Here is a 128644-nt window from a genome sequence, read left to right as displayed (position 1 = left end):
AATGATATTTTTCAAATGGTTAAAGTTTCCATTGCAAAGTGATGAGATGAACATCTAGCATGTGAGCAGTATTTCTCAAAACCAGCTATCATTTTTAACTCAATTTTAGCTCAATTTTGTGAGTTCAAAGACAACTTTGCTAGTATTATTAACTTTGAAACAACTGGTTTCTAGTAGGCGACAGAATTAGGCATTAGGCTAAAGAAAAGAAAGCCTGTCTCTCAGACTCTGACAAGCAGCAGCAACCTACTGCCTTATTTATGTTTAGAGGGCAAATTTGAAGGCCAACATTGTGCGGGGAAAGCACTCATCTTTATGCAACCTAATATTCCCCCTAAGAATACTTCCAGAACCACCTTTATATTTTATTTTAATTGAGAACATCTACAAAATAAATTTGCCCACCCTAGTCTTCACTAACCACGTTTCCATCCACAGTTTTTATGTGAGTAAAGTCATACCATATCAAATTAAATCACAATAGCTATGATGGAAACAGGAAGTTTCTGTACAATTTTATGAAAGCCAACAGATAATTTGTTCGCTAGACAGGGTGGGACCTTTTTGTGTCAGTAAAATTGATTGGCAAGAAATGGTAGTGGAAATGCCTTTATGGACAAATATTGATATAATAACCATCATATCGAAGTAAACTTGGGGAGTCACACGATGATATGGTGTGTGGTCCTCCCACTATGACTAGACTGCATCTCAGTGCTGGAGGCCTCACTTCAGACACCCTGGTTCGAATCCAGGCTGTATAACAACCGGCCGTGATTGGGAGTCCCATGGGGAGGCGGTTTGGCCGGTGTAGGCCGTCATTCTAAATAAGAATTTGTTCTTAACTGACTTGCCTAGTTAAATAAAGGTTACAATTAAAAAATATGAATAAAAGAGAGACATGAAAGGGGGCCAAAACAGAAAAAGTTTAGAAAGCTCATTTTTGGAGGGGAAAATTATATTGTAATGGTGTCACCATCATTTTATTTTCATTCATTTTGGAGTAGAAAAGTCACCAGGGCTGCGTTCAGTACAAATAAACATGATGCAATGTTCAATTAAACGGAAACAGCGCTGTTCTGAATGACCAGTTGAAAAACTGGGAGGTGTTGGGTTATGGGCTCAAAATGCATCACTGCCCTTCAAATATGTCACTCTTTGCTTCAAGCCACACACACCCCTCCCCCCCATCGCCGAGTGGAGCAAACGTAGGTTACCTCAAAGTTTGTTTAAGAACGTTGAACATTTTGGGGAAACGTGTCGTTTCATTACAACCCATTATGCAACGTAGCAAACATTCAATCGAACTGAACGCACCCCACACCTCAGAACTAACGTTCTCATAGCATGGTTACTTTTCGAACTGATAGTTAAACCAACCTGTTTAAAGTAATATTTCATTTGGACCCCTAGAAGGGTATTGACCCTGGAACCCACTGACCCGGAATCCCACCGCACAATATGTAACACAAAGTTACGCCCTTGGGATGAACTATGAAACAAATTCATTTCATAGGGCCATTTGTGTCTGAATTGAAAGGTGTGTAATATTGCGTTTATGCTGAATTTACTTTAAATATGCATTATTGTCAAATTAGATATTAGTGTATGGGGTTCTACAGAGCAAAAATACCATAGTGACTGATTCCTGCTGGAACCCAAGGTACTGTGAATGCAGACTCCGCCAACACAGGAACATTACCTTTACATTTCAATCGCACTATAAAGCAGGGCTTCCACGATAAGGATTGAACCAAGTCCTAAAGCTACATTCCCCAGGGTGCGAACAACATCACTAGCGTATCAGGGAGGACATTGTCCTCAGAAGCATGACGTCAGTGGCTCCATCTAATCTCTAGGTGGCACTGCTTCCTCGCAAGTTTCCCAAACCTGGAGAGAGCATTATATCAATTCCATTTCCACTCGTAACATGAAAAAGAATCTATCTGAAAGCCCTGTGTCACACATGGTTTATTTGTTTGGTATCGTGCATGCTTTTCATCTTTCGGGTCATTTTGGTGTGTTGTATGCTTACAGTTATTTAGCTGAGGATTGTTTTATGAAAGCCTCCTTTAAAGTTGGTTGAACATCAGATGAAAGTGAAATTTACTGTAAGCAGATCCTCACTTCCAAAACTCTGTAAAAGGTTTCCAGATGGGGGCTCCCAAGTGGCTCATCGGTCTAAGGCACTGCATCTCAGTGCTACCACTACAGACCCTGGCTCAATTCCAGGTTGTATGACAACCGGATGTGATTGGGAGTCCCTTGGGCGGCACACAATTGACCCAGCGTCGTCCTGGTAAGGGTTTGGCCGGGGTAGGCCGTCATTGTAAATAAGAATTTGTTCTTAACTGGCTCTCCTAGTTAAATGAAGGTTAAATAAAAATGGTTTACCTCCACTATCCTCTCCTTTTCAGGACGAGAGTTGCTCGCGGAGATAGACGGAACACTGATGCAAGGGAACTGGCGCCAATTGTGTCTCTAACAGACTTCTGGCCCACATTAAGATAGGGTCTTACCATATTTGTTTACTTAATGACAAAAGTCCTGAACTGATCTGTTCCCTAAGTGTTATTTATAATGTATGCTAAACATTTGGAGACCACATTATTAGCTGGCTCAGGCCTGCAGTTCTCTCCAATGAGATGGGTGATATCCTGAATGTGACATGGTGGTAGTAGCCCACTTATTTAACTCGTTCCACACTACAGCAAGTCTCATCAGTTGCCGAAGTCTGTTCGGGTGATGTTTGGCTACCCTTCTAGTTTCCACACAGACCTGGGCATTGTTTTCCAGTGGCCTTGATAGCAGAAATTAGGTCAGGAGTTGATTGATTCCCATTCTAGAGCTTCAAAGCCAGTTTCCTGCTCTACATTTATGGCAACATCTCTAGGCCCTGGTCTGACAGTTGTTATGACATGGTTGCCCTGTCCCAATACAATAAGTCACATTCAACTTCCTCCTCCACATAAAGATTCCTCTCGCCAAAACACATGTCCTCTCATGTTGTAGATCCCCTTGGCTGGGCCGTTTATCAACAGTGTATCGGTTTAGTGTCAGCCATGACCCTCCACATGTGGCCCACATCTCAGGGCCTATAAAGCACTAACACTGTAATCCTCAATGTGATTATTCAAAGGAGAGGAAAGCCCTCCAGTCCAAACACTGGTTCTGCATAAACCAAATATGTAGCCGAAAAGGCCGGTTACAGTTTATCACTTTGGTGCCATTTTCGCCAAAGCAATAAAAGCTGTGAATTTTCTAAACTCTTCGTACAAAAACTGCAAACTGGTACCACGTGTAACGCAGCAAGTCTTACATTCATTTTATTTGGAGACACCTTTCACCACACATTGATCCAAAATATAAGATCACTATGAAATACCATGAGAACATTGATTCAATCACCAAAACACATGTTCAATTTAGTTATTTTAACAACCAGTTAATCCAATAGCAAAACAAAATGCAATATACATTTTTCAAAATTGCCCTTTGAATATGGCTCACCACTGTAAATTACACTATTCACACATTTGGCAATACACTTACACTACCCACCAAAATTAGCCCATGTGTGATCAAAGGTTATCAACATTGCAGTAAATGTCCTCATTGTTCATGCACCTGGGGAAAAACCTCTTTGCATGGCGAATCCAAGCCTAACATAGGTCTGGATTGATGTCATTGAATCCATGGCCTGGAGGGGGGCATGTCAATAGGGATGGCAATCATACACCTTCCATCTGTAACACACACACACACACACACACACTTATATGATGATGTTGTCTAGGTGAGGATGTACTCTGTGCAGGAGGAGACTGAGGAGGAATGTGAGCAGGATTCCCCAGGTCTGTGAGGAGGAATCTTGGGTCTGCTACACAACAGACTGAGGATATACACCTGTGCTTTCATGATCCCCAACATCTAACTAAACACACAGACCACACACACACGCCGATAGTGGGGAGGAGTTATTATTCACCTGGGCAGGTATGGATCAGATGTAGATCATCAACATTTTTCCTGAGATTGCAATCGTCTCTGGCAGCACTATCAATAACAGCAAGAAAGATCAGTGGACCAGTGTTTCCTGGGCCACGGCCCTCTGAGATCTTTCCAGTCAGAGTGGCAGTCCTAGTAGTGCACCCTTTGCTTTCGGCCAGCCAGAAAACTACAGACCCATGGTTGCATTGCTGGTCTCACGCCCAGTTGGATCAGACACTCTATTACTGTGGTGTGGTCAAAAGGCTGGAAAAGTCTGGTGATTAAGCGGATATTGTGGATGGAGTGTCAGCCGCTTTGTATAGGCAATCAAGCATACGGACCAGGGCATGGGTGGCTGATCTGTTCAGCCTGCTTCAAAATTGTCTAGGCTCTATGTTTGGTGACATGTCCTCTAATCCAGGATGCGGCAAAATTCTCCGCTACTTTAGAGAGCTGTGGAGTTAATGACAGCCGTTTTTCTGTGTCTGATGGGCAGTGTGAGAGTAGAGGTTTCAAGCGAGGAGAATGCTCCTCCCAGACGTGTCAAATCCCATGGTAAGGGGGCTGGGAACACCGGGGGACCAACGCAACCAAGCCGGGCTGCTCCCCAGAGATTTACCACACCTACTCGGCTATAATGATGCTGGTGGCCACGGCGGTCAGAGGAAGGAAAGTCACCCACCTGGGGAAGGCCATTCTAGCAGGCGAATGTAGCAGCTAGCTACTGGTATAGAAATATGATGTAACACTGTAGCTCTAGCAGAGACGATTTCATTGCACAGCAGTTACTGTAGCTAACGTTAGGGGAAAGCTGTAATGCTAGACAAGACAGCTCACCCCATAGAACCGCATTATCGCAATCTCATCTCAGTGAGCTAGCTAGTGGAACTAGGTTTAATGACCACACCCAGTCATTCATTCTTTGACAAGACAAGCTGGCGTTGCTATGACTAATGCCTAGCTAGATAGACATGATCATTGTTCCACAATGTTGTGTATCTAGCTAGCTATTTTGACAAGTGAAGTTCGCTATCCTAGATACCTACAACATAGGATACGAGTAGCTATAGCCTGTTTATCACTCCCTCCCTGATCAGGTTTGGGACGTTCTAGGTGGTGATACAACCATCACCTAGATAACACACGCAGCCCATGGTGTGGCCTGGTGGCAGGCAAAGCGAAGGCCATTATCTTCGTCTGTCCAATGAAAACGCTTAAGGTGGGCGAAGCTCCAAGTTAGATATAAAACATGACACATTGTAACAACTGGCCAAGAGATAATATTAATGTTCTATGTATATTATCACAGCCAAATCACTATTCTGTTTGAAAAACTGCTTCGATCTCAAGGCCATCAGACTGTTAAATAGCCATCACTAGCCCAGAGAGGCTTCTGCCTATATACATTGTTCGTCCATATATTTATATATTCTTAATTCCATTCCTTAGATGTGTGTGTATTGGGTATATGTTGTGAAATTGTTAGATATTACTACACTGTCAGAGCTAGAAACACAAGCATTTCGCTACACCCGCAACAACAGCTGCTAAACACATGTATGTGACCAATAAAATAAACACACACAGGGACAGAGCGAAGCACTGTGTGCGTTTGGGAATTTGTAGGATTTACCGGTGTGTGTGTGTGTGATACAGAAGAAGCTTGATAATGCAAGCTGGCCACCTAAAGTTAGCAAACCTAATGCATAGCTGGAGCCCTGAGCTGGAGGAAATGTATTTGGATAGTAACTAATAGTTACACAATATTTAGCAGGCAAACAGTAGTTGTGAATTTCAAGTGTAACTTGATCGCCTCTAGTGCTGCTCAACAGTGGATCGTCACGTCATGTTTGTTCCGTGTGCTTTTTGTAAAACAATCATACCATGTGACTGGCTCAATTTAATAAAAAAATAAAAAAACCTGATATACCACCGAAGCCTAACGTAGGGGTTAGCAGCACGATGGACTGTGCCTTCCAGATCCTCAAGAACGAAGGACCACAGTCGTGAGAGAGCATCACTCTCTCTCTCCACTCGGTCCCGTGGATGTGGCCATTGTCTAACCCAATCACCCTTTGTGCGTGGCTAGGTTCTATAAGGGTACGGTGCCGAGGCCGGCCAGGATTTGTCTATCGGGTTTGTCATCTATGAAGAGGTGGTCAAACTACTCAACAATGTTTGGAAGTCGGACAACTAAAATCAGGGGACAGGTGGAGGACAGAAGAGGGGTGGGAGCATGGGGAATGACTAGATTGCTGATGTGTTTGATAGGGATCACTCGAGTGGCACTTTTTTCAGGCAAAATGAGAATTGAGATGATCAGAGTGCACTTGTATCCCAACTACAGCTTGTAAATATTACTAAACCAATGTGCGCATCTTGTGTCTGCCGAGACCTGTTTTGTAACATGATTCGCTTTGAGATACTGCCAGTGTCACTTGTGATATGTTTATGATAGTTTGACAGGTTGCAGATGAAGTTAGACATGTTTTTGTTATCAGAAATCAGTCCTGAGCACGCAGCCAGACTTGTCTCGAGACTGTATGCAGTGCAGACTCGTTCTTCCCTGCACATTTTACTTAAATAAGAACAGCACCAAACACCTTAGCTAGATGTATAATTGCATGACTAAGATCTCTTCATCTACAAAAAAATCTAAATGAGTTATTTATTGAATTATCTTAAAGATGAATTCATATTATTTTGAGGAAGTGGCTAGTTACTCAGAACAGAACCTGCCATGGTACAATATGCAAACATAACACACCCACATCAAACCCCACTCAAGGCAACTCTCATTTGGCATCGGTAATGGCTGCTAGCATTTCTTAATGAGCAATTTTCCAAACTAGTCCAAAACAGGAAACGCAATTATCCTTTACGTAACCATACCAAATATAAAACATCATTCTAATTTGGAGTGTCACAGATATACATTTATGTTACGTCTACGGAGGCCAGGCTAAGCACTTAGAATGTTTATACAACATAGTGACCCAGCTGCCTTGGTAATGGCTTTTGAAGAGTATGATTGAGCTACTGTGTCTACTCCAGGTCTGTGTATAAGTCAGCTTGTATCCATGATACCGAGTATTACCATAGACCAACACATGATGCTGTATTCCACACTAGCTAGCTGGCCCTATCGATCTATGGATGTCTGCCGTCTATAGGATATCCCATAGACAATTTTCCTGCAATTCTACAGTTTAACAGGGGGAATCTATATTTATGAACAGAACCATTTTAGATTTTGCCAAAGTATATTGAAAAGTGTTTATGACTAGATAACCAATCTACTCCCTTCCCTGAAAATCAGACCCCCAATAAATAAGATGGGTCTGAACCCCCGAGTGGCGCACTGCATCTCAGTGCCAGAGGTGTAACTACAGACCCTGGTTCGATTCCGGGCTGTATCACAACAGGCCGTGATTGGGAGTCCCATAGGGCGGCGCACAATTGGCCCAGCGTCGTCCGGGTTTGACCGTCATTGTAAATAAGAATTTGTTCTTGCCTAGCAAAATCAAATATTAAAAAAGAAATACCAACCCTGTGACTCAAACATCCCACCCATTTCTCTGATGAGCCCACCCACAGTGATCAATTGACAGGCAGGAATATTCATGAGGCCAGAATAAAGCATGACAATGAGGAAATAAAATAAAGGAACAATTTTGTTTTACCCAATAAAAATAATTTTGTACTTGGTAGGTTAAGAAAAGGTTTGTCACAAATAATGCAATCACAATAATGTAGTACAATTTTTGATAAATCTTTTAACAATGTTCTTTCTCATTATGGCTGTGTTATCAGGTAGGGCACTGAACAAGAACTTCCAACTTGAAAATGCAAACTGGAGTATTTATTTATAACGATCAAATTAGATTTTTTTTTGTGAGGGCAGCTTTATTTATATATACAGTATATATATAAAAATTGCAGCCATAATCTGCAATAAAAAAAAATGATATATAGCTAGTAATATGAGTCACTGACAAAATGAAAAAAGGTTTTTAGAAATGTTTGCATTTTTTAAATTTATAAATTGAAATACCATTTACATAAGTATTAGTACCTTTTACTCAGTACTTTATTGAAGCACCTTTGGCAGCGATTACAGAGTCAAGTCTTCTTGGGTATGACGCTACAAGCATGGCACACCTGTATTTGGGGAGTTTCTCCCATTCCTCTCTGCAGATCCTCTTAAGCTCTGTTAGGTTGGATGTGGAATATTGCTGCACAGCTATTTTCAGGTCTCTCCAGAGATGTTCGATTGGGTCCAAGTACAGGCTCGGGCTGGGCCACTCAAGGACGTTCAGAGACTTGAACCTGAAGCCACTCCTGCATTGTCCTGAAGCCACTCCTGCATTGTCTTGGCTGTGTGCTTAGGGTCATTGTCCTGTTAGAAGGTGAAGCTTCACCCCAGTCAGAGGTCCTGAACAGGTTTTCATCAAGGATCTCTGCTCTTTGTTCTGTTTATCTTCCCTTCGATCCTGACTAATCTCCCAGTCCCTGCCGCTGGAAAAAAATCCCCACAGCATGATGCGGTCACCACCATGCCTGACTGGTGGAGTGCTGCAGAGATGCTTGTCCTTCCATCTCCACAGAGGAACTTGAGGTCTGTCAGAGTGACCATCAGGTTCTTGGTCACCTCCCTTTTGGGGATTCCAAACATTTTCCATTTAAGAATGGAGGCCAATGTATTCTTAGGGACCTTCCATGCTGCAGACTATTTTGGTAGCCTTCCCCAGATCTGTGCCTGGACACAATAATGTCTCAGAGCTCTACAGACAATTCCTTCGACCTCAACTGTGGGACCTTACAGACAGGTGTGTGCACCTTTATAAATCATGTCCACTTTTTTTTTAAGGTATCTGTGGCCAACAGATGCATATCTGTATTCCCAGTCATGTGTAATCCATAGACTAGGGCCTAATTTATTTATTTAAATGTACTTATTTCCATATGAACTGTAACTCTGTCAAATCTTAAATTGTTGCGTTTATATTTTGCTTCAGTGTATTTTAATACAGACTAACTCAAAATGACAAATTCCCCAAGGGATCAACAACATGTGCAGCTGCTCCGTTTGCTCAGGCACCTATGACTATGTCAACAATGCACCTTTTAAAAGGCAATGTTCCTGACATTTGAAGAGATCGCATTGACGGTAAATGCTGCAGATGTCATCTCAAAGGTATATTACCAAGAGCAATGTGCTTCTCTACAAGGTGCCTTGGAATGAATCCCTGACTTTAGTCCAAAACCGGCAGGAGATTTAACACTGCATCAAAATAAGCATGTGGTCACCCAATTAGCGTCAATTCTTGAAGTCGGCTAAACCAATCACAAAGACTGTTCTATGTCCAGAAGACAGTTCTGTGAAAGAGTAAATTTTATTCCTCTCTGGTTGTATAAACTAAGGAACACACACAAATTGACGTCCACAAAATGACAGAGTACTCAGAACCTTCGATATCTAAGGTGTTTAATGATGAAGCACTATGATCTTGGTTTACATAGTAGAATACAGAGGGAGAGGTCCTACAGACAGTGACTAGATCAGACACAGCAGATAACTTAAATATAGAGCCATCGGGCTAGGTATAGAGGACCAGTCAGTCAAAGGACAGAGCAGCTAATGATCCTGTCACTAACGTAGAGGGAAGCAGCAGGGCAGGACCTCGCCTTTCAGTTGACTGACCACAGAGGATTAGAGCAGAGACACAGCAGGTGTCAGGAACGTAGGCTGTATTAGTCAAGAGAGAACCAGCAGGTCAGAAGCAGCCAGGACCAGGGAGGTGATTATAGTTTCAGTTGTATAGAAAAAAATTGCTATTTCGTTTGTATATTATTTAGTTTCAGTTTTAGCTTTAGTGTTAGAGATAGAAAGCATGCGTGGGAGGCTAGGAGAAGGGGGGGGGGGGTTAACTTCTTGCCACTGGGGGGCAGTAATACAAAAGGAGATGGTCATTAGGTTATGCTTAAATTATAAATGTGGTACCAAAAATATAGTAGAAGGAAACCCTGTTGCACATGTTTACACCAATCCAATACTTTTCAACTTTAGTAGTACGTTTAGATGTTTTCCTGATAGCTAGTGATAACTACTGATACACAAGCTAGGCCTATTTGAAATATCACCATCTTCTGGCAGCATTTACCCCCCAGATTCAGTAGCTTGAACCCCCCCTAAACCTTGAAAACCCAATTACATTTATGCAGAAAATTAGGGGGGGAAACTAAAACTGATCATTCATGATGGCTTTTATTTTCTAAGTCGTTTTGGAGTCAAATATAGTTTTCATTTTTCAAACGGGTTTGTTAATTATATTTATTTCAATTTACTAAATCCTTTTTTCTTGACTAGTTTTACTTTACTATATTAACCTTGAGAGAGAGGGGATGCATTAATAGAAGACACCAGGTGTTCCAACAACCTGTATTAAGACTCCTTTATTCCTACAGTCCCCTCAGCTAGGGCTCAGGTATAGACGTCAACACACACCTATTAGATATAGTACCTTACTAGCCTCAGGCTCCCTCCACTACTTCCATGCCTCTGGTTATATCCTCCCCTCCATTTCTCATCACTCTCTCTCTCCTACATCACTTTGATCAGCAGTCCTCGGTAAGTGTGGTTGTTGTTGACAGGTAAAGCAGGGCATTATGTTCCAATGTAGGACCAGGAAGTCTCAGACCACTGGCCCCGCCTTCTGTCCGTCATCCTGGCTTCCTGATTGGTGGAGACAGGGGCTAGTAAGGCACATGATTGGTGTGGCTACCTCCTCCATCTGTTAAGATACAGGAAATAGAGCAGTTACTCTACTGACCACGGGAGAGGGGAGAGATCGTGTGAGGTAGTGACTGTGTGAGAGAGGGACTTACATTCTGAGACACTTGTCTTTTCCTCCACTGACTACTCTCTGGCCATCAGGACTCCAATCTACTGCAAACACCTGTGAGTGAGAAAGTGACAAACATGTGCATCTTCAATATATTCCCATTGTTTCTCTTTAGTTAATTTAACTATATGTCACAAGTAAAAGCCTTGGGTAGCAAGTTGATACAATTCCAAGTCTGGAAGGTTATAACCACCCTCCGTTTTAGGAAGTGTAAAATAAAAACATTTTAAAATCTTCCCTTTTTAGTCTACACATTTTATCTGCCCATATAAAGCCTTATGACCAAAAATAATTTTTTAGAGGATCAACTCAGTGGGGTAATTGTTATTACCAAAAATAAACAAAGACTTTGGGAGCCATGCCAGTTATCATTTTTCTTACTGCCATCATTTCATACATTTTCTATCCTTAGATTTTAGAGTATTCTGATTTATTTTTAGCCAGGGGGCTATTGTGTTTTCAATATTGGTCAGGTATAACAGGAAACCTGCTAATTTTGTTTATATTCATGTTTACCAATACCTGTTACCTTTGGATCCTGTCTAATTCTTTCTGCAAGTGGTTCATTTGCCAGTGCAAACAGGAGGGGGGAGAGGGTACATCCCTGTCATGTGCCGTTTAAAAAGGCAATCTATTGGTTTTTAAAACAATAACACTTAACAGAATTCCCAGTCAAATCCGATTGCATGGTATGACGAGCAATGAAGTTCTAACGCAGTCACACAATAGCTTGAATTTTGTACCGAAGTTGACAATCACGTCGACTGTTGTTCCTTTAATTTGTTATGTGCATACGAGACTCAACAAAAATAGCAAGTGATCCCAGCTCTTTCCCTTAGTTACGGGTCTCACTCAATTTCGATCCGACCGTACCCAAGATCCCATTAGGCTTACAGAAATGATTGCCTATAAAAACATATCTAACTGATGGGATACAAACAAAACTATAGCAAAGCTACATTCCTTGCCAAATCACAACACTTTAATCACAAATACAAAACGGACTGGTTGATTAAAGTAGTGTACCAACCATGAGCTGCAGCTTTGGAATAAATTAGTCTCGTCTATGTTGTGTTTTTTTCCGAACTGCTATAGTGTGCCTTTTAGAGTAGGTTCCAACCCCCAACAGACTCTTACAAGATTCTTTAAGAAGAAATTAGTGGGTCAGTTAAGTATTTAAAAAAAATAATAATAACATACTGCAATTCACAAAGAGTTGCAAACACTTGTTGAAATTCTTTCACTCATTTAACTGATGGAGGTTCCATCACTTCTCTTAACACATGTGGACCCAGAACTTAATTGGGCATCTCTTCTTTTAATTTTAGAGCCCCATTTGTGGAAAACACCATCCCTCCCTCTCACCTCATCTGCGTGTCCAGGTAGATCAGTGTGTAGTTTGCCAGTCTTGATGTCCCAGACCTTCAGAGTGGAGTCACTGGAACCACTGACCATCAGTCTACTGTCTGCTGACCACGCCACCTGGTACACTGCTGCTACATGACCACGCAGGGACTGTAGGTACCTACACACACACACACACAGTTAGACTCCCACCCGGTAGAGAGCAGAACTACTACATACAGAGACAGTGTTTATGTAGGTTTACATATTGTACCAATGATTTTATTCTCTGTAAACAGAGCTGGTGCTTAGTGAATCAAATGTTCAGCGTGATTCAGAATAGAACAGAGATCTGGACTCTGTCATTATGCAAGCACAGTCGATAGAACATGGTGCTGGCAGCCCCAAGGCTTGTCGGCTCAATTCCCGCTGGGGCCATCCGTATGTCAAAAAATGTATGCATGCATGTCCAAGTCACCTTGGATAAAAGCGTCTGATAAATGGCATGCATTACAGATTAGAATTCCTCCACTCTTATTACATACTACCTAGCGCAGTTCCCCCACTACTATACATACTTCAAGTCAAATTTTATTTGTCACATACACATGGTTAGCAGATGTTAATGCGAGTGTAGCGAAATGCTTGTGCTTCTAGTTCCGACAATGCAGTGATAACCAACAAGTAATCTAACTAACAATTCCAAAACTACTGTCTTATACACAGTGTAAGGGGATAAGGAATATGTACATAAGGATATATGAATGAGTGATGGTACAGAGCAGCATACAGTAGATGGTATCGAGTACAGTATATACATATGAGATGAGTATGTAGACAAAGTAAACAAAGTGGCATAGTTAAAGTGGCTAGTGATACATGCATCACTAGCCACTTTCCTCGCGCAGTTCCCCCACTACTATACATACTTCCTAGCGCAGTTCCCCCACTACTATACATACTTCCTAGCGCAGTTCCCCCACTACTATACATACTACCTAGCGCAGTTCCCCCACTACTGTACATACTACCTAGCGCAGTTCCACTATACATACTTTCCGGTGCGTCCGTCCCAGATCTTGATGGACTTGTCGAAGGAAGCAGAGGCAAGGAGGCGTGTGTCGGGGGAGAACAGGACCTCATTGATCAGAGCGCTGTGACCCGTCAGTCTCGCCAGAGGCTTCTTATCCTCTGCTGGGTTCCAGAGGAACAAGGTGAAGTCATCAGAGCCCGACACAAGACGCTCCGGGGCCTCACCCTACACAACGGGTAAGAGGTTCAGTGGACCCCAGGACCCCCTTGGCGGCAGCTAATGGGGACCCTAATAAATACTAAATACACAGCAGAGACAGGAGACACTCACCCTGACTTTGTTGTATCTCTGCAAGGCTTTCTCTTTGAGTTCCTCAACTGTGGAGAGATGAGGTGTCAAAACTATGTTCAATATCACTACTCCAAGAGTTGGGCAGAGACAGAGGTTTACGTATAAAGTCAGAAAGAGCAAATAGAGGCACAGAGGAAGGAACAGAGGAAGGAGAGAGAGAGGCACAGAGGAAGGAGAGAGAGAGGCACAGAGGACAGGTGTACGTACATGTGCCAGTCTGGTCCTGGGGGTTGATGGTAGCGTCGGCGGGTTCAAAGGCACCAGTCCGTAGCACATAGTCAGTACTGAGAGCCAGGGTGTTGACCCAGTGAGCATGGCCTTGAAGAGTCCTGCACTGGACCCCCTGAGGACGAGGGGGAAGAGGAGAGGGGTCAGATGAAGTAGAATGTCTGCCTCCCAAATGGTACCTTATTCCCTATATAGTGCACTACTTTTGACCAGGGTCTCACACACACCCACTTACATCTTTAGCCCTCCAGACTTTAATAGTCCTGTCCTGTGAGGATGTGTATAGCAGTCCGTCTCCTCCCCACTTCACACAGGTAACAGACTGGGTGTGCCCCGTCAGGATCCTCTCACAGCGCCCCAACACAACATCCCAAACCCTCACTGCCCCGTCCTTACTGCTGCTAGCCAGGTAACGGCACTCTGGGTTACTGAGAAGAGAGCGCACAAGATAGTTATATTAGAGAGAAAGGAGAAAAGAGAGCGAGATGAAAAGATAAATAGAAGAGTAAATCTTACAGGTGTAGAGGTTCCCAGGAGATCCATGTGATCCACTTTGTGTGTCCTGTCAGTGTCTTCCCCATCTGCTGTCCTGTCACTGGGTCCCATATACAGATCTACACAGAGAGACACTGGTTAACACACACACCTGAGACGGGTCCCAGATACAGATCTGAGGAGAAACAGTGAGTGTGTGTGTCAATTCCAATGTCATTTCAATTCTGGAGTTGAAGCAAGAAGTGGAGAAATTACTTTGTTTTAAATCAAATAATTATATACATGAATGTGTGTACATTATTTGTTACGTTTTCTAATGAGGAATTGACGTGCAATATATTTCCAGTTAGATCATTTTTTGTCCAATTAAAGTGATAGTTCAACTAAATGACACATTGGTTTCCTTACCCTTAAGCAGTCTGAACTATGGCAGTGCCATTTTGTCATTTGGGTGAACTATCCCTTAAAGGGTAGGAAGCACAAGTTTTTACTCACCAAAGTAACAGTGTGGTCAAAGACAGTTGTAGTCACAATCTGGTTACATATAACTACAAACAGTTATGTTATGTTTTTTTATACATATTTATTAACTTATCTGCGAACATCTTCTAAACTACCCACAATGCACCATTCAACATATGGAACCCAATATTTTCTGCCGTTACAAGAGCCATGCTCTACTGAGCTACAGAGGACTACAACATGTTGCATTGCTTACTTTTAACTTGGAACAATTCTGGTGTCAGGGGCTGATCAACATGTTTCCCTGCATGCCGTTTGACTGGTCCATTTTTACAATTCTGTGTGTCGGTGTAGATTGATTGCTCTTTATATTATGCCGCACAAAGAAATATATATATATTTTTTTAATCTACTCCAATCCGTCAGCGGTTGGATTTACTGCACCAGTTGTTGAGATGGTGGAGCCAGTTCATATGGTTTAGGTTGTCTGGTCAACTTGCAATCAGTCGGAATGCAAAAGGTGGGTGATGAACGATCCTAAATACTGCAAATTCAACAATTGGTTGGATTTCAATGGGAAATAAACACCACCCTGAAGGTTATCATGCATCTTCTGGTATTTGAATAAACTTACAATTGCATATTAATTTATGCAGCACTTTATAAGCCCTTGGGGCGGCAGGGTAGCCTCATGGTTAGAGCGTTGAACCAGTAACCGGAAGGTTGCAAGTTCAAACCCCCGAGCTGACAAGGTATTATTAATCTGTCGTTCTGCCCCTGAACAGGCAGTTAACCCACTGTATTTAGGCCGTCATTGAAAATAAGAATTTGTTCTTAACTGACTTGACTAGTTAAATAAAGGTTAAATAAATAAAAACAAGAGGCTGGACATGCAAGTGAAGGCTACAAGGTTGTAATTTTTTTTAAATAAAAATAGTTTGTTTCAGTATCTGTGTTAGGGTAAAACTAGACTGTTGCGGTATAGCCTTGTGATATGTAATGTATTTTCATAAAGGGTTGGAGGATACTATATTCGCCTAGGCGCTCATTTGTTGAAGGTTACAAGGTTGATAAGAATTGAATGCAACAACCACCACTAGCAAACACAGTCATGAGTGGTAATTCTAACATTCACTAACAGGCACTCTGGGATATATGCAGATATTTGCATATATCCCAGTGTGCCTTTAGAGTGAACACTGGAATTACCACTCATGACTGTTTTGTTAGCTTTGTTCCCACACTGTGGCAAACAAATTGGGGGAAAACCTGTATAACGAACACAGCCATTACCGTGTGGAATAGTGTATTTCATGCTCTTCATATTAAACAGCTTTCATTTATCTAGAATAATGAATTAGGAATTGTATTTTTGAATAATTAGAATTCGAGATTAGTTGAATTGACTCAATTTAACAACTGCTCAAGAACTACTCAATTTAAGAATTTTGAATTGATGGATTTTCTAGGGAGAGGGAACTTAATTTGTGGAATTGACCCCAACCCTGGTGTAAGTGTCTCTCACCTGGCTGTTCTTGCAGCCAGAAGCCAGCTTCCGTCCGTCAGGTGACCAGGAAATAGTCAACACCCAGTGGGAGTGGCCTAAAGGAGGAGAGGAGACCGTGATTGTTCACAAGGGTCAGGTCGATCAATTCTACACATTGCTCTCTTGTGTGTGATGGCCCGATTATTTGAATATTCGAACGGACGTTAGTATGCGATTACCTGACAGAGTATTCATTTAAAAATAAATGATATACTGTACAAGTATTCACAACCATGACTTAGGACTTGGGTCCTAAGTCTTAGGACTTAAGACCCAGTTCACAAGCTCTATGGCTTCTTCTACATGTCGCCAGTATTTAGGCATTGTTTCAGGCTTATACTCTGAAAAATGAGGAAGATACAGCACTTTCAATGAGTGGACAGTGGACATTTCCAGACAGACATTTCCAGCACCTGCTGGTTAGTCTGGCTTAAACACTTTTTTGCTGTGGTATAGTTTCGGTATCGTCATACTAAACCTGGTATCGAAGTAAAAATTCTGGTACAGTAACAACACTAGTGCATGTACCTCTGGAGGTATGTTGTGGTGTCTCGGTGGTCAGGTCCCAGAACCTCACTGTAGTGTCTCCAGAACCACTGGCCAGGTACCTGAGGAACACACATTACAGCTAGCCCAGCGTGTGTGTATATATCTCAGTCTTTGTGTGTGTGTATATAAATATATACTTACTTCCCAGTAGGGCTGAATGCGGCAGAGATGACAGCCTCTGTGTGTCCCTGTAGTGAGGAGGTACAGCGAGCGACAGCCCTGACCCTGAACACCGCCTGGGGTTGGTACACTACTGGCAGAACCGTCTCAGTCTCCACCCCCAGGGCCTTCACACACACCCTCAGGCTCTCCACCACCTCCGCCTCACCACGCACAAAAAACGCCAATGGTACCGGCTCCTCCTGGAGTGATATGGAGAAGAGGTATTAGTCAAATCTAACGGGGATCCAAATAAACTATCACAACAGCCCAGGACAGAGTAGAGGGAAGGGAGTAAGAGGCAGGGTTAGAGAGATGGAAGTTAAGTGTGGATCATGGGGCTGTCCTTGGGGATTTAAAGCAATATGTTGCAGTGTGTGAGCGTTGTGTGTACCTTCTGTAGCAGTGCATTGCAGACCAGCTGTAGTTTGTCAGGTGTGATGTCCAGCGGGACATCAAAGGGAGAACCCAGCGGCTCCCCCGCTTCATCCTGAAACTGGATCAACAGCCGTTCCACATCACTGGACATCCTTTCTGCTCAGGGATGGATTAGGGGTTGGAGCTAGGCCTGGGACGATACAAGTAGAACCATGTTTTTAAATGGCCAAATGAAAAACACACCAAGCAGACCAAACTCATTGGTTGAATTTGGTTTTTTATACATGTCAAATAGCTTGTAGCATTGCATGATATACCAAAACTTGTGTACTTTCCCCCATACTAGACCATGAAAAACGGTCCAGTACTAGAATTTATTACTGTCGGTGCTTCTGTCAAATGTGAGTTGACACATACTCATGTCTAGCAGCACAGCAGAGGTCCGTCCCCCTTATAGCGCGAGACAGGCACTGTGCCCTGCTCCAGTTACCCATTGCTAGCCTGCCCTGCACTGGGAGTCTGGGCTGCATCATAGCTCCCTAGTCATGCTGCACAGAAGTTAACACACTAATCATGTCTACACGGCAAGTAGAAAATGTTGAAACTCAATAACTAGGGATGCGAAAAATTGACAGTTCAGGGTCATGAGTCTGCGTTTAAAAAGCTGTAGTGTAGTCTACCCTAACAGACAAACAAACACGCCATAATAAGGGGCCACATAACATTATATCTGAAAAGGGTAATTGATACAGGCTATACAAGTAACCTACTGTAATTTCATATTGAGACAAAACACCGCCACAGCAACAAAAAGACTAGCCAACCCCATACATGTAAGACTGGCCCGAAGAAACTGTATCCCTGTGACACCGGTCCCATAAATTGCCTAAACTAGGATATTCTACACACAACAGACCAAAGACTGAACACATCCAGTCATTAGAAAACAGCAGGCAGGCCAGGGAGAAAAGAGGAGCAGGCAGAACCGTGGGCATACACTACCGGTCAAAAGTTAACACCTACCCATTCAAGGGTTTCTCTTATTTTTACTATTTTCTACATTGTAGAACAATAGCGAAGACATTAAAACCATGAAATAGCACATATGGAATCATGTAGTAAGCAACAACAAAAAAAAAAAGAGTCAAAATATATTTTACATTTGAGATTCTTCAAATAGCCACCCTTTGCCCTGACAGCTTTGCACACTCTTGGCATTCGCTAAACCATATTCATGAGGTAGTCACCTGAAATGCATTTCAATTGACAGGTGTGCCTTGTTAAAATAATGCATTTCCTTCTTAATGTGTTTGAGCCAATCAGTTGTGTTGTGACAAGGTAGAGATGGTATACATAAGATAGCCCTATTTGGTAAAATACCAAGTCCATATTATGGCAAGAACAGTTCAAATAAGCAAGGAGAAACAGTCCATCAGCTGGTTTTCAAAACATGAAGGTCAGTCAAAACGGAACATTTCAAGAACTTAGAATGTTCCTTCATGTGCAGTCGCAAAAAAACATCAAGCACTATGATGAAACTGGCTCTCATGAGGACCGCCACAAAAATGGACAGGATAGGTTCATTAGAGTTACCAGCCTCAAATTGCAGCCCAAATAAAACACTTCACATATTTCAAGACATCTCAACAGCAACTGTTCAGAGGAGACTGTGTTTATCAGGCCTTCATGGTCAAATTGCTACAAAGAAACCATTACTAGAGGACACCAATAAGAAGAGACTTGCTTGGGCCAAGAAACAAGCAATGGACATTAGACCAGTAGAAATGTGTCCATTGGTCTGAATTCCAAATTTGAGATTTTTGGTTCCAACCTCCATGTCTGAGAGCCGGTGTGGGTGAATGGATTATCTCTGCATGTGTATTTCCCACCATAAAGCATGGAGGTGTGATGGTGCTTTGCTGGTGACACGGTTTGTGATTTATTTAGAATTCAAGGCACACTTAACCAGCATGGCTACCACAGCATTCTGCAGCAATACACCATCCCATCTGGTTTGGTTTTAGTGGGACTATCATGTACCTGTCACCTGCAAAACTATTTAAATACCTGCTGACTTCAGTTAGTATGTATGCAACATGTGCACACATTTACTCATGGCCGAAGGCACGAGCACAAGACAGAAGTACGTGCACACTAAGTGAAGTCAGCAGGCTTTTACATGGCGTTGCACATGTGTAACCGGTGTGAAATGGATAGCTAGTTAGCGGGATGTTGTTTCCTATACTCTGCAAGGGCCGAGGCTTTTGTGGAGCGCCAAGTAACGATGCTTCGAGGGTGTCAGATGTGTGCTGAGGGTCCCTGGTTCGAGCCCAGGTAGGGGCGAGGAGAAGGACGAAAGCAATAATGTTACATGCACCAGGTAATATACATGTCTTCTTTAGCACCGCACTCTAGAAAGTGGGTTAAACATTAAGTTACTTTTTCCGTGGATTTTTTTCTCAAAATGTCCTACATGTGAAGGACAGACACCACAGACAACCGGTAGAGTACGATCAAACGTAAATGTAAACATTCTGGCTTGGAAACAACTTTTACACGATTTTGCAGTGTAACTATCCCAAATAATTACGTATTAGAACCTGATTAAATCAGACTAGGCGCTCGTAATCCACTAAAGTATGTGAAGCAACAGGGAGAGATGGCTTCCCATCTAACGTTATGCCATCAAACTAACGTAAATAATGATAATAATAGGAGAAGTAAATAAATTATCATATTTGGTTCAAACAGTAGCCAGGCTAACATGCTAGCTTATTTCCCATACATGTTATTGTGGCCAACTATGCCGGTTCTGATCATTTGTTTCGGTTCCTCCAACAATCACATCCTCCTAACAACAGCCGACAACTCAACCTTAAAACCAAAATATTTTACAACATCAGTCCGTAACGTTAAACACAAATAGATAAATACCTTTTCAGTGTTCCAACAACTTCTGAAATGCACGTGTGTAGGAAGTGCACGCAACGGAAGTTTCTCCCACGTCACTAAAATGCGACTGACTTGGTTAGAAGTGAAAGGGAGGTGCTCACGCTGGATAACAGAAGTCTGTAGCTTTATCGTACAAATTCATTAACAAATATTAGCTTTGGGGTCTTGAATTTTAGGTAGAAGCTTAGTGTGGTTGAGGATAAGGTTAGGTTTCAAATCAGATTAGGAAGATAAATTGTAGAAAAAGGCGGGGTTTATGACTTTGTGGCTGTGTTAACTAGTGACGACCGAAATGGAGAGGCTATATGGAGAGGCTATACAAAGAGTATCTATTATATTGAGAAGATTGAACTGTCAGTCGACTAATTGTCCGCAAATGGCAGGCGGGAGGAGGCGAGAGCAGGTGGGAACATTCTAGCCAATGAGTGGCTAGATTTGCGCGTGAACAGACAATTCCGATATAAAACAGTTTTGGTCAAAATCGCCAGAATGCCACGTGCATCCATTTATAGCAGTACATTTGTAGCCAGTATATGTGGAAGCCAGAAGCCAGATCAAGTTGTTTACTAAATAATTCATTCATACACCACCATGATATACAATAAGGCAGTGACAACAAAAAGACAAGTCACATAGTGGCAGAATAAATTCAACTACACATACTTTTGTCAGGTGAAGTCCACAAAGGAAATATTGCATGAAACAAAACATATAACCTGCAGCATGGTCAAGGATGTTAATGTTTTCAACAGTTTACTAAAGAACTACTGATTTAGAACCAGAGTTAATGCAAGTCAGAACAAAGACAACAGGAGCACTGCCTCCACTATTCCAGCACCATATCAAGAAGGCTATATGTTTAGTTTAATACACTGAAAACGAACTTAAAGATTACAAAAACAATTAAGTTCAATCAATGTTGCTCAATATTATGTGGCTGGCCAGGATTTCTGTCTGTTTGTTTAAAACAAAACATGTTGACTCACCCTACTTGTAGACTGCCAATGCCATCCTCCTTGTTGGCAAAACGTTCTGATTATGGCTCGGTCATACAGTACACTTTTTTTTGTTGTCATGGGCTACCGAGCTGAAATGCTAGCCTAACTTCCTTGCATGGGCAACAATGAACCACAGAACCAGCAAAGTTGGGGTGGCAGGGTAGCCTAGTGTTTAGAGTGTTGGACTAGTAACCAGAAGGTTGCAAGTTCAAACCCCAAAGCTGACAAGGTACAAATCTGTCGTTCTGCCCCTGAACAGGCAGGTAACCCACAAGGCCGTCATTGAAAATACAAATTTGTTCTTAACTGACTTGCCTAGTTAAAAAATAAAAAATAAACATTTAAAAGTTCAGACCCCTTGACTTTTTTCACATTTTATTATGTTACAGCCTTAATCTAAAATGTATTAAATAAAACATCTGAAATCTACGCTCAATATCCCATAATGACAAAAAATAGGTTTTTCAAAATGTTTGCAAATGTATTAAAAATAAAAAACAGATACCTTATGTACATAAGAATTCAGCTCAAGTGCATCCTGTTTCAATTGATCATCCTTGAGTTTCTACAACTTGATTAGGATCCACCTGTGGTAAATGTAATTGATTGGACATGATTTGGAAAAGGCACACACCTGTCTAGATAAAGTCCCACAGTTGACAATGCACGTCAGAGCAAAAACCAAGCCATGAAGTCGAAGGAACTGTCCGTAGAGCGTTGAGACAGGATTGTGTCGAGGCACAGATCAGGAGAAGGGTACCAAAACATTTCTGCAGCATTGAAGGTCCGCAAGAACACAGTGGCCTCCATCATTCTTAAATTGATGAAGTTTAGAACCATCAAGACTCTTCCTGGAGCTGGCTGTCCAGCCAAACATAAATTGGGGGAGAAGGGAATTGGTCAGGGAGGTGACCAACATCCTTGTATACAAATCAAAATCAAATTTTATTTGTCACATACACATGGTTAGCAGATGTTAATGCGAGTGTAGCGAAATGCTTGTGCTTCTAGTTCCGACAATGCAGTGATAACCAACAAGTAATCTAACTAACAATTCCAAAACTACTGTCTTATACACAGTGTAAGGGGATAAAGAATATGTACATAAGGATATATGAATGAGTGATGGTACAGAGCAGCATACAGTAGATGGTATCGAGTACAGTATATACATATGAGATGAGTGTGTAGACAAAGTAACAAAGTGGCATAGTTAAAGTGGCTAGTGATACATGTATTACATAAGGATGCAGTCGATGATGTAGAGTACAGTATATACGTATGCATATGAGATGAATAATGTAGGGTAAGTAACATTATATAAGGTAGCATTGTTTAAAGTGGCTAGTGATATATTGACATAATTTCCCATCAATTCCCATTATTAAAGTGGCTGGAGTTGGGTCAGTGTCAATGACAGTGTGTTGGCAGCAGCCACTCAATGTTAGTGGTGGCTGTTTAACAGTCTGATGGCCTTGAGATAGAAGCTGTTTTTCAGTCTCTCGGTCACAGCTTTGATGCACCTGTACTGACCTCGCCTTCTGGATGATAGCGGGGTGAACAGGCAGTGGTTCGGGTGGTTGATGTCCTTGATGATCTTTATGGCCTTCCTGTAACATCGGGTGGTGTAGGTGTCCTGGAGGGCAGGTAGTTTGCCTCCGGTGATGCGTTGTGCAGACCTCACTACCCTCTGGAGAGCCTTATGGTTGAGGGCGGAGCAGTTGCCGTACCAGGCGGTGATACAGCCCGCCAGGATGCTCTCGATTGTGCATCTGTAGAAGTTTGTGAGTGCTTTTGGTGACAAGCCAAATTTCTTCAGCCTCCTGAGGTTGAAGAGGCGCTGCTGCGCCTTCTTCACGACGCTGTCAGTGTGAGTGGACCAATTCAGTTTGTCTGTGATGTGTATGCCGAGGAACTTAAAACTTGCTACCCTCTCCACTACTGTTCCATCGATGTGGATAGGGGGGTGTTCCCTCTGCTGTTTCCTGAAGTCCACAATCATCTCCTTAGTTTTGTTGACGTTGAGTGTGAGGTTATTTTCCTGACACCACACTCCGAGGGCCCTCACCTCCTCCCTGTAGGCCGTCTCGTCGTTGTTGGTAATCAAGCCTACCACTGTTGTGTCGTCCGCAAACTTGATGATTGAGTTGGAGGCGTGCGTAACCACGCAGTCGTGGGTGAACAGGGAGTACAGGAGAGGGCTCAGAACGCACCCTTGTGGGGCCCCCGTGTTGAGGATCAGCGGGGAGGAGATGTTGTTGCCTACCCTCACCACCTGGGGGCGGCCCGTCAGGAAGTCCAGTACCCAGTTGCACAGGGCGGGGTCGAGAACCCAGGGTCTCGAGCTTGATGACGAGCTTGGAGGGTACTATGGTGTTGAATGCCGAGCTGTAGTCGATGAACAGCATTCTCACATAGGTATTCCTCTTGTCCAGGTGGGTTAGGGCAGTGTGCAGTGTGGTTGAGATTGCATCGTCTGTGGACCTATTTGGGCGGTAAGCAAATTGGAGTGGGTCTAGGGTGTCAGGTAGGGTGGAGGTGATATGGTCCTTGACTAGTCTCTCAAAGCACTTCATGATGACGGAAGTGAGTGCTACGGGGCGGTAGTCGTTTAGCTCAGTTACCTTAGCTTTCTTGGGAACAGGAACAATGGTTGCCCTCTTGAAGCATGTGGGAACAGCAGACTGGTATAGGGATTGATTGAATATGTCCGTAAACACACCGGCCAGCTGGTCTGCGCATGCTCTGAGGGCACGGCTGGGGATGCCGTCTGGGCCTGCAGCCTTGCGAGGGTTAACACGTTTAAATGTCTTACTCACCTCGGCTGCAGTGAAGGAGAGACCGCATGTTTTCGTTGCAGGCCGTGTCAGTGGCACTGTATTGTCCTCAAAGCGGGCAAAAAAGTTATTTAGTCTGCCTGGGAGCAAGACATCCTGGTCCGTGAATGGGCTGGGTTTCTTCTTGTAGTCTGTGATTGACTGTAGACCCTGCCACATGCCTCCATGGTTTATATTTGTACCGATGTTAGCAAATGTTGTAAACAAAAAAGTTTAAAAGTCCCACACAATATATAAATTTATAAACCATGGCAAAGGTTTATACAAAGAGAAAAAATATATAAATATACCTTTTATAACACATTTCATTCAATTCTACTCATTTTGCCATGGGGAACGGAGAACGTTTAGCTGTTTTAAGGCAACATTCTACACACTTTGCCATGGGGTGGACAGAAGTTATTGCAGTTGTAAAGGGCAATTCCACCACTTTTCAATCTCATAATCACAATCTCTGCTGCAAAACCCCCTGAATAATCAGAATAAAATATTTGTAAAATATTGGGTGAATGTCAGTGACTGACAAAACAAGAGAAACACCTTGTGTAATTCTGCTATTCTAACAGTTGAGACCCCAACTGAGCTCTAGCTGCCGGGGTCCTGCTTATGCCTGGAGCCGGCCCTGGACAATGTAAATGAGGCTAATCATTATACCAGATTTTGTACATTCCTTGTGCTGACATGACATTTTTTAGTGCAAATCCATCTGGAAACAGGAGATGATGAGATCCTTAGCATACGCACAACTACCAGTACAAAGTTCAATGTCAGATACTTTTCTCCCAGAAGGCCTGAATGGCACTGTGATAAACGAACATGGTTTGCATAAGACTACTACAACAATTTAAAATGTGTTTAAATTGTCAAATGAAATACAAATAATTGGGCTATAAGAAATACATTTTATTTAATGGATTAAGGCAAAGCAGAGATAACACACACACACAATACTTTTCATTTCACACATACAACAATATAGCCTATTGTTAAAGTACAGAATGTTTACAATATCATAAACAATAGTCTTTTGCATGTTGTTCCAAATTACATTTCATTTATTAATGTGTTCATAAATACATTACTGTGAAACTGTTTCTGTTTGATCAGCAGTAATTGATACACCTTTCGTTCGGTTCAATGGGGCACTCTTGTCACGAAGACAAAGTGAAAGGTGCTCTCTACTCAAAAGGCACAGCATCATCATTCAGATTCGCAGCATATGACAACCATTTAGTCTACCTGAGAGATGTCTCCTTTTCATATCTGGAAAAGGTAGAAGCCCATTCTGCTGCAGCATTGCTCATCTTCACCGTGGGAATCCAGTTCGACGTGGGTGTCCTGATAGAGGTCAGCTAGTGAACCTACAGTACGTAAACAACTGAAAAGCACACCTGATGTTAGAATATCACTCCTTCGGGTCACCTGTACCATCAGGGCTCGCGATTGTTTGGTTGTGTTGAATTAATTCAGGTGTTTTAGTGGCATATAAAGATTTGATCGATTGTTAGATGAAACGCATGCGATTGTCCTATTCCGTTGAGGCCTTTGCCCTATGCTGTAATATCCATGCATTTCCCCTCCTCTTTATGAAACCAGTTTTTCTTTTTCTATTTGTTTTTACAATGTCCTCCAGGCTGGATGGATGTCATTTATTGTACAATGTGCGTCTCCCCTTTTCAAAGGCATCGCTTCTGATGGCTGCATTCAAGACAAGGTTGTTGTTATTGATCTGTTTGTCGGTGTCAGCAGAATTGGCTACCCTGTGAGTTGTCATGTTAAAAAAAGATTCTGCTAATGTCTCCAGTCATATAATGTGGAATAGAATTGCATGAAATGTGTTTATCAAAGGCCACATTTTTTTTTATCTCTGTGCAAATGAAAGAGAAGTAACGTATCTGGTATAGCCTCTAGGTCTATGCTACTATGAGCTCAGCCATACACAGTGATTAGATTGCGTTTTAATAGTCTAGATTATGACTATCCAATTCACCCATCACGTTAGGGTTAACAGGCTTGCAGTAGTCTGCAAATGCGATGATAGATGCATTCTTATGGTGAAAAAAAAAGCCTCCCCAAAACTTAAACCATGCACCACCTATGAGAGAGATGCATGCTAATAGCTAGACGTCAAGCATCTAGCAAGCTAATGTTGACTAATTTAGTCTTGTTAACACTTGGTTAGCATGACCGCTAACAGCTAAACTCGAAATTGATCTGATTTACCAGTGATGAAATGATTGGAGCTGACTCTGTACTGACGGCTGTCAGTACAATATTATTTTGCTTTTCTGACAGTTCGTGCATCTTATCTCCTTGGTGTTTCATGATTTCACCATCTGGAAAGGCTGCTGGATGTTATAGGCACGATGTGTCAATAATAAAGGGGGCTCTTGTTTCTTTTACTGACTGGTTCTCAGCTATGTCTCTCACTCAAACACCCACATGGACTGTCACACACAGCCTCTGAGTGCCACCCCTTTCCAATACAATGGTTGGATTTTCAAATCCAAACAATGTGAGGTCTCCCCCCCCAGGAAAGAATCAATCAAAGCTCAGTCCATTTCTGTGTGAATATTGCAGTAAAAATGGACTCCTGTTCAGACTAGTGTGTCACAGCTCTCCCTTGCTGTGTACCACGTCACGTAACCCAGGCTGTAAAAGTAGTGCCATATTTGGAAAAGGGTGTGATATGAGATTTATATTATGTTGTTTTGATCAGTATGGTGGATGTGGGAGGTCAAAGTGGAGGAAGTGGATCCACCATTTTGAGAGTTTCGTAAACATCATTTTCCTGGTGGCTCTCAGTGATTTATGATCAGGTTCTCTATGAGTGGACCAACATGGTGAGCTCTTCCTCCCCGGTCACATGAAGTCACAGAATGATTTTGGGTACTGTAAAAACCCACTACTGGTACACAATTGTAGGCCTATGTTTACAATGAAACATTTGTACGTACACTGTAAATATAATTGTTACATTAGCTTCATAATTAAGAAAATACAGACATTGTTTCTCTTTATGGAGTAATAGAAGGCAGTTTAATATTTCATGACTACACAGAGACACATCTGATAGAGATCAATTACATACATATATTTAGACATATAGTCGGTATAGATACTCATAGATGATTTAAGGACATTTAAAGGAACTGTTTGAGGACAGCTATAACATAAAGAAAGATTATTGGTCGAGCCGGTATGTTGATGTAAATACACAGTGAACATAAACCAATGATATCACTGCCCAGGGAAGAGTGGTCAACACATCATTAATAAACTACACTCTTTATAGTAATAATACATATACTAGGTACAGTAGTCCATAGCGACAGTCCTATATGTCGACTAGTGGTATCAGACATACATACATACATACATACATACATACATACATACATGGTCATGCAAACACACACACACACACACACACAAACACACACACACACACACACACACACACACACACACACACACACACACACACAAAGAAACAAATTATACAATGTCATTTTGAACACCCATTTGAACACAAGTTCTGCAATTTTTGTTTCATTCTTTAGACACACAAAGAAACAGCATCCTGGAGTCATCCTGATAGAGAGAGCAATGTTACAGACTGATAACACAGCAGATTTCAAGGAAACTATTCATTGTAGTGTATCTTTGTGCATTAATCCATTGTGCACTTTTGTGTGATAAGAGTATGGTACAGCTTTTGATTAAGATGTTTATTGTTTCAACACTGATGCAACAAAAATGTCTATGGGGACGGCACTTGGTACTATCCCTGATTTGGAACCCCAATCACAAGCACACACCGTAACCAATCTCACACACACCATATTGTATTGTACTTTTACAGGACCTTCAGAAAGTATTCACACCCCCTTGACTTGTTCCACATTTTCTTCTGTTACAGCCTGCGTTTCGATGGATTAAATTGAGATTTGTTGTCACTGGCCTACACACAATACCTCACAATGTCAAAGTGGAATGATGTATTTTCTAAAGTTTTACAAATGAATTCAAAATGAATAGCTAAAATGTCTTGAGTCAATAACCCCTTTCAAACATAAAATAAGTTTGGGAGTAAAAATGTGCCTAACAAGTCACATAAGTTGCATGTACTCACTCTGTGTACAATAATAGTGTTTAACATGATTTTTGAATGATTACCTCATCTCTGTACCCCACACATACAATTATCTGTAAAGTCCATCAGTCGAGCAGTGAATTACAAACACAGATTCAACCACAAAGACCAGGGAGTGTCATGCCCTGGCCTTAGTTATCTTTGTTTTCTTTATGATTTTGGTTAGGTCAGGGTGGATTTATGTGTTTTGCCTGGTCTAGGGTTTTTTGTATGTTTATGGGGCTGTATCCTTTCTAGGTAGTTTATAGGTCTATGGTTGCCTAGATTGGTTCTCAATTAGAGGCAGCTGTCTATCGTTGTCTCTGATTGGGAACCAGTTTTAGGCAGCTATATTCTGTGGTTATTTTGTGGGTGATTGTCTTCTGTCTATGCACCAGATAGGACTGTTTCGGTTTTCACATTTGTTGTTTTGTATTTTTCTCATTTATTGTCCTTATTAAACCATGTTGAACACTAACCACGCTGCATTTTGGTCCTCCTCTCCTTCAACAGAAGAAAACTGTTAAAGGGAGGTTTTCCAATGCCTCACAAAGAAGGGCACCTATTGGTAGATGGGTAAAAAACAAACAATGAATATCCCTTTGAGCATGGTGAAGTTATTAATTACACTTTGGATGGTGAATCAGTCACTATAATGATACAGGCATCCTTCTTAACTCAGTTGCCTGGGATGAAGGAAACTGCTCAGTGATTTCAACATAAGGCCAATGGTGATTTTAAATAAGTTACAGAATTTAAAACTTCTCAGGGCAAGGCGTCCCGTCAGCGGGACACGTGTCGACAACTTCCGGTGAAATTGGAGGGTGCGCAATTCAAATAAATAATAATACAAATTATTCTTGTTAATCTAACTGCATTGTCCGATTTACAATAGGCTTTAGAGCGAAAGCATGCCATGCGATTGTTTGAGGACAGCGCCACATATCAAAATATTTTTCAACCAGCACAGGCTTCGTAAAATAACAAATAGCAATTAAATATTCACTTACTTTTTGAAAATCTTCCTCTGATTTGCAATCCCAAGGGTCCCAGCAACAACATGCATGGTCGTTTTGTTAGATAAAATCATTCTTTATATCCCAAAATAGTCGATTTAGTTGGCGCCATCGATTTGAGTAAACCACTCGTTCAACATGCAGAGAAAGGAATCCAAAAAGCTACCGCTAAACTTTGTTAAAAGAAGTCAAAATACGTTTCTCCTCAATCTTCAGGTACCCTAAAATGTCATTAGACTAATATTTCATACGGAAAGAAGTATGTTCAACAGAAAATCTAAATTAGCAAGTGCGCATCCTCTTCGCCGCACACGCACAGACTGATTTCCAACTCTGACTACCTGTACCAAAACTCAAAATTCTTCCATGTTTGGGAAGAAACAAGCCTGGAACCTAGAACAAAGACTGTTGACATCTAGTGGAAGCCGTAGGAGTTGCAATCTGGGAGCTGGAATTGCATAGGATCCATAGCTTTCCATTGAAAGAGCATGGGCTCTCAAAAAACAATATTTTCCGGTTGGTTTTTCTTTGGATTTTCTCCTACCATATCAATTGTGTTTAACATTTCTACAAACTGCAAAGTGTTTTCTATCCAATGGTACCAATTATAAGCATATCCTGGCTTCTGGGCCTGAGTAACAGGCAGTTTACTTTGGGCACGTCAGTCAGACAGGAAGGGGAGAAAAATAGACCCTAGCCTGCGATATAGGCATCCTTCTTAACTCAGTTGCCGGAGATGAAGGAAACCGCTGAGGGATTTCACCATGAGGCCAATGGTGACTTTAAAATAGTTACAGAATTTCATAGCTGTGATGGGAGAAAACTGAGGATGGATCAACAACATCTATAGTTACTCTACAACCTAATTGACAGAATCAAAAGAAATGAGCCTGTACAGAATAAAACATATTCCAAAACATGCATCCTATGTGCAACATTACACTAAAGTAATACTGCAAAGAATGTGCCAAAGCAATGTAACTTTTTGTCCTGAATACAAAGTGTTATGTTTGGTGCAAATACAGCATATTACTGAGTACCACTCTCTATATTTTCAAGCTTAGTGGTGACTGCATCATATTATGGGTATGCTTCCAAGGCAAAATCCTGGTTAATTCGGCTTTCCACTGGGAGATTAATTCACGTTTCAGCAGGACAATAACCTAAAACACAAAGCCAAATCTACACTGGAGTTGCTAACCAAGAAGATAATGGTTGTGTAGCAATGATCAACAACCAATTTGACAGAGCTTGAAGAATTTTTGAAAGATTAATGGGCAATCCAGGTGTGCAAAGCTCTTAGAGACTTACCCGGGAAGGACTCACAGCAGTAATTTCTGCCAAAGGTGATTGTAACATATATTGACGTGTGTGTGTGTGTGTGTGTGTGTGTGTGTGTGAATAGTTATGTAAATGAGATATTTCTGTATTTCATATTCAATAAATTTGCAAACATGTCTAAGAACATATGTTTACTTTGTCATTATTGGGTATTGTGTGCAGATAGGTGAATTCAGGCTGTAGCACAACAAAATGTGGAATAAGTCAAGGGGTATGAATACTTTCTGAATGCACTGTATGTATTGTAGTGGGGTAATGTGTACGCTGGGAGTCGGGAAGCAAGTTCAGGGTGTGTGTTTAAAAAATAATTGAACATAGACCAAAACAAGAAAACCGGGTAGCCTACAGCCACGAACACTGGAACAGAAACAGTATCGCCTGGGGAAAGAACCAAAGGGCGTGACAGATACAGGGAAGGTAATCAGGCAGATGATGGAGTCCAGGTGAGTCTGATGAGGCACTGGTGCGCTTAACGATGGTGACAGGTGTGTGTAATAATGAGCTGCTTGGTGACTTCGAGCACCGGAGAGGGAGTATGCGTGACAGGTGGTGCTGTGTGGCTTAGATAGTAAGCGCATGTCACTAGCAACACCAGAGTAGTGGGTTCGATTCCCACTTGGTTCATGACTCGCTGTCGTCACTTTGGATAAAACACCTGCTACGTAAATGGTATGTATTACAGCATTGGCCAATGCATTTTCAGTTAAACAGTGTGAAAAGACCCCAGCAACTTTATTTTGGATGCATGTTTACTGCATAGGGCATGCATTACATGCAAGTACATCTCTGATCTTGTCAATATCAGATTTTGTTTCAACTTGCTGTGAAGTAAAATCACAATAGTTATGATAATACATTACAGTAAATCATACTTTTATATATTTATGCAAACATCGATTTTCATTAAATAGTTCAAAATCTGTTGTAGACAAACCCGTTTAAAATGTATAGGTTTACCAAAGGTTAAGTGATTATTGATTAAGAGAGGTCGGGTTAAGTTATAGTAAAATGTATTTTAACAAATGAGAAGACAATCATATCAAAAATGATGTGAGCATTGCGAAAAGCAATTACTTTATATTAACGTGTATTGCAATGTGAAACATGTGTTTCTAGATAAAACACTAATTAAGTTTGGTTAAAGTGACTATGATTTTATGTCTTGTACTTAGTCAATTGAAGATGTACTTAGAGTTTTGTAACAACTGCCTTTTTGATGATCTGTTTTGAGTTTTGTTGTAAGCGTTGTGAAAAAGTACCACATACTTGTGAAAATGGTACCAAAGCAGTTGAAGAAAAAAAACAATGTCAAAGTTGAACCGGACAAAGTCGCTGCCACATTAGATTTACCGGTGAGAGCGACAGAATGTAACGCATGAATAGTTGTCTTTAGAGAGGGATTCATTCCCCGACTAACCCAAAAAGATTATCATGGACCCGTGAACCATTAGCATCTCTGCTATGTTATTCCTATTTTAAGTCGCGCATGTGATTATATTACCTTCCTGCAGTAGGGCAGCTAAACCAAACCAGATGTTTGTGTGTTTTGGGGTAGGTGTATTTCATCTCACACTGTCTTCTAATGCTATGAGGTTGAGGCAATACATCTGATGTCAGGGTCGTCTTCTCCCCTTCAATTTTCCCCATGATTCTGTTCACCGGATCCTTGACGGGATGGCAACATGGTATAGGGGTCACACGAAGAGTGTCAACATCGTTGATGCCCTATTTCAACTGGGCAGCTTTATTGTCCTTCCCATTCTGTCTTGTGTTTTGTGTTTCTAATGGGTTCTTCTTCTTCGGTAATGTACTGAGCTTCCACTTGGGGGAAGTATCTGTAATATAATGGAGTCTGACTGTTACAGACGGGGAAAGGGAAACGTCTGCACAGGTTCCACTGACCTGTTTTAAGCAGTTATAGGCTAATTTGCTAACATCTGTAACAGTGTCAATGCTCTTGTAACATAAACAGCTTTGTGGTGGAATGCACAATGCATATTCACAGACCTCAACCGGCTGCGATCAGTCATTTGCGTGGATGGATTCAGAGATAGATCATCTGTAAGTGCCTGCTGGAGAAGGCAATTAACTGTAGAGTCCACCAGGGAGTTGATGTGAAATGGGGAGCATTCATCCACTGTTTAAAAAACAATACACCACGTGGACATGCTTCCTCATATCCAGCCAAGAAGCTATTTATCGTCAGCGTTCTAATTGGTTATTCATGAAGATGGCCGCAATCTCTCTCTGACATGTTTTTTTTTATAGAGACACACAGCTTTTTCCCAGCCTCATTGAGATTCTGCATGACTCGATCATTCTGATTGCTTTTGACACCAACATGATTAAGGTTGTAAAAAAGAGTATGCAAATTAAATGGTACGATCTTGGTACTCAGAGAATTGGCCAGAAATCAGGGTGAAATATGCAGAGCTGTGGCCAAAGCTGACAATCGAAGATATTGTGAATTGAATAATTTTTTAGCTGCCCCAAACCTTTACTGATAAGAACATAAACTTGGTCCAAAATGTGTCTAGAAAATGCATATTTCATAGTTCTAGTAAAGGGTATTATTTCCCTGCAGCAAATGCTACTCTTTCAGCATGCTGTGAGCAAATGGGAGTAGAAGAGAGGGGGCAGGCAGGCAGGCAGGCAGGCAGGCAGAATTTTGCAGCCTTCTGAACTGAAAGGCTTTTGCTTTGGCCCGTTAACAGTCAGTTTCAGCCTGTATTTGTGGCTAGTGACCTGCTACTTCATTCCAGTATGCATCACTAACCCCTCTGAGGGATAAAGAGAGTGAAAGACTTGCACAGATGGAGAGAAGAGGAATGAAAGAGAGGAAGAGATTATCTATAGCCCCATTTATACCTGCCGCTAACATGCGTCCTGATATGGTCCTGATCTTGTTCTTATCTTGTCTGTTAACAAAATAAGATATGACCTGTTTAAAATTGTGGGCACAGTCAGAATGTGGACAAGATCAGGACAAAGGACACACACGGTTTAAACGGGGCTTTAGAGCAGGAGAGAGAAACTTAATATGGTTATAATACTGTAGAGGATGGTAAGGAGAATGAGACGTAATCAGTGGCCAAGAACATTAGACTGAAACCTCTCATCAACTGGTCATGACCCTGCAACCAGCGGTCAGAGGGGTTCACGCGCACGCATACGCACGCATATACACAGCCATACACACACTCCCTCCCTGTTCTATTCCAGTCCTGTTAGCTATAATTGGTGAACCATTAGTTACTTATTAGCAGAGAGCGTGGGCGGCGTAATTATTAAAGTAGCCAAGCATGGAATGTGGTCTGTAGCAACCAACTGAGATAGTGTCGCAAAGTGCCACTGTCTTTTAAGAAGGAGCGTTAGCATAATGGAAAATTACTACTTTCACTCTACTACTCCAACAAGAAATGTCAAAGCTGTTAGATACAGGCAGCAGTGGAGTTTTAGAGCCTCACAAAAAGCTAAATACACACTATGAACATTGCAACAGTACATAACTCTCATCCAATCCAAACAGACACGTTCAACTTGTTCTTCTAATGGATTATGCTCATCCAGTGCAGTATGTCTGCTGGTTTTGAGTAAATGATTATGGATATACTCTATTTAGAGTGAGCCATCACACATGTGTTTTTCCCCATTTACCCTCTTTTCAAAGTGATGCTATGTAATGATGTGGTGTGTGTGACATCACATCCTCTTCAAATATTTTTGGGGGTTAGACGTCAACCTTGGGCCTAAATGCTTTTTTTTAATAAAGAAGAAACGGCCACGTTTAACAGTATACATCACGAAGACACAGACAGCCAATCCATGTCAGGCTAACCTCCTGTATTGTGTTTATTTGGTGGCTTGTGGCCTCAGAGAAAAACAGCCCACATGGCTTACATTGACTGCAGACAAGAGGAATGACTGGCTTTCACATCCGCTTGTGATTAGACTCCTTCTCTGGGTTTGTCCTTTTTAAGTCAACATTAGAGTAAAAGGGGCCGGTTTGGGTTTGGAGAGGGTTCAGCGAGGACTACAAATCACTGCAACTGATGTTGCTATAATAGATAGGCCCATGGGGGGCCATGGAACTAGCTAGGGCTTCAACCAGGATTCCTGGAAAACCAGGGAACTTATTAAACATTCTTGGGAGTATTGAAACCCTACGTCTAGTTATCATACTGTACATCCCAGTGTTGCAGTTGAGGATACTTAATAAAGTTTATAGTATTTACCTAATTCCATGTAGTTACTCTAGCCTATTTCATTGTGGTAATAAGTTATATAAGTTTTAGATACTTAACGTTATGGCAGTTAAATAGCACTCAACACCCTCCCACAAGTGAATGCATTGCAATCAAATAGCATCCAGTTTAGTACTCATTCGGAAGATAGGACTGTTGTGGGAAAAAAAATGAGGATGGAGTTGGTTGTTTGTCAGTGTGACCTCAAGTCTTAATGGCCCACTGCAGTCAAAAATGTTATTTTCCTGTGTTATATATTCACACTATGAGGAATAATACTAATAATTTTGATAATGGCCTTTTAGTGTAAGAGCTGTTTGAAAAGACGGCCTGAAATTTCAGCCTGTTTTGGCGGGATGTTTTAGCCTGCCTGGTGACATCATTAATTGTCCAATAAGAATTAGAGTTCCAAACCTCTCTGCCAATAACAGCTAGTTTTTCAGTTTTCAAATTCAGTCCAAGCTAAATTCATGTTTGAGAAATACTCTATTTTTGTTTCTTTTTGACCATTTTAATTAAAAACAATCATAGTAAGGTACTTCATTGTTACCCAGAAATGATTTGATATTAAGATAAGAATGGCTACATTGGACATTTTTAAAGGTTTAAAACATGCAAGCAAAGGAAAGGACTTAAGCCCAATTATTTATATATATACTAGATGACCGAAAGGGTGCGATGTTTTGAAGCCACCGGGCCTCCATCTTGACACTCCCCCACCTTCGTAAAAAATATTTTGTAAGCTATAGAAATGCAATTGTAAATATCTACATTAGTTTTTGCCACATATATTCTATTACAGACACCTACCTTCATGCATACTTTTACATTACAGTATGTGAGCTAAAAAATATATATAAAACACTTCCTTAAAGTATAATTTTGTGAAAGTACAAAAAAAAAATGTCTTCAAAGCCTCTCATTGGCAAATTCATTGCATCAGATATCCAGGGTTTATATACATCAGTGGTTAAGCCATAAGAAGGTAAATAAACTCACTGCATATATATGCTTTGTGGTGGTGAATGATGTCTCTCCAAGCACCACTGGATAAGTTTACAGTGATTCAGGTTCCATAGCACCTTAATCGTCTATCTTTTAAATGATACTGGACTGTCTTTTTATGAATTAACACTGACTGTCACACACACACACACATGATTTGTGTCAAACATTTGAGTGTTAATAAGTATGAGAATTGTAGAAGAAACACATGGTTCGAATTAAAAAGTGAAAATTCAGTTTGACTACTTCTGTCTTAACGGTCCATAGTTTATAATGCACACTATTGTTTTGCTCTAGACACGTGCACAACGTACGTACACACCCACATACACGCAGATGCACACAGACATCCTCTCTCTTCTCGTTTTCCCTCTCTCACACACACACACACACACACACACACACACACAGCTCTGTCTCTCTGCTGCCTTTGATGTTTCCCCTCATGCACTGTGGGTCCCATTTGATCGACAACATGAGAAATCTGGAGCGTCGCTCCATCTCTCACACCTGTTTTCAATTCAGACTGCAGACAGAAACAGTCAATTATTTCTCACAATCAGTTTGTTCCGATTCAGCCGCTATTAGTCATGTCTGGGGAGGGATAGTTTACCTGTGTGTTAAATATGATGGATTGATTCTAAAATGATTCAAGACCAATAATTAGTACAACTGTATGATTTCTTTCTGCAATTTGGACACCTACCTTGCTTAAAAAGTTGAATTCAAATAGGTTCAATATGTTTGGGACTCCATGACATGAGTAATGTCTGGCTGTTAAGTTTTGTATTTAAGCTGTGGAAAATACTAGGTATTTCATGTATGATGGTTGTCAGGATGGTGAGTCAGTTTTAAAGCTGTCATGTTTTTTTTTAAAGCAAGAGGGAGAATCAACCTCTTACAAAATTTGTGAATTTTTATTTGGCTTTGAAAAAAACAAGAATACACTCATTGTTGTTCTACAATACATGTGAAGTCAAACAAAATCACCAAGCATTGCATGGCAAAGTGAAAATAAAGCAGAGGTATTTCAGTGACCGACCGCTTTGCTTCGCTGCCAAATCGCTGAAACACTTCATTGTGTCTAATTGTTTGGGGGACAGAACACGAACAAAGGCAATTAAGAATGCTATGCATAGGCAGCACTTCCACAGGGCCAAGAGTATTGAGGCTAAAGCACAACATACATTATGCAGTTAACGGTTAACATATTGTTGCTACATAAAACCTGATTTGTGTGAATTATCAAATGTAAAGATGATAATAATCTGAGGATAAACTTTCCCTCTACACCATTTATGTAAGTATATGTAATGTATACTACACTTATACTGTAGTTCCAGGGTCACATAAATATTTGTAACAATTCTATTGTTTGACATACATGTATCCTAGAAGCACAGTATTGACACAACTGTGATTGTTTTCTCAAAAGAGATTGAAGTACAATTCTGTTTATGAAGTAAGGTATTGTTTCCAATAGTATATCGATACATTTATTTCCAATGTTACTCTTATTATTTTAAGTGACATAAAATTCAGAATAAGTTATTGAAAATATGAAATAAAAATAACAGCTTGGTGAAAGTTAAATATAGTACATTTTAAAATATTTAAATGCTCTTTTATCAAAATACTCTGTAATACACACACATTGAAAGGCAACATTTCATATTCATGTGCAGGAAATTGATGGAATAAGATATAGCATAATAAAAAGCATAACAAACATTATAAACACACACACATCATTCAGCTTACTTCATACAAAATAATTGGTCACTGCTCAACCAGCCGAAGTACTTCGAGCAACATCAGTACTTGTCATCCCCCCCCAAAAAAAATTAATGAATTAATGAATCAACAAAGTATCAGTCATAAGATACAAACAACATTAACATGACAAACAACATTAACATGACAAAAATGTTAACATTAGACAAAACACAACCTTCCATTTCAAAAAAGTTCCTCTACCTTGGAAGCACCTGTGACGTTAAGTGAGGTTCCAAATTTGCTCTGTAATTTGAAATTGTGCGAAACCATGTTTGTTTCTAAAACGTGTTGACAAAATGTGACAGAGTAAACAACAAAAAAGGTCATCTTTTTGGATCACAACGCCACCCAGAGGATGGATATGTTAGTGCCTCCCTTGTGGGTGATCTGGTTAACACGACCACGTACGCAGTCCAATGTCACATAGATGGCTGTACCGTTTTGGACCTGGAAGGAGGCCCTCAGGCCCACGTTGGCCCACTCGCTGCCCTCAGGCATGTGCCCAGAAATCTGCTGGGCCACGGGTGTAGCCTGTCCACCCTCCCCGCTGCCCCCCTGCCGGTGCAGAGTGAGCTTCACCACGTTACAAGAATGTATCAGCTTCAGGTTGAGGGCCACGTTAGCTGTCCCGTCCCCCCAGAAGACAAAGTTCTTTTGGGCGTTGGGTTCCCCAGAATGGGCCAGGCGCACTTGGTCTGATTCTGGGCTGACCTGTTGGAAGAGGAGGGCTTTGTTGCGGACGACTCCAGAGGGAAGGCCTGTCCTGGACACTGTGGCAGTCAGGGCAGAGGAGACAGCTGAGGGGATCCAGATAAGGCTCAGTATACTGATCCCAGTACTGTCTCCAAAGTAGCGGATATTACACTGGGATGGGGATAGGATCTCGAAACTAAGCGAGTGCCCACTATCCACCCTGACAGCCCCAGAAAGGGTGATGGATGTGTCCCTGTAGTTGACGCCCGACTTGAATGCCTGCATCAATTCCTGGTTGGTCCCATTGCGGTTGGCGTAGGCCACCAGAGAGAAGCCCTCTCGGATGCAGGTATGGCCCATGGAGTACAGCGCTTGCTGTAGGACAAATTTAACCACGCCACTCTCTGTAAAGCGCACCCCGCGGCTGTCGTGGGTCAACCCCACCATGTAAGGGTCAGAGACGGAGGTGATGCGGAAGGTTGGACGGTAGTTGGTCTGGTAGTGGGCTGACATTGACATCTGTGCTGTCATGGCCACGGCTCCAGTATCGTGGGACAGCCAGAGCATGCTGAACGAAGGCCCATTGAGTTCGTAGACATGAAGGTCCTTGCTCTGGTTGCAATGCTGGTTGGGACTCTTCAGGAACAGAGTCAGCATGTGGTTGGGCTCGACCTCTGCGATGCCACTAACACTAACTCCCTGGAAGTACTTCCCGTCTGGCTGCTCAATGCGGACCCCACTGAGGTCGTGGCCCTCCTCCTCTTGACTGCTGTTGAGTCGCATGCCCACCTGGAGGAAGTTCCTGCAATTGTGCTTTAGGGCAAAGTTATGGTCCAGCCACATCAAGCCGTGCTGCTGGAAGGATAGCCGGCCGGCATGGTTGGACAGCAAGTCGGTGGCTTCTTTGCTCTGGACATTGAGCTGGAGGCCAGGGAAGATGTGGCTGCCGGGAGCCCTGGCTGGGGGCAAGGTCACGGTGGCACCCCAGGACTGGGACATCAGGTTGTCTGTGAAGGGTCCACAGACAGAATCACTGGTGGCTGTACAGGGGATGGCAATGGGTTCTCCATTGCAGTCAGAACAAGCCTGGCACTCCGGAAGCTCCTGGTTGTAGAAGTAGTCATGGCCACATACTCCAGCAGCAGCCTCCCTTTCCGACATGCCCAGGCACCTGAACCCTCCTGCTCAGCATCAAACAACGACAAAGAGATGGGAGAAGGAGATCAGAAATATGAGCATGTGCCAAATTGCTTGATACTCTTAGTTGACTATTCAGTAAAAGGACTTCTGGAACCAGGATGGATATCATGTCTAATTACAAATTAAAAATGTTGTAAGCCTTACCTGGAGTGTTGAGGCACTTCACTCCCTGTCCACATAGGTTTGGTAATTCAAGGCATTCGTCTCTGTCCTGGCATATTCTGTCTGCATTGGGAGAGCACTGGGAGACCAGGAAGAAACCAGGTGGGCACATGGTACACTTTTCACACTGCGGCGGCTCCCTCTGGAAGTCACAGTAATCCTCCGGTCCACACGGGGCACCACACCCCAGCAGGGGGTGCGGAAGGTGGGCTTCCCCGACCACATCCATCAACTTAGCATCTACATCCATGTGCATGTCCTTGCGAACGGCATAGGACTTCTGCAGGTGGCTCCGAGCCTGGCTCTGGAGGCCTGCCAGGTGGCTCTCGAAGTAGCTCTGGAGCTCCCCTTGGAGGCCTTGGAAGGACACCTGCTTGACGGTGTCAGAGAGCAGGCCATACTGTGCCTTGACCACGTCCATCTGCTCATACATGCGGCGCTGCTGCTCCAGGATGTCCCGCTGCTGGGCCAACAGCGCTCCCTGCTGTTCGGTTAGCTTTTGCTGCAGGTCGCGGATGATCGTCTGCCCTGCCTGAAGGGCCTCTACCAGCTTCTCCTGCCCCTTAGCCAGTTGGAGGTGTAAGATGAGGGCATCCTCTGAAGGCACCTCATTCTCCCCTGTGAGATGGAATAGGGCAGGGTTTAACGTGTGGAGTAGTCAGAGATAGGATGTGGAACTATGTATAGCTAGCTATTAAACTGGAATCAAGTACTAATAATGTGCTCCTGTACTCTAAGATGATTAGACTTCAAAACAATTCAGCAAATCATTACTGAAATTGTGGTTAATGCTAAGTTAAATATACTGTGAAATTATGATAATACAGTACATCCCTTTTTGAGATTAAATACTTTTAAAAAAATGTGTTAAACTATTTTGGCACAAAATCTAAAAGTAATGGAAGTTTCCTAGGCAGGCTTTTTATAGACATCAAAGCATTCTAAGTTCTTGACTGCCAGACATTTTTCTAGTTCAATTGGACTGCAGTCAATGCATGCATAATCTTGGGTCTCAAACACAAGAAGATGGTAGCAATGATGCCTAATGTTGCGTCTTTAAATTAATCCCAAATAAATGCAAAGTAATGAAAGGAATATTATGTGATTTCCATTTCACCATGTCATTTCTAAACAAATCTACGTAGCCTATAAGACAATAATCACGATGAAAACCGCTTGTTCTGGAATGAGACTACTTTGGTTATTTTGCATACGCATTGTGTAAAGGGGTTCCAAATTACACACACATCCACAGAGTTCAATCTGGCATGAGTTGGAACCCCTTTTACACACTATGTATCTTCCCTCGTCTGTCAATTACGCTCTTCTCAATAGACAGCCTACACTGTAAAGGTGTTACTGTGGATTTGACAGTAGATTACAGGCAGCTCGTGGCAAGTAAAACTCTGTATTTCATATTACAGTACACCTAATGTACTATAAATACGGCATCAAAGCAAGTACTGTGTAATTACTCAAAGTACAATACCATAAAATGTACTGTATTATACTGTAAAAACATGTTGGCTGCTAGGTAAAGTGTTTACACATTATAGTATATTAATTCATGTATTTATATCACTTGCACTTCTAGAGGTCTTACCAAAGGCTTCCAAACTGGCATCGACTACAGGGCAAAAATGAGTGATGTTACGTTGAATGCTGGAGCTCCGAGGCATGTGTTGAAATCGCGAAGCAGTGTGCCGATGACTGTATCACTTTATCAGAAGCATGTGATCAATGATGTCGAAAGCTTTGCTGAACAACCACCTTATTGGTTTGGTATTTATTTGGCAGAAGACAAAGGCTACACTACGCTCACGCTATGGGACATCGTCTATAGTAATTTGGCAGCTCTAAATTATTTTGACCAGCAGGTGCCACTAGTGTATACTGTGTTGATCAAAGCCTTGAATGATGAACTTAAATCTCAATGCTTCAGGAAGCTTTGTACTCCCATCACTACAAAACAGACCAAAAGGACATGTTAAAGGCTTAATACTTGCTGCCCATCCAAATTGATGGGGCACTATAACCACATAGTACAGCATTCTCACATTCTCACTCGAGGGTGCAACAAATATAGCCTACTACAAGCCCAAACCTCATAATATGTTAATGAACCAAAAACAACAATACCATGCACCCACTAGTGGTCAAACGGTTATTAGTGTACCAAAGATATGGTATGGTATTGTATTCTGTGGGGTGGAATGGCCGTACCTTACGATATACAGCAATGTTTTGCTATGCCCAAAATATTTTCCCACAATGCACCATAATGTACAGTATGATGCAGTAAAATATTTCAGAGTATTTTACTGTTTATAATACCCCAAATGACCATATAATTTACAGTTTTCTGTTACTGTGTAGTATTTTAAGGCATTATAACACTAATAATAATATATTTCATATACAATTGATGTGTGGGTATATACTAACTAACCTGGCTTAATGTCACATGTGAGCTGCACTCCCAAAGGCGCACTGCCAAGTTCAGATGCAGGATATCCAAACTCTGGAAATTCTCCCAGAAACTGAGCAGCTCTGTCCGGCATATGGACAGGGGAAGGCTGGCTGGAAGCTGCGACATCATCAGCCAGACAGCCCTCTCCCATACAATCTTTTGGACGGGGCTTTGGCCGTATCCTTAGTGGTAATTTACATTCGATTCCTTTGCAGTCTCTGGTGTCGTTAAAAGCGTGGAGCTGTTTCTGAGGAGTAACGCAATCCGCTCCAGTACATCCTGAAACGAAAACTTCAGACGTTTGCATCCTTGCGCTTTCTCTAACGCTGTCACTGTGCCTACCGCGCTGTGGTTGAACAACATACGTGTCTGTTGTGTCTCCTCTTGACTGAGAGCTGTGGTACACATGGTGCTGGCTGGGGACTGCCTGTCCCGATCTGCCCTGTGTTGTTGGATTATATTGCCGCGGTGGTCTGGATGATCTACCCCCCAGGCATTGGGCTCCGACGCACGGTCTGGGATCCCCAGTCTCGCCACGGTGGCAGTGAGTCCCCCGGCATATCTCTGCGACACCTCTTACTGTGTCATGTAGTGATAACGAGTACACCAATAACAACAGCACTGTTCTGGACAATGCCATTTTGCATTTGTTTATCTCCCTGGAGAAAATGAAAACGATTTAAATTTCAGCATCTTTTCGCTCTTATGACACCAGTGCACAAAAATGTCACATTTTTGATAGATATCTAATTTAATTAAATAAGCATTTGGTTTAGTCTGGATTCCCCCGTATGTATTTTATTGTTTAACTATAACAGTTAAAGTAAGCTACCTGAAATCCAGATATGACAAAGTAAACTCCAACAGACAAAACAATAGGGAACATTACCTGTGGCTCTGGTATTTGGTGTGGATGCTCTTTTTGAATGTCGTCAATAAGATAAGAAAACAATTTGAAACGTGCATCGCTCCCCTCACTCCATGCCTGACCCACTCTATGTCTGACCCACTCTGAAGGCTTCTGGAATAGAATGCTAGTATGTGACATTCCAAAGACTTAATTAGCATCAGGTTTCCCCAGCCGCAAATTAACCCTTCCCCTTCCTATTCTTCCTTCCTATCGGAACACACTAAAAACAAATGGTTCTATATAGTGCCAAATACGGGTTATTGGGCTTGTAAGAAGAGCAGAATCGTTTCTGGTACTTTACACTCTTCAAATCAAATCCAGCTTTATTATATAGCACATTTTAGACATGGAATGCAACGCAATGTGCTCTACAGAAAGAAAAACAGCAACAAAAAACATTGACAATAAAAACGGAAATATTTACTACACAACAAACATAAATGGATGTAAAACAAAACTAATAACGCAAACTGAATGAAGGAAAAACAAAGCTAAAAATGTCTGTTTCAAGATCTCTTTTGAATATGTCCACAGTTTCTGCCCCCCTCAGGTTCTCCAGAAGGCTATTCCAGGCTATATTGTATGTTTTGCAGTTGACTAATGGCTTTCTTGGGTAGACCAGATAGGAGAGCATTACAGTAGTCAAGCCTGCTTGTAATAAAAGCATGGATGAGTCTCTCTGGATCAGCCTAAGAGAGAATTAGTGGTGACTCGAGGAAACCTGGAGATCCTCAAGGAACCCATGGAGGTCCTCAAGGAACCATTGCTAGTCAATGGTTCATATTTGCACCTTTGGTTAGTTGAGGGGTTTTTGAGGGACCTTTTAATGGTTCAATGTAGCAATGGGTTCTTGGAGGAACCCTGGAGTGGAGGTGTGGCTTAGTAAGGGCGTGGCTTTAAGATATATATATTTTTGGGCAACCTGTTAGAGTCAAAATCATTGCTGTTCATCTGTTCAGTTGTTTTTTTCCCATGTATTTATTTCACCTTTATTTAACCAGGTAGGCAAGTTGAGAACAAGTTCTCATTTACAATTGCGACCTGGCCAAGATAAAGCAAAGCAGTTCGACAGATACAACGACACAGAGTTACACATGGAGTAAAACAAACATACAGTCAATAATACAGTATAAACAAGTTTATATACAATGTGAGCAAATGAGGTCAGAAGGGAGGTAAAGGCAAAAAAGGCCATGGTGGCGAAGTAAATACAATATAGCAAGTAAAACACTGGAATGGTAGTTTTGCAATGGAAGAGTGTGCAAAGTAGAAATAAAAATAATGGGGTGCAAAGGAGCAAAATAAATAAATTAATTAAATACAGTTGGGAAAGAGGTAGTTGTTTGGGCTAAATTATAGGTGGGCTATGTACAGGTGCAGTAATCTGTGAGCTGCTCTGACAGTTGGTGCTTAAAGCTAGTGAGGGAGATAAGTGTTTCCAGTTTCAGATATTTTTGTAGTTCGTGCCCGGCATTGGCAGCAGAGAACTGGAAGGAGAGGCGGCCAAAGAAAGAATTGGCCTTGGGGGTGACTAGAGAGATATACCTGCTGGAGCGTGTGCTACAGGTGGGAGATGCTATGGTGACCAGCGAGCTGAGATAAGGGGGGACTTTACCGAGCAGGGTCTTGTAGATGACATGGAGCCAGTGGGTTTGGCGACGAGTATGAAGCAAGGGCCAGCCAACGAGAGCGTACAGGTCGCAATGGTGGGTAGTATATGGGGCTTTGGTGACAAAATGGATTGCACTGTGATAGACTGCATCCAATTTGTTGAGTAGGGTATTGGAGGCTATTTTGTAAATGACATCGCCAAAGTCGAGGATTGGTAGGATGGTCAGTTTTACAAGGGTATGTTTGGCAGCATGAGTGAAGGATGCTTTGTTGCGAAATAGGAAGCCAATTCTAGATTTAACTTTGCATTGGAGATGTTTGATATGGGTCTGGAAGGAGAGTTTACAGTCTAACCAGACACCTAAGTATTTGTAGTTGTCCACGTATTCTAAGTCAGAGCCGTCCAGAGTAGTGATGTTGGACAGGCGGGTAGGTGCAGGTAGCGATCGGTTGAAGAGCATGCATTTATCTTTACCTGTATTTAAGAGAAATTGGAGGCCATGGAAGGAGAGCTGCATGGCATTGAAGCTTGCCCGGAGGGCCGTCAACACAGTGTCCAAAGAAGGGCCAGAAGCATACAGAATGGTGTCGTCTGCGTAGAGGTGGATCAGAGAATCACCAGCAGCAAGAGCGACCTCATTGATGTATACAGAGAAGAGAGTCGGTCCAAGAATTGAACCCTGTGGCACCCCCATAGACTGCCAGAGGTAGTTTTTTGTTCTCTGGCAAATGCCAAACGTCCTGCATAGTGTTGGGCTGTAAGCACAACCCCCACCTGTGGATGTCGGGCCCTCATACCACCCTCATGGAGTCTGTTTCTGACCATTTGAGCAGATGGGAGATCATTTTGCAGGGCTCTGGCAGTGCTCCTCCTGCTACTCCTTGCACAAAGGCGGAGGTAGCGGTTCTGCTACTGGGTTGTTGCCCTCCTACGGCCTCCTCCACGTCTCCTGATGTACTGGCCTGTCTCCTGGTAGCGCCTCCATGCTCTGGACACTACGCTGACAGACACAGCAAACCTTCTTGCCACAGGTCGCATTGATGTGCCATCCTGGATGAGTTGCACTACCTGAGCCACTTGTGTGGGTTGTAGACTCCGTCTCATGCTACCACTAGAGTGAAAGCACCGCCAGCATTCAAAAATGACCAAAACATCAGCCAGGAAACATGGGAACTGAGAAGTGGTCTGTGGTCACCACCTGCAGAACCACTCCTTTATTGGGGGTGTCTTGCTAATTGCCTATAATTTCCACCTGTTGTCTATTCCATTTGCACAACAGCATGTGAAATTTACTGTCAATCAGTGCTGCTTCCTAAGTGGACAGTTTGATTTCACAGATGTGTGATTGACTTGGAGTTACATTGTGTTGTTTAAGTATTCCCTTTATTTTTTTGAGCAGTGTAGATACTTTTGTACCTGTTTCCTCCAGCATATTCATAAGGTCCTTTGCTGTTGTTCTGGGATTGATTTGCACTTTTCGCCCGAAAGTACGTTCATCTCTAGGAGACTGAACGCGTCTCCTTCCGGAGCGGTATGATGGTCACGTGGTCCCATGGTGTTTACACTTGCGTACTATTGTTTGCACAGATGAACGTTGGAAATTGCTCCCAAGGATGAACCAGACTTGTGGTGGTCTACAATTTATTTTCTGAGGTCTTGGCTCATTTCTTTTGATTTTGAAGGTAGGCCTTGAAATACATCCACAGGTACACCTCCAATTGACTCAAATTATGTCAATTAGCCCAGCAGAAGCTTCTAAAGCCATGACATCATTTTCTGGAATTCTCCAAGCTGTTGAAAGGCGCAGACAACTTAATGTATGTAAACTTCTGACCCACTGGAATTGTGATACAGTGAGTTGTATGTGAAATATTATGTCTGTAAACAATTGTTTGAAAAATTACTTGTCATGCACAAAGTAGATGTGCTAACCGACTTGCAAAAATTATAGTTTGTTCACAAGAAATTTGTGGAGTGGTTGAAAAACAAGTTTTAATGGCTTCAACCTAAGTGTATGTAAACTTCCAACTTCAGCTGTATATATTGTTTTTTCTCACAATATAGTGCATATACAGTGCCTTGCGAAAGTATTCGGCCCCCTTGAACTTTGCGACCTTTTGCCACATTTCAGGCTTCAAACATAAAGTATTTTTTTGTGAAGAATCAACAACAAGTGGGACACAATCATGAAGTGGAACGACATTTATTGGATATTTCAAACTTTTTTAACAAATCAAAAACTGAAAAATTGGGCGTGCAAAATTATTCAGCCCCCTTAAGTTAATACTTTGTAGCGCCACATTTTGCTGCGATTACAGCTGTAAGCTGCTTGGGGTATGTCTCTATCAGTTTTGCACATCGAGAGACTGAAAATTTTTCCCATTCCTCCTTGCAAAACAGCTCGAGCTCAGTGAGGTTTGATGGAGAGCATTTGTGAACAGCAGTTTTCAGTTCTTTCCACAGATTCTCGATTGGATTCAGGTCTGGACTTTGACTTGGCCATTCTAACACCTGGATATGTTTATTTTTGAACCATTCCATTGTAGATTTTGCTTTATGTTTTGGATCATTGTCTTGTTGAAAGACAAATCTCCGTCCCAGTCTCAGGTCTTTTGCAGACTCCATCAGGTTTTCTTCCAGAATGGTCCTGTATTTGGCTCCATCCATCTTCCCATCAATTTTAACCATCTTTCCTGTCCCTGCTGAAGAAAAGTAGGCCCAAACCATGATGCTGCCACCAACATGTTTGACAGTGGGGATGGTGTGTTCAGGGTGATGCGCTGTGTTGCTTTTACGCCAAACATAACGTTTTGCATTGTTGCCAAAAAGTTCAATTTTGGTTTCATCTGACCAGAGCACCTTCTTCCACATGTTTGGTGTGTCTCCCAGGTGGCTTGTGTCAAACTTTAAACAACACTTTTTATGGATATCTTTAAGAAATGGCCTTCTTCTTGCCACTCTTCCATAAAGGCCAGATTTGTGCAATATACGACTGATTGTTGTCCTATGGACAGAGTCTCCCACCTCAGCTGTAGATCTCTGCAGTTCATCCAGAGTGATCATGGGCCTCTTGGCTGCATCTCTGATCAGTCTTCTCCTTGTATGAGCTGAAAGTTTAGAGGGACGGCCAGGTCTTGGTAGATTTGCAGTGGTCTGATACTCCTTCCATTTAAATATTATCGATTGCACAGTGCTCCTTGGGATGTTTAAAGCTTGGGAAATCTTTTTGTATCCAAATCCGGCTTTAAACTTCTTCACAACAGTATCTCGGACCTGCCTGGTGTGTTCCTTGTTCTTCATGATGCTCTCTGCGCTTTTAACGGACCTCTGAGACTATCACAGTGCAGGTGCATTTATACGGAGACTTGATTACACACAGGTGGATTGTATTTATCATCATTAGTCATTTAGGTCAACATTGGATCATTCAGAGATCCTCACTGAACTTCTGGAGAGAGTTTGCTGCACTGAAAGTAAAAGGGGCTGAATAATTTTGCATGCCCAATTTTTCAGTTTTTGATTTGTTAAAAAAGTTTGAAATATCCAATAAATGTCGTTCCACTTCATGATTGTGTCCCACTTGTTGTTGATTCTTCACAAAAAAATACAGTTTTATATCTTTATGTTTGAAGCCTGAAATGTGGCAAAAGGTCGCAAAGTTCAAGGGGGCCGAATACTTTCGCAAGGCACTGTGTTTTGTCTGCATTAGTTCTTCATTTGAGTATTTTGACAGTTTTGGTAAAAACTGTTAATATTAAACTTCTGTACACGTGACCATGCATTGATAATAAACTTAGAGGGCACTATGCATAAATATTGAAGGAACTTTTTAATTTGCAGTATACATACTTAAGATGATGAACAGGAATGACATTTACACTAACAGCTGACCAGAAATAACCATCTAAAAGCCACGCCTCCAATCTGATAGGTTGCCACCCGTACAATATATTATTAAAAACTTTCACAATTGAACCCCTCCCATCACAAATAGGTTCTGGTTTTAACCTTTACACAGGGGTTCTTCGAAGATCCTGTTCAGAGGGGTTCCTCAAGGAACCTTTTCAACTGGAAAGGTTCCACCAGTGTGTCCAAAACCATTACTTCTAAGAACATGAAGAGGTTCTAAATGGAACTTGTAAGGTTCTATAAAGAACCATTAAAAAATATTTTCTATAGCACCAAAAAAAAGGGTTCCGCTATGGTTACATCCATTTTTGGGGCTATATAAAACCCTTTTTTTATGGTTCTTGATAGAACCTTTTAGGAGAATGGTTCTATAAAGAACCTTTCTCAATCTCAAAGGTTCTTTGTAGAACCATACAGGGTGTTTTTTTCTGGTTTAATAGTCATATTATGTTGTTCAAATTTCATTGATTTTATTATTGTGTTTAACAACAAGTTGAATAATGTGAGCTTTGGAACGACTGGGTGGTCCATGAGGAAAGACTAAAAGAACTACTGACTTAATTAATCGTCCTTAAGAGAGTAGATAAAATGGAATGACACTCTCACTCAGTTGCACAAAAAGAGATGTGAAAAAAACACGCCCCAAAATATTCGATTGAGCCGCCCCTACATTTAAATGATCACTAAAAGAGGAAAGAACACATGTTTTAACTGTAAAAAACCATTGAAGGGCTCAAAGAGTTTTTGGGTCAGTATGGTTCCATATTGAACCAAAGGAACCATTATTTTTGAATATCCTTAATGTCACTTTTTTAAATTTAATTTGACCCCATTTTCTCCCTAATTTCATGGTATTCAATTGTTAGTAATTACTATCTTGTCTCATCGCTACAACTCCCGTACGGGCTCGGGAGAGACGAAGGTCATGTGTCCCCCGAAACACAACCCAACCAAGCCGCACTGCTTCTTAACACAGCGCTCATCCAACCCGGAAGCCAATGTATTGGAGGAAAAACCATGCACCTGGCAACCATGCACTGCGGCCAGCCCGCCACAGGAGTCACTGGTGTGCCATGAGACAAGACTTACCGGCCAAACACTCCCTAACCCAGACGACGCTAGGCCAATTTTGCGTCGCACCACGGACCTCCCGGTCACGGCCGGCTGCGACAGAGCCTGGGCGCGAACCCAGAGTCTCTGGTGACTGCGATGCAGTGCCCTAGACCACTGCGCCCTTGAAGTCACTTTTTATGGCGTGTCCTTTGCGGTGTAACGTATATATTTCCAATACCAACGTGCCAATAAAATATTATTGTCAACAATGATTTTGTTAAAAATAATTAACTAGCTATTATGCAAATGCATAACGAAGAGGAAATTAAATGTCTGAGCCTTTACCAACATCAATTTATAGCCAAGGCTACTAACTCTTATTGCACAGTTCCATAGAAGCTGAAAGTATTTCAGCTTACCCTTTATTGACTGGCATGTCTCATTTGTCCTGAATGAACTCTCTGATGACCTTGTCGTCAACAGTGTTGTCCGAGGTGTCAGTAGGTTTTTGCTCTGGACATCTTTATTGTTGAGACAGCTGTTGCCCTTCCAATGTCTGTCACGTCAAACTCACCATGTCTAGGGTGGTGACTAGGGTAGTCAGGAAATGTCCATCTTTTGTTGAGGAGACCTTAGGTGAAAGTCAGAAATGTGAAACGTTAATATTGGACTTTCTCCCAATCTCATTAGTTAATTAGACTAGACTACAACTCTTGGGACTGGCTTGCATATCATGTAGTCATTAATATCGATTTGAGTGAATATTTGAGACATTTTGTAGTACTGCCTATCAATAATTTTTACATAACCTTTACTTAACTAGGCAAGTCAGTTAAGAACAAATTCTTATTTACAACAAAGGCCAAACCCGGACGACGCTGGGCCAATTGTGCGCCACCCAATCACATCCGGGTGTGATACAGCCTGGATTGAACCAGTGATGCCTCTTGCCTTAGACCACTGCGCCACTCGGGAGCACCCTAATAAAGACATACAGTACACACAGCTATAAATATATATTATTTGAGTGTTGTTTGCTCTTTTGATTGCTAATGAAATCTTGTTAGAATAGCTATTTTCTACATCAACTCAGCAAAAAAAGAAACGTCCCTTTTTCAGGACCCTGTCTTTCAAAGATAATTAGTAAAAGTCCAAATAACTTCGCAGATCTTCATTGTAAAGGGTTTAATGCTTGTTCAATGAAACATAAACAATTAATGAACATGCACCTGTGGAACGGTCGACACTAACAGCTTACAGACGGTAGGCAATTAAGGTCACAGTTATGAAAACTTAGGACACTAAAGAGGTCTTTCTACTGACTCTGAAAAACACCAAAAGAAAGATACCCAGGGTCCCTGCTCATCTGTGTGAACATGCCTTAGGCATGCTGCAAGGAGGCATGAGGACTGTAGATGTGGCCAGGGCATTAAATTGTAATGTCCGTACTGTGAGATGCCTAAGACAGAGCGACAGGGAGACAGAACGGACAGTTGATCGTCCTCGCAGTGGCAGACCACGTGTAACAACACCTGCACAGGATTGTTACATCCGAACATCATACCTGCAGGACAGGTACACGCTGACAACAACAACTGCCTGAGTTGCACCGGAAACACACAATCCCTCCATCAGTGCTCAGACTGTCCGCAATAGGCTGAGAGAGGCTGGACTGAGGGCTTGTAGGCCTGTTGTAAGGCAGGTCCTCACCAGACATCACCGGCAACAACGTCTCCTATGGGCACAAATCCACCGTCGCTGTACCAGACAGGACTGGCAAAATGTGCTCTTCAGTGACGAGTTGCGGTTTTGTCTCACCAGGGGTGATGGTTGGATTTGCGTTTATCGTCGAAGGAATGAGCGTTACACCGAGGCCTGTACTCTGGAGCAGGATCGATTTGGAGGTGGTGGGTCCATCATGGTTTGGGGCGGTGTGTCACAGCAACATTGGACTGTGCTTGTTGTCATTGCAGGCATTCTCAATGCTGTGTGTTACAGGGAAGACTCCTCCTCCCTCATGTTGTACCCTTCCTGCAGGCTCATCCTGACATGACCCTCCAGCATGACAATGCCACCTGCCATACTGCTGGTTCTGTGCGTGATTTCCAGCAAGACAGGAATGTCAGTGTTCTGCCATGGCCAGCGAAGAGCCCGGACCTCAATCCCATTGAGTACGTCTGGGACCTGTTGGATCAGAGGGTAAGGGCAAGGGCCATTCCCCCCCCAAAATGTCCCGGAACTTGCAGGTTTCTTGGTGGAAGAGTGGGGTGACACCTCACAGCAAGAGGTGTGTGGGGCGGCATGGTAGCCTAGTGGTTAGAGTGTTGCACTCATACCCAGAAGGTTGCAAGTTCGAATCCCCAAGGTACAAATCTGTCGTTCTGCCCCTGAACAGGCAGTTAACCCACAGTTCCTAGGCTGTCATTGAAAATTAGATTTTTTAAAAACTGACTTGCCTAGGTAAATAAATAAAGAACTGGCAACTCTGGTGCAGTCCATGTAGAGGAGCTGCACTGCTGTACTTAATGCAGCTGGTACGGACTGTTACACCAGATACAGACTGTTACTTTTGATTTGAACCCCCCTCCCTTTGTTCAGGGACACATTATTCAATTTCTGTTATTCACATGTCTGTGGAACTTGTTCAGTTTATGTCTCAGTTGTTGAATCTTGTTATGTTCAAACAAATATTTACACATGTTAAGTTTGCTGAAAATAAAAGCAGTTGACAGTGAGAGGACGTTTCTTTTTTTGCTGAGTTGAGTTATTTTGCCACAACACGATGAAAGGAAAAAATAGTCAGTCAATAGAGCAAAGTGATCAAATCCCTCAATGTTTCTGCCCTGACACTTTTAAACTTCTGCTCCTGCTGCTCCCCAATACATGTACTCCTGTAAACATTTTAAGTGTTCAGACTTATCAGTCTTAAGAAAGGTTCAAGGTTGGTGGCATTGCCTACCCTCACACCACCCACCAAGTTCAGTAGCAATTAATGAGACCAAAGGAAAGCTAATGTTACCTCGCAGTAGAGGGCGCTCCTGCACACCTGGATAACATATTTGTGTATGCATAACTTAATAAAACACTGACCTGGGTCTTTGTGTTGAATTACATTTTTACAGACACTTTATTGTATTTCAATGAATGTTTTAGGGTTTTCAAAATGCTTTTACGATTATCACACAGCACTTAGGTTTGGAAGGGCATTACTTGGAAAGCCAACGTGAGGTGTGGACTAGCACATAGCTTAAGAGAAATAACACGCTGGAGACATAATAATAATAATGGTTTTAAAGTATGCCATCTTACCTTGCCTTTCATGTATGCCACAACCCTCACACCTTACCATCTGGCCTTTTGCAGTTATTTGAAACCTGGTATGGATTTTCACAACCGCTTTCCTGTACTGAAAGCAAGACTGATCTTTGTCAAAGAGAGCTTTGTCTAAGTCCATTTTTCTATTCAAACTTCCATTTCACTGTATCAAATCCTGCCTCCATTAAATGTGTGTTTAAGTTTGCTGTTGAAGCTGCACAGGCAATGGTCAGAAGTTAAGTTGTTGTTTCATGTTCCTACATGTCAGAAGCGTTATCTCAAACGTCTTCCTATTAGTCAGCTATAGATAAACAGAGTCAATGGTGCGGAAAGCCTGCTATTGTCAAGTGCTTTTAAATAGATCCTTAAAGCAATAGGTGAAACAACGCCAGCCGCCCCCAGGGGCATTTATTCTTGAATTTGTTCCAAGGAAATGAGTATTCAACATTATGTAAAAAATATATATATACCTAAGAGGCATGCTTAGGTATACAGAAACACATACATATTTTTTACATGAAATTAAGCATAATGATTATGGCTGTAGATTGCAGGAAATATCAATTTCAGGTGTTTGAAAAAGTCTACATTATCTAGCTTCTGGACCATCCCCCCCAAGCTATCCTCACATACTTTGTGCCCCCTCAGATTTTTGGGGTGCATGACACCACTGTGTGCATTGGAGGAAAAAACAGTGTAAAAAGTATTTTTGTTGTTTTGATATTGTAAACGGATGTGGCAGTTTCGCAGCTATGGATTCCAGCTTTAAAACACATGGTATGGGGATGCTATAGCAGGAATATAGCTCCCTCATCGTAGGGTTCATGGATGGAGCTGAAATCTGATGGATAGCTGACATCAACCATATACCGGCGAGGGTGACAACACAGTTTTTATTTACCCTCACCGGTGACCACCTCCACCCAATCAATGAAAGGTGAACGGACAGCAAAGGAAAGGGACAATAAACATAGCTTCTTAACTCAACAACGGTGATCGTTCATTCAGTGAATTTATTTGGATAGGGCTCAGGAATAAGTAACATAAGAGGTCGATTAGGGCCCCATGCCGCTAGGGGGGTCCCGACCAAACAAAAAAAAACACAAAAAAACAACAACTTTCTTTAGGGACTTTAGTAAACTTACTGGAAGTCGGTAGTGTGGTTGTGCATCAACAATTTTTATGTTGTTATGTCAGTCATACCGTCAATCAATTAGCCATGTCAGCAAAATTGGTAGAATTGCAGGAAATCTTGCTTTGGGCCCCCAAAAGGCTAGAGCTGGCCCTGATAGAGCTCTCCAAAATATGACTGTTAGCCTATACGCTATCATATAGAGTTAATAGGGGCAGGAAAGGCAGCCTATGGCTACCATCTGTTCTTCAACCCCTGGGATAGGAAATAAGAGTGGGTGGAGCACATGCTTTCCCCAAGTGTTTATTTAATACATCACATCTGATGAAAGGCTCTAGACTCATTCAGAGCTATTTTGTTTCCCCCCATGGAGTTCAACCACACAACATGTTGACAGCCTCTCGCCACAGAGAGAGAGGGTGGTCTGTGTTTCCCATTGGAGCCAAAGGCCCCCAAGAGAAAATAGGTTCAAACATTACAGCTCCAGTGCTGGTAATGGCTGAATAATGCACACAAAATAAGGGAAGCTGGCTGCTATTTTTTCCACTTTTAGTGAAGTTCTTTCCACTGTTGGTTGCCAAGGTGGGGATGGGGGTCAGTTCCCTTTTAGTTAGGCTCATTAAGGGAAATACCCTAAATCCAGTTCACGTTGAAAATGGACTAAGATTCCCTGTGAGGTTTTTCATCATTTTATAGCATTTTAACGTGACTGGCCAGAAATGAATCCTAACCATCTTGCTTTTAACTACAGTTACTCAAAGGAAGTCTCGCTCTTTTATGATTACTGATAATATCTGGCACATAAGTCATGATGGGTCAAGATTTTATTTTGTAACTAATGTGTTCTGTCTTCTTGGCCAGGCTTACTTGACAAAGATATTTCGAATCTTAATATAACCTTCATCAATTATATATTTGGATAAATATAAATGTCTGCGTGTCTGCTTTACTAGATAATGGCCTTGAGTATATTCATAGCTTCACAGTCCCGGTCCCTGACTTTACCCTGCACAAATCTGAACTCACACCACAATACACTGTATATATACACCCATATTCAAACAGCTTAATTAAGAAAACAAAAATAGTTATTGGTATATTAGTATGTTGAACTAGTAACCGGAAGGTTGCAAGTTCAAACCCCCGAGCTGACAAGGTACAAATCTGTCGTTCTGCCCCTGAACAGGCAGTTAACCCACTGTTCCTAGGCCGTCATTGAAAATAAGAATTTGTTCTTAACGGACTTGCCTAGTTAAATAAAGGTAAAATAAATAAAAAAATAGTAATCTTTCAGAGTTCTGAGTTTTTGTGCTCCCTTTCAGTAACATCTTTTTCTTTCACATTTTTATTTTCATTAATGGTTTTAGAATAAACCTGTCCAATGACAATCTCACTTTTAAAAGTGAATAGTCTGTTAATTCGTGGCCAAATAATGTTGACTCATCTTATACTTGTATTTGTGACTAAAGCATCCATTGGATTAAAAAAACTAAACTTTAAAAACCTCAAACTGATATCTCAAACAGAGATCTATTTCTGTTTTGCGATCTGTGTCCCTTTCACGGGACGGTTGAGCTAACGTAGGCTAATGCGATTAGCATAAGGTTGTAAGTAACAAGAAACTTTCCCAGGACATAGACATATCTGATATGGTTAGAAAGCTTAAAATCTTGTTAATCTAATTGTACTGTCCAATTTACAGTAGCTATTACAGTGAAATAATACCATGCTATTGTTTTAGGAGAGTGCACAATTGTGAACAGGAAAAGTTATTAATAAACAAATTAGGCACATTTGGGCAGTCTTGATACAAAATTTTGAACAGAAATACAATGGTTTATTGGATCAATCTAAAACTTTGCACGTACATTCCTGCCATCTAGTGGACGAAATCTAAATTGCACCTGGGCTGGAATAATACATTATGGCCTTTCTCTTGCATTTCAAAGATAATGGTACAAAAAAATACAAAAGAACAGTTATTTTTTCTTTGAGTTATCTTTTACCAGATCTATTGTGTTTTATTCTCCTACATTCCTTTCACATTTCCACAAACTTCAAAGTGTTTACTTTCAAATGATACCAAGAATATGCATATCCTTGCTTCAAGGCCTGAGCTACAGGCAGTTAGATTTGGGTGTCATTTCAGGCAAAAATTGAAAAAAAGGGGCAGATCCTTAAGAGGTTTAAAAAATACTTGCTATTTCCTCATAGAGAACGATGTCATCCTGCCTCATTGGCTAAACTGGCCAATCAGTGGTCTACTCGCATTAATATTTGTTGGGGTATACCCACACAATTGCGACAAAGAAAATCTGCTTTTTCAGCATATTTAAATACAATTTTTGTGGAAGTTAAAGTATTTTACTCATATTGTAATTAATTACAGGTCATATTTAAAAGAAATTTGGAAGCACTGTACAGTTACTTTAGATGTGTTCTACATCATTTGGCTCCGTTGGCACCATGTAATATAGAATTCTGGTCAAATTGAGCCAAAGGCAACTCCCCATTATAAACCGTAAGGTTTACATGTCATAGCATACACCCACTCATCACTTTCAAAGGAGAAAATTATTTCTGAACCTAAACACCTCAACAATCGCTGCAATGCTTCTACCTTCTCTCTTTCTATTTCCCTCTCCAGACACTCCTTTCCCAGTATCAACATTAATGAACCTCAAGTGTCTCATTGACACGCATTGTTTTCAAATTTAGATCTGCACTACACGAAAAATAAAAGAGACTATTCTCTAACTTTTAAATCACACCTATCAGTAATGTACATACTCACCATTATTTTACAGTTAAGCACGTGGATATGTGAACTTTGTCACTGCCCAGAGCTCAGTGTTGTAAAAGTGTTCAGCTCTGCTCTGGATGGAATGCACTGACAGGTCTAGACCTGAACTTCCGCATAGACCAGGAAACTAAAGTAACAGTTGTTGAGTCAGATATAGTCCAACTCCACACACCCAACCCTTCATGAGTTGTGGTGTTTGTTCAGTGTTATTAGAGAGAAAACTAGACATAATTGACGTCCAATAACCTGTTATTATTCTATCGATACGTGAAAAAGGATTACACAGGTATCAAAGGTGAGTTCCATTTCTGTTATTGTTGGGATCCACTCGATCCACTGAAGAAACTATATAACTAACCATTGTCTTCCAATGCTGCTTGCGTTCACAGTAAGTACTGAAAGAGTACCTCTACTAACAATAGGATCATCTCCTCATTTGTCAATGTCAATCATGTTCGTTATTTTCTCTACATCAGGCTTAAGCAAATTATTTTTTTGTCTTTATCTAAATGTCAGATACCATCAATGTGAAAATCATGTACTTTCCATAGACATGTCAGATTACGTATGTCTGTGTTGTCAAGTTTTCCTGAGTGATACATAGCATTGATATCAGATTAAAAGAGGGCAGAATTGCAGAGTGGCCAGTTTATTAGGTACACCCATCATGTACTTTCCATAGACATGTCAGATTACGTATGTCAGTGTTGTCAAGTTTTCCTGAGTGATACATAGTATTGATATCAGATTAAAAGAGGGCAGAGTTGCAGAGAGTGGACAGTTTATTAGGTACACCCATCTAGTATTGGATCGGACCCCCCTTTTCCTACACAACAGCCTGAATTCTTCGAGGCATGGATTCTACAAGGTGTGGCGTTCAAACATTGCTCAATTTGTATCAAGGGACCTAACGTGTGCCAGGAAAACATTCCCCACACTAATACACCGTTTCCACGGTAGAGTGTGTTTAGAGTGTCTGCCCTGAGATTGGAAGGATGGGAGTTCAATCTCCAGCCGAGTCACACCAGAGTCATAAGATGGGACCCGATGCGTCTCTGCTTGGCACTCAGCATTAAGGAGAGAGATTGGGGTTAAGGCCCTGAGATAGACTGGCGTCTTGTCCAGGGGGTGTACTTGTACATCAAGCTGCCTCATGCAACAGAAACAGAAGATCTTCTCCTATTCTGAATCGTGCCAGTTATTGTGTGTTTTATCTCTCCAACTAGGGTTGACCATGAACTAAATATAGGCTGATGTATGACTCAGGAGCCAGGCTAGAAGAACTTGGTTAGCCTCTAATTCCACCAGGAAGGCCAGTAGAGTAGTTATTTTCTCCCTATTGGTGTTCAGAAAGTTGGCTCCTGGCAGCTGAAATTCCTGCTGAGATGACAACCAATGAATGCAGACACTATTACAGAGAGAAGCAAATCACTTGTGAAATATCTCTCTCAATACTTTCCAATGAGAAAGGGAAGGAGTGAGCAGAGGGAAAACCAATTTCAGAAGGTCAGGCGTATTTGAACTTTCATATGTATGCGGAAGGAAGTAGGCAGAATTTTTCTTGACTGAATGTTGGAAGACTTTGACATAGATTGCATTTCTCTCAAATTTAAATCAGTCTGGTCTGTTTGACATCTTGAGTTGTTTTCATGCAAGTAACTGTCATATTATTACACTATTTTGAAGATGGAATTACACAGTTTTTCAAGATGGAATATGTGGGTCCATATTTTAGTTGTCTACATAGTCTTTACAATGTAGATATCAGGGTTAGGGTCAATTCCAATTTAATTTCAAATTCCAAATTCCATTCTGGAATTCAAGCAGGAGGTGGAGAATTGGACAGTTGAATTGGAATTGCAGCCATCTTCAAAAAACATCATTAGAATTGAATAGGAATTGTAAAAGAAAATTATCTTATTATATTATTATATTATTGGATTTGAATTGGAATGTAGACTGTCTGAATTGGAATGGATCATGAACCACCTTTGGAATTGAATCGGAATTTAGACAGTCTGAATACTAATTTAATTGTAATTGAAGTAGAAATCCAGCCTTGGAATTTAATTTGAATTGAATTGGAATTTAGACTGTCTGCGTTAGAATTGATTTTGAATCAGAAAAGAAAACATCCTTGGAATGGAATTCCATCCTTGAATTGTATTATAATTGTGCAAATTCCAGTTACTGAGTTAATGCATTTAGAATTTAAATTTAATGCAAACTTAGTTTTAAATCAAATAATTATAATTATATACATTACTTTTATGCAGCATTTTTTGTATCTTGTCAAGAGAAGTTAAAATGTCATTTTTTTCCATTTAGGTTATTTTGTTCCAATTAAAGTGATAGTTCACCAAAATTACCTTACCCGTAAAGCTGCAATATGTAACTTTTTGTTCGACCTGACCAAACTCACATGGAAATGTGTGTTATTGATCTGTCATTATCATTGAAAGCAAGTCTAAGAAACGGTAGATATGTTCTATGTGGGGGCCTCCCGAGTGGCGCAGTGGTCTAAGGCATCACAGAGCCAGCTGTGCCACTAGAGATTCTGGGTTTGAGTCCAGGCTCTGTCACAGCTGGCCGTGACTGGGAGACCCATGTGGTGACGCACAATTGACCCAGCATCGTCTGGGTTAGGGGAGGGTTTGCCCGTCAGGGATGTCCCATTGTGCACTAGCGACTCCTGTGGTGGGCTGGGCACAGTGCATGCTAACATGGTCGCTAGGTGTATGGTGTTTCCTCCGACAAATTGGTGCAGCTGGCTTCCAGGTTAAGTGAGCATTGTGTCAAGAAGCAGTGCAGCTTGGTTGGGTTGTGTTTCAGAGGACCCATGCCTCTCTCAAGTCTGTATGGGATTTGCAGTGATGAGACAAGCCTGTAACTACCAATTGGATACCATGAAATTGGGGTAAAATAAAGACATGTTCTATGTGTGCTATTTCTATGCTTCATGTTCTTAAGTTTCCTTTTTAAATCTTTCACTGACAATACAATATTCTTTTGGTTATGGAAAATATATTTAACAGCGGTTTAGATGGTACAATGATTCTCTACACAATACTTGCTTGTTTTGTCGCATAAACTTAAATTAGGCAAACTATTAGAATTTTTAAAGACGCGCATGGCCTACTCACAATACCCCATAACGTCAACGTGGAATAATGTTTGACATTTTTTAATTTACAAATGAATAAAAAATGAAAGCTAAATGTTTTGAGTCAATATTCAACCCCCTTGTTAAATTCAGGATTAAAAATATGCTTAACAAGTCACATAAATTGCATGGACTCACTCTGTGTGCATTAATAGTGTTTAACATGAGTTTTGAATGACTACCTCATCTCTGTACCCAACACATACAATTATCTGTAAATAAAAAAAGCACACATTGAATATCCCTTTGTGCATGGTAACTTTATTGATTACACTTTGGATGGTCTATCAATACACACAATCACTACAAAGATACAGGCTTCCTGCCTAACTCAGTTGCTGAAGAGGAAGGAAACCACTCAGGGATTTCACCATGAGGCCAATGGTCACTTCAAAACAATTACGGAATTTAATAGCTGTGCTAGGAGAAAACTGAGGATGGATCAACAACATTGTAGTTACTCCACAAAACTAACCTAATTGACAGAGTGTAAAGAAGGAAGTCTGTACAGAATACAAATATTCCAATCATGCATCCAGTTTGCAATAAGGAACTAAGGAACTACCAGGATGGTAGTTTGCAATAAGGAACTACCAGGATGGCCTGGTGTCAAGAAGGGCAGCAAAGAAGCCACTTCTCTCCAGGAAAACATCAGGGACAGACTGATATTCTGCAAAAGGTACAGGGATTGGACTGCTGAGGACTGGGGTAAAGTCCTTTTCTCCGATGAATCCCCTTTCTGAATGTTTGGGGCATCTGGAAAAAAGCTTGCTCCGGAGAAGACAATGTGTGCGCTACCATCAATCCTGTGTCATGCCAATAGTAAAGCATCCTGAGACCATTCATGTGTGGGGTTGCTTCTCAGCCAAGGGAGTGGGCTCACTCACAATTTTGCCTAAGAACACAGCCATGAATAAAGAATGGTACTAACACATCCTCCGAGAGCAACTTCTCCCAACCATCCAGGAACAGTTTGGTGACGAACAATGTCTCCAGCATGATGGAGCACCTTGCCATAAGACAAAAGTGAAACTAAGTGGCTCGGGAAACAAAACATCGATATTTTGGGTCCATGGCCAGGAAACTCCCCAGACCTTAATCCCATTGAGAACTTGTGGTCAATCCTCAAGAGGCGGGTGGACAAGCAAAAACATACAAATTCTGATAAACTCCAAGCATTGATTATGCAAGAATGGGCTGCCATCAGTCAGGATGTGGCCCAGAAGTTAATTGACAGCATGCCAGGGCAGATTGCAGAGGTCTTGAAAAAGAAGGTTCAACACTGCAAATATTGACTTTTTGCATCAACTTCATGTAATTGTCAATACAAGCCTGTCCAAGGTGATTCTAACATGTATTGATTGACTCAGGGGGTTGAATACTTACATAATCAAGATATATTAGTGTTTTTAGTTTCATATATATATATTACTAACGTTTTAATTTTTGTTCCACTTCGACATTAGACTATTTGGTGGAGCTCATTACCAAAAATTAAAATCAAGACATGTTAATCCCTCTTTGTAACACAACAATGTAAAGAGGTGGGAATTTATTTTGAAGATAAAGACTAACCATGCAAGTGAATGGAATGAATTCATCTCTATCACTAACAAACACAGTCATGGGTGGTATTTCCAACTTTCACTCTGAAGGCACACTGCGATATATGCTAATGTAGGTAAATATCTGCATAGATCCCAGAGTGCCTGTCAGTGAATGTTGTAATTACCACCCATGAATGTGTTTGCTAGTGATATAAATGTGTTTGTTGCATTCAACTCAGCATATGCATGTGTGTCTTTTGGAAGGGATAGGATAAAGTGAACGGTCAAATTTTGGTTGAACCCTGTGTACAAGTATTCTGTACAGGCTTCGTTCTTTTCATTGTCATTTAGGTTAGTATAGTGGGGTAACTGCAATGTTGTTGATCCATCATCAGTTTTCTCCTATCACAGCTATTAAACTCTGGAACTGTTTTAAAGTCACCATTGGCCTCCAAAGTGTAATTAGTAACTTCTCAATGTTCAAAGGGATATTCAATATCTGCTTTTAAAATGTTTACCCATCCACCAATAGATGCCCTTCTTTGCGAGGCATTGGAAAACCTTCCTGCTCTTTGTTTGAAATTCACTGCTCAAACAAAATGTGGAAACAAAATGTGGAGAAAAAAAGTCAATGGGTGTGAATACATTCTGAAAGCACTGTACAAGTTGTCACATCCTTGTCAGTTCCTTTTTTATGTCTCTATTTTAGTTTGGTCAGGGCGTGAGTTGGGGTGGGCATTCTATGTTTTGTATTTCTGTGTTTGGCCTGGTATGGTTCCCAATCAGAGGCAGCTGCCTATCGTTGTCTCTGATTGAGAACCATACTTAGGTAGCCTGTTCCCATCTGGTGTTTGTGGGTAGTTATTTTCTGTTTAGTGTGTTTTGCACCTGACAGAGCTGTGTCGGTTGTTCTCTTTTGTTGTTTTGTTAATCAGTGTTCAGTTCCATTAATAAAAGGACGAACACGTGCTGCGCTTTGGTCCTCACCTTCTTCCACCAACGGCCGTTACAACAAGCTTCAAGTCTGCTCAGTATTTTGATAAGGAAAAAAGCTACACCTACAAGTTAGAGAAAATCATACCAAAAGGAATTGAGAACAAAATCTCTACTTTTGTGCTGTCGATAAAATGTGAAATTCATCATAATTCACTATATCTACCCAGAGGTCCTGCAATGGCTTGAGTTGGTCTGCCTCTGGCAACCATGTCCAATTGACATGGAAAACAGGTCAAGGTTCGGAACACATTATCCCACTGCCTTGACACTGTGAAAACATACACAGCTTTGATCATGCTGGTCGCCTCAATTTCAAACACGAAGCACTTCTATTCTCACTGCAGACCTTCTGTATATTTGGCCTAAAACACAAGATGTTTCCCTCCTGTACTGTTTTTGTTGATGATCGCTGAACAGAAGAAGTAAACTGACAGAGATGTCATGCCTGTGGGCACTGGGGCACGTGCTCCTTCAGATTTGTCCTGTTTAAAATAAAAAGACAGTATTACAGTTTATCTGTAATACTACGAACCACCTAGCAATTATATGGAGTTGGCTTTCGCTAGCCCTGATTGGTTCTCAATCTCCCAACCTTTACAAAAGCAAGCAAAAATGAAATGTACTGAATAAGACTCACATTCCTTTGATCTAGATTGTTACAGAGATACAGAGAAGCATATTTTGTTTCTTAAAAAAAAAAAAACACCAGTCAGGAGGATACAGGCAGCTAAAGAGACATTGCTTAGATATGCATAAAAATAAATAAAAAATTCAACATAGAATTGCAGGAAAAATCTGTTCGAGTGTTTGAAAAATGCAAAATTCTCCAACTTCCGGACTGTCAAACCACCCCGAGCCATCTTCATGTACTTCGTGCACCTTCAGATTTTTGGGATGGATGACGCCCCTGAGAACGCATGTACTCTTCATCTGAGTCTACAAACCTCCATGTCGATAAGATCACACTACATTTCAAGAAAAATGGCTTCCTCATACACACAGTTTGAATTGCAGCTCAGTTCAAGTTGATGCGATGGTTGAATGACCTAGTAGTTTTGTGTTTACACAAACTGTCATCGTAACAAATGCTGTGTCTGTCTTGCTCAACATTTCATGTAGCAGGACGATGGGTGTTAACTCACAACTAAGATAGATGTTAGTGGTTTTGCTGACATCACTTTGCAGCTTACAACTCAACTGTTTGTTTTTAATAGTTGTTTGTTTGTCTACATCCTGTGTTCAAGCCCATGTCTTGACATGGGTGGAGGTCATGAGCAAAATGAAGCTATGAGGTTTGACACGCATCTTCCAGTAACATGGCTTTCTGGGCTTCTATGCAGAGGGGTGGGGTCACAGATTATCTTGACAGCAATAGGTTATTGCACCAATCAGATAATAGAGTCTTGAACATAAACTAGGTCACTGCTGCCAACGGATTTCTGTTGAATATCTTCTACCATGTTTGCTCAGGGTGGAATATACGGTAACCACTAACCAGAGCCGACGGATTGAGTATTGTACCTGGCTTCTCTCAATCCGTCCTCTCTGGCGAGGTGGAATTTGTATTTATGAAGGATCCCCATTCAGACCTTCCTGGGGTTGAAACAAAATAATATATAAGATATGATATGATATGCCGTAAAGATAGTTGTAGGTGCTGTTAGGCCCCATTTCACCCATTCTCTAGCTACTGACACTGGCCTCTCATTCAAGCTAAGGGTGTTAGTTACCACTATGATTTAGAGGGGTTCAGGTTAAATGCAGAAGACATTTCAGTTGAATACATTCAGTTGTGCAACTGACTAGGTATCCTTTTCCCTTTCCCTGTTCTGACCGTTTGCTGAAAAGTCAACCCCTTAGTGATTTTTCAGTCACTTCAGAGAGGCAATGTTGAGATTTGGCACTGTGCACTTTAGTATCCTCTTCAAAATGATGCTTTTAAACACAGCTGGCTGGATCTAAATGACCGATACACTAATTCTTTCCTCCTGTGACGTCCAAGCACAAATGGAAACTGCTACACAATGTGTTTGTATGTTTTGTAGATTGCTGACATTTCCAGAAATCACCAAGAGATGGCTATTGTATGATATTCTGGGGTTCACATAACACAAAGCAAAACAGAAACCCAATGCAGAGTGGAAAACAACTACAGAGCATAGAAGTGGGGGGAAACCTAGTAAGAAAGGATGCTCTGTCTAATTTTCTCCTTGTTTCATCTGCTGTCTTAAACAGTTGTAACCACACACACCCCTGCTACTGGGCTGCAACCTGGTCTCAGAGCATTTCGTATTATTCTGTACGTAAATCCGAGGGACTCCATTTAGTAACCCATAATACGGGTTGTAATTCATAATATATGTATGGTATGTAATAATTAGTGGATGTCCATCACCCATTCCTATGATATATTACAAATTACAAACCATATTATGTGTTGTGTATTTCAAAATATACAATATGTTACGATTTTGCATAAAGTACTATATGTTACGAATTTGCAAATGTATGATATGTTATGAGTTCTAGCTCGGTGGCTAATGTTACCTAGTTGGCTAACATTAGCTAGGCTGGGGTTAGGGTTAGGGGTTAGGGTTAAGTTTAGGAGTTTGGTTAGGGTTAGTGGAAGGGGATAGCTAAAAGTATATTATGTGTTACGCATTTCTAAATATACAACATGTCATGAATTTGCAATATTTACTATATGTTTTGCATTTGAAAAGTGTATAATATGTTACGAACAGGTGGCAAACGTTAGCTAGCTGGCTAACGTTAGCTAGTCTAGGGGTTAGGAGTTAGGGTTAAGTTGAGGAGTTGGGTTAAAGGGTTAAGGTTAGGGTTAGGGGAAGGGAATCACTAAAGGTGTTAAGGTTAGGTGAAGGGTTAGCTAAAAAGGGTAAGGTTAGGGATAGTGGAAGTGTTAGCCAATTACCAAATGTAACATGTCTTACTAATTTTAGTGTCCCGGATTTATGTTTACTATATTACGTCTATGAGATCAGGCTGGCTCCATCTGAGGGGCAGAAGGAACTTTGTTTACATTTGGCTGTATTGTCGTGAATTTGCTCACATTTAATACTGAATATAGGATTTTCAACTGTTCGCCCATAATCAGATTTTGAGTGAAATTTGAGTCATGTGTTCTGAGTGTTAAACTGACAAGATATGATCATGTTAACCTCATGGGGTATTTAGAGAGGACCAAATACATCAGGCTAATAAAGTTGCAGTGCTTGCAAAAGACATTGCATGTTACCATCTCCTGCAACCTTCACAAATACTTTCAACATCACGAGAAGCAAGAGGAAGTTGCCCTGTAACCACTTCCCTCTGTTTTGGGACACACCGGACATTCTAGCAAGGGTGGGGGAGCAACACATGTACCCACACACACAGGTGTTATCTGTACAAACAAGTGCTCAATCTGTTATGGGTTAAAATAGTTTTAGAGAAACTTGATATCACTAACGTTACTGTATATAATGATGCCTGCATGAAGCAGTGAAACACATTTTTCCTTGAGAAGTTAACGTTCGTCGAATGCCAGTCTTGTTGGTCGTAGATTACATCTTGACAAAACATTTTATTTTCAATGGTTTGTTTTGATATGAATTATGGATTTGACATGAATTGTATGTGAATTACGCATGAGTATATTTAATTACATATCCTATACAACTCACCAATCCTACATCACTACTACATTAGCCATATTCTACGATAGAAAAACACGATTTGTGTTTTGACTGCACAGTCCGGCACACCGTAACATTTGTTCTACTACAGATAATGGGGCTTAACATATTGTGTGTGAGAAAGAGACAGCATAATGTACATCATGACTACGGTAGCTCTCGATATGGCTCCCAATCAATTTTTTACGTAGACATAAGTCAATAAAAATGGATTGCTTCTCGTGATGTTGAAAGTAGTTGATAAATTAAGCCTACACACTCATGCCAACAATAGTACCATGGGAGTCATTGTATGACAACTGAGGATCTGATCATGTCTGTTAAAAGTGGGTCTGGATTTTCCTTCTTGATGAGTAATTTGATAAGCAACTAATTCAGGGGTGGCAGGGTAGCCTAGTGGTTAGAGTGTTGGACTAATAACCGAAAGGTTGTAAGTTCAAATCCCCAAGCTGACAAGGTACAAACCCTGAACAGGCAATTAACCCACTGTTCCTAGACTGTTATTGAAAATAAGAATTTGTTCTTAACTGACTTGCCTAGTTTTTTATTTTACCTTTATTTAACCAGGCAAGTCAGTTAAGAACACATTCTTATTTTCAATGACGGCCTGGGAACAGTGGGTTAACTGCCTGTTCAGGGGCAGAACGACAGATTTGTACCTTGTCAGCTCGGGGGGTTGAACTCGCAACCTTCCGGTTACTAGTCCAACGCTCTAACCACTAGGCTACGCTGCCGCCCCTAAATAAGTAAAGTTAAATAAAGGTGAAAAAAAGATGGTATCGTGATTGAGTCATATTTTGTGGTATAACTTACTCATTCAACCTTTACCCTCAGTTAATTTGATGATTTACCGGGCATAGCAAAATTATAATATTTTAACTTAATTTACCATATCATCCACATTATTTTCCTGAGTTTAAGAAACTAAAAGGTGGTCTTGAATGTAATCAAGGCAATGACAAATGATGAGATCATTTTAAAAGTATCGAAGGGGAAGATATCACTGTCTGCATTTCAAATGCACAAAAGCAACAGCCCTAATCTAAGATAGATATCAACGTACTGTACATACTCTATCAGTGATATACAGTAGGTGTAACATTTCTGGGCAAGGGGAAGGATAGGATAAAGTAATCCTTCTCACCCCCCTTAAAATATTTAGATGCACTATTGTAAAGTGGCTGTTCCACTTGATGTCATAAGGTGAATGCACCACTTTGTAAGTCGCTCTGGATAAGAGCGTCTGCTAAATGACTTAAATGTAAATGTAAATGGAAGGTCTGTTTGAATGTTTGTGTGTTTTTTGTTTGGCCTAACCAGGAAGTGAATTCCAGTATCTGATTGATTGACTTTCTATAAATTCCACATTATTGGATTATCAACCAAACAACGTAAGAAACAAGTAATGAACTATCTTTCATAATTTGTTGTACTCATGCAGTTCCCCAAAAAGGAGTTTTGAAAGGCACTGCATGTCTTGACAAGGAAGGAATGCCTGGAGTTATACATACCATGCTTTACTTCCTGGAGTCTGTGTTGGGGACGTTGAGCAAGAACATTTGGCCCTTGGCTACATATTACGAATGAAAACATTCTATAGTGCATTGATCTCCTACAGTTGGCGGTTCAACACAGAAATGGAGAAATGCGATGTGTGTGTGTCGAAGTTAGTGTGCACTCCTTCAAAGGTGACACATTATGTTTGCGCATGACAATCTTAAATATAATCTCAAACTCATTCCTAACATTCTCTGGTTGGAAATAGCTTTCTTGTGCTGAGATGTAATGTATCAGTCTCAATCTATGACTTTACCTATTGCCAATGTGATAGGTTCTAGGTCCTTCCTCGCTCATCCCTTGACTTGTCTTCAACAGATGGACGACATAGACGCTATGTTTAGTGACTTGTTGGGGGAGATGGATCTCCTCACACAGGTGAGTTCAGTCCACACACAACAGCAATGCCTTGGGCATTTGTAACTCACCCTTTGTAAACACTGTATTAACAACTACCCTGAATAAGCCTTTATAAATACTTACAAATGATTATACATTCTTATAAATGTTACAAATGCCTGTGAATTGTTATGTTTGTCATGCTGCATGTTTAAAAAATCTTCACAACGGATGCCAGCAGTCACACAGTATAGACTTGTCCAGATAAAATCTCCAACAACTGTTGATAAAAGGACCTCACACGATCTAATATACCGTACACAATACATGTCCCTAAGTTTCAAACTGACAGTAGTCATGACTGTTGTGCTTTCGCTCACCAGGGAAGATAGCATTCATCTCTCTTCATTTCTTCAAGGTGATCCCCCAAATGCCAGCTGCTGCTGACTATTATGCAAACCCGCAAGAAAAACATGTATATATTATTCATACACACAGATCTGCAATACAATGTGGACAGTATTATGGACCCCATCTTCCTGTAAGGATGCATATGTTACTCCTCATTCCGTTGAAGAGTTGCTAGTAACATAATAACAATGATATTCTATGGGCAACACAGTAGCGATGTTTCGGATTGTTCCCTGTCTATTTGGACCGAAACCACGGGTAAATAAAGCACTGCTTATGAGAAACAGTAACACTAAAGCACACGATCAACGATCAACAAGACACTTCAGACTGCCAGGCAGCCGCGAAACAGCGAGAAAGGGGGTAAAATGTTAAACTCATAAGCAGGGTGGTCACTAGCATAACTGTTTGAAGACACGTATGATCACTTGATACTTTCACACTCACTTTGTGTTTTCTATTAAAACTCCATGTTGCCTGAGATACCTAATATTGAACGTCATTTCTCATTTGATTTCATGAATTTTACATTAGTCCTTCAACTGTTCTCTATGCAAGACAATGGATGTAGAAATCCAGATGGCTACATGGGGACTGGAGCTGTTGTCTTTGGTTTATTGTTAAACTCCTTTGCTCTTCGTTTTTCCCTGCAGAGTCTTGGGGTTGAAACGCTGCCCCCAGAGCCACCTTCTAGCTCAAGCAAAGAAAATAACTTCTCCATGGGCTTTGCTGATATGAACGGTAAATCACAAGCCTAATTATGGCCCTACCAAACACTGCCAGTGTTAAAAATATAGTGTTCAAATGTCTCAGATATCAGTTTAAAAATCCCAGAGGCCAACGTCGGCCTTTTCTAACTTTGGTACAGTATGACGCCTATTATTTCTCCAGTGGGTCACTTTTCTTGGGGAAGAATGACATCAATTACCTAGAAAATTACCAGAAATTAAGATTGAACCAATGACGCAGAGAGGTAGAAATAGAGTTACTAATCATACCTCTGGAATATGTCTGGCTACTGTTCAGGCTCTAATTTCAGACAGAGATTAAGATCCAGCCGACACACCAATTATAGCTGTAGGCCTCCGGCTTTCACTCAGTGCAAAACAAGCAGTATTTGTCTGGAGCTTGTGTCATAGCAAGGTCAAAATGTCCTTTGTTATTATACCGTAGCTCGAGCTTCATTTTGTTTCTCCTCTTTTCTACACAGTCGAATCCCTGAATGAATTGGAGGAAAATGACTTGGACGCACTAATGGCCGATTTGATGGCCGACCTCAATGATACAGAGGAGAAGCTGGCTGCGGAGCTAGGAGGGCAGAAAGAGGCTGAAGCGCCGCACCCGGACCTACCTCCCGGTTCGCATGGGCTCAGCTTCTACCCAGAGTCCTCACTCTCCACCCCCACCTCACCTGAGAGAGGCCCCAACACCTTTAGCGCCCCACTCGCTGACTCCCCCGCACCCATTCTCTCGCCACCTACACTTCCACAGCATGCTAAGCTCTCCACGGTGAGTCAGCTAAGGTTCGACACCTAGGCCAGCACTAAAGGCCTTTAGCTGAGCACAGAGGAAGTGAACAAGCTACACTCTACCATCGTTCTAAAGCCTGTCAGCCACATCTCATCCTGACAGAGACGGCACAGACTCATTTGATTATATCCACATCTTTACTCTAGCAGACACTCTTTTCTAGTGTGACTACAACAAAGGAATTGGAAATTGGAATTTAGATCAACACAAACTCATTGTTTACATTAGGTGCTTGAAACTGATACTTGCAAGATAGAGGGCCTGTATAATGAAGCTATACATGTACTTGAAGTCAGGGAAGGATGGTATTGTATTTACCACCTTCTCACAGTGAAGTCATAGTGAGATTGTTTCCTGGCCCAGGCCACTGGGGCATCTATTACAATACCTCATAGGGAAAAGCAGGGATTCTGTCTGTAATGGACCAAACACACACATAGATAGGGAGGAAAGAGTAACAGGATCCATAGAGGGGTTAGTGTGAGAGATTTGATTCATTTAACAGTCCTTCTGACTGCCGCCGACGGAGGTGAAAAATACCAGGTATCCATCACAGTCACACATAACACTACCCATAATACTGTACATCATCACTCAGCTCCTGCTATGCTATTGGTCCATTCAGAGACATATACTGCATGGAGATGTATGTATCCAGTATATGGCTCTGGGTCCATCATTATCTGACCTCATTCAATAGCCATCCGGCATCATCCGCTTTTCATAACCTATGCTACGTAACATATGACTAATGTACATTATATACAGTAGCAAGGATTTGTTGTGTGTTATAAGCTGGTTGGTTTGAGCCCCGAATGCTGATTGGCTGACAGTCGTGGTATGTCAGACCGTATACCACGTGTATGACAAAACATTTATTTTTACTACTCTAATTTCATTGGTAACCAGTTTATACTAGCAATAAGACACCTCGGGGTTTGTGATAAAGGCCAATATACCACTCCGCAATGCGTTGTGCCTAAGAACAGCCCTTAGCCCTGGTATATTAGCCATATACCACATCCCCTCAGGCGTTATTGCTTAATTATAAACCTTCTGTGCTCTATGTCACTTACTTAAAAAACAATCATTGATTTTCCTTCAGGAAGAAATAGAGGCACAAATGAAAGCAGACAAAATCAAACTGGCATTGGAGAAGCTGAAAGAGGCCAAAGTCAAAAAGGTAAGTAGCATCACAGAGGACCAAACACGATACAAAATCCAATACATTGTCCACCAAGCAAAAGAGGCATTTCGGGGAGAAGGAAAGAAAACTCTGAACAGCAGTCAAGCTGAATGATCATTCTCTTTTCTGTTTCCATTCATCCTGATAATTGATGTCTGCCTTACATAGGACAAAATGGTTTCCTTCTTTGTGTGATTTGTGGACACTTCCACATCTTCAAAGCAGCCGTCTGCTAAATTAATGACACATGTGGCCTTTCAGGCACTTACTGCTAGCAAGAGAGAAAATAGCTTGGTTTGTGAAATCTACAATTTTACTCAGATTCACCGCAATAATGCTTTTGAAAATAAACCATCATTAATATCATATAATAGATGTAATGAGCTGTCATAACAGCATCATAACATGACATTGGAACATGTCAAACATTGTCACTCAGTAGCGGATTGGCAGCTTTTCAGGCAATTGCAAAATAGATGCACTTCTTCAATTTAGAAAGATAAAATCAAGCTACACTCTAAGTTCTATCTTAGACTGCTGGTGATCTCTGTTAATTTTGGAAAACAGTTAAACTGCTCTTCCGTCTCCCAGCATCTAGTTTACTCAATGAAAGATCTGTCAACTTCTAGTCAATCTTTGTTTTCATTTCAACTAGACGCATTGCTTGATACTTTTTAAAAATTAAAATGCACTGGGGCTGATCTGCTTGATCCTTTCTTGTTGCAGCTTTATGTTCCCCTGATTGCGGAATCATTGACACATACTTTTAACCTGACGATTATCTCTGGTGCTAACTCCAGGGTTTGGAAGGTTGCCCATGTGCTTCCTCTCCACAAAGCTGGTAACCCCTCCGACCTACATATTTATTGCCCGATCTCTAAACGGTCTTGCCTATCAACTTTCCGTTTATGTCTTCCCTAGCTAAGAAATTAATTCTAAGTGCTTATCAATCTGGTTTAAGGTCAAATCATAGCACCATCTCTGCTGAATCGCTGGTTTTAAATTATGTGGTAAATTGTAGGAAACTCTGGAAACTCTGTGCTGCCCTCTTCATTGATCTGTCAAAAGTGTTTGATACCGTTGACCACTTTCTACTAATTCAAAGACGGTCTGAAGTTGGCCTGGATCAGGCATCATTTAATTGCTTTAAAAACTACCTGACAGAAAAGACACAATGTGTATTCTCTGATGGTGTTAAGTCAAGTTTCCTTGATAATACGAAAGGTGTCCCACAGGGGTCGATTTTAGGTCCTGTACTTTTTACTGTCTATAAAAACAATATTGGTCTATCTGCAAGAAATTTGAACATACACCTGTATGCAGATGACACAGTTGTGTATGCTATTGCCCCACAGTTGACCGGGCTCTTTCAGAGCTACAATCTGCCTTTATTCCATTGCAGAAAGGCTTTGTTGAACTGAAATTGGTACTTAATGCAGGTAAAACCAAGTATATGATATTTTCCAAAACACTTAAAATGGTGTTTGATGATGATTTATGCATAAGAATATTGGATGGTGCCAACATTGATTGTATCCTTGCTCATACAGTGCCTTCAGAAAGTATTCACACTCCTTGACTTTTTTACACATTTTGTTGTATTACAACCTGAATTCAAATTTGATTAAATTGAGATTTTTGGTCACGGGCTTAAACACAATACCCCATAATGTCACAATGGAATTATGTTTTTCAGAATTTTTACAAATGAATAAAAGCTGAAAAGCTGAAAGGTCTTGAGTCAAGAAGTATCCAACCCTTTTGTTATGGCAAGCATAAATATGTTCAGTAGTAAAAAAAAATATCTTAACAAGTATACGTTGCATGGACTCACTATGTGTGCAATAATAGGGTTTAAAATATGTTTTTTTATGACTACCTCATCTCTGTAAACTTCACATACAATTATCTGTAAGGTCCCTCACTCAAGCAGTGAATTTCAAACATAGATTCAACCACAAAGAACAGGGACGTTAACCAATGTCTCGCAAAGAAGGACATTTATTGGTAGATGCTAAAAAAACAGACATTGAATATACCTTTGAGCATGGTGAAGTTATCAATTACACTTTGGATGGTGTATCAATACCCCTAGTCATTACAAAGACACAAGCCTTCTTCCTAACTCAGTTGCCGGAGAGGAAGGAATCCGCTCAGGGATTTCACCATGAGTCTGTCATAGCAGAAAACTGAGGATGGATCAACAACATTGTAGTTACACCATAATACTAAACTAAGTGACAAAGCGAAAATAAGGAATCCTATACAGAAATAAAATATTCCAAAACTTGCATCCTGTTTGCAACAAGGCACTAAAGTAATACTGCAAAATATGTGGCAAACCAATTAACTTTTTGCCCCGAATACAAAGTGTTATTTTTGGGGCAAATCACATTACTGAGTACCACTCTACATATTCCAAGCATAGTGGTGGCTGCATCATGTTATGGGTATGCTTGTAATTGTTACGGAATGTTTTCAGGATACAAAATAAACAGAATAGAGTTAATCACAGTCAAAATCCAAGAGGAAAACGTGGTTCAGTAAGCTTTCCATTAGACACTGGGAGATTAATTCACCTTTCAGAAAGATAATAACAAAAAAAGCCTAACTCTACTCTGGTGTAGCTTACCAAGAAGACAGTGAATGTTCCTGAGTGGCCGAGTTACAGTTTTGACTTAAATCGGCTTGAAAATCTATGGCAAGACCAATATGACAGAGCTTGAAGAATTCTGAAAAGAAAAGTGGGCAAATGTTGCACAATCCAGTTGTGGAAAGCTCTTAGAGAATTACCCAGAAAGATTCACAGCTGTAATCGCTGCAGAAGATGATTCCAACATGTATTGATTAACAGAGGGTTGAATACTTACGTAAAGAAGATACAGTATATTAGTATTGTGTGTCGATTGTTGACAAAAACTTTATAACACAACAAAATATGGGGTGTGAATACTTTCCGAAGACTATAAATATCTGTGCATCTGGACTGACGAAATGGCATATATAAGTTAGTTAAGAGGCGGAGAATAAGAAAGAGCTTCTATTTAGATATAGGTCATGCCTCTCACTAAATAACAGAAAGCAGATCATTCAGTCAACATTCCTGCCGGTCCCAGACTATGACGACACCATCTAAAAATGAATGCAGCTACCAATACATTGAAACCATTGGATGTATGTACTCTAGTTTATCACAGCGCATTGCGCTTTATTACGGCTAATAGGCTCAGTGCACATCACTGCATTCTGTATCAGAAAGTAGGTTGACCCTCTTTGAAGTCTGGTAGGTTGATGCATTTCTCTCTTTTTTTTTATAAAGCTATTTTTTAAAATGTCCGCTTTAGACATACGCATTACCATACCGGTCTCAGGGATGGCTAACTCTGGAAATTCCTTCGGGTGTCTACAGAGTTAGGTAAATCAGCTTACTTGTGGAATAATCTCCAAAACTTTCTCAAATTGGGTGAATTGGTGCATCTACATTTACATTTAAGTCATTTAGCAGACGCTCTTATCCAGAGCGACTTACAAATTGGTGCATTCACCTTATGACATCTAGGGCATTTCAGACAGCTGATTGAGGACCTCTTTAATGAAGAATGTGCTTGTTTTCCATGACTGTGTATTGCATCTCTGTTTTGTTTTCATATTGTATTGATGTGTATATGCTTGTAATTACAGGGCTCATCTGTAAAAGAGACCTTGGTCTCATCCTGACTCCATGTCAAAATAAAGGTTCAATGCAATGCAATTTTTTTGTAAATGCCTGAAGCAGAGTGTGTAAGGTAACTAGATTAGGTAACATTGCAGTCATGTCGGCCTATGTGCCTAATGGTAATATAAAATGACACGAATGAAGGTTCAGGAAACAGACTTTCTGCGGTCTCTGGCCGGTTTCATACAAACACCTGTCCTGAGCAGAGAGTCGTTTCATTTCTCAGTGGTCTGCAGTGTCGTTCTCTGTGGTCAAACGCCAATGAGGCCTTTTCCTTTACGTGTTCTAAAGGTTAAAGCCAAGGTTCCAGAATGAGCACATTTCATTTGAGAATCCACTTGTTTGAAGACACCTAGTTCTATAAGTGATCCATTACACACACTACTTAACCATATGGTGCACATCCATCCATTATTCCTCGTAGGAGATGGGGGGAAAAAACCTGATCTGAAACGACAAATCCTCTACGACGCTATCGTCTTCGAAAGACACATTTTTATGACACAACTTGGCTGACCTCTGGATGGTCTGCGAAGCTTCTCTGCTTCCTAAGTCGGGATCTGTTGCCAGACGACAGGAAGTTCAAGGCCACATGAGCCAGGACATGTGAGCTTAATTCCAGTCTATTTTGGGCTTTATTTATGGGGCGATAGCAAGACCACGACCACCATAGCTCCATAGAGGCTAATGATCGTTCAATGCTCCCCTGAGACTGCTCAGCAAGCGCCAATGCTAGCTGTAGCGGCTAGCTCTTTGAAGACTGTTATACAACGGTCAGCTGGAATCAAGACATCCCCCCCACACCTGTACTGTTTTCTCATCAACATCATACTGGAAACACACTCTGGGCTATAATGCTGTCATATACATTAAAGCCTATGAAATGACTCATGGAATGAGCTCTGCATAAGCGTTCATTAAATAATTATGAAGCTATATGGAGAGGAATATTAAGCTATCAACTGTTTTATCCATACATTACCCATGTACTCTACAGCTTTATCATGCAAGTGAGAAGTCATTTGTTATGAGCTGTCATGAATAGGACACACCAGGTGTCGTGAGTCATGATTAATGAAAAGCTCACATCTCGTTCTGTAACACATAAATAAACCATGAAACGACAACCTGAACAGTGTCCTACTGTCATTACAAGTATTACTCGGATTTAGTACACAATACATACTTTCCAATCCCGCCAACATTTCAATGCTCATCTCTGTAAATGTCTCCTATCTCTATGCAGCTGGTGGTAAAAGTGGTGATGCATGACGGTAGCTCCAAGACACTGATGGTGGATGAGAGACAGACAGTGAGGGATGTTCTGGACAACCTGTTTGAGAAGACCCACTGTGACTGCAACGTGGACTGGAGCCTGTCAGAGACCAACCCCGAGCTGCAGCTTGGTGAGCCTGATCCTCTCGCCAAACACACACAGACCCACGCAGGTACGCACACACAATATATACTGTTCTGTGGTTTCAATGCGCTCACTCTATACCACACATACAGAGGGTGATATACCAGGTGGGATTTTATTCAGGTCCAGATGATGGACTGTGTTTTCATTGGCACGATGACAGCCTTGCTGTGGTGAACACACAATGAGGCGTTGATGTAACCCACCACACACACACACACACACACACACACACACACACACACACACACACACACACACACACACACACACACACACACACACACACACACACACACACACACACACACACACACACACACACACACACACACACAGGTGGGTTTCATTTCCTGCATTGGGCACGGTCAGTCATCCTCCCTGTTTTGCGGAAATATAGTCCTCATGACCTCAATCCTCCATCTCTCTACCTCAGCAACTGTTGGACTTCATAGGCAACATGTTTGTTTAGTCAGCTCATTACCATGTCTTTGGTTTGCTCTGGAGAAAAACATGCAAATCATGTTTTACCTGATGTAATACATTTCTGATCATCTGTAATCCTTTCTGGTTTCCTATAACACTAAGCTCATTCCTCTAATTGCAGTCAGTTTATGGAGAGTCAAGACAAACCTTCAAACCATGGCCCATATTCTATAACGGCGGATCACAACTTGACTTCATGATAATCTTTGAATTCCTGTTAGTTCAATTTGAGTACTGTGGTGCATTTGCATGTATTCTAAACACCAATGGAAATGAGTGGAAAAAGGAACTTCCCATTTGTCAACACTTGGTTTATTTTTTGTCATGAGGGCTATTTGAAGACCAATGTCGGCCACCTCACCCACATGACATTTTGGACTATTAGGTCTTAAGACTATATTCCATGACAGGGTGTTTATCTGTTACTCTTGAACAAACCAGAAGTACTGCTGATATGACTCTATGCTCAATGCTACATTCCTGTCTATGACACAGATACGCGTCACTCTCAACAAAACGTATTTTTGTTTCAAGGCATACAGTACGTCTCCTTCTAAATAACTCAAAACATATCTGATCGATTGGAAATTAAATAGTTTTTGATCTGCGTCCTAAAACGTCCTTGTGAACATAATGTTTTACTGTACATGTTACATGGTGCAAATGTTCTGGAAAATTGTCAAATGTACACTCATAGCTTACCTCTGTTGGCATTGTAAAATTAAAGCTGAAGTCTACCCTCTTAAAGTGCCATTTACTTAATCAGATAGCTGATGTTCTGAAAGAGCTGCAAAATCTGGACCTGTACAAATCAGCAGGGCAAGACAATCTGGACCCTCTCTTCCTAAAATTATCGCAGAAATGGTTGCAACCCCTATTACTAGCTTGTTCAACATCTCTTTCGTATCGTCTGAGATCCCCAAAGATTGGAAAGCTGCCGCGGTCATCCCCCTCTTCAAAAGGGGAGACACTCTAGACCCAAACTGCTACAGACCTATATCCATCCTACCCTGCCTTTCTAAGGTCTTCGAAAGCCAAGTTAACAAATAGATCAACGACCATTTCAAATCCCACCTTACCTTCTCCGCTATGCAATCTGGTTACCGAGCTGGTCACTGGTGCACCTCAGCCACGCTCAAGGTCCTAAACGATATCATAACCGCCATCAATAAGAGACAATACTGTGCAGCTGTATTCATCAACCTGGCCAAGGCTTTCGACTTTGTCAATCACCACATTCTTATCGGCAGACTCAACAGCCTTGGTTTCTCAAATGACTGCCTCGCCTGGTTCACCAACTACTTCTCTGAAAGAGTTCAGTGTGTCAAATCAGAGGGCCTGTTGTCCAGACTTCTGGCAGTCTCTATGGGGGTGCCACAGAGTTCAAACCTCGGGCAGACTCTTTTCTCTGTATACATCAATGATGTCGCTCTTGCTGCTGGTGATTCTCTGATCCACCTCTACGCAGACAACACCATTTTGTATACCTCTGGCCCAACTTTGGACACTGTGTTAACTAACCTCCAGATGAGCTTCAATGCCATACAACTCTCCTTCCGTGGCCTCCAACTGCTCTTAAATGCAAGCAAAACTAAATGCATGCTCTTCAACCGATCGCTGCCCACACCTACCCACCCTTCCAGCATCACTACTCTAGACGGTTCTGACTTAGAATATGTGGACAATTACAAATACCTAGGTGTCTGGTTAGACTGTAAACTCTCCTTCCAGACTCACATTAAGCATCTCCAATCAAAAATTAAATGTAGAATCTGCTTCCTATTTCGCAACAAAGCATCCTTCACTCATGCTACCAAACATACCCTAGTAAAACTGACTATCCTACCGATCCTTGACTTCGGGTATGTCATTTACAAAATAGCCTCCAACACTCTACTCAGCTAATTGGATGCAGTCTATCACAGTGCCATCCGTTTTGTCCCCAAAGCCCCATATACTACCCACCACTGCGACCTGTATGCTCTCATTGTCTGGCCCTCGCTTCATATCCATCGCTAAACCCACTGGCTCCAGGTCATCTATAAGTTGTTGCTTGGTAAAGCCCCGCCTTATCTCAGCTTACTGGTCACCATAGCAGCACCCACCCGTATGTATATTTCACTGGTCACCCACAAAGCCAATTCATCCTTAGGCTGCCTTTCCTTCCAGTTCTCTGCTGCCAATGACTGTAATGAACTGCAAAAATCACTGAAGCTGGAGACTCAGGTCTCCCTCACTAACTTTAACCACCAGCTGTCAGAGCAGTTCACAGATCACTGCACCTGTACATAGCCAATCTGTAAATAGCCCATCCGTCTACCCTATCACCATATTGTTATTTATTTAGCTAATTTGCACCCCAGTACCGCTACTTGCACACTCATATTCTGCACACCTATCACCCCAGTGTTTAATTTGCCATACTGTAATAATTTCGCCACTATGGCCTATTTAATCCCTCACCCTCCTCATCCTACCTCATTTGCACACACCGTGCATAGACTTTCTCTATTGTATTATTGACTGTATGTTTGTTTATTCCATGTGTAACTCTGTGTTGTTGTTTGTGCCGCACTGCTTTGCTTTATCTTGGCCAGGTCGCATTTGTAAATGAGAACTTGTTCTCAACTGGCCTACCTGGTTAAATATATCATCTTTTTTATTTCCGTGAGACATCCATGTGTTCACCATACACAGCATCCTGCACTGCAACATACCACGATGATACAGTAATGTCGTTCAATGGGATTTTAACTAGTAACCACCCCCTATGGGACTCCTTTAGGAGCAAAGTCTCACACCCTCACCAGCCATTTAATGGCAGTAATAGGCCTGGCCACAGACTACAGCCCTAAAAGCGATTGGCTAATGCTTAAAGCCTGTCTCTGTTTGAATTACTACTAGTAGCCTGTCATTGAGAAACATGGTGAAACCACAGTGAAACTCCCAGACATGATGATGAAACACCAGAGTGTGGGTGGGCAACGTGGTGGGAAGAAGCAGAACGTTCTCTTAATAGTTCTCTTAATGTGTTGTAATGCCACTTTAAATCTGTAAGCAAATGAGCGACTTGTCTTTTATTGGGCCTATTTTAAGCGCAATACCATTCTGCATAGAACTGTAAAATGGAGAATTGAATGTTAGTGAAATCTACTTCAAACCATGTGTCCATGTGCTCGATACATTGGACTCGTAAACTATATTTGGTGATATGCTAGAATTGTTTAGAAAAATAACAGTACCGTACAAAACTAAATGAATGTGTGCAGTGAAGAATGTACATTTTCATAGCTGTGTGTGACTTTTTATCAGGGTTAGGGTCACCATTATATTCTACAGCATATTTTTCTGTGAAAAAAAGGTGTTGCAGTAATGATATTGATCAAACTATCAATCATCTCAGACAACATAAGTAAATGTAAAAAGGAGGACATGTTGGTCGGCCAAAGGCTCCATCTTATCATTATTTGACTGACCCCTGATATATTATTTTCTAAGGACTAACATAATAACACATTATAATAGATGAATAACAGCTTATTGTGTGAGCTCTGTGTGCCTTTGTATTGACAGAAAGGGGTTTTGAAGATCACGAGAACCTAGTAGACCCACTGTCTGCATGGACAAGGGACAGTGAAAACAAAGTTATCTTCCAAGAGAGACCAGACAAATACGAAGTCTTCAAAAACCCTCAGGTGAGCTTTTCACCTTGCTTTTTCAAACTGCAATCCCTTTCTAAGGGTATAATTTGTGCTGAGTAAACATAGAACAAATACACATCCTGCATAGTTATCATCAGAAATGCCCGTTCCGTAAGAAGAATTGAAAAAGGTTTTGCCGACTGCCCCGATTTCAAATAGAGTGAGGTGGTCTGGTCATGATATCCCGGCAGCTCAATACTCAGCAGAACATTTTTCTTGGCCTCTCTGTTTTTGCAAATCAATCTCTCCATTATTTCAACCCTGGTTACTTTCAAGTGTTTACTCAATCATGAGATATTCTTTCAAAACAGACAGACCCCTTTATGTCATCTTCACATTGATGCATCAAACAAAATGTCCGCCAGTGAATGACATGGCAATTTAATAATGTTGAAACAATGTTTATTGTTCCAACAGAGCCCATTGTAATGCATTAATGCGTTTTGGCTGTTGGCAGTGAGAGGCTGTCGTATCATATGCAGGCCTGAAGTGTATGGAAAAATGTGTGAGGGACTGTCTCATTTCCAAAATACTACATTGTGTATTCTTACAATTATTAAGTGCGTTTATTCTTCCGTGGAAACATGATTACGGTGTAAATCCTTGTGAATATAAGAAAATATAATTTCACTTAAATCCCTCTTGAATAGCATGGCTACTATTGCTATCTAAACTCTTCACATCAGTTAAGATAAAGGTTGAAGTACCATGCGTGATGTTGTTGTTGTTGTAAAATGTATATTTTAACAGGCATGGTAACGCTAATATTTTTCTCACTACAGAACTTTTATCTGTGGAAGAAGGACAAGAAAACTATCAAAGACATGAAAGACAGAGACAAGGAGTTACTCGTGGAGGTAAATAACACAAACACCACCACGTAGACTAGACCATTGAAAAAAATGTGAGACTTCATGTTGAGTGGCAGTTTCCAATGATGTGACCCTTCTGTGACTTCTTGCTCCCTTCCTGCCTCCTCCCCACACAGGAGAACTTCTGTGGGACCTCCATCATCGTGCCTGACTTAGAGGGGGTGCTCTATCTCAGGGAGGATGGCAAGAAGTCGTGGAAACAGCGCCTCTTCCTGCTGCGGGCCTCTGGAATTTATTATGTACCCAAAGGGAAGAGCAAGGTCAGCAGATCAAAGTTCAGAGGTCAAAAAGGGACATCTTGGGCTACAACCCAGATAAAGAAAACACATCCACTGAATATATGGCCTAGTCAGCCTCAGTTTAGTGTGAACAGAACACTGTACACTCCCAGCTAACCCAACATACATACACAGTTGCTATGTGATCAGAAGTAACCCTTTTCCCCGCAACAACAACAGAAAAGGTGAGAGAAAAAAAGAAGTCTGAAAATCTCAATGTCAACTGAGACCTTAATGAAACGGCTGGGAGGTTCTTTACTCTTGAACTACAAAGTTATAGTGCTTAATACTTTTTGCCGTATCAACCCCTTATTCTCTTCAAGCCGCTCTAAAAATACAACTGGAGTATTTGCACCTCATTGGCTACCGATATTCACTTACATCTTTCATCTTGTGGCAACAGTTATTCATACACACGCCATTCGTACATGACATCCTTACATTTTAGATGCTACTGTAAGGCTACAGTGGCTACCGGCTCTTGTTGCAAGGCATTGATTAAGTGATCACGTTATTTTGAAGTTGGGCTTTAGTGCTCGAACACAATACTGTCATTCAAGATTCAAGTTTGACTACCTTTTTCCCCCCCCACAGACATCTCGTGACCTGGTGTGTTTCGTCCAGTTCGACAATGTAAATGTGTACTATGGCAAAGAGTTCAAAAACAAATACAAGGCCCCGACAGATTTCTGTTTTGTTCTGAAGGTGAGTGAACAGTTGAAAGCACTTTTTTTTTGGAAGGACGACCCCATTTTAGTCTCAGAGCTTAAGAGTCACAGTTAGTGCAAGGTAGATAATAAAGAGAGAAACTACACGAGTGCTTCTCTTCCCCAATATTATCTTCAACTGCTACGTACATGTATTGACTTTTAAATGAATCATGTATGCCCAGTGATTCTTGATCGATGCCTCATTAGCTTCGTTCAACTGTCGTACCCCATCGGAACGCAGAATATGAGCTTGTTCCACTCCTTTGTTTGTAAACATTGTAATTCTAAACAAAACACTGCATCGTCTCAAAAAAATGGTTAAGACTATAATTTTGGGATCAATGGTCAGTCCCTTTGCATCCAGAGCCCCGTCCCACAAGCGTTTCACTATTAACAGCAGCTGGGTGTCCTCTTTGTTATTGTTTGAACTGCAGATTGCTCCTTTAAACCGAGCTTAACTCTTCCACTATGAGCTACTGTAATAGTCTAAATATTGAATAGCTTTATTTGGAAAGGTACAGTATCTCATATGCTGCAAGTGTAAGTACTATGCATGCACATATTAAATAAGCACACAGTGAGGGTTTTGTTTATTATAATTGCAAATAACTCAGGTATATTTTTATGTCACTCTACAGACGGGTACTGTGGTCAACCCAACAGCTGCCTCGCTGGGATTGAGAACTTCAATATGTAGTGACAGTTCATTACTTTCAGGAAGTGAAAAGTCCCCCCTTTTTACAGGCCATTGAATTTACACGTGAGTTAGATCAAATGAATGGCATGAGGAACACAGTAAATGTCGGCAAAAAAAATTGTTATTTGGTTTGTAACACGTTAGTCATAATAGAGTGTTTGTCTTGGTGAAAACCCCTTACTTGGAGGCAATATAGTGGGCTCACTTCAGTTGGCTCGGTTTCACATTGTATCTTTCAATAAGATCCGCACTTCTTCTCAGAACACAAGTTCCTGATTTGAAAAAACGAGAATTGGATGGGTTTGTGGTTATCGTCTTTTAAGGATCTGAAACGGTTCTTTCTTTTCTTCCCTCCTCTTGGAAACACTTGAATCAGCAACAACCATTATTCTCTAGGTCTAGGAGGTGTTGGGAATCAAAGCCAAAGAGCTTAGAGAGGGAAGGAGACAGAATTACATTTCACTGAGATATATCCCCCCAAGGCCAGAGGGTTGAAGAAGTGAGGCTGAAGGAAGATGATCTCAGTCAATGCAGCAGACAGGTTGGAAACCTGGGCAAGTTTAGCAAAGGTCTCTAATATCTAGCTCTGCATTGGGTTATCAATGCTCATACTGCAATCCTGAAGGAGTGAAACGGAGCTAGGCATTTGGACTCAGATGTTACAGAGAGCAATAGTAATGGCATCTTTCTGTAGGCACTAGTGGAGACTAGTGGCCAAAGCTGATGGGGAAATGAATGCGGTTTTTGTAGGGTTTTTCGATAAACGCTGAAAATAAGGTCTGTGGTAAACACAGGAACCAGAGGTAGAACATGCTAACTCGTTTTCGTTTTTTGGGACTACAAGCTGGACAGTTCTATTATCTTACTATAGTGTGACACAACCCATGTTTACTGGGTTCAACACTCCAAATTTTCAATCACAGTATATTACCCAGACAGTAGTGGTTACATCTGCCGAGTGGTGAGCTTTACAACACTGAGAGACCAAAACAAAGACCAAAACAAAATGCACTGGCCCACAATTTTAAACAGACTGTGACCCCTAGTGGCACTACCAGGCACATTCCGCTTCACAGTGGAAAACACTGAATCATACCAATCACTGTGTGGTAATGGCCCTGCAGCAAAGTCAAGACATTTTCTCTCAGATAGACAATGATCTCATACAAACTGCTGTGTTTGAACAACGGCAAGGGGAGCTTCAACAGCTTTTCAGTGACGCATTCAATATGGAGTTCACTATCTTAAATCTCACCACTGTCATCAGTCTGTAACCCTTAATTCTGCTAATGTGGATATCTGATATTTTTATGCAATCTACATTAGAGGACTTTAGAGATCATATGGCTGGAATCACCCCCCCCCCCCAATTTAAAAAAAAAAAAAACATTGGAAGCTCATACAGGGTAGTGATACAAAAAACCTGCGTTGGAGGTGACGCAATCGTTTTGTCCCACTGATTCGCTACCCTAAAGATGTGTCCTTTCTCTCCATCCCCATCCCTAACTTCAGCACCCCCAGATCCAGAAAGAGTCTCAGTATATTAAGTATCTGTGCTGTGATGACGCCTGGACCATGAATCTCTGGGTGACGGGGATACGCATCGCAAAGGTGAACGCAGATGGCTCAACAGCCCGTATATCTAAGGCATAAACATAAACGGTGACGTGTTAGACAGACAGGTTTTGGTGGTCTTGCGTGTATTGTAACGGTTGGTGTTTGTCCCTCTCAGTATGGGAAGTCTCTGTACGAAAACTACAAAACTTCGATGAAGAAGGCTGCAATCACCACTGCATGGACCAACCGCACTGCTGGTACAACGTCCATTCCGTCAACACCTTCCCCCACCACGAAAAGTTAGTAAACCCCCTTTCTGCTGGTAGAGATTAGCTGTGAGCAAAAAGGTTATCAATGGATAGATCATCGTTGTTTTACTATACTGGGTGTACAAAGTCAAGAACCCTTCAAATCAAACTTGAATTAATGACTGTATTGATAAGATGAAAGATGTTATTTATTGCTTGTCTGTTTCTCTCTGCTCTTCTCCCAGCCAATGCTTCTGGTCAGGCCAATGGACATGCTCCCCAGCCCCCTGCAGAACCTGTGGCCAAGGTTGGCAATGCACCACCTCCACCACCACCCCTGTTACCTACACAGATCCTACCCCCGCCACCCCCTGACCCAGTGCTGCCCCCACTACCACCGCCCCTGGCTACCAAGAAAAGCCCACCAGCAACCTCTGTACCACGACAACTACCCAGTCTGCCCACCAGCTTCCCTCCATCACAGACATCCATGGCCAACCTCCCTCCACCACCTCCATCTCTCTCCCAGGACGACAGCTCTGAGTCACCTCCAGACTTCCTCCCTCCCCCACCTCCAACTCTTGGATTCGGTCCAGGTGTCGGGTCGTTACCCCCTCCACCTCCAGTCAGCTTCCTACCACCACCACCACCGGACCCAGGTTTTCCCCTACCACCTCCACCACCTGATCCTGCCTTCTGCCCTGTGACCAACAGGGATTCCTTACCAGTACCTCCGCCTCGCCAGTCCAATATAGGGGCTGGAGCACCCCCGCCTCCACCTCCGCCCCCATCTGCCTCGGCAGGGTTACAATCGACCCCGTCGGTGAGGAGAACAGGCCCCCCTCCACCCAAGAGGACTACACCACCGCTAGCAGCGCCCGGGGGCGGGGACTTCATGTCAGAACTAGCCAAGGCTATGGCTAAGAAACGTGGCAATCAGTAAACAGGGATTGGGGTACACACTCATCCCTTACATTCAGGAAAATCAACCACCGGTGATAGTAGTTGATACAGACTTTTAAAGCAAAGAGTATTACAGATCTGATTTAAGAACAGCAACTACTTTATGTTTACTGAACTGTAAGTGATAAATTAGTTGGGAAGTTATTTGTTTGTGAATCGGAGAGGCTTTTACAGCAAAGAGATTTATTAGACTACTGTGTAAAGTGGGGTCACTTGCAAGATTGAAAAATATTCATGTTAATCACCAATTGAGGGGCAGAAGGAGGCTCAAGGTTAGAGAAGCCGGCCAGTAAGTGTTTTGCCGGTTCAAATCCGTTGGCCGACAAGGGACATCCGGCAGGAGTCGGCAACCAGTTGGAGTTGATCTTGACAAAGTTTGTTGCAGTTGATCCAATGACTTCATGCATTGTACATACTGTAACTAGTTCTGCATGTATAAATACACATTTCTCAATAAGATCATTTTACTCCGAGAACAGACGTGTTTCCAATCTTCTCTTGTCTGAATAAATATATTATACAGAACTGCAAATTAATATTCTGTCCTCATTTCTTGAAACCTAACATCCGTACAGATTGTGTGGGTAACAAAACCTACTCTAAGAGACTTTCTTTGAACGATTGGAGGGAATGATAAACTTTGTCTCCTTTAAAAAGGAGAGTGTACCTGCTGCCATTAGCTGGCTGTATGTAACATATGTAACATGTACTGAACTAACAGTATAGTTGCAAATTCATTCCACCGTGATGGCTATGTAGATGTGAACTGCAGTCAAAAGATGCTGAACAATGTTGAAACTGGTGTTGAAGAATTTTTTTGTCATCCTGAACACACCTAAAATATTATGTTATGATGAGTCCCGTCATATTGAGGCAGAGGCGTCACTCAGGAGGAACAGCTGACCTTTAACCCCTGGGCCCACCATTGGGGTTGTGCTGCATACCCCGCCTCGGGAGAATGGACAATAGGAAAAGGAGGACCGAGCACTCCCCCATTCTCATCGATGAGGCTGTAATGGAGCAGGTTGAGAGCTTCAAGTTCCTTGGTGTCCATATCAACATCAAACTATCATGGCTCAAACACACCAAGACAGTCGTGAAGAGGGCACGACAAAACCTATTCCCCCTCAGGAGACTGAAAAGATTTGGATGGGTCCTCAGATCCTCAAAAAGTTCTACATCTACACCAACAAGAGCTGAGAACTGGTTGCATCACTGCCTGGCATGGCAACTACTCGGCCTCCGACTACAAGGCACTACAGAGGGTAGTGCGGACAGCTCAGTACATCACTGGGGCCAAGCTTTCTGCCATCCAGGACCTCTATACCAGGCGGTGTCAGAGGAAAGCCCTATGAATTGTCAAAGACACCATAGTAATAGAATGTTCTCTCTGCTACCGCATGGCAAGCGGTACCGGAGCGCCAAGTCTAGGTCCAAAAGGCTTCTGAATATCTTCTACCCCCAAGCCGTGATACTCCCGAATAGCTAATCAAATGGCTACCTAGATTATTTGCATTGCCACACCCCCCCCCCCTCTTTTACACTGCTGCTACTCTGTTTATTATCTATGCGTAGTCACTTTAGCTCTACCTACATGTACATATTACCTCAATTACCTCGACTAACCTTTGCCCCCACACATTGACTCATTGTACCAGTACCCACCTGGGGCGGCAGGGTAGCCTAGTGGTTAGAGCGTTGGACTAGTTGCAAGTTCAAATCCCCGAGCTGACAAGGTCTGTCAAATCTGTCCTTCTACCCCTGAACAGGCAGTTAACCCACTGTTCCTAGGCTGTCATTGAAAATAAGAATTTGTTCTTAACTGACTTGCCTAGTAAAATAAAGGTTAAAAAAATAGAGCCTTGTTACTGTTATTTTACTGCTGCTCTTTAATTATTATTATATTTTAAAAAATGTACTTATACATTTTTTACTGGACACTTATTTGTCTTAAAACTGCATTGTTGATTGAGGGCTTGGAAGTAAGCATTTCACTAATGTAACATTACTTTAATGTTAACTAGATAACATGCGCATGAAAATGGGATACAGTTGCCCACCAAAATACAGCATTGACTAACTATAATCCGAAACCCAACCAAAACAAACTGCAATTCTTTTACATTTTATTTCACCTTTATTTAACCAGGTAGGCCAGTTGGGAACAAGTTCTCATTTACAACTGCAACCTGGCCAAGATAAAGCAAAGCAGTGTTACACAAACAACAACAACACAGAGTTACACATGGAATAAACAAACGTACAGTCAATAACACAATAGAAAAGTATATATACAGTGTGTACAAATGAGGTAAGATTAGGGAGGTAAGGCAATAAATCGGCCGTAGTGGCGAAATAATTACAATTTAGCAATTAAACACTGGAGTGATATTGCTGTAACGTGTTACTCGTCATGCATGTCTGTTTTCTGCTTTCCCACGACCCACCCAGCCCCAGCCTCCACCTGTTATGCCTCTGCTTTTGTTTCAGACAGAGGGATTTGTACAGCGTACCTTTCTCACTGCCTGTAATTATTATGATTATTATTATCTTAACATGATGCATCTCCGGCAGTGAGCTACCCCGAAGGAGCAGAGCTCGATGTCAGATCTAATGTATTGCTTTATTGTCATCTTTTTCGAATACATTGTTAAACGAATGTGTGGCGTTTCCTGTCTGAACGATCGTCTCTACGATGTATTGGATTCTTTTATCATATTCTCCTGTTGCTCCCCAGAAGAGCATGGCAAAACATGTTTGTATGGCGGCGTGTCAGCATGTGCCCATGCAGTGCAACTTTCCGTACAGTAACTGAGTGAGCGTTGGGGTGAAGGTAACAGAAAGAGATCCTCCAGATCCTCCAGCACAATCCCCATCTCTTACTGTACTTTCTTCCCCCCCTCTCTCTTTCTCTCTCTTCTCCTCTAAGTGGACACGCTTATCCCCTTGCCGCGTTTATTTGCCTTTTGAAGGTGTTGGTCACAGAAGTAGGAGAAATGTAGGACACATTTAGCTGCTGTATTGCCCAGGAGGAGTGAGGGAAAAACAGGGAGATTCTGCAACATACACACATAAAAACTCTTTCCTTAATCTTATCTTGCCGTCTGCTTCTGACACGCTCAAACACAGTCTACTCAACCAATACACTAAAACAAAGTCTCATATATACTGAAGCAAAGGCTATATTTTACTGTCAGTATTTGCTTGGCAGAGGTTTTCCTTGTATCCAATGAAACAGATTTGACTTTGAAACTGTGTTGTACGGCATCTCTAATCTCTTTCCTGTATCTTACCTTACCGTCTTCGGTTGACACTCAAACACAGTCTACTAAAGTCTCAGTGGGTTACACTCCTACTCAAACAGGCCACTCAAAGTAGTCTGCAATTACAGAAGTTGTATCACCTACATTCCACACATATAAACCACATGACATAACGACAATAATACCTTAGGCATGTCCTAATAGCCTACTAGAACGGCAACTGAAAACACAACCTCTCTTAAATAAGCGACAGTGTGGGGTCTTGGCTTGGGTCCATCCTCTGGGTAAGAAAAAGAACTGCACACAAATACAAGCCTCATCCTCAGGTAGACTACTTTTTGCCTACCTGGCCTGTACTAATCAATCGGTTACAGTGCCATGTACTGACTGGTATTCAAGAGAAGTGCAATTTAAAAGTATTAGATGTGCCGTTTAGTTCATACCACTAGGGGGTGGTATCCTCCTTTATATTGAAAACCACCACGTTCATCAATTAAGCAACCCATAAGGAGGAGGGTGAATTTTCCCCTAGAGTGATTCTCAATTGTATTTTGTTGATTCCTCATGTCCTAGCTCCTCCCCTCCTTCTCAGGTCCAAAGTCCCTACCCTCTGACCTTCCAATACGTTTTGAGAAGAAGGCGAGGAGAGAGGATGAAAGAAATTGAGGAAGGATGAATTGGGAGAGCCAAGGAGTAGGGTGAACATGCCCCTAGGTCAGTTTGGTATTTTCTCCCCTCATTGTTTAGGTAAAGATTTGGGGAGGCTGAACTGATCCTAGATCAGTGCCTGTGGGTAGCAGAGACACCTTCATGTTCTCTCATTAGCACATCATAATATAGAGTGCCTTCCAAATAGCACCCTATTCTCTATGAATTCATTACTTTGACCAGGGCCCATAAGGTGCCATTTGGGACGCATTATAGATTATGTAGATGATATACATTTTTGGTGAATCAGCAGGACTAGACCACAGGAGGTTGGTCACACCTTAATTGGGGAGGACGGGCTCGTGGTAATGGCTGGAGCGGAATCTGTGGAATGGTATCAAATTCAACAAACACATGATTTGATGCCATTCCATTTGCGCCGTTCCAGCGATTATTGTGAGCCATTCTCCCATCGGCAGCCTCCACTGGACTAGACAGAATCTGTGGGGAATGTTGTTTAATCAATAACGCCACAGTCTGTCTGCATATCTAATCAATAAGTATATAATAAAACTGCAACTGTTCATGTTTTATACCAGTGTTTGGTTTGATTTCTGACTATATTTGTGTTGTAAACCCTGCGTGTGTACGTATATGACATGTGTGTGTGTGTGTTTGTTTGCGTGTGTGTGTGTGCGTGTGTGTCTGTTTGTTTGCGTGTGTGTGTGCGTGCCTGTGTGTGTGTGTGTGTGGATGTGTTTGTGTAGGTCAGCCACAACTTTAGTCTCTACTGGCGTGGGACAGCTGCTATACAGAGTGCTTAACCAATGGCAACGCCAGAGATCACAAAGATGCCAAATTCCTGGGCTGTGATTGGCAATGTCTAGTGATTATAACCAAAGCCCCTGGTGGCCATCTTTAGGGGCCAGCAGAGCCCTGTTAACACTAACAGTAGAGGAGTCAGGCCAAGACCCCAAACTGATGCTTATTTAAACAAATCAAAATATAATTTATACTTGAGAGATTTTTCAAAGTAGCCACCCTTTGCCTTGATGACAGCTTTGCACATTCTTGGCATTCTCTCAACCAGCTTCACCTGGAATGCTTTCCCAACAGTCTTGAAGGACTTCCCACATATGCGGAGCACTTGTTGGCTGCTTTTGCTTCACTCTGCGGTCCAACTCATCCCAAACCATCTCAATTGGATTGAGGTCGGGTGATTGTGGACGCCAGGTCATCTGACGCAGCACTCCATCATTCTCATTGGTCAAATAGCCCTTACACAGCCTGGCGGTGTGTTTTGGGTCATTGTCCTGCTGAAAAAAAATTATAGTCCCACTAAAAAATTATAGCCCTCCATGCTTTACAGTGGGAAATACACATGCAGAGATCATCCGTTCACCCACACCGCGTCTCACAAAGACACGACGGTTGGAACCGAAAATCTCAAATGTGGACTCATCAGACCAAAGGACAGATTTCCACCAGTCTAATGTCCATTGCTCGTGTTTCTTGGCCCAAGCAAGTCTCTTCTTCTTATTGGTGTCCTTTAGTAGTGGTTTCTTTGCAGCAATTCGACAATGAAGGCCTGATTCACACAGTCTCCTCTGAACAGTTGATGTTGAGATGTGTCTTTTACTTGGTCTCTGTGAAGCATTTATTTGAAATCTAAGGTGCAGTTAACTCTAATGAACTTATCCTTTGCAGCAGAGGTAAATCTGGCTCTTCCGTTTCATCATAACGCTGGATGGGTTTTTGACTGCACTTGAAGAACCTTTCAAAGTTCATGAAATGTTCCGCATTGACTGACCTTCATGTCTTAAAGTAATGAAGGATTGTCGTTTCTCAATTTAATTTGAGCTGTTCTTGCCGTAATATGGACTTGTCTTTCACCAAATAGGTCTATCTCCTGTACACCACCCCTACCTTGTCACAACACAACTGATTGGCTCAAATGCATTACGAAGGAAAGAAATTCCACAAATACATTTTTAACAAGGCACACTTGTTAATTGAAATGCATTCCAGGTGACTACCTCATGAAGCTGGTTAAGAGGATGCCAAGAGAGTGCAAAGCTGTCATCAAAGCAAAGGGTAGCTACTTTGAAGAATCTCAAATATAAAATATATTTTGATTTGTTTAACACTTTTTTGGTTACTACATGATTCTATATGTGTTATTTCATAGTTGTCATGTCTTCACAATTATTCTACGATGTAGAAAATAGTAAAAAATAATACAAATAGGAAAAACCCTTGAATGAGTAGGTGTGTCCAATCTTTTGACTGGTACTGTACCTAAGCTATCATTATTATTGTCATTATGTGATAAATATGTGTGGAATGTAGAATATAAAACCACTTGTTTCAGTAATACAGAGAGGTTGGATTAATCTGTTTAAACAGAGATATCCAACGTGGAACAGAATAGAGACTTAAAACCCATCTAGCAGGACAACAATTTCTCATTAGTAGTTTTATATACTGTCAATAGATTTTAAGTGATGCTGTTTTATTGGATACAATAAACTCTACAAAGCAAATAATAACAATCAAGACAAACATATAGACAATTATAGTAGAGTTGAAAAGGGGAATAATGTCTTCTCAAGTCATTTAAACAATTCATTTTTGGATGAAAACATTTTTTTTGACAATGCCCTCATTGGCTTACATGCGTTTCGAACTAGGGCTTATCCGATTGCTATATGGTATGCAATTGACGTTGTCTTACATCATACTTCCGGATACTGTCTCCTAATCTTTTGAATTGGCTTGACGAGAATATAATCACATCTCTTAAAACGCAGTAATTCAAGATATATATGCAGTTACGTATATTCGTGCTTGTGGATGAATTTACTTCTGCCAGATTAGTCTTATCTTGTTTTTTTCTGCGTTGAAGACCATTGCACTACATTTTTGACTATTGAAGACCATTCAAAACGTCTGTAAAAGTAACTTTAGCAAATAGCGATGACAGTTGCTATCTAACGTGGCGCTGCGATAAATTGCCCTAAATTCTGGGCTGTGGTTTAGCGAAGGGTCAATTGAAGATGGCTCATGCTACATAGGTCCATACTGGAAGCAGAGTTTGATGAAAATCACAGGAACGCACCAATCTTTCCCCATTGAAAGCAGTTCAAAGAAGCATGAATTCAAGCATTAAAGACACACAAATGAAAACATTTTGTTTGCATTATAACCAGATTATAGCTCCCGTCAAAATGTCTTAAATGATATATATTAAGGTCACAGTCACTAGTCAGCTCCTTAGATCTGTGTTTCTTGTTGTGAATGGTTAGATATTACTGCACTGCTGGAGCTAGGAACACCACTAGTATTTACAAGATAGATTATTTTTAATTCCTCTTTATTAACACAGAAATCATAATAGATTGTTTTATATTTTGTGTGTAGCTAGTTGCTTGACAAAGTCCTAAAATTTCAGAAGGATACAAAAAAATATTACATTTTTTACTGCTTGGGGTCAAAATTGTCCCCTGTTGTCCCCTCTTAAAGGGTCACGAACAGTCAAAATCATGTTTTTTATGAAATTGGATGATATTTAGATGAAACCAGATCAAAGTATGATGACTAAAGTATGAAAAATTACTGTTGCTTCTACAGTGATAAAGTTTGATCATAAAGTTACTGGTGCCCTCCTCCACATCCCTGGGTCGCTCCTCTTTTTTCAGTGACTGGAACGAGCTGCAAAAAACAATCAAACTGGACCGTTTTATCTCCATCTATTCTTTCAAAGAATCACGGACACGCTTACTAACAGTTGTGGCTGCTTCATGTGATGCATTGTTGTGTCTATCTTCTTGGCCTTTGTGCTGTTGTCTGTGCCCAATAATGTTTGTACCATGTTTCGTGCTGCTACCATGTCGTGCTGCTGCCATGTTGTGTTGCTACCATGTTGTTGTCATGTTGTATTGCTACCATGCTGTGTTTTCATGTGTTGCTGCCATATTATGTTGTCTTAGGTCTATTTTTATATAGTGTTGTGGTGTCTCTCTTGTGGTGATGTGTGTTTTGTCCTATATATATATATTTATTTTTTAAAGGAGGCCTTTTTACCTTTTGGTAGGCCGTCATTGTAAATATGGTCCTTCTGTAGCTCAGTTGGTAGAGCATGGCGCTTGTAACGCCAGGGTAGTGGGTTCGATCCCCGGGACCACCCATACGTAGAATGTATGCACACATGACTGTAAGTCGCTTTGGATAAAAGCGTCTGCTAAATGGCATATTTTTATTTTATTTTTTTAAACGTGTTCCTAATTGACATGCCTATTTAAATAAAGGTAAAATATATTTTTTAATAAAAATATCAAACACTTGGATTATTTATTAAGGGGACAGGGTGACATCACTCTACCTCTCATTTTAATACACCAATGGTAACATGATATTCTCTTAACTCATTTAAATAAGTACCGCCTTGTAACCAGAAGGCGTGTTTACAGAGAGGTGTGATTTCTATAGCTACTCTACTGGTGGCAAAATTTGACTGTAGGGTGTCAGCAAATATAATTAAAAGTTTACTTATATATTTCCCCTTACATCTGTGTCTGGTGTTAGCTAGTTACTGGCAAGCTAGGTCTTCAGCCAGCATGGAACAAAAGAGGGGAAGGGTCATTCAAAACTCTGACGCAGTTGTCAAGTCAACAAATCCGTCAGTGCTGCGGTGACCCACATCACAACAGATATGCCAAACGGGAGATGTACATGTATTTCAAAAGAAATTGACATCATTGATGCAATGTCAATGTTTAAGTTGCTTTGGGTATGACCAAATTCACTTGAGATGATTTTACTGCAACACGGCTTAATGCATCTAGGTTTCCTGACAGGCATTTCAAAGAGCTGTCAGTCAAGGCAAGAATATAAGCTCCCCGCCCACTCAGCCTGTCTTTTCAAACTTCCTGGTAGTTAGCCATGAGAGAAAATGTACTTTTTCTCAAATGTTGAGCATTTCTTTCTAAAACAAATATTATGGGTGAAATTTTTGTCACTCAAAGGGATATTTTGCATGGGAATCAGAATGACTGTTAAGAATGACCTTTAAGAGAATGAAAGGGATTTAACAAGGCGACCATGGGCTAATTTGAATGGGCGCCAACAGCAGATTAGGATTTTTTTACATCCGTGCCCCAGTGCGACCCACGACCACAGTGAAATTTCACAATGAGGGAGTACAAGTTCTTCCATAAATTCTTCCTCAAATGTTTCCGTAGACGTTTGTAATTCATAGAGTTTACATGCAATGCTTTTCTCGATGCCTTCCTAGTTAATACAACCTAACATGCTGTTGGGATCTTTAATACAACCTAACATGCGGTTGGGCTCTTTATAGTCATTGTATTGGTATTCTGACCCTGGGTGCATATAAGATAGCTAGACACTTCTCATCTTACTCACTTCTGTCTTCGGGTCGTCCTGTGCCTCTCACAGGTTTGAATGCGTTTCTCTCATCTGCAGTCTTTTGTGCTTTGGTATTCTCCTTTCTGCTCTTCTCCAGTTTCAACTGGTCCGCCATGTTCCTAGTCAGGCACAGTAGCCAGTCTGTTGATCTGGAAGCTTCTGTCTGTGACCGGAGATCTACACTCAGGAGAGTATTAGAGGAGTCCAGTGTCCGTGGTTCTCTTGAAGGCATCACTTGCAGAAGATGTGCTGGCGGCTGAGAGACACAGGGTCAGTATAGAGCTCAGTACAGATGGGGCAGAAGGTGGTCTGACAGGGCAAAGGAAGACGTAGCCATACTGAGTATGTTGTGTTCCCTGTTCACAGAAAGAGAGAGAGAGAGAGTGTGTGTGCTTTAAATACACTGTCAACTTAATGTGAGTTAATCCATTTACCTGATGGTGTGGCAGGAAGGACATTTTGCTGCCAAACAAGAGGTTGGGAGTTCAAATCCCAACCTCCCAACATGTTTAATTATCATCAGAAAGCTTCTATTCCTGGCATCCCGGCTTCCTTTAAGTTACTGTAAAATGTAGTGATGGGGAAACTAAGCTCCTTATTAAGCATTGATGCTTTCAAGCCAGTTGTGTAGAAAATAGGTTCATTAATCAAGGCTTTGATCAACACAGTGTATACTAGTGGCACCTGCTGTTTAAATACATTTAGAGCAGACAAATTAATATAGATGACTGTCCCACACACTTTAGCGCTTGTGCAGAGTGGCCTTTTTATCTTCTACTGAAACCAATACCATACCAATCCGGTGGTTCAATACCAAATGGCACTCTATTCCGTATATAGTGCACTACTTATGACCAGGCACATAGGATGCACTATTTAGCGGATAGGGTGCAATTTGGGATGTAGACCTAGCTACACATACAACACTTAAAGACATCCTTAGAGGAAAGCACGAGTTATATTCTCTAAAGATTAATATTCTATTGAAGCGACAGAGCAGCTTGTATGTGTTTCTGTGGAATTGACTGGGTCTAAACATCATGCAATGATAGAGAGAGCAACAAGCCTGTTATTGAAACAGAGCAGCAAAAACAAGCAGAGAATGTTCCATGTCCTTGGGTAAAAAAATATGTGACAGAGGCAAAACAACCATGTCTGGTTTGAATTCATTAGCTAATCAGCTTATGTCTGTCTCTTGAGCTCTCTTCAGTCCTTTGTTGTACTGTAGGTTTATTATGGTATCATTCTGTTCTGAACAGACCGACCTGGGGCTCTATTTTAACAAACCTAACGCAATGGTAAATCCAAGCGCACGCGGTAGCGCTATCCGTACAGGGTCTATCACACTTTTTCCCCCGCGGGCGTTGGCGCGAAAGGGCTGGGTTTTGATGAATGAACACGTCACTGGCCAATCAGAACATGCTACACTGCGGAAAATGTGGTTGCTTCAAGTTGTGTATGTATGGTCTTTTATATATTGCTTTGGAATCAACTCCAATTCCAATGTTAGTCCGTTATAGTTAGTTAAATGGTTTACAGAAACGAAATAACAAAATCTAGACTTAACTTTGCTAAATACGTTAGCTTGAACCCATTTGCAGTCTACATTGTTCTATGTAATTGCATGACTTCAATGGCATTCACACTGATATAGGGGTTAGGCCTACTGTAAATTGCATTATGGCTGAGCATGGACATGCCACAAACATAGTCAATAAACAAGATTAAATTAACGATTGACAAGGCCTGAAAATTGAACGAATAATTTGAATCAAATTCTAAACAAAACTATTTGTTTTATTTGGATTTGTCAAACTTACATTTGCCGTAATTTCTCCCAGTGGGGCATATAATATTAAAACAACGCATACCATGGAGGGTTTTACGCACATCCAAACTTTTCACAGTAGCTGGACAAATATCCAATATAAATAGAAGGGGAGAATGTCCACTCACCGATATACGGTCGCCAAATAGGCCTATGTTTTATGAACATAATCGGAACCATTTTTTCAGATCACATTCACACATCTCCAGAAGTTCCATTGCAAGCGAGCCATAAAACCTCAGTTTGGTTGCAATAACATTGAACGAAAAACAAGTCATTTCTACAGGTTACAGATAACTTCTAAATACGAGGTTCTCTGGTATTCACCGGTACCGGTATTCAAGGTACTTATCTCTCGTTTCATGATGGGCATGGACACTTAGCCTAAATTATGGAGGGGGTTTTCCGCACGTCCAAAACGGGACCTGCATGGCTACAATAATGTGGACTTGCCTACTGTCTAATGCATAGATACAAAAAGGATCTCTTTCTGCAATGTTGTCATTAATTGCTTTGCATTGTGTGTAACAATTTGCAGTGTCTAATTTCAGATATCATCCATCCATCCCCCAACCGGCTGGACTGGTTAATCATTAGCCAACTGGGAGGGAGGGAGGAGGATGGAGGAGAGGAGGAGGAGGGAGAAGAAAGGAGGAGAGGATGGCTATGCTGGTTAACCATTAGTCAACCATGGCTGGGAGCGAGAGACCACGGGAAGTAGGGAGGAGAGGGAAGAAAGGGGAAGGAAAGCGGAGGAAACGTCACCTACACCACGTTGTCCCAGGAAATAAATGAATAACATTGTGGAAAGTCATCCATCCCTCCGATACAGCCATGACTGGCAAGTTCAGAGCAGCATGGAACAAAATCAGATCGGAATGAGTGACTAAATCTGTGTAGCCACTTCTTGATAAGGGTAATTTCCAGCAGATATCTTTCTTTGTCTCTGCCTGTAGCATAGCACGTGGTCAGCGAGATTCACTGTATGAGCATAATATATAGCCTTATATACAGGCTAGCATACAACTGTATTAATATAGACCTATGTATTAGTTTCTAATTTAAACATATCTCTTTCTTCACGGTTTCCTTATTGCACAATTCACTAAACTCCACTGGCATCTCCACTGGCCTCTCTCCCTTCCCTACTCTCTATTCCCTCCTCGCTCTCTTTCCTCCTGTCTCTCTTTCCTCCCTCTCTATTCCTCTTACAGCTCTTGATTGAGTAGTCTAGGTCACTAATGTTCAGCAACTTTTGAAATCTAATATAAGCCTGTTTGAGGAGAGAAGTAAGCTCCCTTGCTCTGCAACCTGGACTCAGGGGTAGAAGTAACATAGCAAATGTAAATCCTCCTCTCCTGTGGAAGTCCATCATTCATTTAGTATGATATGTTAAGAAATGCAATTCGTACAATATGTTACGAATTTGCAATATTTACGATATGTTACAAATTCCAATTTGTTGTGGCTAACATTACCTAGATGGCTAGGCAGCTAACGTTAGCTCCCCTAGGGATTAGGGTTAGGTGTTAGGAGTTAAGGTTTAAGGTTAGGGGAAAGGTAAGCTAACATGCTAAGTAGTTGCAAAGTAGCTAAAAAGTAGTAGTAAGTAGATGCAAACTTCCTAATTAGCTAAAATGCTAAAGATGTCAGTGATGTGATTAGAACACGCAACCTTCAGGTTAATAGATGTTCATGCCACAGGGGCAAGTGCCCCTTCAGATTTCTCCTGTTTAAACAATTATAACAATTGTTGTTGTTGTTGTTTCTCTGTAATACTACTAGCCACCTGTAAGAGGTGTGTGACTGGCTGCAGGGAAGTCAGGCGCAGGAGAGCAGAAATGGGGTAATAACCGGAGCAGTTTAATATGCAAATCCAACGGCACCCAGAACAACAAAATATGGGTATAAAATAACCCTTCACGAACCAGTCAGAGTGCATAAACACTTCACAACAAACAATTTCACAACATGTAATGAGGGAATGTAAATGAGGTGTGTGGGAAAACAAGACAAAACAAATGGAAAATGAAAGGCGGATCAGCAATGGCTCGAAGACCGGTGACGTCGACCGTCGAACGCCGCCCGAACAAGGAGAGGCAATACTTAATAATATTGCTAGGTGGTGTCACGACTTCTGCCGAAGTCGGTTCCTCTCCTTGTTCGGGCGACTTTCGGCGGTCGACGTCACCTCCTTCTGTAGCTCAGTTGGTAGAGCATGGAGCTTGTAACGCCAGGGTAGTGGGTTCGATCCCCGGGACCACCCATACGTAAAATGTATGCACACATGGCTGTAAGTCGCTTTGGATAAAAGCGTCTGCTAAATGGCATATATTATTATTATTATTATTATTATTCTAGCCATCGACCGATCCACCTTTCATTTTCTATTTGTTTTGTCTTGTTTTCCCACACACCTGGTTTACATTCCCTTATTACTTGTCGTGTATTTAACCCTCTGTTCCCCCCATTTAGCTAGCCCAGATAGATTCCCAATCGTCCAATCTCATAACTAACTACAAGAAGCCAAGGAATATGACTTACATTGTTTTCACCATTCAGTGTCCTCTCGTGCCCTGTGGACGGGGGCATTGTCATTTTTTAATTGGTTTTATTTCACCTTTATCTTACCAGGTAGCCTAGTTGAGAACACGTTCTTATTTACAACTGCGTCCTGGCCAAGATAAAGCAAAGCAGTGAGACACAAACAACAACACAGAGTTACACATGGAATAAACAAACATACAGTCAATAACACAATAGAAAAAAAGTCTAGATACAGTGTGTGCAAATAAGGTAGGATAAGGGAGGTAAGGCAATAAATAGGCCATAGTGGTGAAATAATTACAATATAGCAATTAAACACTGGAGTGATAGATGTGCAGATGATGAGTGTGCAAGTAGAGATACTGGGGTGCAAAGGTGCAAAATAAATCAAATAAATAACAGTATGGGGACGTGGTAGTTGGATGGGCTATTTACAGATGGGCTACACACAGGTGCAGTGATCTGTGAGCTGCTCTGACAGCTGGTGCTTAAAGTTAGTGAGGGAGATATGAGTCTCAAACTTCAGTGATTTTTGCAGTTCATTCCAGTCACTGGAAGCAGAGAACTGGAAGGAAACGAGGCCGAAGAAGGAATTGGCTTTGGGGGTGACCAGTGAACTATACCTGCTGGAGCGCGTGCTATGGGTGGGTGCTGCTATGGTGACCAGAGATAAGGCGGGGCTTTACCTAGCAAAGACTTATACATGACCTGGAGCCAGTGGTTTTGGCGACGAATATGAAGCGAGGGCCAGCTGACTAGAGCATACAGGTCGCAGTGGTGGGTAGTATATGGGGCTTTGGCGACAAAACGGATGGCATTGTGATAGACTGCATCCAATTTACTGAGTAAAGTGTTGGAGGCTATTTTGAAAGTGGCATTGCCGAAGTCAAGGATCGGTAGGATAGTCAGTGTTACAAGGGTATGTTTGGCAGCATGAGTGAAGGATGCTTTGTTGTGAAATAGGAAGCCAATTCTACATTTCATTTTTGATTGGAGATGCTTAATGTGAGTCTGGAAGGAGAGTTTACAGTCTAACCAGACGCCTAGGTATTTGTAACTGTCCACATATTCTAGGTCAGAACCGTCTAGAGTAGTGATGCTGGACGGGCGCACAGATGTGGGCAGCAATCGGTTGAAGGGCATGTATTTAGTTTTACTTGCATTTCAGAGCAGTTGGAGGCCACGGAAGGAGAGTTGTATGTCATTGAATCTCATCTGGAGGTTATAGTTAACACGGTGTCCAAAGAAGTGCCAGAAGTATACAGAATGGTTTCGTCTGCGTAGAGGTGGATCAGAGAATCACCAGCAGCAAGAGCTACATCATTGATGTATACAGAGAAAAGAGTTGGCCCGAGGTTTGAACCCTGTAGCACCCCCATAGAGACTACCAGAGGTCTAGACAACAGGTCCTCAGATTTGACACACTGAACTGTCTGAGAAGTAGTTGGTGAACCAGGCGAGGCAGTCATTTGAGAAACCAAGGCTGTTGCATCTCCGGATAAGAATGTGGTGATTGACAGAGTCGAAAGCCTTGGCCAGGTCGATGAATACAGCTGCACAGTATTGTCTCTTGTCCATGGCGGTTATGATATCGTTTAGGACCTTGAGCGTGGCTGAGGTGCACCCATGACCAGCTCGGAAACCAGATTGCATAGCGGAGAAGGTAAGGTGGGATTTGAAATGGTCGTTGATCTATTTGTTAACTTGGCTTTCGAAGACCTTAGAAAGGCAGGGTAGGATAGATATAGGTCTGTAGCAGTTTGGGTCTCCCCTTTTGAAGAGGGGGATGACCGCGGCAGCTTTCCAATCTTTGGGGATCTCGAACTGGTCGGTGATCTGTTTGTTAACTTTGCTTTCGAAGACCTTAGAAATGCAGGCATAGCCATGGTAGCCAAAATTAATGGCCTGCCCAGCATTTTTATATATGACCCTAAGCATGATTGGATGTTAATTGCTTAATTATCTCAGGAACCATGTTTGGAAGCACCTGCTTTCAATATACTTTGTATCCCCCATTTACTTGTGTTTCCATTATTTTGGCAGTTACCTGTATCTTAGCTGTCAATCCTGCTGGCGAGGTTGGTAGACATTAGAAAAGCAAGTAAAATCTAAGTGTACTGAATAAGACTTACTGTCACGTTCGTTGAAAGGATCGGACCAAGGCGCCGCGTGGTATGCGTACATTCTCTTTATTAAAAGAATAAACACCGGATAAACAAACAAAATAACTAACGAACCGTGAATTATACAATATAGTGCTGACAGGCAACTACACATAGTCAAGATCTCACACCAGAAAGTGGGAAAAAAGGCCTGCCTAAATATGATCCCCAATCAGAGACAACAATAAACTGCTGTCTCTGATTGGGAACCAGATCAGGCCAACATAGATATACAAAAACCCCTAGGCCTACAAAAACCATAGACATACAAAAACACTAGACATACAAAAACCCTAGAGTACCCACCCTAGTCACACCCAGATGTAACCAAAATATATAGAAAACAGAGATATCTTAGGTCAGGGCGTGACAGTACCCCCCCCAAAGGTGCGGACTCCCGGCCGCAAACCTGAACCTATAGGGGAGGGTCCGGGTGGGCATCTACCCTCTGCGGCGGCTCCGGTTCTGGATGCCGCCCCTCTCCTTACGCTGATCCCTCCGCTTCTGTCGAACAGGACCGTGGATCATCGCCGGAGGCCCCGGACTGGGGACCGTCGCTGGAGGTTCTGGACTGGGAACTGTCGCCGGAAGCTCTGGACTGGGAACTGTCGTCGGAAGCTATGGACTGTGGAGGCGCACTGGAGGTATGATGCGTGGGGCCAGTACAGGTGGCACCGGGCTGATGACACGCACCTCAGGGCGAGTGCGGGGAAGAGGCACAGGACGTCTTGGACTGTGGATGCGCACTGCAGGTCTGATGTGTGGGACTGGTACAGGTGGCACCAGGCTGATGACACGCACCTCAGGGCGAGTGCGGGGAAGAGGCACTGGACGTCTTGGACTGTGAAGGCGCACTGGAGACCTGATGCATGGGACCGGTACAGGTGGCACCGGGCTGATGACACGCACCTCAGGGCGAGTGCGGGGAAGAGGCACAGGACGCACTGGACTGTGGATGCGCACTGGAGACCTGATGCGTGGGACCGGTACAGGTGGCACCGGGCTGATGACACGCACCTCAGGGTGAGTGAGGAGAGGAGGCACAGGACGTACTGGACTGTGGAGGCGCAATGGAGACCTGGGGCGTAGAGCTGGCACAATGCGTCCTGGCTGGACGCTCACTTTAGCTCGATACATGTGGGGAGTTGACAGAGGATGCACTGGGCTATGAAGGCGTACTGGCGATACAGTACGTAGAGCCGGCGCAGGATAATCTGGTCCGGAGAGGTGTACTAGAGACCAGGAGCGCTGAGCCGGCACAACCAGTCCTGGCTGGATGCCTACTCTAGCGCAGCAAATGTGAGGAGCTGGAATAGAGCGCACCTGGCTATGAATGTGCACTGGAGACACCTTGTGCATCACTGCATAACACGGTGCCTGACCAGTCACATGCTCCCCACAGTAAGCACGAGGAGTTGGCTCAGGTCTAAACCATATCAGGAACCATATCAGGCCAACATAGATATACAAAAACCCCTAGACATACAAAAACCCTAGACATACAAAAACCCTGGACATACAAAAATCCCTAGAGTACACACTCTAGTCACACCCTGACCTAACCAAAATATATAGAAAACAGAGATATCCAAGGTCAGGGCGTGACACTCACATTCCTTTAAATCTTTTACCTAGATTTTAGCAGAGATGCAGAAAAGCATATTTAGTTTCTTTAAAAAAAGAACCACCAGTCAGGAGGATAAAGACAGCTCAAGAGGTCAAAATCAAATCAAATTCTATTTGTCACATGCGCCGAATACAGAAGATGAGAGAGGACGAGGAGACGCCTATGATGGTTAACCATTAGCCAACCGTGACTGGGAGCGAGGGACCACAGGAAGGAGGAGAGGAGGGAGGAGGAGACGGCTATGCTGGTAAGCTATTAGCCAACCATGACTAATGGTTATCTTAGCTGTCATTCCTGCTGGCAAGGTTGGTAGACTTTAGCAAAGCAAGCAAGCCATTACTGAGTGTACTGAATAAGACTCACATTCCTTTAAATCTTTTACCTAGATTTTAGCAGAGATGCAGAGAAGCATATTTAGTTTCTTTAAAAAAAGAACCACCAGTCAGGAGGATAAAGACCGCTCAAGAGGTCAAAATCAAATCAAATGTTATTTGTAACTTGCGCCAAATACAACACCTTACATTGAAATGCTTACTTACAAGCCCTTAACCAACAATGGAGTTGTAAGAAAATATGTTTAAAAGAAGTAAGCGATAAGAATAACAAATAATTAAAGAGCAGCAGTAAATAACAATAGCGGGGCTATATACAGGGGGTACAGAGTCAATGTGCCGGGGCACCAGTGTCGAGGTAACTGAGGTAATATGTACATGCACAGTTGAAGTCGGAAGTTTACATACACCTTATACACCAAATTAATTTAAACTCAGTTTTTCACAATTCCTGACATTTAATCCTAGTAAAATCCCAGTCAGTTAGGATCACCACTTAATTTTAAGAATGTGAAATGTCAGAATAATAGTAGAGAGAATGATTAATTTCAGCTTTTATTTCTTTCATCACATTCCTAGTAGGTCAGAAGTTTACATACACTTAATTAGTATTTGGTAACATTGCCTTTAAATTGTTTAACTTGGGTCAAATGTTCTGAGTAGTCTTCCACAAGCTTCCTACAGTAAATTGGGTGAATTTTCGCCCATTCCTCCTGACAGAGCAGTTTTAACTGAGTGGGTTTGTAGGCCTCCTTGCTCGCACACACTATTTCAGGCTTGAGGTCCGGGCTTTGTGATGGCCACTACAATACCATGACTTTGTTGTCCATAAACCATTTTGCCACAACTTAGGGAGTATGCTTTGGGTCATTGTCCATTTGGAAGACCCATTTGCGACCAGTTTGGCTTTTTTAATGGCGGTTTTGGAGCAGTGGCTTCTTCCTTACTGAGCGGCCTTTCAGGTTATATCAATATAGGACTCGGTTTACTGTGGACATACTTGTAGATACTTTTGTGCCTGTTTCCTCCAGCATCTTCACAAGGTCCTTTGCTGTTGTTCTGGGATTGATTAGCACTTTTCGCACCAAAGCACGTTCATCTCTAGGAGACAGAACGCGTCTCCTTCCTGAGCGGTGTGACGGCTGCGTGGTCCCATGGTGTTTATACTTGCGTACTATTGTTTGTACAGATTGGCGTTTGGAAATTGCTCCCAAGGATGAACCAGACTTGTGGAGGTCTAAAAATAAATGTGGAGGTCTTGGCTGATTTCTTTTGATTTTCCCATGATGTCAAGGAAAGAGGCACAGAGTTTGAAGGTAGGCCTTGAAATACATCCACAGGTACACCTCCAATTGACTCAAATTATGTCAATTATGTCAAGTAGCCTATCAGAAGCTTCTAAAAGGCATGACATCATTTTCTGGAATTTGCCAACTTAGTGTATTAAACTTCTGACCCACTGGAATTGTGATACAGTGAATTATGTTAAATAATCTGTCTGTAAACAATTGTTGGAAAAATGTCTTGTGTCATGCACAAAGTAATGTCCTAACTGACTTGCCAAAACTATAGTTTGTTAAATAATACTTCAACTGTAGGTAGAGTTATTAAAGTGACTATGCATAGATAATAACGGAGATGCTTGGATATGTAAGCCCGTCTCCGGACCACCCCCCAGCCATCCTCATCTACTTTGTGCCCCCTCAGATGTCTGGGGTGCATGACACCCCTGATTATAGTAGGTGTACTGTAATAAGACATACAGAATTGTACTTGCCACAGAGCTGCCTTTAAGATTACTGTCAAATTCATGGCCACTTTACAGGGCTTTACAGGGTTTTTAACAGAGTACCCCTGCTCTAGGTTATTTGAAGGCGGGGGCTAATAGTTATATATTAATGCTTTATTTACAGTTTATTCACAAAGCTCCAATGTGTTTACCTATGTAGGCTAATTAATAACAAAGCTAATAAGGTATTGAATAAAACATAGGCTACTTAAATACGTTTGAACTTATAGAGAACATTATGCTAGAAAGCATCCTTGATATATATGGAGAAAACTGCAGCAGCAAACAACAAACGCAATGCTTTAAAATGAATTCACATACATTGAGTTTACAAGCTGCATAGCATTTGAATTGAAAGTATTCCTTACTTTCAATTCAAATGCCATGCAACTTCTGGATAAGTGGCTGCAGTAAGGTTTTTTCCCCCCAAGAATAGAGGCGATTGTGCAAATAGCCAATTCATTCTCGCAGTCAATCCCCGGTGGGGTCAACGAGGGTCCCAGCTGTCGATTATAATGCTGTGTTCTGAATGAGCTGAGCGGCTGACTTTGTGTCTCACTGTCCACATTATCAATTACATTTATAGCGAAACATACATCATCTTTTCTGACGCTCCGCGTGTCGTTTTCACGACAATCAGAGTAGGCTAGAGCAGACAATCACCACTTGTTTCTCATGTTTGGAGAGAACGTAAGGGGAATTAAGGGAGAGCATTGCGATGGAAGGACTACAAATCCCGGTCGCTTGCGTGAAAAATAATTCGCCCCTTTACATTAGCCTATTCCCCCACACCATCCGCAATCTCATTCACTGACTGTCAGCCTCGGAGACAACAGCCTACTTCCGTCTCTCGGTCCTGCGCGAGGATTCGAGCCTCAATACGGTAAACGAAGGCATCTTACGGTCGTTTTTCTCTTTACATTCTGGAAGTTTGGTGTCAACATAACAGTTAGGTTCAAGAACGGTTACAGCTGTATGTCTGAATAGTTACTTGAATCATGTAGCCTATATTTTCTGAAAGGGTAACCAGTGGTGTTTTTCATTGTTCTCTGAATTCATCGCTTGACAGAACGGGAGATTTGCTATGGCAGGTTTTAATTTCGGCTCAATTATGTTGATTTGTTTTGTAAGAAATTACTGTTTCTTGTTGACCGTTATTCATCGAATATGTAACCTATATCGTATGACTTGTTTCTAAAATGACACAATGTTGCGAGTGGGATATAGGAAAAACGATCCACGATGGATATATAACACATGTAACAACCTTGTACACATGGAGAATAGCCTATTTGTCAATCAATCAAATGTATTTATAAAGCCCTTCTTACACCAGTTTGTGTCACAAAGTGCTGTCAGGTGAATGCTTTTGTGGTAAATTGTCTCCACTGTCATTTCTCTGTAGGATTCTGCTCAGCTGTTTGAGAGAGAAACAAGCTTCCCCATGAGGACTTAATGCAGTGACAACTAAACAAAGAGCTATCAAATCACCACTGACCAGAAAAACGAAAAACAGGACTGAAAAAAACAAAACTATACAAAGGACCTATTATCTTCTCCAAATCCAAACATCTCAGATAGCTTACATAGTTCCCTTAGTGTTTCGCTTGCGTGTTGCCTGTCAACAGAATTACATCATAGAAATAACGGTTGGGCTGGCTCGCTGGAATCACACAGTTGAAAAACGTTATGTTTTTCTATTCAACCCAGATAGCGCTGTTTAATTGTTTGTGAGATATTTGTATTTATTTTAGCCCAAAAATGAGGAGCATACATAGTATGTTTGTGATATAAGCAACGCAGCATTGCTCTGCTAAGTGCAAACAGCAATGCTGCTGAATCATGTCCATTGCTAGAGAGACCCACCAGCACCAACACAGGTCTCCATATCTACTGTCAGGGCAGTGTACTTTCTACTGCTGTCTGCCCAGAAGTAGTGGTCGTCACACTAGTACTGTGTGCTAATGTGGCTCTAGCTATCCACTCTGAGACACTGGCCCTCAGAAAGAGTAGTTGCTGCACGAGCAACAGATACTGGGGATCCAAATAAGCTAAACTGAGATACAGTGATTACTCAAGCCTTAGTTATCTTCAGTAGCCCAACAAACACGATGTCATCAGACAACGACGAGACGGGCTCCGACCTATCAGATTCCCTGGAGGTCCGTGAGGTCCTACAGTTCCAGAACCAGTATCAGTACATGACCCATGACACAGGGAGCTGCTTCAAGTCCAAGAGTCTCCCCATCCTGAATGGGCCCTCTCTGTCAGGCTGTGATGAGCCTCTGCTGGGGGAACCACGTCTGGTCCTTACCACCCAAACCTCCATGGCCACAGCAGCCACCGACCACCACAGCAGCCAGCTCCATCGCCAAACCCCCACTGACCCTGACTCTAGCCAGGCAGAGTCTCCCTCCTCTCTGACAGACTTCAAGCTCCAGTCCCCCTCGGCCTCCAGCCTGATGGGGCTGAGAAGCTCCATGGCCACTGGAGCCAGGGATAAGAAACTAGGCTTCTCTTTAACCCGCTTCCTCCGTATCCCCGCCAGGAAGTATGTGCAAGCCATCCTGGCCGACTCGCGCTGCTTCCTGTTCTGCATGTGCTACCTGACGTTCATCCAGTCGCTGATGGTATCGGGCTACCTGAGTAGCGTCATCACCACCATCGAGAAGCGTTACAGCCTCCGCAGCTCCGAGTCCGGCCTTCTTGTCAGCTGCTTTGACATCGGCTCTCTCTTCGTCGTCGTCTTCATCTCCTACTTTGGAGGCAGGGGTCAGAGGCCGCGTTGGCTGGCGGTAGGAGGGGTGTTCATAGCCGTAGGGGCGGCTCTGTTCTCCTTGCCACACTTCATCTCACCACCCTACCAGATCCAGGAGCTCAACTCGTCCACGGGCCACGAGGGTCTGTGCCAGAGCGGGAACGGCAGCGGGCGGGATGCCTTGGACGTGGCGTCGTGCCCCCGAGACCAGGAGGGTAACGAACACAACCTGTACGTGGCGCTATTTATCTGTGCACAGATCCTGGTGGGTATGGGGTCGACGCCCATCTATACCCTGGGACCCACCTACCTGGACGACAACGTCAAGAAGGAGAATGCCTCCCTCTACCTCGGTAAGACACATTTGATTAATCGTTATATATCTGTTAGAACAATCTAATTTCTACCAAGCTGAGGTCAGAAAGGTTTTTACTGGGCCCCTTTGCTGAGTAAACTGGGCTACTGACTGTTTCAGGTGTTATTAAACGTATGTAGCTTGTGAATACAATACAGTATATATATATCCCGGGAAAGTGGAATTTTGCGGATCTTGAGGTTCACGTCAAGTTCTCATAGTGCTGTCATATGTTCTCATCAGAGTTGGGGTCAATTCCAATTCAATTAGAAATTCTTGAATTCACTCATGAAGTGGATAATTTATGTTTACATTAACATTGACATTTGAGTCATTTAGCAGACACTCTTATCCAGAGCGACTTAGTTAGTGCATTCATCGTAAGAATGCTAGGTTGGGAGAACCATATCAGAGTCATAATAAGTACATTTTCCCACAATAAAGTAGCTATCAGCAAAGTTAGAGTTAGTAAGGTGGGAAGAAAAGTAAAGTGCAAGTGTTAGTTCACAAAATACTTTTTGGGGGGTGGAGGTGAGGTTGTGCAGTGGAATTATTTAAGGTCGAGTAAAAAAAAAATGAATTTAAACAATCTTCAGGTTATGGGATTGGAATTGAATTGGAATTAAACTTTTTGTATTGGAATTGTAAAAACATTTTATCTTTGGAATTGAATTGAATTAGAATTCAATATGTGTACATTTCACAGTTACGTAATGGAGTTAATGCACTTAGTATAAAACATTGACTGCAGGATTTAAAAATAATAATTTAAACTTGTATTTCTATATTTCCAGTATAACTAGTATAGTGACAATCATTCTGAGGAATTTAAATTGAATTGAATTTACAGTCAGAGGGAATTTAATTATGATTTAATTAGTGGAATTAACCCCAACCCTGGTTCTCATATTGTACGTTCTCCAATGCGTTCTGTTTTGCATAGAGGTCGGGTGAGGAACAGGGACGGGAACATACATTCCTCTCAGAGCTCTGGGGACACACAATTAGCCGTCGCTAACAGAATTAGTCTCAATTAGCTTTGCTGATTGGGTTCCGTTATAAATGTGGCTAGACCGGCACATGTGGAGGTTATGGTGAGGGATGGTCTTCCATATCTCTCTACCATATCTCTACTCGACTAGTCTAGCCCCCTGTAGAACCCAAATCCTACAATGTCTCCTTATGACTAGAGCCTTTCCTCTGTAGTTCACCTCACAACTTCATGGAACTCTAACAAAGGCAGGCTGTCAGCAGTCTGTACACAATTATGTCAATTATGAGCAGACTAATGATGTGATAAATAATGTAAACACAGGGTGGTGGGTTGGACTCTTAAGGGCAGGATCTAGAGGGCAGTCTGCCCATACCCCCCAGCTGGGTAATTGGGGCAAAGGGGACAACCCTCAGTCTGGGGTAACAGCTGCTTAATGTCCCAACACTGGCTTAGAGACAGGGTGTTACGTCAGTGCTTCCCCTATACTGCTAAATCGTGGCTGCCACTGCATTTAAAATGCCTGAATTTAAAATGGATTCAATTGAGATTTTGTGTCACTCATCTACACACAATATCCCATAATGTTAAAGTGGAATTATGTTTATAGAAATGTTTACACATTAAAAATGAAAAGCTGAAATGTCTTGAGTCAATAAGTATTCAACCCCTTTATTATGGCAAGCCTAAATAAGTTCAGGAGTAAAAATGTGCTTAACAAGTCACATAATAAGTTGCGTGGACTCACCCTGTGTGCAATAATAGTGTTTAACATGATTTGTGAATGACTACCTCATCTCTGTACACCACACATAGAGTGGTTCGTCGTTTAAAAGTTGCAGCGTACTGCAGCACAGCTTGCGTGGTGCCGCAGAATTCTATGGCACGTTATTTAATTGCCAACCACTGGTAGCATTAATGCTAGTTAGTGCTAGTTTGACCACCAGAGGGCATCTTTGAGAAGCGTTTCATAGCCTTCAATAGTGGCTGTGCTAGAGAATTTAAAACTTTTTTGTAAGAACATAATATATGGGACTTATTTTAAGAAATGTTGATTAATTAATTCGATTAATATTATGTTGTTTCCATTGGAATGGAACAGAAAATATGGCACTGTACAACGTGATGGGCGGGAGTAGGATACAGTGCTCGGCTATTTAGCTAAAGAATCCCCTTGTTGTGCAGGCACGTGGGAGACCGGGGTTCAATTCCCAGTTGGGGAGGAAGGAGTAGGCTGTCCTTGTAAATAAAAATGTGTTCTTAACTGACTTGAATAGTTAAATAAAGGATACACTAAGAGCATAACATTTCTACACCCTAATTGTGTCATTTTCATCTAACCAATACCCAAACGAAGATTCAGTGAAAATAAAAATCTCATTGATTTATCAAGACCAGTCCCCATGCTTTTCTCAGAACAGAGCAAAATGGTGCTAAAATAGTTGTAGGCTATTGCTTCAAATCCTATTGCTTCTAACTTCAATATGCCCTTTAAATAAATAAAACCTACACCACTTTTAAAAGCACATTACTCAACACTAGTGAGACTCATGTCGCCTACGGTAGGCCTGCAGTATATCGAAAAATATGACGTGACTCTCCGCCAATAATTAGATATAGAGGATTGGAGGATTCTAAATTAAAACCAAAAGCCGCCTCATGGGTCTCCCGGTGGCGCCCAACCCTTGTATCTGTAGCAACTCATTTTGCATTGCGATACGGTGACCTAGATAGCGACGCCAATGGGGAGGCCCCATCCACAAAGTATCAAAATACAGAGAGGTTTTGGTCAAGGTATATTGTCCTGCTAACAGCCCATAATGGGCTATTATAATACTGTACATGGTGTCCAGGTCAGGATAACCAAAACATGTCTTAATTAAAGACCGGGCTACACTACTACAGTAAGTGCAAAATCATCCAAATAAAATAATAAAAACCTTAGTGTAACAACAGTTTTAGTAAGCAATACTGAAGCTGTGCCCAATTATCAGTTTCTATTTAGGTTTATGTCACCCATTCATTGTCAATTAGAGACACATTATAGAACCCAAAAGCATCATCAGGACTCTTAACTTCCCCTTGCGCTGGTCTGGAGCAATGAAGTGGTGACGCAGGGTACCGTACTAAACCACAAATGACCTCTACGTACCGCAGTATAATCACTCAACTTTTAGTGGAGCAACCACTGTACAATCTGTAAGGTCCCTCAGTCGAGCAGTGAATTTGAAACGCAGATTCAACCAGAAACACCAGGGAGGTTTCCCAATTCCTCACAAAGAAAATAAAAATCAGACATTGAATATTCCTTTGAGCATGGTGGTTATTAATCTTACCTCCACCCGACACGCAGGCGTCCCATCGAGACATCTGGAAATGCAAATGCGCTACGCTAAATGCTAATAGCACTCGTTAAAACTCAAACGTTCATTAAAACACACATGCAGGGTACTGAATTAAAGCTACACTCGTTGTGAATCCAGCCAACAAGTCAGATTTTTAAAATGCTTTTCGGCGAAAGCATGAGAAGCTATTATCTGATAGCATGCGACACCCCTAAAGACCCGCAGGGGACGTAAACAAAATAATTAGCATAGTCGGCGCTACACAAAATGCAGAAATAAAATATAAAACATTCATTACCTTTGACGATCTTCTTTGTTGGCACTCCTAGATATCCCATAAACATCACTATTGGGTCTTTTTTTCGATTAAATCGGTCCTAGATATCGATCTATGAAGACTGTGTGATCAAGGAAAAAAACAGCGTTTTATAACGCAACGTCATTTTTTCAAATTGAAAAAGTTGACGATAAACTTTCACAAAACACTTCGAAATACTTTTGTAATGCAACTTTAGGTATTAGTAATAATAATAATCGATCAAATTGATCACGGGGCGATGTATATTCTATAGCTACGTCTTGAAATAATGTCCGGATAAATCTCAACCAAAATATCCTGTTGGAGACCGGAAGAAATGGGCTGTCTCTTGTTCGTTTGACCAAGAAACAAAGCCTAGGCAAATGACAAGACTGTTGACATCGTGTGGAAGCTGTAGGTATTGCAACCTCGGCTCCAGGTAATGTGGTTTCCATTCAACAATACATTCAAGTGGCGCATTGATATATTTTCCAGTTTTCAGTGATCAGATTTTCCTGCGCTTTTCGATGAAACGCACGTTCTGTTATAGTCACAGCCGTGATTTAACCAGTTTTAGAAACGTCTGAGTGTTTTCTATCCACACATACTAATCATATGCATATACTATATTTCTGGCATGAGTAGCAGGGCGCTGAAATGTTGCGCGATTTTTAACAGAATGTTCGAAAAAGTAGGGGGTCGGATCAACAGGTTAACTACACTTTGGATGGTGTATCAATACACCCAGTCACTACAAAGATACAGGCGTCCTTCCTAATTCAGTTGCCGGAGAGGAAGGAACGTGCTCAGGGATTTCACCATGAGGCCAATGGTGACTTTAAAACATTTACAGAGTTTAATGGTTGTGATAGGAGGAAACTGAGGATGGATCAACAACATTGTAGTTACTCCACAATACTAACCTACATGACAGAGTAAAAAGGAAGCCTGTATGGGACCACGCAGCCATCATACCGCTCAGGAAGGAGGCGCGTTCTGTCTCCTAGAGATGAATGTACGTTGGTACTAAAAGTGCAAATCAATCCCAGAACAACAGCAAAGGACTTTGTGAAGATGCTGGAGGGAACAGGTACAAAGGTATCTATATCCACAGTAAAACTTGTCCTATACCGACATAACCTGAAAGGCCGCTCAGCAAGGAAGAAGCCACTGCTCCAAAACCGCCATAAAAAAGCCAGACTATGGTTTGCAACTGCACATGGGGACAAAGATCATACTTTTTGGAGAAATGTCCTCTGGTCTGATGAAACAAAAATAGAACTGTTTGGCCATAATTACCATCATTATGTTTGGAGGAAAAGTGGGGAGGCTTGCAAGCCAAAGAACACCATCCCAACCGTGAAGCACGGGGGTGGCAGCATCATGTTGTGGGGGTGCTTTGCTGCAGGAGGGACTGGTGCACTTCACAAAATAGATGGCATCATGAGGTAGGAAAATTATGTGGAAATATTGAAGCAGCATCTCAAGACATCAGTCAGGAAGTTAAAGCTTGGTTGCAAATGTGTCTTCCACATGGACAATGACCCAAAGCATACTTCCAAAGTTGTAGCAAAATGGCTTCAGGACAACAAGGTCAAGGTGTTGGAGTGGCCATCACAAACCCCTGACCTCAATCCTATAGAACATGTGTGGGCAGAACTTAAAAAGCGTGTGCTAGCAAGAAGCCTACAAACCTGACTCAGTTACACCAGCTCTGCCAGGAGGAATGGGACAAAATTCACCCAACTTATTGTGGGAAGCTTGTCTAAGGCTACCTGAAACGTTTGACCCAAGTTGAACAATTTAAAGGCAATGCTAACAAATACTAATTGTATGTATGTAAACTTCTGATCCACTGGGAATGTGATGAAAGAAATAAAAGCTGAAATAAATCATCCTCTCTACTATTATTCTGACATTTCACATTATTAAAATAAAGTGGGGATTCTAATTGACCTGAGACAGGGAATTTTTACTAAGATTAAATGTCAGGAATTGTGAAAAACTGAGTTTAAATGTATTTAGCTTAGGTGTATGTAAACTTCCAACTTCAACTGTATTTAAATGAAATATATATGTAATTTTCAAGAAACTTTTTCAATAAACTAAAAACATGTTTTCACTTTGTCATTATGGGGTATTGTGTGTAGATGGGTGAAAAAAACTAATATTTGATCTATTTTCAATTCAGGCTGTAACACAACAAAAGTAAGTCGAGGGGTATGAATAATTTCTGAAGGCACTGCATGCATTAGTAAGCGTGCCTGCATGTGTCCTTGTTTGTGTGTATGTGTTTGTGTCGGAGAGAGATGAATGGAGGGTTGAAGGTTGAGCTGAAAAGGCCCCTCACATCATTACCTACCCTACGGAGCATGCTTAGCAGAGTCCACCTACACTACACACAAACTGCTCTGCTGCCTGCAGGACCAATAATTGAGCGTCCCTTACGACACAAGACTCCAGCGTGGCTGGGACTGCACTGGGAGAAAAACATGGCTCTGATATTAGCCATCTTTAACCCTGGCTTTAACAGGATGCTCTGGGCAAACACATCACCCCTGTAAGGCTGATTAGAGGCAGCATTCGTAGAGATAGTGGCCCAAATTGCACCATATTCCCTATCTTGCACTACTTTTGACCAGAGCGTATAGGAATAGGTTTCCATTTGGGATACAGCCAGTGACAGAGGCACCAGTCGCTAGGCTAGCGTTCTGTTGACCGTGTTGGCTTTGTTCAGTCCGTCGCTCAACATTGATGATAGTCTGTTTCATTTCAACAGTAGTGTTGTTGGTGATTACAAGGACTTGAGACTTGTCTGTGCATGTCAACTTACTGTGAATAGGAGATGAGCAGATAAAAAATCCTTTGGCTCTTCTAAGGTATGCGCGTGCCTGAGTGAGGGTGTGTTGACTTCTACGTAAGGTCAATAACGATAGTGACAGATAACCACAGGGTTTATTCTGCGTGTGTATTTTTGGTCCGCCTATTTCCAAACAGTAAAAAAAAATAATTCAGTGTTAACTTAAACGACTAAAAGCAGATAGAAAGTATGTAGAAAAGATCATGGACCTAAATATTTTTTATATGAAATCATCTTTGAGAACCAATAATCATCAAAATAAAAGCTAGACAGTCAGGGGAATCTAAAATGTCCAAAATGACACATTCAGGAGTATTTTTGTCATGGCATGGTGCCCCCATTTATTTTGTTATAACATTTGAGTCACTCAGATAGCATAAGCCATGGCAAAATGTGTAGAACACGAAATTAGCTTTAAAACTGCAACATTTTCTCTCCGCCACATGTAAAAAGGTGTAGAAGTGCAAGAAATTAGCTTTAAAACAGCTACATTTTGGCCTGCGGCCAACAGGAGGGTGACCGCACCAGTTACCACAACCACAACCCCTCCATGACCACCACCTCAGCTCCTTTTTGACCCAGAATAGACCCTGATACAGTTATTTTTAAAAATAGGATTGCCTTTGTCTTTAAATTGTTTGTGTGTATGTGTGTCTCTGTGTGTGTGTGTCCATGTCTGTGTCTCTTTCTGTGTGTGTGTGTGTGTGGGCGGGGTGGGGGGGGTACAGGAGGGTCCGGGTCTCATTAAGTGGACTGGCACAGCCAAGTCTGCTATGTAGCACTCAGTGTGTGGTACATGGTGTGTGTATCCTTCTTCATCTGTTCAAACCTTAACTCCCTTATCTTACCTCATTTGCACTCACTGTATATAGACTTTTTGTTCTCTTTTGTTCTACTGTATTATTGACTATGTTTTGTTTATTCCATGTGTAACTCTGTGTTGTTGTATGTGTCGAATTGCTATGCTTTATCTTGGCCAGGTTGCAGTTGCAAATTAGAACTTGTTCTCAACTAGCCTACCTGGTTAAATAAAGGTGAAATAAAATGTACATTTACATTTAAGTCATTTAGCAGACGCTCTTATCCAGAGCGACTTACAAATTGGTGCCTTCACCTTATGACATCCAGTGGAACAGCCACTTTACAATAGTGCATCTAAATCTTTTAAGGGGGGGTGAGAAGGATTACTTTATCCTATCCTAGGTATTCCTTAAAGAGGTGGGGAGCGTCCCTAAATAAAATAAGTGTGTGCGAGCGAAGGCATTCCTCAAAAGTGGCCCCCCATACCTGTAAAATGTTGACCTTATCACTATGGAAACAGCAGAGGCATGGGGGTGACTTTTACCTCTTCTCTTCCTCTCTCTCCTCACACTCCCACTCTTCTGTCCCTGGATGTGTCCCAAATGGCTCTTTATTTCCCATGGACCCTGGTCAAAAGTAGTGCACTATAACGGGAATAGGGAGCCATTTGGGATGGAACAAGACTCTCTTCACAGTCCCCACCCCTCTCTCCCTCTCGCCTTTTAAAACATATGTGTACTCACATTGATCTACTCCTATCTATACATCTACTGTAGTTCAGATTAGAGGTCGACCGATTAATCGGAAGGGCCGATTTCAAGTTTTCATAACAATCGGAAATCGGTATTTTTGGACACCGATTTGGCCGATTAAAAAAAATATATATATATATATTTTTTTTTACACCTTTATTTAATCTTTATTTAACTAGGCAAGTCAGTTAAGAACGCATTCTTATTTTCAATGACGGCCTAGGAACGGTGGGTTAACTGCCTTGTTCTGGGGCAGAACGACAGATTTTTACCTTGTCAGCTCAGGGATTCAATCTTACAGTTAACTAGTCCAACGCTCTAAACACCTGCCTCTCATTGCACTCCACGAGGAGCCTGCCTGTTACGCGAATGCAGTAAGCCAAGGTAAGTTGCTAGCTAGCATTAAACTTATCTTATAAAAAACAATCAATTAATCAATCATAATCACTAGTTAACTACACATGGTTGGTGATATTACTAGTTTATCTAGCGTGTCCTGCGTTGCATATAATCGATGCGGTGCGTATCGTTGCTCCAATGTATATCTAACCATAAACATCAATGCCTTTCTTAAAATCAATACACAGAAGTATATATCTTTAAACCTGCATATTTAGCTGAAAGAAATCCAGGTTAGCAGGCAATATTAACCAGGTGAAATTGTGTCACTTCTCTTGCGTTCATTGCACACAGAGTCAGTGTATGGGCCAACTAATTTGCCAGAATTTTACGTAATTATGACATAACATTGAAGGTTGTGCAATGTAACAGCAATATTTAGACTTATGGATGCCACCCGTTAGATAAAATACGGAACGGTTCCGTATTTCACTGAAAGAATAAACGTCTTGTTTTCGAGATGATAGTTTCTGGATTCTAACCATATTAATGACATAAGACTCATATTTCTGTGTGTTATCATGTTATAACTAAGTCTATGATTTGATAGAGCAGTCTGACTGAGCGATGGTAGGCACCAGCAGGCTCATAAACATTCATTCAAACAGCACTTTCGTGTGTTTGCCAGCAGCTGTTTATGACTTCAAACCTATCAACTCCCAAGATTAGGCTGGTGTAACCAATGTGAAATGGCTCGCTAGTTAGCGGGGTGCGCACTAATAGCGTTTCAAACATCACTCGCTCTGAGACTTGGAGTGGTTGTTCCCCTTGATCTGCATGGGTAACGCTGCTTCGAGCCCAGGTAGGAGCGAGGAGAGGGATGGAAGCTATACTGTTACATTGGCAATAATAAAGTGCCTATAAGAACATCCAATAGTCAAAGGTTAATGAAATACAAATGGTATAGAGAGAAATAGTCCTGTAATTCCTATAATAACTACAACCTAAACCTGGGAATATTGAAGACTCATGTTAAAAGAAACCACCAGCTTTCAAATGTTCTCATGTTCTGAGCAAGGAACTTAAACGTTAGCTTTTTTCCATGGCACATATTGCACTTTTACTATCTTCTCCAACACTTTGTTTTTGCATTATTTAAACCAAATTGAACATGTTTGACTCTTTATTTGAGACTACATTTATTTTATTGATGTATTATATTAATTTGTATTTTATTTTAAATTGGCCGATTAATCGGTATCGGCTTTTTTGGGTCCTCCAATAATCGGTATCAGTATCAGCGTTGAAAAAAATCATTATCGGTCAACCTGTACTTCAGATTGCACTACTCTTGTCTTTCCAGGATTCTCTGGTTAGGCGTGTTGTTGGTGAAGGCTTTTGACCTGTCTCAAAGGTCAAACGCACTCGACACAGAAACCTCTTCTCCATCACTGAGAATGACATTTAGAAACAGCGATATCGCTACTCGCCATCATCTAACATCATCTACCTCTGTTTGGGAGGACACGAAGGACCCATAGATTTAACTGACACATATTCAAGCACACACACACACACACACACACACACACACACACACACACACACACACACACACACACACACACACACACACACACACACACACACACACACACACACACACACACACACACACACACACACACACACACACACACACACTGCTGCAATCAATAAGGTCGTTTTCCATACAGAACGGCAAGGGATGGTTCAGTCCCTCCATGCACTCCTCGCCTCCCTCAGTGATACCAGAGCAGTGAAGTTGTGCTCTAAAGAATTAGCTCGAAACATTTATAAACTAATAATAATTTGAGAGCTCTTCTTGACAATTGATGGCCTGATAAAGCTTACCCCTGCAAACCTATGTGAACTTTCCTCCAAATGTGATGAGTTTGCAGCATATTTGAGAGATAAGATAACAATGAGGGGTTTGATGATATACGTGCCCAAGACTACCATACAGAGGCACTATGGATTTATTTTCCCTGGTTGACACAGACATGCTCAGGAAAGTAATATCACAACTTAGGCCTTCTACCTGCCTATCCCCACCACCTTCTTCAAAACAGGTTTTAATTGCATATCTGAAGAAGTGCAAGCTATTGTTAATCACTCCCTGTCCACAGGCACTTTCCCCACCGCACTAAAAACTGCTGTGGTGAAATGCCTTCTGAAGAAAAGTAATCTAGATTCTTCAGCTTTTAGCCATTTTCAGCCCATCTCTAACCTTCCATTACTAAGCAAAATTCTGGAGAAATTGGTGTTCTAAAAGCAAAATGATTTTCTATCTGCCAACTATATATATATATTTTTAAAAATCCAATCTGGTTTTCGGGCCCACCACAGCACAGAGACAGCCTTAGTTAAAGTGGTATCTTAGAGCCAACACAGATGCCAAACAGCTCTCTGTCCTTGTACTCTTGGATTTAAGTTCCGCATTCAACACTGTTGACCATGACGTCCTTCTGGATAGACTGGAGAGGTGGGTTGGCTTCTCCAGTCCAGTTCTAAATTGGTACCTATTTAACCGGTCAAGAGTTTTGTCAACCTTGGTGAACATAACTAAATAGAAAATACACATCACATGTGGCATTCCACAAGGTTTGATTTTGGGTTCGGTACTGTTCAGTTTATATATGTTCCCCCTTGGCAGCGTTACCAGAAAGCACAGCATTTATTTTGACTGTTCCGCGGACAATACACAACTTTACATTTCTGTGTCACCAGAGGATTTTAGCTGCACAAATAAATGATTAGACTATATTAGTGATTTAAATATTTCGATGGCTCGCAACTTCCTTCAGCTAAATCAAAACAAGACTGAGGTACACTACATAACCAAAAGTATGTGGACACCTGCTTGTCGAACATCTCATTCCAAAATTATGGGCATTAATATAGAGTTTACTGCTATAACAGCCTCCACTCTTCTGGGAAGGCTTTCCACTAGATGTTGGAACATTGCTGCGGGATTGCTTCCATTCAGCCACAAGAACATCAGTGAGGTCGGGCACTGATGTTGGGCAATTTGGCCTGGCTTACAGTCAGCGATTCAATTCATCCCAAAGGTGTTCGATGGGGTTCAGGTCAGGGCTCTGTGCAGGCCAGTCAAGTTCTTCCACACCGATCTCGACAAACCATTTCTTTATGGACCTCGCTTTGTACACAGGGGCATTGTCATTCTGTGACAGGAAGGCCTTCCCCAAACTGTTGCCATGAAGTTTGAAGCACAGAATCATATATAATGTAATTGTATGCTGTGGCGTTAAGATTCCCCTTCACTGGAACTAAGGGGCCTAGCCCTAACCATGAAAACAGCCCCAGACCAATATTCCTCCTCTACCAAACTTTACGGTTAGCACTATGCATTAGGGCAGGTAGTGTACTCCTGGCATCCGCCAAAACCCAGATTTGTACGTCGGACTGACAGATGGTGAAGCGTGATTTCTCACTCCAGAGAATTTGTTTCCTCTGTTCCAGAGTCAGCAGGTAGCTGGTTAGAGAATTAACTAAAAAGTTGATAGATCAAATCCCTGTCATTCTGCCCCAGAGCAAGGCAGTTAACCCACTGTTCCCTGGGTGCTGAAGATGTGGATGTTGATTAAGGCAGCCCACTGCACCTCTATGATTCAGAGGGGTTGGGTTAAATGTGGAAGACACATTTCAGTTGAATACATTCAGTTGTACAACTGACTAGGTATCCCCCTTTCCCCCAATGGCGGCAAGCTTTACACCACTGAAGTCAACACTTGGCATTGCCCATAGTGATCTTAGGCTTGTGGAAACCCATTTTCATGAAGCTCGCGACAAACAGTTATTTTGCTGACGTCGCTTCCAGAGGCAGTTTGGAACTCGGTAGTGAGTGTTGCAACCGAGGACAGGCGATTTTTATGTGCTACTCGCTTCAGCACTCGGCGGTCCCGTTCTGTGAGCTTGTGTGGCCTACCACTTCGCAGGCTGAGCCATTGTTTCTCCTAGACGTTTTCCACTTCACAATAACAATATTTACAGTTAGTGATGCACCGATATTACATACCGATATCCAATATTTTCATTGCCAAAAAAAACGATACAGATAACCAATATTACTTTTTTGCGGCCATTCAAGCATTCCAGAACAGTTAAATAGTACACACACACACACACACACACACACACACACACACACACACACACACACACACACACACACACACACACACACACACACACACACACACACACACACACACACACACACACACACACGTGCGCAGCGGTCTAAGGCACTGCATTTCAGTGAAGAGGTGTCACTACAGTCCTTGGTTCAAATCCAGGCTGTATCACTTCCGGCTGTGATTGGGAGTCCCATAGGAGCAGCACACAATTGGCCTAGCGTCGTCCGGGTTTGGCCCGGGGTAGGCCGTCATTGTAAATAAGAATTTGTTCTTAACCGACTTGCCTAGTTAATTAAAGGTTACACACACATACACACTAGAGGTGGATCGATTATGATTTTTCAACGCTGATACCGATACCGATTATTGGAGGACCAAAAAAAGCAGATACCGATTAATCGGCAAATTTTTTAAACATTTATTTGTAATAATGACAATTACAACAATACTGAATGAATACTTAGTTTAACTTAATATAATACATCAATAAAATCAATTTAGCCTCAAATAAATAATCAAACATGTTCAATTTGGATTAAAGATTGCAAAAACAAAGTGTTGGAGAAGAAAGTAAAAGTGCACTATGTGCCATGTAAGAAAGCTAACGTTTATGTTCCTTGCTCAGAACATGGGAACATATGAAAGCTGGTGGTTCCTTTTAACATGAGTCTTAAATATTCCAGGTAAGAAGTTTTAGGATGTAGTTATTATAGGAATTATAGGACTATTTCTCTCTATACCTTTTGTATTTCATATACCTTTGACTATTGGATGTTCTTATAGGCACTTTAGTATTGCCAGTGTAACAGTATAGCTTCCTTCCCTCTCCTCGCTCCTACCTGGGCTCGATCCAGGAACACATCGACAACAGCCATCCCCGAAGCAGCGTTACCCATGCAGAGCAAGGGGAACAACTTCTCCCAAGTCTGAGAGCAAGTGATGTCACTTGAACGCTATTAGCGCGCACCCACTAACTATTTAGCAATTTCACATCGGTTACACTACCTAATCTCGGGAGTTGATAGGCTTGAAGTTATAAACAGCGCAATGCTTCAAGCATTGCGAAGAGCTGCTGGCAAACACATGAAAGTGCTATTTGAATGAATGTTTACGAGCCTGCTGGTGCCTACCATCGCTCAGTCAGACTGCTCTATCAAATCATAGACTTAATTATAACATAATAACACACAAAAATACGAGCCTTTGGTCATTAAAATGGTCAAATCCGGAAACTATCATTTCGAAAACAAAACGTTTATTCTATCAGTGAAATACGGAACCGTTCCGTATTTTATCTAATGGATGGCATCCCTAAGTCTAAATATTGCTGTTACATTGTACAACCTTCAATGTTATGTCATAATTATGTACAATTCTGGCAAATTAATTACGGCCTTTGTTAGGAATAAATGGACTTCACACATTTCGCAAGGAGCCAGGCGGCCCAAACTGCTGCATATACCCTGACTGCTTGCACGGAACGCAAGAGAAGTAACACAATTGCCCTAGTTATAAGAAAGTCATGTTAGCATATTAACTAAATATGCAGGTTTAAAAATATATACTTGTGTATTGACTTTAAAGAAAGGCATTGATGTTAATGGTTAGGTACATTGGTGCTTTTTTCGCAAATGCGCTTGTTAAATCATCACCCGTTTGTCGAAGTAGGCTGTGATTCAATGAGAAATTAACAGGCACCGCATCGATTATATGCAACGCAGGACACGCTAGATAAACTAGTATTATCATCAACCATGTGTAGTTAACCTGTGATTATGTTAAGATTGATTGTTTTTTATAAGATAAGTTTAATGCTAGCTAGCAACTTACCTTGGCTTCTTGCTGCCCTCACGTAACAGGTAGTCAGCCTGCCACGCAGGCTCCTCGTGGAGTGCAATGTAAGGCAGGTGGTTAGAGCTTTGGACTAGTAACCGTAATGCTGCAAAAACGAATCTCCGAGCTGACAAGGTAAAAATCTGTCATTCTGCCCCTGAACAAGGCAGTTAACCCACCGTTCCTAGGCCGTCATTGAAAATAAGAATGTGTTCTTAACTGACTTGCCTAGTTAAATAAAGGCGTAAAAAAATACCGATTACCGATTGTTATGAAAACTTGAAATCGGCCCTAATTAATCGGCCATTCCAATTAATCGGTCGACCTCTAATACACACACCACACTGACCGAAAAGGTATTTTGTTGGCATTTAGTATGTCCCCGTTACCAGTAAAACATCATCAAAACCTATTTCTTTCACTTACTTGCTGTGCTGTTTTGTTGTTCATTTGTTCAATCGTTTCATTTTCAACCAGGATTTCATCATACATGTCAAGCAGTTAAGTTTCAGCTCTGTTTGTCCGTGGCCTCTCTTCCTCGGTGCGCCCTGTCACTGTGTCCGTTTCCATCTTATCCAGCTATGTATGGAACATTTCATGTAAACCCTGTTTCTTGTCTGCATGGAAGTAGCTGTCCTTGTACCTAGCATCGAACATGGTGTTGACACAGTAAAGAGAGAATGCTACCGAATCGCTGGTCCAAATGTCAGTCGTGAAGCTAATAGCAGTGACGCTATTACTGTGTAACTCCGGGAGGGCAACATCTGAAAAATAGTGTGTAGTGTGTACCGCTGTTCGACCAGTCGGTGAAAGCCAACATCACCTACGACAGAGAATGGTTGATTGTCAAGGGCAATGAATTCCATTATCTTGGCTTTAATGGATTTCACCTTTTGAGTTGTCTCGCTGAAATGTTCTTACTCTTTCAAATGACTGCTCGACTTGTTGACTGCTCGATCCAAGCAGCAGACATCGTGGGCTAAGTTAGGAATGCTGTGTTGCACGTGTTCGTCATTACGTCATGTTGTATAGGTATGCACATCAGCTTTGACATCGGTTTTGCACATCGGCGTTAAACTAGACTTCGGGCCGATGCCGATGTTGGCATTTTTAGCTAATATCGCCTGTTTCCGATATGTTCACCGATATATCGTGCATCCCTACTTACAGTTGATCGGGGCAGGTTTATCAGGGCAGAAATTTGACAAACTGCCACGTTGAAAGTCACTGAGCTCTACAGTAAGGCCATTCTACTGCCAATGCTTGTCTATGGAGATTGCATGGCAGTGTGCTCGATTTTATACACCTGTCAGCAATGGTTGTGGCCGAAATAGCAGAATCCTCTAATTTAAAGGGGTGTCCACATACTTTTGTATATATTGTGCTTATTGTTCGTGCCAAAGCACAGAGAGAGAATCTGGCCGCACATTGTAATTCACGGGCAATCAAGATAAAACACCAGATAAAAAACCTAGGTTTTATTTTAGATTCTGAACTCAATTTCGAATCACACATTAGGAATGTGACCAAAATAGCTTTTTACCACCTGAGGAACATTGCCAAGGTGTGGCCGTTTCTCTCAGTCTGATACAGAGAGACTCATCCATGCTTTTATTACAAGCAGGGCTGGAACTGTGGCCATTTTAAAAAGAGATCTTAAAATACATATTTTTAGCTTTGCTTTACCTTTGGGTGCTTTTTAGTTGTTCAGTTTTTATTGTTTTTCTTTTGTTTTGAATCCTCTTATGTTTGTTGTGTAGTAAACATTTCACAAAAACACATTGTTTTTGTTCTTTTTTTCCCCCTGTGAAGCACATTGGTGCATTCCATGTCTGACATGTGCTATATAAATAAAGCTTGATTTGATTTGATGCCTGCATTGACTGCAGTCAGCTGAAAGGACTGGTTTGTTTGGATTGCCCTATGTGTCTGTCTGTCTTTTTCTTAACAGTGCAATACGAACTCCTGTAAGATCTCACTGTCTTTATCTTTGAGCAGAAACTGTTCTGATACTGTAGCAAGCAGGACTCCTGTGTGTCCAGTGTGTGTCCCCGTACACACACACACACACACACACACACACACACACACACACACACACACACACACACACACACACACACACACACACACACACACACACACACACACACACACACAGAGTGCTCTCCTCTCTGCTCTCCTCCGATAAATTTAGAAAGAGAAGAGTTGCTCAGAGTCTCAGTCCCCCCCATGCTCGCTCCCCCTGTGTGAGTGAGTACGGGAGTACGTGTGTGGATGGAGTGTGCTATTGCAACCCTACATGTACCTTATGTTGTTGTGTTCTGAGAGTAAGGACAGAAGGTCTAGCACATCTGTCTTCTTCTGCTTTTCAGTCACTCAGGATATATCTGTAGTGGTCTCAGTCTATGGCTTTCTCTCTCTCTCTCTCTCTCTCTCTCTCTCTCTCTCTCTCTCTCTCTCTCTCTCTCTCTCTCTCTCTCTCTCGCTCTTTCTGCTCGCTTAGTCATTTTACCTATATATCCTGTCCTGATTAGAAACAACCAAAGGTAGTGTACTAACACACAGACGCACACACACACACACACACACGCACACGCGCACGCACACACACGCACACACACACACACACACACACACACACACACACACACACACACACACACACACACACACACACACACACACACACACACACACACACACACACACACACACACACACACACACACTGTTCCTCTGGTCAGGTAGATCATGTTTCGGGTGCAAACAGGGCACACGTTTGCCCTTCTCACAGACATATCACTGTCCTGCTCTTTCAAAATCCCATCTCTCTCTCTCTCTCTCTCTCTCTCTCTCTCTCTCTCTCTCTCTCGCTCTTTCTGCTCGCTTAGTCAATTTACCTATATATCCTGTCCTGATTAGAAACAACCAAAGGTAGTGTACTAACACACAGACGCGCGCGCACACACACACACAATGTCCCTCTGGTCTGGTAGATCATGTTTCGGGTGCAAACAGGGCACACGTTTGCCCTTCTCACAGACATATCCCTGTCCTGCTCTTTCAAAGTCCCATCTCTCTCTCTCTCTCTCTCTCTCTCTCTCTCTCTCTCTCTCTCTCTCTCTCTTCAATTCAATTCTAGCGGCTTTATTGGTATAGGAAACATATGTTAACATTGCCAAAGCAAGTGAAGTGGATAATTTACAAAATGTAAAATAAACAATAAAAATGAACAGTAAGCATTACCCTCACAGAAGTATCAAAAGAACATTACAAATGTCATATGTACAGTGGCTTGCGAAAGTATTCACCTCCCTTGGCATTTTTCCTATTCTGTTGCCTTACAACTTGGAATTAACATTTGTATCATTTGATTTACACAACATGCCTACCACTTTGAAGATGCAATTTTTTATTATTATTGTGAAACAAACAAGAAATAAGACAAAAAATACTAAAAACGTGAGCGTGTATAACTAACTATTCACCACCCCAAAGTCAATACTTTGTAGAGCCACCTTTTGCAGCAATTACAGCTGCAAGTTTCTTGGGTCATGTCTCTATAAGCTTGGCACATCTAGCCACTGGGATTTTTGCCTCATTTTTCAAGGTAAACTGCTCCAGCTCCTTCAAGTTGGATGGGTTCTGCTGGTGTACAGCAATCTTTAAGTCATACCACAGATTCTCAATTGGATTGAGGTCTGGGCTTTGACTAGGCCATTCCATGACATTTAAATGACATTTAAACCACATTCCATGACATTTAAACCACTCGAGTGTTGCTTTAGCAGTGTTCTTAGGGTCATTGTCCTGCTGGAAGGTGAACCTGTGTCTCAGTCTCAAATCTCTGGAAGACCGAAACAAGTTTCCCTCAAGAATTTCCCTGTATTTTGCACCATCCATCATTCCAAAAACATCCCCACAGCATGATGTTGCCACCACCATGCTTCATTGTGGGATGGTGTTCTTGGGCTGATGAGACGTTTTGGGTTTGCGCCAGACATAGCCTTTTCCTTGATGGCCAAAAAGCTCAATTTTCATCTCATCTGACCAGAGTACCTTCTTCCATATGTTTCGGGAGTCTCCCACATGCCTTTTGGCGAACACCAAACGTGTTTGCTTATTTTTTTCTTTAAGCAATGGCTTTTTTTCTGGTCACTCTTCCTTAAAACCCAGCTCTGTGGAGTGTACGGCTTGAAGTGGTCCTATGGACAGATACTCCAATCTCAGCTGTGGAGCTTTGCAGCTCCTTCAGGGTTATCTTTGGTCTCTTTGTTGCCTCGTCTCTTGGCAGGTTTGTTGTGGTGCCATATTCTTTCCATTTTTTTTATAATGGATTTAATGGTGCTCCGTGGGATGTTCAAAGTTTCTGATATTTTTTTATAAACCAACACTGATCTGTACTTCTCCACAACTTTGTCCCTGATCTGTTTGGAGAGCTCCTTGGTATTCAAGTGCTGCTTGCTTGGTGGTGCCCCTTGCTTAGTGGTGTTGCAGACTCTGGGGCCTTTCAGAATATATACTGAAAGGCCCCTGATATATACATTATATATATGTGACACTTAGATTGCACGCAGGTGGACTTTATTTAACTAATTATGTGACTTCTGAAGGTAATTGGTTGCACCACATCTTATTTCGGGGCTTTGTAGCAGAGGGTGAATACATATGCACGTACCACTTTTCCTTTTAAATTTTTTTTTAAATACATTTTTTTAAACAAGTAATGTTTTTCATTTTACTTCACCAATTTGTACTATTTTGTGTATGTCCATTACATGAAATCCAAATAAAAACATATTTAAATTATAGGCTGTAATGCAACAAAATAGGAAAAATGCCAAGGGGGATGAATACTTTTGCAAGGCACTATATATGTACAGTGTTGTAACAATGTATAAATGGTTAAAGTACAAAAGAGAAAATAGTTAAGCATAAATGTGGGTTGTATTTACAATGGTGTTCTTCATTGGTTGACTTTTTCTTGTGGCAACAGGTCACAAATCTTGCTGCTGTGATGGCACACTGTGGTATTTCACCCAGTGTTAGTTTTGCAAAATCGGGTTTGTTTTCGAATTCTTTGTGGGTCTGTGTAATCTGAGGCAAATATGTGTCTCTAATATGGTCATACATTGGGCAGGAGGTTAGGAAGTGCAGCTCAGTTTCCACCACATTTTGTGGGCAGTGTGCACATAGCCTGTCTTCTCTTGAGAGCCAGGTCTGCCCACGGCGGTCTTTCTTAATAGCAAGGCTATGCTCACTGAGTCTGTACATAGTCAAAGCTTTCCTTAAGTTTGGGTCAGTCAGATTGGTCAGGTATTCTGCCACTGTGTACTCTCTGTTTAGGGCCAAATAACATTCTAGTTTGCTCTGTTACTTTGTTAATTCTTTCCAATGTGTCAAGTAATTTGGT

General features: G+C 41.7%; 4 protein-coding genes across 12 annotated transcripts in view; 2 read left to right on the top strand and 2 right to left on the bottom strand.

Moving 5' to 3' along the window:
• Positions 1–9461: 9461 nt before the first annotated feature.
• Positions 9462–21988, bottom strand: nle1 (notchless homolog 1 (Drosophila)). 3 transcript variants are annotated; one of them, XM_035758106.2, is made up of 13 exons: positions 21896–21988; positions 17457–17630; positions 17045–17265; positions 16883–16962; positions 16334–16410; positions 14368–14465; positions 14087–14279; positions 13831–13966; positions 13603–13649; positions 13295–13497; positions 12261–12420; positions 10879–10949; positions 9462–10784 (listed from the first exon to the last, which is right to left on the bottom strand). In XM_035758106.2, the coding sequence occupies exons 2-13, from the start codon at positions 17589–17591 to the stop codon at positions 10772–10774; spliced, it is 1434 nt and encodes a 477-aa protein (XP_035613999.1). In that variant the 5' UTR covers positions 17592–17630; positions 21896–21988; the 3' UTR covers positions 9462–10771. The 3 variants fall into 3 exon arrangements, with proteins under 3 accessions (XP_035613999.1, XP_035613989.1, XP_035613981.1); XM_035758096.2 differs by lacking the exon at positions 21896–21988 and adding an exon at positions 21379–21705; XM_035758088.2 differs by lacking the exon at positions 21896–21988 and adding an exon at positions 20375–20541.
• A 9317-nt stretch (positions 21989–31305) lies between these two features.
• On the top strand, positions 31306–86606 carry apbb1ip (amyloid beta (A4) precursor protein-binding, family B, member 1 interacting protein). 3 transcript variants are annotated; one of them, XM_035758062.2, is made up of 13 exons: positions 31306–31388; positions 68280–68339; positions 69365–69452; positions 69922–70220; positions 71347–71424; positions 76389–76548; positions 80622–80743; positions 81532–81606; positions 81738–81881; positions 82494–82604; positions 84819–84917; positions 85039–85162; positions 85357–86606. In XM_035758062.2, exons 1-13 carry the CDS (start codon positions 31386–31388, stop codon positions 86052–86054), a joined length of 2061 nt encoding a protein of 686 aa, XP_035613955.1. In that variant the 5' UTR covers positions 31306–31385; the 3' UTR covers positions 86055–86606. The 3 variants fall into 3 exon arrangements, with proteins under 3 accessions (XP_035613955.1, XP_035613962.1, XP_035613970.1); XM_035758069.2 differs by lacking the exon at positions 31306–31388 and adding an exon at positions 57150–57298; XM_035758077.2 differs by lacking the exon at positions 31306–31388 and adding an exon at positions 57159–57298 and having other exon boundaries at positions 68236–68339.
• Positions 36867–57102, bottom strand: nell3 (NELL (neural EGFL like) family member 3). 5 transcript variants are annotated; one of them, XM_052504967.1, is made up of 5 exons: positions 53063–53371; positions 50608–50733; positions 50328–50384; positions 39782–40417; positions 36867–39618 (listed from the first exon to the last, which is right to left on the bottom strand). In XM_052504967.1, the coding sequence occupies exons 1-5, from the start codon at positions 53205–53207 to the stop codon at positions 38081–38083; spliced, it is 2502 nt and encodes an 833-aa protein (XP_052360927.1). In that variant the 5' UTR covers positions 53208–53371; the 3' UTR covers positions 36867–38080. The 5 variants fall into 5 exon arrangements, with proteins under 5 accessions (XP_052360927.1, XP_035613949.1, XP_035613934.1 ...); XM_035758056.2 differs by lacking the exons at positions 50608–50733; positions 53063–53371 and adding an exon at positions 56995–57102; XM_035758041.2 differs by lacking the exon at positions 50608–50733 and having other exon boundaries at positions 53063–53369.
• Positions 86607–106468: 19862 nt separating the features above from the next.
• LOC118372219 (solute carrier organic anion transporter family member 5A1) overlaps positions 106469–128644 on the top strand; it is a 103124-nt gene continuing 80948 nt past the window's right edge. Inside the window, exons 1-2 of the mRNA XM_035758020.1 lie at positions 106469–106580; positions 107103–108808. Of these exons, the coding sequence (XP_035613913.1) occupies positions 107809–108808 (1000 nt within the window). The 5' untranslated portion in view covers positions 106469–106580; positions 107103–107808. The remainder of the gene's footprint in view (positions 106581–107102; positions 108809–128644) is intronic.

The sequence above is a fragment of the Oncorhynchus keta genome, chromosome 4 (genome assembly GCF_023373465.1).
Source record: "Oncorhynchus keta strain PuntledgeMale-10-30-2019 chromosome 4, Oket_V2, whole genome shotgun sequence".
Taxonomy (NCBI): Eukaryota; Metazoa; Chordata; class Actinopteri; order Salmoniformes; family Salmonidae; genus Oncorhynchus; species Oncorhynchus keta.
Note: the sequence above shows the minus strand (reverse complement) of the source record. Positions and strands in the feature narration are given on the sequence as shown.

Excerpts from the sequence above, each read along its gene's own strand:
- nle1 (XM_035758106.2), bottom strand. The coding sequence starts at position 17,591 with ATGTCCAGTGATGTGGAACGGCTGTTGATCCAGTTTCAGGATGAAGCG. Across the intron at positions 14,280-14,367 it reads TCCTGGGAACCTCTACACCT|TAACCCAGAGTGCCGTTACC; the intron begins GTAAGATTTACT and ends CTCTCTTCTCAG. Across the intron at positions 13,498-13,602 it reads AGAGATACAACAAAGTCAGG|GGTGAGGCCCCGGAGCGTCT; the intron begins GTGAGTGTCTCC and ends CCCGTTGTGTAG.
- apbb1ip (XM_035758062.2), top strand. Across the intron at positions 71,425-76,388 it reads AAGAGGCCAAAGTCAAAAAG|CTGGTGGTAAAAGTGGTGAT; the intron begins GTAAGTAGCATC and ends ATCTCTATGCAG. Across the intron at positions 81,607-81,737 it reads ACAAGGAGTTACTCGTGGAG|GAGAACTTCTGTGGGACCTC; the intron begins GTAAATAACACA and ends CTCCCCACACAG.
- nell3 (XM_035758034.2), bottom strand. The coding sequence starts at position 43,337 with ATGCTAATTAAGTCTTTGGAATGTCACATACTAGCATTCTATTCCAGA. Across the intron at positions 40,418-42,248 it reads CACATGTGACATTAAGCCAG|GGGAGAATGAGGTGCCTTCA; the intron begins GTTAGTTAGTAT and ends TCCATCTCACAG. Across the intron at positions 39,619-39,781 it reads GAAGTGCCTCAACACTCCAG|GAGGGTTCAGGTGCCTGGGC; the intron begins GTAAGGCTTACA and ends GATGCTGAGCAG.